This window comes from Indicator indicator, chromosome 19 (assembly GCF_027791375.1).
Source record: "Indicator indicator isolate 239-I01 chromosome 19, UM_Iind_1.1, whole genome shotgun sequence".
Lineage (NCBI taxonomy): Eukaryota > Metazoa > Chordata > Aves > Piciformes > Indicatoridae > Indicator > Indicator indicator.
This window is the reverse complement of record NC_072028.1, coordinates 11,003,366-11,147,544: the sequence shown is the minus strand read 5'-3', so window position 1 is coordinate 11,147,544 and position 144,179 is coordinate 11,003,366. Positions and strand designations below refer to the sequence as shown.

Sequence of the window (144,179 nt, the reverse complement as noted above, 5' to 3'; positions counted from 1 at the left end):
CTAAGTTAACAACTTTCTGCTTAACTAACTCTGCTTCTCTGTCCAGGGGGGTCTGGGGGGGAAGCTCCTGGGAGAGGGAGGCCCCTTTGGGAGGGTCCCCTTGGGGGGAAGCAAAGGGAGATCGATTGTGCTTTTTCTGTTGATTGTATATATTTGTGAATGTTGTGAATTTTGTATATTTGTACATATTCATTGCATTTCATTGTAGATTTTAGACTCTGCTTGTAAATACAGCTTTTCATTTGCTTCCAGACTGGGCTAGCCTGGTTATTGTCGGTGGGGGGGGAATTTCAGCTCACACCGACACACTTTTTATTTTTGGCGCCCAACGTGGGGCTCGATTGCTTGTTTGATTTATTTCTGCTCAGATTAGGAAGCAAAATGAAGCTGTTTTGGATTCTGAGTAATTTTATTTCATCTATTATCGGTGCAATTGTCTACAGATGGGCTGTTACCTGCATGATAGACAAGATTGTGAGATATGTGGCATATAAGTCGTTTCTTTGGGTTAAGAATAAGCTACTGAATGTTGGTGAATTCTGTTGTGGTCTTATTGGGCTAAGAAGCTATGGTAACTCAACTATGGATCTGCTAGCAGACACATACGAGTTTGTTACTCCTCTTACAACTACAGAGGGTCCTTGGAACCACTGGTACCCTAGATATCTTGTGCTTGCCTTAATTTTGTTGCTTCTTGGAATAATCATATGGCTACTGATAGCACTGTGTCAGGAAAGACATAAGGCTACTTGCTCTTCCAACTCTGCTGTGAATGTGAAAACCAAGCCAGTAAATTTGGTGGCCACTGTAACCAGAAAGCATAAAGGAGCTGCAGGAGGAGATGCAGATGCTGCAGGAGATGGTGCAGATGGAGATGAGGGTCCTTCTACTCAGGGTCCCTCTCTTAAGAAAGATCCTTCTGATGAGGAAGAGAGGGTTAGCCTTAAAACTCTGGTAGACCTCTTGAGACCCCACATGGATGATGGAAATGTAGGTCAGGATGTAGACCATAGTAGATTAGCAACTGCTGGTAGTGCCTCTGAACTCAAAGAAATTCAACGGAGGATTAAAATAGGATTATGGGGACAGCGACCTCAGGATGATGATGATGATGATGATGATGATGATGAGGATGACATACAGTCAGCTAATGCACCCAGACAGGAAATTAGACATGTGAGGAAGGATTACATCAGAGGAGATAATGAGCCAGTCCTGTCTTGGCTAGCCAGGTGTTTTGATATGGGAGCCCCAGCATTGGTGGTAGGTGACAAGTCGGCCTCTCAGTTGGGGATGCTCTCAAAGGATACTGGCATAGACAGGCATCTAGGCAAGTGCATTGGTAAAGTTTCTCTGTGGGCACGCCTCCTACTGGCAGTCTCGCTGAGGTACCCCAGCAGAGATGATTTACCATGGAACCCTAAGCCTTGGACCACAATAGCTGAGGGAATCAAGCGTCTGAGAGAGTTTGCTGTGAGAGAAGTAATGTATGGAGATCATAAGACTCTGAATCCTGATGAAATTCCTGTTGGAACAGGCCTTGCCAAAACACTCATTAAGCTTGCTCCTCCTAATTATGCCACTATTCTGGCAAGCAGGATTGTGGCAAGAAATTATGGTGGAGTACCTCCTACTGTTGGCCATTTCACTGACCAAATGAGGCAGTTGGAGGATAGTCTTGCACGTACTTCTTTGGTTTCAGCCATTGAAACTCTGTCTGGAAAGATGGAGAATTGCATGAAAGAGCTGAAGGAGGAACTTAAAACCTCCATATCCAACTTGATGAAGGGGGATGATTCTAATTCCTCTTCCTCCAGATGGATACAAGTTTCAGCTGTTAGAAACAGACGTGCTCCAAGGAGGCCATTCCAGAATAGGTCAAACCAAAACAGACAGCAGAGGCAATCACGTGGCAGTATCTGGATAACTCTGCGTGATCAGTTTGGTGAGAACATGAACAGATGGGATGGTCAACCAACTTCTGATCTTTTCAAGAGGTTACGGGAGCTGCAGAGGGGCAGATCCCGAGGTAGCAATACCAGGAGGGTAGCTGTCGCTTCCTCAGTTTCCCAGAACAACTCTGATAGCTCCAACAGTGATCCTAATTCTGGTGCTGGACATTGTGCCAGCTGTACATGTGGAGGTAATCCCCACCATTAGGGGTGCCCTGCCTTCCGCCAGGGGGAGGTAAGGGATAATGGAGATAACAGAATCTATTGGGATGTGTACATCCAGTGGCCTGGCACTTCAAAATTTCAGAAGTACAGGGCCTTGGTTGACACAGGAGCTCAGTGCACCATAATACCATCAAATTATCAAGGGGGAGAATCTATAACTATTCAGGGAGTCACTGGTGGATCTCAAGAGTTGTTTAAGATAGAGGTTGATATAAGTTTAACTGGGAAGCAGTGGAAGAAACATACTATTGTAACAGGTCCTAATGCACCTTGTATTTTGGGAATTGACTTTCTGAGAGAAGGGCGTTTTAAAGACCCTAAGGGTTACAAATGGGCTTTTGGAATAGCAACTGTAGAAATTGATGGAGGAAAATTGAAGTTGTCCATTAGACCTGAGCTTTCAGATGAATCTGCAGTTGTGGGACAACATGAGATAGAGGATGTAAAGCTGCCGGTTGCTTCTCAAACTGTGCATCACAGACAATACAGAACCAACCGTGACTCTTTGGTGCCCATTCAAAACTTGATTCGTCAGTTGGAGAGTCAGAAGGTCATCAGCAAAACTCATTCACCTTTCAACAGTCCAATCTGGCCTGTGCGAAAGCAGAATGGAGAGTGGCGTCTGACAGTTGATTTCCGTGCCTTGAATGAAGTAACTCCACCCATGAGTGCAGCTGTACCAGACATGATGGAACTCCAATATGAGCTGGAATCCAAGCAGGCCAAATGGTATGCTACCATAGACATTGCTAATGCTTTCTTCTCTATTCCCATAGCAGAGGAATGCAGGCTTCAGTTTGCTTTCACCTGGAGAGGCATTCAGTACACATTCAATCATTTGCCCCAGGGGTGGATTCACAGTTCAACCATCTGCCATGCAGTGATCCATGATGCTTTGGAGAAAGGTGGAGCTCCAGAACACATTCAGTTCATCGATGACATCATCGTCTGGGGTGAGACTGCTGAAGAAGTCTTCGAGAAAGGTAATAAAATCCTTGACATTCTCTTGCAAGCTGGTTTTGCTATCAAGCGAGACAAGGTGAAAGGACCTGCCAGAGAAATCCAGTTTCTGGGAGTGCGGTGGCAAGATGGTCGCCGTCACATCCCAATGGATGTGATAAACAGAGTCTCCACCATGGCAAATCCCATCAACAAGAAAGAAACTCTGCGTTTCTTAGGCATAGTGGGATTTTGGAGACTGCACATTCCTGGATACAGTCAGATTGTGAAACCTCTCTATGATGTGACTCGAAAGAGAAACAGTTTCCAATGGGGTCCTGAGCAACAAGCAGCCTTTGACCAGATCAAGCGAGAGGTAGTCCAAGCGATGGGTCTGGGACCTGTCCGAACCAGTCCAGACATTAAGAACATTCTGTACACGGCTGCGAGTGACAATGGTCCAACCTGGTGTTTATGGCAAAGAGCTCCAGGGGAGACACGAGGACGTCCTCTTGGTTTCTGGGGTCATGGCTACAGAGGCTCAGAGGCAAACTACACTCCAACAGAGAAAGAGATTTTAGCTGCTTATGAAGGAGTGAAAGCTGCTTCTGAAGTGATCGGAACTGAGTCACAACTTCTTCTAGCTCCTAGATTGCCAGTTCTGAATTGGATGTTCAAAGGCAAAGGTTCTTCACCACATCATGCAACAGATGCTACCTGGTCTAAGTGGATGGCTCTGATAACACAGCGAGCTCGAATGGGAAATCTCGAAAGGCCTGGTTTGGTGGAGGTGATCACAAACTGGCCAGAAGGCACAAGCTGTGCTAAACCTCCAGAGGAGAGAGTAACTCGTGCAGAGGAAGCTCCTCCTTACAGTGATCTGTCTGATGATGAAAAGAGATATGCTTTGTTCACAGACGGTTCCTGTCGTCTGGTTGGGAACAAGCGGAGATGGAAATCTGCAGTGTGGAGCCCAACGCGCAGAGTTGCGGAAGCGAGAGATGGAGAAGGAGAATCCAGTCAATTCGCAGAGGTAAAAGCTGTCCAGCTAGCTCTTAACATAGCTGAACGTGAGAGATGGCCAAAGCTTTATCTCTACACCGACTCGTGGATGGTAGCCAATGCCTTGTGGGGTTGGCTGAAAGACTGGAAGAAGAATGGCTGGCAGAGGAAAGGAAAGCCAATCTGGGCTGCAGATCTGTGGCAAGACATTGCTGCTCACATTGAGAGAATCCCAGTGAAAGTGAGACACATCGATGCTCACATTCCTAAGAGCAAAGCTACTGAGGAACAACAACACAACCATCAGGCAGATCTAGCTGCAAGAGTTTCCCAGGTGGACACAAACTCTGATCCTGATCCTGATCTTGACTGGAAACACCGAGGTGAGCTGTTCTTAGCTCGGTGGGCCCATGACTCGTCAGGACATCAAGGCAGAGATGCAACCTACCGATGGGCTCGTGACAGATCCATTGACATTTCCATGGATGCTATCACACAAGTCATCCATGACTGTGACATTTGTGCTGCTATTAAGCAGGCAAAGCGGATCAAGCCCTTGTGGTATGGTGACCGATGGTCCAAGTACAAGTATGGTGAAGCCTGGCAGATTGACTCCATCACTCTACCTCGTTCTCGATCTGGTAAGCAGTATGTGCTGACTATGGTAGAGGCAAGCACTGGATGGCTGGAAACTTATCCAGTTCCTCATGCAACTGCACGTAACACCATTCTTGGCCTGGAGAGACAAATCCTGTGGAGACACGGAACTCCAGAGAGGATTGAGTCAGACAACGGAACTCATTTCAAGAACAATCTTGTAAAAAACTGGGCCAAAGAGCACGGCATCGAGTGGATATTCCACATTCCCTACTATGCACCAGCTGCAGGGAAGATCGAACGCTACAACGGTTTGCTGAAAACCACTCTCAAAGCCATGGGGGGTGGATCTTTGAAAAACTGGGAGAAACATTTAGCACAAGCAACCTGGTTGGTGAATAGTAGAGGTTCAGTGAATCGAGCTGGACCTGCCCAATCAGATTTGTTGCGAAAGGAGGAAGGTGATAGAGTTCCTGTTATCAGAGAAAAGAATCTGTTAGGCAAAACTGTTTGGGTATTTTCTCCTTCAGGAGAGGCCAAACCTGTCCGAGGGGTGGTTTCTGCTGAAGGTCCTGGTCACACCTATTGGGTGATGCAAGAAAATGGTGAAATTCAGTGTATTCCACAAAGAAATCTAACTTTGGCTGAGAGAGGTTAAATTCAGAGTGTTGCGCAGATACAGCATCGCGCCCAAGACGAGAGTTCATGAGATCTACGGTGCACGAACCCTGAGAGCCCTGAGTCACCTGAGAGTCCCTGTTCCTTTCTTCGCTCCATCTGCGAGGAAACAAGCTGTTTGCTGTTTTTCCTGTAATTTGACTCTTTTGAATCATCTACATCTGAAATAGCCGGAATAGACTATGGTCTTTATTCACCTATTGTTGTAGATATTATTTTAGATTAGATAAATGGTAGTAGCAGCCAATGGAATTGTTTAGAAGGGGTGGACTGTGATGGTTTGAAACTGTCTTTTTAATTTTTCCTTGCAAAGTTCAGTACAGAGAAAGTGAAAGAATGTAAATAAGTCACTATTGGGTGTAAGAAAGCAAAATAACGATTGTTCTAAACACTTCCATTGGATAGATAGAAATGTTTAAGAACTATTACCCAAAACAAGGTAGGCACTCTGCACATTCTGCGTTCGGCAGTGGGGGCAGTTGCTGGGCTGTCTGGCTGCTGTTTCTTCTTCTCTTCTGGCTGAAGATAACACACTGACCTTGGCAGCTAAGTTAACAACTTTCTGCTTAACTAACTCTGCTTCTCTGTCCAGGGGGGTCTGGGGGGGAAGCTCCTGGGAGAGGGAGGCCCCTTTGGGAGGGTCCCCTTGGGGGGAAGCAAAGGGAGATCGATTGTGCTTTTTCTGTTGATTGTATATATTTGTGAATGTTGTGAATTTTGTATATTTGTACATATTCATTGCATTTCATTGTAGATTTTAGACTCTGCTTGTAAATACAGCTTTTCATTTGCTTCCAGACTGGGCTAGCCTGGTTATTGTCGGTGGGGGGGGAATTTCAGCTCACACCGACACACAAACAAAACAACAACAACAAAACCCCAGAACCCAACAAAATCCCCCAAACCATGCAACCAAAATATCTCCCACAAAACACAACCCAGCTCTCTCTGAGACAGTTAAATAGTTGGAGAATTTGGCCAACTCAGCATACTGGATGCACATTGATTGTTCAGCCCAGTTACCTAGCCCAGTTACAGATCCCAAGCCTGATGTACAGACAATCCATGTGTGCTGCGTTCCAGTTGGGCAGCACCACCATTTGTACACGTACCAACTACTTAAAGAGGCCTCTGTCATATCATACTTAATGAAAAGGAAATCTTTAATATCTGTTCATGGGGGATCTCCATTGAGATTATAGAAGTCACTTTACACACCTGCTTTCCTCCGATGGGCACCTCTCACTATTTCCATTTTCAAGAGTGTCTGCAACATCTGTCAGCTGTGCAATTTTTTTCCTGCGCAAAGCACCATGTTCTAAACCTGACAGTTACGAATGTAAATTAGGAAGGAATTTCCAAGAGTGAGGGGGAGAAAAAAAAAAAAAAAAAAAAGAAAAAAGATAAGCAAATCCAAGCAGAGACTTTCAGAAGTCCTTTCAGACAATCAAAAGCAGGATTTTGCAGCCAGGCAGCTGTAGTTCATTAGATCTGCCATGGACCGTGAAAGCCACTTGCCAATAGCGTTGAAAGACTATTACTCATTTCAATCTCTCTGAAGAGGACAGCACTCTGACAAAGCATTAGTGAAAAACAGTGAGTCTGGGGCTCTGACTAAGCACACAAATGGAACTTCAGTATTTAACCCAAAGCAGAGTTGTGGAGACAATTGATGTCCCAGTTTTTCACCTTCAGAGATGAGAGCTTCTGTCCAGATTATACATAGAAAAAAAAAAAAAGTGTTTTGGAAACAAAAATAAAACAGCCATGTGGATGATAATCATACTCTACAACCTGGCAGGAGCCTCTTTCTGAATTGCAAAATTTCTTCACCTCTTTGAGTCTCACTAATCTGCAATGGACAGCAAAATAGCAATTCTGGGACTAGTAAAGTCAGCTAAGAATCTCATAATCCAGCACTTGGCTTCATCAGAACACCAAATTAATACAAGATCAAGGCAAACATAAGGAGGGTATCTGGAATATACTAATTTAGTTCCTTTCATGAATTAGATTTCTGCATAAACAAAAATAAGATTTTAACCATACTCTTCAGTTCCAGGTAGTATTATGATGTGGTCAGACATCACACAGCAAGCTATATCTCTCACAGAGGATAAATACACCTAATGTTGAGGCCTTTCCTACTGCAGACCATAACGTATAAATATTCCAGTTTCCATCCCCACTACCATCAGCCCTGCTATCCTGTATGCAGTAGTGGCTAGGAAGAGCTGTCAGAGATCCAGCAGATGAACTAGAGACAAAATTATTTCTCCATTAGTGCCTGTTAAATCAAACACCACCTCCCACCCCAAGCCTCCAGATATTAGTATAAAACCTAAAGCAATGAAAAGGATTTAACAGAAACCATTCTCCTTTCATCCCAAGACTCAATAATTCACTTTGTGCAGCTCACTTGGATGCCTATGTTTTTACAGATTACCAGGGGGAGACCAAATAGTTATCATTCCTAACATACACCTTTAGAGAAGAATGTTTGTAGAAACTTACAAAGCAGCATGATGAATATACAGCAAATAGCACAGACTCAAATTATATAATTCAGTATTTTCTTAGTTCTTCAGAAAAGGTACAGATTCTGTACAGAGGTGGCCAGCAAAATAAACAATGTTGTACCCACAGTAGAGCTGATTTTTTTTTTTTTTAGTAATATTTTGTTCTGACTGAAGTACATTCTATGGAAAGGACTGGCAGCATAGTCCCAGAGCCAATGTTTCACAGCCTGGACAGGTGACAGTGTCCTCTTAGCATGGGAAAGTCTTTTAGGAAAAACCTTTAAGAGGTTGTTGTCACATAAGCTGCATTAAATGACCTTATATACATGTTATTAAAAAGCCAAACTCCATAGTACAGAAACAAGTAGCAGACAGAAAGATTGCTCTTGCTGTACAACTGCATATCAAAGGGAATCTTTTCCAAGAAGGTATCAGAAAAAGGACATTCAATTGTGAGTTTTATGAGAGAAGGATAAAAACCAGGTAGTTCAACAGATTCCTGAAATCCCAGTAGTGGTCAATAAATCGACTTCTGCTTCCCATTATATGAAGAGGCTGTACTTAGCAAATCACTGTGTAAGCTGCTTCAATAACAGCACTCCTGCTATCAAGTTTACTTGCAATGATTCCAACAAAGAAATTAATTTCTTAGATGACAAGAAAAGGTTATCTAGAATGGGGAAAACACAAGAGACGAAAATTTCCACTAATAAAACAAATATCAGACTCTGAACTGAATTTGAAGCTATCTTTTTTCCTCTGAAAGATTTGAAATCCCCATAGCCCAAACACTAGAGCTACGAAGAAAACATCCTGCACTGCTAAAAATACAAGGCAAGTGTAATGAACTAGATCTCTTCTCAACATGTGATTCACTAAAGCATCCCCATACATACTACTCCTCAGGCAAGGCCCTTAACAAGAAAATTGCCTTCTACTGCAATCAGAGTTCTAGACTTAAAAGCATACCTTACTTCGAGCTCGTAGCTGATTTATTCCTTTTCAAAAACTTTAGTACAATGTAAGAAAAACCTCTGCAAGAGCTTTCCCGAATTGAGAATATTTCCTTTTCACGAGTATAAAAGTGTTTCTCATGACTTCAAGTAGGAAAACACATACCTGCCTAGTCTGATATTGCTGGATTTATTGATCTGTTTATTCCCAAGAGACATTCAACAGGTATCACTCACTCATCTTATCTTTCAGGTGAGTCATCAATTTCTGTAAGTGTTTCCATGAAGGGCCACCATTTTACACCCTTTAGTCCTCTTACTGTAACACAAAGCTTTCAATTATGGTTCTCATTTTATCCTCTTCATATTTATCTTGTGCATATAAAGGAAGTAATGTTACATGTTTTATAGACATGCCAACTGGAAGCCAGCCATAAACATGGGACAACACAGCAGCTTGATTCTGAAAGTGATTATGCTAAAGTGGATTACATTCCTCTATTTCCCAAAGATCTACTCCTACCAGATCTCCTATAGCAACTCAATCTGACATCTGAGAACCATGTGATCTGGATATTGGAATCAAACAATTAGCCTCTGTGTCAGATGGATTGATTACAATTCTTTACTTGCATGATCAATTTCTATAGATTTCATTTTAACTGTAAAAGTTTGTTGAATTTCTGTATTTCACAGCAGCAAAGATTAGCATTGAAATATGAATCAATTACAAACCAAAGCAATGCAATTCACCTAAAATAGCCAAAAGAGATTTAGACCTTCAGTTTCTGTTCCACCTTCATCTGGCCATAGATGCCAAAACCAGTGACAAGGCCTTCAAGGTCAAACCCAACCATTTAATGCTGCCTATCTGGCCTATTAAACAGAGGACCTTCAGGAAACATCACAGTGATAAAGGATTAATGCAAGCTGAAGTCCCACAGGAAGTCATACGACTCCGCTAGGACATTTATAAATTAAGTGAGTAGCTAGAACTAGGTCAAACAGGAAAGAGTTAAGATCTGGGTTTCAATTTCCATGGTGATTAGAAGAGACCTTGTCTGAAGAGCTGTTTGGAGCATTAATGCTCATTTTTAGTATCCTTTGGAAAACACAGGACATTTGAGAGGGCAGAACAGCAATAAGAGTATTTTTATTTAATTCTGGCTACTTGAATAACTATAATCTTGTCTGTCTGGCACTGATCTCTAACAGAACAACCAATACAAGACTCTAGCTAGAATGAAATGGAGAGGAGAATGTAATATTAATGACATGAATTTTCAGAAAATATATTATTGGACTAACTTGATTTTTAATTATGAGTTTATTGCTAATTAATAACAGATACAGCAGATTTTTGCAAGGCAGTTGATTTGATGCAAAATGACATTTGATTAAGAAACTCAAAATCAGCATGACACATCAAGTGGGCTACAGACTGATAGGCCTCAAAACATAATTGCAGATGAGGCCAAACACTAAATGTTTCCATCTTACATCAATTAAATATCAACGCAAAAGAGAATAGTTCCTTTTATCCCACCTTCAAGAGCTTGACCCTATATTATTCAGTTTTGTCTATGCTCTGGAAAAAGAAAAAAAAAAAAAAACAAAAAAGAAAACCACAAAAATGATTACTGAACAAGTTTGCAGATTAGAGCGATAAAAGCCATTTAGTTTGCCTAGTAGAGTCAAGCAAAGATCATAGTTTTTAATATAGAAAATATGCCTAAGCCACACTCACAGGTTGGAAGCCTCTTCTGAAAACAGGTATTCTAAAAGGTCAGTGTAGAAAAACATTTGCAGGGAGCTTCAGTGACATACTGCGGGTAAACAGGACTATGGGGATAATTTTACTTTCATATTTCCTCCAAAGCTAAAATTACACAAGCAAGGTTTAGTTGGAAAACAGCAGACAACAGCTGGTGGCAGGAAGGGCCAAATGCTGTACAGAAAGCAAAGGGGATCCGGGAGGCTGGTGTAGGCAATAATCAAGAACACAAGCCTGGTGGCCCTGCCCTCTCTCCCCCTTCAGCTGAGGGCAAGCAAGGATATGGGAGAACAGTTACTCTACCAGGCACCAACCTCTTCTGCTTTTCCCTATAGCATGCGGATGCAAATTGAAACCTCAGGAGAAAACCCAAACCAAAACATACCACAGCAAACACATAGTTCAAGAATATACTGCTTTGTGTGGGCTGGAGACTGACCCAAACCATAAATGGAAAGAATATGTGACACCTGAGCTAGAGGTATGGCTACACAGCTCCTGAGAAAGGTGGCAGGACTTCAGAAATAAGCAAGGAATCATTCAAAGAGCTACTGCCAGTACCTTAGGCAGCATATTTTCCCTTATCAAACACAAGGGTTACCAAAGTGCCAGTTGCCTCAATCTTGGCCCAAGATGGGAAAATAAACTGGAACCACTGGTGGGAAACCATGCTGCAGGACACAAAGCAAGAAAAGCCTGTGTCCTTTCACACATTTCAGGTGTCTGTTAGCACTTCAGAGTGAATTTCTCAAGTTACCAAGCACCTACCACATTCAAATTCTCTGCTATGTGTCAGCCTCTGCTCTTGCTGGCATTGACCTTGTTCCCGCACCCTTAACAGAACTCTTAGAGCACAGAGGACTACTTTAAAATTGCTTGACATCAGCTTTAGCAAGCTAAGTTCAATATAAACTCACATACCTAAACAAACAAAACCCTCCCCTAGAAAGCTACCCAAATTTAAATTGAAACAAAGGAACCGTTTTGGCTTCTCCTGTCTTCCTTGAAAGTTAAATTGGACAAGACTCCAGCATCTGAAAGACATTTAGGAAGCAGTGCTGAGGCTAGACAGTACACATCTTAACTAACCCTAATTCTCCAAGTAACATTCTCACATGCCAATAACATACATTCAAGCTCTCCTGCTCATTCTTTTGTACCTTGCCTTTGCAGCTAATGGAGCATTAACACTTCCTCTTCCTGAAAAAAATCTTGTATCCTGCAAAGATGTGCTCAGGAGGAGCTACTCAAATATGGTACATTGCTTGTCTCAGCAATGAAATTCTACCATTAAGTTTCACAGCTTGTTTCATCTGACACAGAAATATCACACAATGCTATGATATTACTCACCTGTTACAAAACCTACAGAGCAAGCTTTGATCCCACCCCACTGCTGACAATCCTGGGACAGGAAGCACGCCAAATGCATACAGAACATCCATTAACCTAGGATCTCTTTGTACCAAAACCCATCCCACCATGCTCTTTCAGCAAACGCCTCCATCTTTATGTGGCATTGTCTTTAGTACCTCACACACAGCTAAACACCTACTCAAAGAACACATGAAATGCAGGACATGTAAAAAGCACAACACAGCTGACGGATTACACCCCTGACTCCCAATGCAGGGCTTTAACACTTAGGTTGAATATGGTCAGAAGCATCAGTCTGTTACAAGTTCTGAGGTGACCTCCACCACCAGTCAGACTCAGAGATGGGATTCCTCGGGTTCCCACCCAAGAGCAGCTGTCAGCAACAGCCACATCTGAACTGTGTTGAACAGCTTGATTGAGCCAGGTACAACATCACTGCAGCAGCTGCGATTAAACAACAGCTCTGATGCTTGCTCCCCCTTTTAATAACACCAAGGGCAGATCTCTGCTACGAGAAGTATTACCACAACAGGACCACCTTGACATCTCCAAAGCAAGTTTCTCTCAATACAGCCTGCCTGCCAGACAAGATCCAGCTACAATGAAGACATTTGTGGTTTTCCCCATTTGCCACCTGCCTCCCTCCAACATCAATATACAGCTTCAAACCCAAAGGGACACTCAAACAAAGCTGGAGGGACAGTGAGGAATCAATGGCAAAACAAAAACAAATAGCTTTCAAATGATTTTGAACTCTAAAAATGAGGGGTTCTTATTTTTAGACTGCATACAAGCATCTCCAGGTGCTTTTTCTTCCTCCCCATGGCAGTAGTTAAGTGAATACACCTGCCTGCCTCACTCCCTTCTGATGGTAAACAGAAGGTCTTGCATTTAAGTTACAACACAGAATACTTCAGAGCAGCCCTGTGCCAAAATAGCACATTTCTGAGGGATGCAAAGGTATTCAATAAAAAGCTTTTAAAGGCATATTTTTAAACTTGCAGCAGGAAAGCTTTTCTGTGTCAAGACAGTAATTCTTTTAACAGCATTGATCAAAATGTCATTCTTTTATGAGTGTACAATACCTTTTAATGGCATACAACAAGCCATTAGGGTTATACACCTCCGTGCAGCAGACAGCTTACTGGAAAAATCAGGAACAGTGGCCAAGATACAGTCACTTGTCTTTATGCTTCTAATAAGGCAGTTTCCTCCATTTTCCCCAGTTCTGCTTCACCCTGATACTCACAAGAGGTGTGATACAAAAATTAAGCCAACCATCTCATCGCTTCCAGCAGTCATTGTCACTCTAACCCACTTATTTTCCCCAAGAAATACTCCTTACAAATACAACGACTGAGGAATCAAAGGTGGTTGGATTGCACATAATGGTTCTGATTTTCAGAAATGGGAAAACCCACCTGCCCTTTCCTCACACTGAGGTCTGGGACAGAATCTACAAATCACCCAATTCTTCTCAATTGCTCCAGCCCTACAAAACAGGTAAGAACACTGGTGATTGCATTTGCTCTGCTTGAGTGGAAGGTGAGCACAGACTCTCTGGATAGATTCAGCATCGCTTTACAGCCCTATTATAGTTCCAAATACCAACAAGAAAGGGAATGATTTCTGTCAGCACACCTTCATGGGTAAGGGGGTATCTATGGGATTTAATCAATCTTAACAGAGCAGTGGCAGCAGGAAAAAAAACTTCATTTCACACTCTGAAACACTTATGTAATACTGAAGTACCAAGATCTAAGCTACTTTTTGGAAGTCTATCTAAGCCAGGGGTATAAGCAAATTTGAAAAAAAAAAATTTCCTGATGAGAACAGAAGGCAAAAAAAAAAAAAAAAAAATCAAAGAAAGCATAGCTGACTAGAAGGGACACAGAAAAATGTGAGGCTCTGAAAACGAAATTTGAATGAAATTAATTGTAGTAAGTATCAGCTTAAGGGGCTACTTATCTCTTACCTATGCTGCTCTGCAACACAACAGTAACCATTGTCCCCATGAATTCCAGGTATAAGACAGCTGCTCTAAGTCTTCTCAGTCACAGCAGCTACATCTAGAATGTAAAATCAAAGTTAGTGTTTTTTTTTTCCTTTAAAGATATGTAAACTGAACTCAATCCAAACAATTTACACTACAGAAGAAGCAATTATCTCAGACAGAATAACATAAAGCCAAGGATGTTTATATCTGCCCTGTGTTCATTATTAAACATCAGCCAGGTACAAAGGGGTCTCCTTAGAGAATTACCAGGTCACCCACAAAGAGCATGACTCTGCTAGACACTTCAACTGGTAATTCAGACCACAATGTAGTCAGAATGAGACATGGCCCACATACAAGGACATGAGCCTGAGCATGCTGTGTTCAAATAAATACCTCACATGTTGGTAAATGTTATTCTGGGAGCCAATCTGCAAAATCTGAGCCAACCTCTGAAGATGAGGACTGGCCAAGATTGTTACTCTGTGACACAGGGACTCCTACGCTCCAGTCACAGCCAGTGGCAAGGAGCAGTGTGCAAGCATCAGTAACTGAACAAGCTTGGGCTGCCCACAGTGTATTTACCAACCCCAGCTCATCATTCACCTTGTGATTTCACACCTATTTTTAAGCCATGTAACTTACAAGAGCAAAATAAAGACTGGAATATTTTCTGTGAGGCAATATAACAAGAATGTCCACGTTGTAGTTTCCATTTAGAAGCAAAATGAGTTGATGTTCAACAGCATCCTGAAGACACAGGCAAAAGACAAAGTTTTCTTTTAATTTCAGTTAAATGCAACCAGTGGGCCTTGGAGAACTTTCTAGACACAAGGAACAGAGCTGAAATTTAGAGAATTGAGTATTTAGTTTCCTTAGTAATATTCCACACCCCCTACCCCGAGCTTGGTTAAGTAAAGGCAACTCCCTGCTTCTGTATCTCTTTGCAAAAACAAACTAAAGTCTTTAATTAAGGTGGCCAGATATGACCAGTGTAAACAGGAATTAACCTTATTTAGCACTTCAGCTTTTAACAAACTGGTATTTCACTTTATATCTCCGTCCCTGAAAGCCTTTAGTAACAGCTTTTAATATATTTGCTCCCTCTTTTCAGCAAGAAAACAGAGCAGTTCGTGGTTCCCAATATCTTTACATCACAGCCTGTCTAGAGAAGGACTTTTGCACCCAGTTGCTAAAACCAGTCACCACCGGCTTACCGTGCATTGTGTCCATCAGCACTCTGCCAGAGGTGCTGGCGGCCAGGCCACTCTTTCCTACAGGAGGCCTCCTGGCTAGATAGGATTCAGCCAGCCATGAACCTGTTATGCAGTTTGGTGTAGATTTTTCCAGGTTCTGGTAGTACAGAGAATCTCCACCCTGCCGAGAAACTGCAGTGGTGCCACCGCCATCGCCTTTTCCAGGATGGCGACAGAGAGGTCCGCAGGAGTGCAGCCTGCCCCAGAGCTGGTCAGTGCAGGAGGCACCGAGGACCGAACTCTGGCCTTTCCAGCCTGCCCGAGGAGGAGGAAGGCGAGAAGGCGGCATCAGACAGAGCCAGCCCACACCCAGAGCGTACGAAAAAAGCCCAAGTGAGAGCTGCCCGCTCACCGTCCCCTCTGCGCCGGGGTCCAGCTGCCACAGACCCTTCGGAAGGCGGTGCCAGGCCCCCAGCGAGGCCCGGGCCGACGTCGCTCAAGGACGGAGGCAGATCCGGGCACGAAGCCCTGACCAGGTGTAGCCCCAGCTCCTGTTCAGCTTCACCTGGCGGCTGCGGCTCTTCACCCAACGCCCACCACGCAGCGCCGTTCGAACAGAGCCGCCAAGCTTTCCCCCCGCCCCGCACCATATTGACGCCGCTCCTGCCCAATCCCGAGGAGAGAGAGACAAAACCCCACCCCGAGGATCCAGCTAGCCATTCAGAACTCGGATGGCACCGCCTGTGGGAACACCTTCCCGTGCGGAAGGCCTCGCGATCGTGCTGCAGCCCGGGGTCGTTGATTAACGTAAGCGCTGCCCAACAGGAGCTCAGTCTCCCGCCCATGCCTGTCGACGATTTGACAGCAGAGGACAAGAGGCGGGGCTCTCTGCCAAGCTCGGTGGACGCGACAAGCGTCGGGTTGCCATGGGGACGGGCGGGGAACGGATCGCGTCGCATCTCTGAGCCCCAGCTCGCTGCCCGTTCAGCACCGCCGTGTCTGATGAGCAACGCGGCCGATGGTGCGCCCTCAGAACGGCAGCAGGGCTGCCTCCAGCCCCTGCCCGTTATGCGGCGGGGTGGGATGCGGCCGGCCGGATCCCTGACCCGCTCTGGAAACGGCCCTGAGACTGGGGAACCTGCCTAAATGGTGTCCTATGCTTTGAGAGAACAGGTAAAATCTGCTGCGGTCTGTGAAACGGCTGAAGGGAGCAGCGCGTCCAGCCACTGCTCTCACTTTGGAGCCTGAAGCAGAGACAGTGTGCAAACTATCCTAGTGTTGCACTCTAGAACGGGCACGGTTCTCTCTAAAGAGAACCCAGCCCCACCAGCCTTTACAGGGCATGGCTCTACCTGCTTCCAATCTTTTCCTTATTAAGAAAAAGCAGACACGCACACACACACACACGCCAAAAACACCCAAACCAAACCAAACCAACCTCCTGGGACCTTACCTTGGCCAGACACTGAAGCAAGAGGACTGAAGGTCTAGGTAGCACACGGCTGAGTATCAACAACCCAAGAGCCGTCTGGAGAACAGCAAGGCTTGTGTCCTCTGTCATACAGAGAAGCCACAGGGAAAAACAGACACGATGATTTGGGTGTCTCAGGTCTTATAAGGAACTGTCCTTCAGTGTCTCATGGCCGTGGCTTTCCTGAGAGCAGCTGCTGGAAAGCAGCCCTCCTAAGTTCCGCACCAAATTGCCTTGCGAGTTTCATATCACAAGTTATAAAACAAGCCAGAGCTATCAAGGCAGGCACCTGTTTTATGTCTCTTACAAGCAGTTGAAGGAGTTACTGCTGCCTCTAAGCCATACACAGATCTAAATCTAGATAGGGGAAAGCATCCAAACCCAGCAGATGCTGAAGTTGGCTTGCTCTCCCTTGTAAGAGAAGCAGCCAGTTTTAGAAATGGAAAGGTGGATGGAAAAGATGCCTTTAGCACAGGTGAAGTATAAGCCAAGCTTTGGAGCTGGGAAACATGCATGATCAGGCACTTGTTGACAACACTATAGAGAAAACCCAACTGCTGTAGGCAAAAAAAAAGAAAAAAAAATAAAGAAAAAAAAAATTTACAGACAAAGATTAAGTCATGAGAGAGAAGGAACTGCAAGGCTGTCCCAATGCTCTTGACAGAGAAGCCTGGAGTGACTCAGGCTTACTGAAATTCTAATGGCACAAGTACTGACAATGGAGCTGCAGTTCCTCCCAGCCATAGCTCCTTAGTAGGATGTCTTGCTTGTCCATGGCACTGCTTGCAGTGATGGAACTGGGAGACAAAAGCACTGGGCTGTCATCTGGGCAAAGAAAAACAGCAATGAAAAGTCACTTCCTTTTCCTTCTTTTAAACTGAAGTGTGACTGCAAAGCAAGAGAATGTTTGGAACTTTGTCTTCTATTTGAAAAGGAATGAAGAAAACCAAATATTTTTGTAATAAAAATTTAATATCCTCTTTTCAGACTTTGTAATCAAAGCAGCTTTGTAAGCTATGTGCGCATGCACAGTAATTCTTCACTAATCCTGCTTGCCTCAGGCATTCAAGATGCTCATGAAATAACAAGACAATTCCTACTACAGAAGAAACTTCTGGTTTCATTTGGGGATTTTTGGTCTAGCTCATAATAAGGCCAAAAGACCCAAGCTCAATGGACCATCACACTAAAAACGTAGAGAAGCTCAAATGTAAAATATTCCTGTACCAAGTATGTGGCTCAAACAGAAGATGGCATAAATGAGGGTCACAGTGTGGTACCATATTGGGAGTGGAAGTTCAGTTCCAAACTAGTTTTAAAAAATAGGATGTCATTCTAGTGTGTGAAATCCAGTAAGAAAGCAGAGTACTGTGGTGGTCAGAGCACAGCTGTGGCCACTGCTGGGTTCTGAGCTTTACATCATATTTTGTGATAATTTCCACTACAACTCTTCTTCATCACTCATGACTTTCTAAGAATTTCCAAACCAGAAACTTTCCTGTATTGATTTTTTTTTTCTCTTACTGTTCCTTCAGCTGACATAGACAAGGGTCAAAAATATGAAATTAGGCACACTGAAAAGCAGAACAAGCCTTTAGGCAACTTGGCTTTGACTGGGCATTTGTGAGTGTATGAGGTTCAGACTGTTTTAATAAGCTGGTTGAGACAGTCAGGGACATCTGCTAATGCCTCAGTCAGGGAAGATCCTTTCGGTTCTCCTTCAAGGACACATGAATTCAATGAAGTCTGCAGAAATGCACCACTGGTTGCCCTGTTCTATTATCAAACCAGCGTGTGATGTTGAACCTTTGGTGTCCAATCCAGGTGTAAGGAAGCCCACCAGAGGCCAACACCTAGTTTATTCTGTTGCAACCAATAGACTAAGATCCATCCTAGTTTGGAATTGAGCCAAGGCCTGAAACTGCAATTGCTTCCTCGTAAGTTAATATACTGCGGTCAATGAGTCAAGAGAAGACTTCCTTTCTCATCCTCTAGACCTGCCATCTTGAAAAAGCTAATAAAATAGGCCCTGACCAAGGGGAAGTGGCAGGATACTACTTCAAAACTCTCTTTCCTGGAGAGTCATCAAACAGGTTGTCCACAGGAGCTGCACTTCTCCCAGCCTGCCAGGCACTCTTCTGTAAGAGTCCTGCAATAACCACAGCAAACTGCCAGAAGAACTGGTGAGCCAGCGATGCAAATCCACGAGCTGCAGTACTCAGATGACATACGATGCTGGCTCTTTGTCATGAAGTGCCTCAGTGTCCCCTCACTGAGGCATGATGAGCTTGCAGGTGTGCAAACCAGCAGGTCTGACCCCAGGTAGGGCAGAGGTGGTGCTGGCAGGCTGTGGAAAGCACACCAAGCCAAGTTCCTCAGCAGTTTCTCCAGGCTGCTGGCAGAGGCAGTTCCAGGGCTGTACCCAAGCCATGGGCTAGGAAGACTTGTTAAGCCTGAGCTCTCCAACAACAGCTCAAGCAGCAAAGCTCCCTCCCTCTCTTCGTGCTAAAGGAGCCTCATCCACCAAGACATGACTGAGCCCAGTTGCAAGGCTTAGCAGCCACAAAGGTACAGCAAAGAGCTGAGGACAGAGAGCAGCCAGCAAGTGCTGGAGCAGTTGGAGAGAAAATCTTGGCAGCTGCCAGGCAGGTTGCTCCCTTGGGCACAGTCCATGTGGCTTCTCTCCCCACTGAAGGGTGCGGGATGCACAGGCTCATGCGTGCTGTTAATCCAGCTGCCAAAAGGTGCACAAGTGTGCTGGTGCTGAGAACAATCCTTCTGGTGGAGCCTGTTGTGGCACTTGTGCAAACAGCTGTGACAGCTTCACATGGGGACCATGTCATGGTGGGGCCATCACAGGGACCCTGCAGGGTGTGCCAGGGGGGTTGTCTTGCATGGTGGCCAAAGGAGCTGGCAGTGTGCAGGGGTGCGGCAGCACTGGGCTCAGTTATACAGGACAGGCAGTTCTGACAGAGCTTCAGCTTTTCAGTTTTTCATTTGGAACTCCATTAGAAAAGACTCCATTACAAAAATAGCAGGGTTACACAGTTAAACACTCGAGATGAGGAATGTCTTGGAGTCAAGGCTGTACACCAAGCCCTTAACTCTGCCCCTTACATGTCTGCACCCTTCCAGCACCAGCTATTCCTCAACTCACACAATAGTTTGTAGTCTTTTCAATCTGTTCTATAACCTTGTTCATATGACACCTTGTAGCACTCTCTACCATTCAATGTAGCCCAGACAAAGAGTCCATTAAAGTAATTTATGTGAAAAATATGCAGTAAATCACAATTAGACAATATACAACTGGTGAAGTAAAAGAACAGAATAAGAGTGAGGATAGGTACTGCATTCAGGAGGGCAGAATTAGATTATCACAGTAACCACTTTAATGCCAACAACTTATGTTTCAGTGATACTACCCTCTGAAGGTAAAGTGGAACAAAAAGAAAAAAAGAAAAGAAAAGAAGTAAAACAAACACCATCACCCCACCCCCTTTGATAACATGAAATGCTTTGTTCCTGACTAGTATTTCACATAATGCATGGGTTTTACCTAGACATGGCAGTTGCTGGTCTCCTGGTGGAGTGTAGGGTCCCTGACATGAGCCAGGCTTCCTTCGCACTGTCCTCAGATGGACTCTCAGCTCTCCTGACCACCCAAAAAGCCTCTGGACCATTGCAGGCACCTTCCTAAGGGATGGAGAAATGCTGCTGCCTTTCCCAGATGGCTCATACAGCAACACTGCAGGTCTTCCACCCAGAGTCAGCTGTGATACCAGGTCTGGCCATGGTCACAGGTGGGTGCCTGGGGCTGGCTCTCAGCTGAGGTGAATCAGAGCAAAACCACTCCATTCGCTCAGGGCTCTTGCATTTGGGGTGAAATTAAAAGTTGTAATGTAAGCTATTACAATACTAAAATGGTATTTTCCTCCTTCCTGGGGAGCAGTGACATGTAGCAGAATCACAGAATCACAGAATGTTGTGGGTTGGAAGGGACCTCTAGGGATCATCTAGTTCAACCCTCCTGCCAAGGCAAGAGTCACCTAGGTCAGGCTGCACAGGAACACATCCAGATGGGTTTTGAAAGTCTCCAGAGAAGGAGAGTACACAACCGCTCTGGGCAGCCTTTTCCAGTGCTCTGCCGCCCTCACTGTAAGGAAGTGTCTCCTCTTGTTGTTGTGGAACCTTCTGTACCTGTTCCTTGTCCTATCACTGGGCACCACTGAGACTGGCACCTTCATCTTGACACCCACCCCTCAGCTATTTATAGATGTTAGTAAGGTCCCCCCTCAGCCTTCTCAAGACTAGACAGTCCCAGGCCTCTCAGTCTTTCTTCATAGGAAAGACGTTCAAGTCCCGCAGTCATCCTTGTAACTCTCTATTAGACTCTCTCCAGCAGATCCCTGTCTGTCTTGAAATAGGGACCCCAGAACTGGACACAGTATTCCAGGTGTGGTGTCACTAGGGCAGAGTAGAGGGGGAGGAGAACCTCTCTAGACCTGTGGGATACACTTTTTTTAATGCACCCCAGGATGCCGTTGGCCTTCTTGGCCACAAGAGCACGTTGCTGTCCCATGGAGAACTTCCTGTCCACTAGGACTCCAAAGTCTTTCTCCATGGAGCTGCTTTCCAGCAGGACAACCCCTAGTCTGTACTGGTGCCTGCTGTTATTCCTCCCCAGATGCAGGACACTGCACTTGTCCTTATTGAACTTCATGAGGTTCCCCTTCTCCCAGCTCTCCAGCCTGTCCAGATCTTGTTGGATGGCTGCACAGCCTTCTGGTGTGTTAGCCTCCCCCCAAAATTTTATATCATCAGTGAACATGCAGAGGGTACACTCAATCCCCTCATCCAGGTCATTGATGAAGAGATTGAACAAAACTGGACCTAGTACTGATCCCTGCAGAATACCAGTGGCCACAGGCTTCCAACTGGACTCTGCGCTGCTGATCACACCTCTCTGAACTCTGTTGTTGAGCCAGTTACCAATCCACCTCATGGTCTAAGACAGCAACTAATTACTAGAGAAGATGAGATCCAGCCCTGTGATTCCCTGGTATATCTGCTGAGCCTCTGTGGTGAATGATGCCTGTGCCCAAGACTACATCCCAAATAGTGCCAGGACGTGTCCCTACATATTCAGCTTGAACCCCCTCTTCCCTCTCCCTTCTGGAGTTGGGGGGAAGTCTTGGCACCACTTAGTCTGGGTAAACAACCTCCCTGGGCCCATTGGGGTAAACAAAGCTCAGGCGACATGCTCGTGGTGGCTTTGTTTAGGGGTTATGCTCACACTACATTTGGGAAAACATCATTTCATTGGTTAGTTACTCTGTTTACCAAGGATGCTCACTGGACCAGTGTTCATGTGGCAAATGTTAAATAGGGGTTGTTTTGGTAAACCAGTGTTCCGTGCTCCTTGCTCCGTGCTTGTACCTGTGCTTGTTCTCATGTGCATGCCCGTGTTTGCCTTGCGCTGCCGAGAGATCGCTTTTACCAGGGACTAGAACCGGCGTGTCCAAGTGCATTGCCACGGATTGCCACCGTTGCCCGACCGACCGCTGAGCGAAGGGACCGATCGCCGAGTGAGGGAACCGTGGTAACCCGGGTGCACCGCCTGTCCTGGACCGCTACAGCCGCCCTGAAGAGGGGACGTTGCTTCAGCAGGACCCACACCTCCCTGGCCGATCCCCGTGGATCGTGGAAAAGGTCACCCCAACCTTGCAGAGAAGCTGCTTTTGCCATGCCCTGCGACCGTAGCGACAAGGCTTTTCCCCTGGAGCTGCAAGCTCATTTTACACAGTGCACTCCGCGAACTGAGTTGCAAAAGCCTCCGGGGACTCACTGGCAAACTCCCAGGACCCTTTTGTTCTGAGAGAAGCTGCAACCACGCGGCACAGCGCCACGCGGTCGGCGCCATTTCAATTTCTTTATTACGGTACATCCGTGCTACAATTTCCGGAAACACAAAACACTATTAAGAAAAGACCTCGCGAAGTTCTTCAGTTAGTTTGTGCCAAACTGCCTGTTTGTGGTCTTGGCGATCCCCGACAAGCACTCACTCCCCCTCTCTCACCTATTTCCGAATTAGTTTCACTTTCTAAACTTGTAGATTTCCTCAAACTGTTTAAAGCGCCCATATATATACATTCTGCAGAACTGATTTGTTCCGACTGAATACTAGGACCTGTAAATATCAATTATAAATAACTTGTAATATAGTGTAAATAAATATTTATAAAACCTCTATAAACATCTCTGCCTCTCATTTTCGGCAAGAATTTACATTTCACATCAGCTTCAGGACAGTTTGTATATGTTTGAGCCCCTCCTGCACAAAGAAAAGATAAACAGAGTGAGAGACAGCAATGAAGCGAGCAGCAGCTCTGAATAGTAACTGGTCTCAGAGCTAATCCAGAATGTGGTAAATAAAGTTGCAGACAGTTAATAAATTAGATGAATAAAGCCTAAAAATAATATTTTACAGTAGGATTAGTTCATCTAGAGGGTACCTGGTGAACTTATAGGAAGTATGGGTTGAGAAGTAAAGAAGATACTAAATTACCTTCAGCTCTTTAAATTATTTCTGCAGATTCTGTTACAGGAGAGAAAGGAGAAATGGCTGCAGAACAAATCACATGAATTCCTGCATCCAGCAGTCCGGCAGTTCCTTTAAAAAAAAAGAGAGAGAAAAAGCCTGTGTGCAGGGGAAGCAATAAAAGACACTTTGGTCTCCCATTCATCACCATGTCATCTTCTGGTGCGTGCAGATGTTGCTCATCAGGGGTGGGGTGGGTGGGAATTAACAGCCTGCCCCAGTGTTCTCCCCCTGGCTCTTTTTAGGGGTCCTTGTTAGCCCTGCTCTTCCCCTGGCCTGGTCTCATAGACAGGACAGTGCTGGGCACAGAGCAGGGTCAATAGCCATGAACCATGGCATGAATCCAGGTCTGCATGAATACCACGACTGCCCTCTTTGGGCACAAAATCCTGAGCTGCAGCATCCCCGGTCATCTCATCTGAGCCATATGCAAACTATAACAAGCAACAAAGATGTGGTAAAGCTTTCGCACAAGGTCCTCACAATTATTTGATTCAACAAATGGAAGAGAGTTTGGGTGGTGTTTTCCTGCTTGTCTCACTGACATGTTGACTGGCAGGGCTCATCCCTGCTCCGCCTGTCTGGCCCCACAACTGAGCAGCAGTGTTTCCTCAAGGGACGGGGCCTCAACCACCTGTGCCTGTTGGTTGCATGAAGATAACTGCACGTCACTTACGGCTGAGGACGTCTGAGACCTAAACATGCTCTCAGGAGTCAGGAGTTGTTGCCTGGCTTAGGCACAGAGTGGGCACTGCATGACCTGCAGCTGTCCCAATTCTACCACTCAGAGAACTGAGACTGGCCTGTCATTACAGCCAGTGGTCAGCTTCAAGGTGGGAGAGATGGCAGTGCCCATGCCCCAGCTGTTGGTCAGAGACATGCAATCACTGCCTTTTAATCCCAAAATATCAAGCATGAAGTCGTAGCCACTGGTTTCAAAGCTGCCTGTGTCAGCTGCCAGTCCTGCCACCCACTGGACACTGCTGTCCCATGGGACATGTGGTCCTGGGGACAGGGATGCAAAACCACTGTGGTAATGTCCAGAGAAAGGAACAGCTCTTTTGCACTGTTCTTTCAGGCCCCTGCATTCCTGTCAAGATCTGTGCAGATTTCCAGATGCTCCTAGGGTCTCGTGGTAAATTGCTTTATGGAAGTAATTTACAGCACCTGGGAATTTTATTATTTCTTGATGTTGTGTCCTGCTTCGCAGAACACATGCTGCTGCTTCGCTCCTACTGTGATCCCTTTGCTCTCCAGCAGTTAACTGCATGTCCAGTGCCCTAGACAAAGTGATCCACCTCCACCTGCATCTCTTGCACGCACTCACATGCTCACACCATCGCCTTTGGAAAATAATTACAGCACGCAAGCCGATCCTGTTAGATTAAGACAAATTAAGAATCTAATATATAGGTTTGCTGTCAGGTTCTCAGGGTCAGGGGTCGATACAGTATATTGCAGTGAGGCTATAGGTTACTCTTGCCCCAATATTTTATCATAATAAACCAAATGGGGACGAAACACCCAGCAGTAGCCCATAAATCTATTAGCAGTGAACTGTCAATGTCCCATATACCAGGGTAATTTGTTAATTCAGAGCTGGGTCTCTTTTTTCTCTAGACCTTGTAAACTCCTTTCTAAAACATCAATAAACCATCTGCTTTGACTTGTTAATCAAATGACTTTATTCAGTCCAAAGCAATTTTTTCCTAATAAAAACAGAGTATTTATCTCCATGGCTATAAAAGAGGATTGTTTTCAACTGTTCACTTATAGTTAAGAAGCACATTTAGTTTGGATTGATTTCCAATGCTTCGGTCATATCTTGTCACTTCCCATTTCTTACACACAGCATCTCAGTTTAGCTCCTTAGCAGGGAAAGCACAACATGACCCAGTGCTGGGAGTGGCACTGGGGGAGCAGCAGCCAGCAGCAAAAAAGGTCATGGAAATCAAACTTTAAAGAGCTGAACACATCCCCTCTGCCTCTCAGGCTGCTCCCAGCACTCTCCCTTTCTCTAAGCAGACTTCTCTGTAGCTGCAATGCTTTGCTCTATCCCTGGGCAGTGACTTTCCCACCTCCTCCCCGTCCAGACCAGGATTTTATGTGGGACAGCCTTCCCAGGTTGGTGCCGTGGTGAAGGTCTTGCCCAAGCTTGCCCAGCACAACCAGGGCACCAACCCCTCAGGCCATGTTGGTGAGCATCTGCTGATGGAGAGCAGTGCTGGGCCATGGTGGGAGGCTGGGGCTGTGGTGGGGTCTGTGTCTGTTACCCACCCCAGCAGCAGTTCCAGGGGCAGCAGATATGGAGACATGCTGCCTTCCCTCCCACCCTCAAAAGCACAGGGCTGAGGTCATGGGAAATCCATCAAGACACTGTTACAGACACATGGAATTTTGTGGTGTGGTGCAGAGGGGCAGGTGACAGGCAGAGGACCTGGGAGATGCAGTAGAGAAGGAGAGCATGTTTTCATTCTGGCTGGTTGTTTGCTTTTCTCCAGTGGTAGGGTCACATCTGCATCAGGAGCTGATGAGCTCAAGCAGCCCTCCAGCACCCTACAGCACAGCCGGAGCAGCTCATGCAGGGCCCAACATCACCCCAGCTACAGGCCCTTCTTCTGCAGCGGGATGTTGCTGATTCCCTCCAGGACACCAGCATGACATGGGCCAGCCTCTGCCATGCCCACAGGACTCAAGGAGCCATTTGAAGTAACCCCTCAGGCCCACCTTGGCTCAAGTGGAAGGCATTTCTGAGGCTGATGGCCATGACACAGTTTGTAGCTGGTTTCTTCCAAGGGCATCCCTGGACTCATTTTTGGAATCATACTTGGGGTGCAACAGGCAGGAAGGGCGGCCTTATGCCATGAGGTGGCCCTGTAGCATCACAGGCTGTGGACAGCCAGGGGCTGTGCTAGTGTTCCTTGGCGATGCTCATCACTCAGACACATTGCAGAGGGGTGTGCCCAGACCACCAAAGTGCATCAGGCTGGGACACTGATCACCCAAGCAGAGACACTGTGTCTGTGGAGAGCTGTGCACAGCTGCCACCATGAACCCAACTCTTCTCTGTGGCAGCTTCAAGGAATCAGCAGGAAACCTGTTCCCCAACCCAATCTGATCCTAACCAGATCCCACCCTTGTCAAGAACCTTCCGCTGCAGACTGAGGAATCCCAGATCTCCTGCCTGGAGCCTCCCTCACCAATGCCTTTTACTAAACACAGAAGGTGGTTCCTGCAAGCAGCAGCTCCCCAGTGTGGTGCAAACCCTCCCACTGCTGGGCACTACCTCACTGCCTTCTGCTTACACACTGCACAGCCCAGTCCTGTACTTGGCACCCCCAGCTCAGCAGATGGTATGAACGGCACTGCATGATGAGGATGTCTGTGGGGGCACCCCAGTTTTCCCACTTGTCCTTGCACAGTGCTTGTGCTGCACCAACAGTCAGCTGAGGGGCTGCACTGAGCTGCTGTGTGCCAGCTGTGGCTCTGACCTGCTAAGGGACATCTGGCCAGAATCACCTGAGTGCCACTTGGCATGCAGCACTGCAGCCTGGGCTGCAAAAAGTGCTGTTAAGGGATATGTCACCAAATACTCTAGGGATATCCCCATGGCAGCTGGGCTAACAGGGTCTGATGGATGCTCGGTTGCCTGCACAGCCATCCTGTAGCCCTAGTGAGCCTGGGGACATCAGAGACCGCAGCCCCTGCAGGCCTTTGTGGCTCTGAGTGTACCCAGGGCCACCAGCCAGCATGAACATAGGGGCACACCGCATGGTGGCAGAGCAAAGGCAGAGCCTCGGCCCCACCCCAAGGCACCTCCTGCTTGCCAGGGTTGTGGCTGCAGAAGGGTCTCTGCGGACAGTCCCTCAAACCCTGCCCACCCTGCATCCGCATGTGCCAGGCTGGCTGGGGTCCTGCAGCCATGCTGCGCCACGACGGCAGCTCTGCACCAGACACACGCACTCCCTGGCATGTGCAAATCAGGAGCCCCCAGCCCCGTCCAGAGCACCCCGTGGGGGGGAAGGGGCAGCGAAACAAAGTCATTTATAAATGTGTCTCCCTGCTGAGCCCCTAATGGCTGGCGCTTTTGTTCTGCAGTGGCTGGCTGGCTGTGATGGGCAGGAAGCTGCAGTCTCCCTTTGTTCCACAGCCTTATTCAGCAATTTAGATCCATCATAAAAATCAAATATGCATGTTGCAATCGCCTTGCGTACAACAGCTTCAATTTTCGCCTTTCTTTAATTTGAACTCCATGGGAGAAAGAGGCAGGGCCAGGGAGCAAGGGGCAGCAGGAGAAGTGCTTTGTGTTTTTGTTCAGCAGGCTGTGAAAATAGGGAGTAATGAAAATACAGAATTTTTATCTTTGCCTCATTATTTTAAAGAAAGAAAGGCACAGAAATCTTTAATGAAGCCTCCCTAGTAAAAGGATAGCCTGTGCAGGGAACAGCCTTCACGTCCCCCCATCCTGGGCTCAGCAGGGCTGGGGGACAAGGGATGGCCCCAGGGGCTGCAGCACCATGGCAGGGGCTGGTGACGGAGCTGCCAGCTGCCTGCTGCTGTGACACACGCGGCTGAGTTGACACACCATGGCTCTCTGCTCACAGACATCTTTTATCCTTCCAGAATATCAAGGTGCTCTTCTGGTGCTGCAAGCAAGCAGATATCCTTAAAAATGTCACAGCACTTCCCTGTGCTGCTCCCCCTGGGGCTGGTGAAAGCAGCTCCATGGTGCTCCCGACCCATCCTGGAGAGGTGCATGGCATTGCCACAGCCAATGTGTTGGGGCTGCGTTGCTGCTGCTCACCCCACACCCTTACCATGGCCCCATGGGGTGAAGGGACAGAGCCGTCAATACCAGGTGTACAGAGCCAGATCTGGGGTTCAGACTGTGCTGGTAGGTGGCACATCAACACAGGAAACTTCCACCTTACATCTACTTTTCTGTGATGTTCCCTCCATGTGACACGCAGACCCAAACTGGGAATACCCTCCCTAGGACACCTACTTGCCTCAGACATTCATGGCCTTGAAAAATGGGACACAGAGATCAAACCAGCAAACACCAGTGATCCCCAAAGCTCTACAAGCCCAAGCAAGCTCCAGGCCATCCTTTGGTCCCTGCTCAGCTCCTGCCACAGCTGTGCTCCAGCAAGGCTCCAGCAACCCATGGCACTCCACCCCTGTGATGCGTGGTGGGCAGCCAGCAGTCCACAGCCATGATGAGAACAGGCCGTGGGCAAAAAAACTGCTGACTGTGGCAATTGCCAGCCAGCTCTGTCAAGAGGCTGTGAGAGATCTTTCTGGGGATGCATTTGCCCAGGCACCTGGGCTAGTGGCAGGCAGTGGCACCAGGCTGAGGCCAGCCTCCAGGTCTGCTCAGGTGGTGGCTCTGGGAGGTGAGAAATGCTGAGGCAGGAGGCTGTGAGCAGCTTGCATATGCACATGTGCATGTATGTGGTTGGCCTGGCCAGCAGCACTGTGGCAGAGGATCCCCTCCCCCATGCTGAGAAAAGGCCCTTTTTGCACTGTGACAATTCAATACAATTGAAAGTTTGCTTAGGAGAGAGTCTTTTTAACTGAACATGCTCGCAGCTGAATCAATATGAATTATACGGCACAGAAGATGCCTAGGGTATTAAAACATTAATTAAGTAACATCATGCTACCATCCAACCAACAGCACAATACCATTTATAGGTACTGCCAGCTTTTCTCTGGGGTGTGCTGTGAAGTCTCTTCCATCACTGCAGACTCTGTGGAGAGCCAGAGCACTGCCAGCTGCAGCTCAGGCCGGCACCTGCCCTTGGGGCAGCCATGGCTGGGCAGGACAGCAGCATGGATGGGCGCATGGAAGGGCTCCCATGGTCGTGGGACTTCCGTGGTGTTGCCGACCTCCTGCCACCTGCCCCATGGATGGTGCCAGTGCCTCTGTGCAAAGCTACCACCTGCAGAGCCAGCAGAGGCCATGCCCAGGCGGTGCTGTTGGATTAGCTCACCACAGCAGCCCAGGGAACTAATTCACCGGTTCTGCAATATACCAAAATAGAAAGTCATTGGAGTGAAATCAGTGTCTTCACCACATCCCCTCTGGCAGAGCGTTAATTAAAATGACTCTCTAGTGCTTTAGATCATCAGGTGTACATTGTTAACGAGCTTGGAGGAGAGAATGGGCTCCACATTCCTAGTTTAAGCGCTGATGGAGTTAACCCTTCACCACTGCTGGCACAGCCTGAGCCTGGTGGCAGTTTCTCAGCGCATCCGTCTGCATTAGAGCAGTTGTCTCTCTTAGTAGACTTCAGATGTCATTTAGCAAAGATGTTAACGTGGGACCCTGCTCAGCTCAGCAGAGATCTGGCTGCAGAAGTGACATGGCTGCAGCTGCTGCTCTCTGGCCTGTGTCCAGCCTGAGCTGCCTGTGGGCTCCTGTGACCTCAGGGGCTGCAGAATCAGCTGCCCAGGACTGTACTTTCCCTGTGCTGCAGCAGGTCTCCTGCAGCAACCTGGCCTCAGCTCAGAGGTGTCCCACAAAGTGCAGCAGAACCAGTCTTAATGCAAGTTGGCAACTGGCAAGGTTCTGGGGTTTCTTTTGTCCTTTATTCTCCATGATTTGCTGCTTCATGCCCCAGACACCTTTAAAAATGCAGCTCTTCTGTCACTTGGTGGCATCAAAAATGTGTCCTCATCTGCATCCTGGGTCCCACGGCAGGGGTCTGGCAGCACTGGCCATGGCATTGGCCTGCCAGTGAGGGAGGCAAGCTGGGTGCCACAGCTACTGGAGTGGACCCTCTGTAGCACTGACCTGTGGTCTGCATGCTGGGTGGCACGATGGCATTGCCATGAGTGCTGCTCCCCCCTCCCCAGCCCTCCCCCCTGCCCCGGAGTGCATCCTGGGTGCAGTGCTGCATGCAGAGGGATGCCGGGCAGTGTGAAGGGCTCAGCCACTGCTGGGCAGCCTGGAAGTAGGATGGCTCAGCCTTTACATGGACCAGCTGACTACTGCTGTGATGTCTAGCAGGGCTGTGCCCCAGGAGTGGGTGCAGGAGGGACAGCATTTCCTGAAGGCATCCTCTGTCCTTGGCTTCTGTGTGCCACAGGACTCTGCCTGTTGAATGGGATAGGGCCTGCACCAGCATCTGGCTCCTGCACCGAGTGCCCAGGCTACTGACAGAGCTCATGTGCCTGGCTCACCTCTGCTGTACATCTTGGTAGGATTCCCTGGGGAAAAGCTGGTTGGGAACAATGAGTAGGCACAAAGAGTTTCTTCTTTTGGTGTCAGCGCACTCCAGGCTGTGACACGGGGGCTGCCTGGGACGTCTCCCCAAGGCAGCCGGCCAAGGTCCTGCTCCTATAGTGCTGGTGACAGCGGATAACGGGCTGCAGCCGAGGGCAGCAGCACCCACCAGCCAGGACCTTGGCTCCAGATATCTGCACTGGACTGCTGATCACACCTTTCTTTTGGTCTGTAAGGCTGTACTAAAAAGAGCTAAACCTCTTGTCTTCTAGGTGATGGCAATGGAAAGTTATTAAAGATCATTCCCAGTCTCCACTTACCAGGGTCACAGCATGGAACCCCCTTTTTCTTTCTGTTAGAGGTTTACAATTTCTGCTGAAGCACAGCTCTGAGCAGAGAGGCTCACACAGAGGTTTTTAGTTTGCAGCTTGTGCAGCTACTAGAGGCCATTTACACCTTTCTGAGCATTAGAAAGGTGCTTTCTCAAGCGTAGCTGTTTTAAACTGGAATTCAACCCAGGAATAAATAGCAACGTTACATAATAAACTTAGAGAACCGCAGGCCGAGGAACAACAGTGAAGTCGTCACTAACGCAGCACAGTGCAAACACTGGTGGAAGGGTCACGCTGGCAGCCTATTACTGCTGCAGTCCCATCCGCTTGTGGGAAATGCAGCCTGGATTTTCCCATTAAAAAAGCAAACAGCCAAGAGGCAGTCCAGATGCCAAACTGTTCAGGCTTGTGCCAGAACAGCAACACCCAAACTGGGGATAGGACTTGGCAGCTTGCCCCATGGAGCATTGGGCTACCCAGCTGCAGCATGCACTTGGGTGCAATTGCCCTTGCTCTGTTGCCAAAGTGCAGGTCTGCTCCATTTGGCCTGTAGACCAGGGCCAGGACCTGGCTGGTTTGGTTTACATATGCCATAGCACCAGGAGTCATCCTGGGCTTGGCAATTCTGACCCTCTTAATTTTCTATGTATTTCCAGAGGCTGAATCGGTACAAATGGGTTTTGTGTTTTTTTTTTTTCCTCATGAAGGTGCATTAGCAACCTGATTATTGAACTTACTGACTTGCAAGTGCATTTCCTGACCTGTTTAATTAAAGGAGGCTCTCATGCCCTTGCTAACCACAAGATTTCCCTCTCTGTGACCACTGCTGCATGTGGACAATGCTGCAGAGCTCTGGCCTCTGCTCCCCAAAGAGAGAGAAGCTCCTCACTGTCCAAAGCAGATGGGACATCTATACTGGACAGGCTCCAGGCTCCTCATCCCACCTGCAGCAGTGGGCTGGGTTTTCTTTTTTAAATTATTTATTGCTGCAGTTATAAATTAGAGATGAATAGCAGCCCCCGGGGCTCTCTTTTGGATGTGGTCCTTATTAATAAATTTCAATTCTGCTGCAAGGGGCAATTTTTGGTAAGAGAATTGTGTGTTTAACCCTCAGCACTTCATCAGCTTTTCCTCCCTGCTCAGGAGGCATAGCAAGTGCATGGTAGTGAGTCAACCACTTACCTTCCTTACCTTTGTCTCCTCCTGGTCTGATCAGTGGAAGAAAACAGATGGTGATTTTAGTTCACTTCTAGTTTACAGGTTTCAAGATGACCTCAACCCGTATCAGCATCATGCTTCCCCTCTAACCGTTAATTACAGCGCTGTGCCCAGAATCTTACACAATCATTTACTGAAATTAAATGCACTTATCATGTCTCTCACACACGATGTATCCCGAAGCTGTAATATGAATGACGCTGCTTGGCTCATTGCTCCCACTTCAGCACTAATTCGCAGCATGGGCCCAGGTACTCTCACACCAGCGGGCACCTGCGCACGGGGAGGGATGGGGACATGGCAGCATAGGCAGGTCACACCAACAATGTGGACACACCGAGTAGTGCCTGAAGCTTGGGTGGACACAGGCGTTCTGCCGAGCTGAGCTGAGGCAAGCCATGCCGAGCCGAGCTGAGCGGCACGGCACTCACCCACCCCGAGACAGACCCTGCACCGCACAAGCGGGGACATCGGAGACGAGAGCTTTTGCTCATTTTTGTTTTTTAATGTATCACAATGAGCAGGAAACATACGTGATGAAATATTTCCAAAGGAGTATATTCAATTACCATCTACAGTCAACTCAACTATGACAACAAAGTCTTTTGTGACAAATTTTTTAAAGTTCTGAAAGTTCCACGTGGTTTCTGTTTTCTGTCCGTCTCCATGTATTTTGGTACAGTTCGAGATCAGCATTGTTACAGTAACAAAAAAAAGCTAACAAGACTACATTATAGAAAAACACCAAGAACATCATTTTTGGTTTCACTTGCTCTATTTTTTGTACATTGCAAAGGCTGTTCATATCCCTCTTCACCTCATTTATGCCTTCTGTTCTACCCAAACTTGCCCCCTGAAAATAAAAAACAAAAAAAATATTCAAAGCTTTGTGTTTCACAGTGGGCAGTATCTCAGTGCCAACAAACCAACCAACCAGCCAACCAACCAACCAACCAACCAACCAGCCAACCAGCCAACCCAGTTTCTGCTTCTAGTTAGAAGTTTAATTTATTTTTTAAAGCAAAATATACTCCCATAATCAGCGAGCATGCTGGCTTGCATCATCGCCACCCGAGCCCCCACCTGCCCCAGGAGTGGGTGGCCCCCACACACCCCCTTGCACCTCTTTATTCTCAATTGTATGAAACTTTGGCCATCTTCACCACTTAAAAAAGCTTTTTATTAAAAATAAAACAGAAACCCGCTCAATGCTCAGTTTAAAATTTGTTCCTTGTGCCCTGCTCGTCCCCACTCTGACACCTGTCAGAAAGGCCACGTGTGGGCAAAGGGGTCGCACAGGGGGACCTTGTGCCGGTGTCAGTCCCGCAGTCACCCTGGAGAGGCCGGCAGGTCACAGGGCTGTGGGGCGCGAGGCTGGGGCTGGCGGGGTCTGGGGGTACCAGCGGGAGCCAGGGGTCCCAACGCTGGCCCTGGGCTGCAAGAGGAAGAGGAGGAGGAGGCAACCTCGCACTGAAAGTCTCTAGAAAGGTTTAGAAAAAATACAAGGAAATGAATTTATAAAACCTTTGGGTGGGTGGGGAGGAGGAGGGGGAAGAAGGAAGGAGAAATTGCACTATGGCCAAGCAGTATAATTAAAAAACAGAAACAAAACAAGACAAAAGGATTTCCAAAAGAGACCGTGTGGAATTTGACAGATAAATCTAGTGTTAGGTTGTTAACTTGTATCACATAGAGAATCAAACCCAAAACAAACAAAAAAAATTCTATATGATACAGACACAGTAACATACAACAGTTAAATGGCAAAAAATATATATATATATATATTTCATAGAATTACAAACAAGATAAAATAATGGAAAACAAAAAAACTGTACAGCTTTAGAATTTAAAAAATGTTCATCTCAAACACGGGGAGAAATACAAGAAACTTCTCTTAAAAGAAAAGAGTTTGTTAAAACAGCAAACGCTTTTTGTGTACGTGTTTCTGTTTTGACACCGTATGCTACAGCTGCGTACTGGTAGGAATTATCTGATGGTACTCTCTTTAGTATCGCCTACTTAAAAAACAATTAAAAAAGGAATTTGCACTGTGCATTAGCCTAGTTAGAAATATGTACAACAGTTCAGGATCTAGTCTTTCATTGAACTAAAACCAAAAATCCATTAAAAAAAAAAGGCGTCCCGCTAGCACATGAACCCCACGTTCGTCTCTTGAATGCTCCAGTCTCTCGTAGAGTCGACGAGCGGCTTCAGCACGGGGAGGAGAAGCCAGAGGCGGCGGGAGGAACCTGCGTTCACAGTCTTCGAAGTTCCCTTTTGAAGCAGGAGGAGGATGAAGATGATGGGAGAAGGCTCTCACACTTTCAGGTCAGAGGGAATGGGGCAGGGAGGGGGGGAAGGAGATTGTTTCTGTTGACATTTGGCTACGGAAGTGAAACAGCAAGCATCTATTTCCAAAACCCTACATTTTAGCAGCACAAAGTTTTCCTTTCAAAGTCCGGGCCATATGAGACCGCGTGTGTGCGTGCGTGCGTCCGCGCGTCCCCACAAGTGGGGTGCGGGGCCGGGCAGGATGCCAGGGCCTGGCAGCCCCTCGCCCACCTCACGCAGCTCCGGCCACTCCACCGCCCACCACAAAGAGACTTGGAAAGAGAAACCTGCCTTGGCTAAGAGTTGTCTCTCTGCTTGCAGAAGAAGCACAGATAACAACCTGGGTACTTTTTTTATTCTTTATTTAAACTTAGACTCGTTTGTTTAAATCAGAAACAAATTCTCAAGTAAAAAGAATCCTTTTTGCTCATTCTGCACCAGTGGTGAAAGGGTATGTCTTTGGATTTTATTTAAAGCATGAATTTTCTTTAGAGAAAAAAAAATGTAACAAAACCTCTTTTTTAAAAGAAGGAACAGAGTGCAGCCTAATTACACGAACAGAAACAAATGCTTATCATTTAGGAACAGAGTCTTTGAAGCATTTACAAAATGAGGAAAAGAAGAGGGGAAGAAAAAAGAAAGAAAACAAAAGGAAAAATGGAAAATAAGAAAGATAAGTGCACAAGGGTAACAGACATAGGTAAATCGTATGTATACGCCTTAAAAAGTCTCAAACCCCCAACAAAAAATATTCCACAAGGGATCCTACTGACCCCCCAAAAACCTTTGAACTTCTTTCTTTAGTTTTTATAAAATAATTATGCAACCACCCTCTAAGAAATGAAGGTAGCGACCATAAGTGGAAGATTACAGGATGGGGGACCGGGGAATAAAGGTACAAAGGGGAAAAAAGCTCAGGCGAGTCGATGGATTGCAATCTATCTGGCTAGGAATGAACAAGACAACATCAAATGAGAAGCCGTCAGCTGGACCATACAAAAGCTAAATGTACACAAAAGGGTTTTTTCTTTTAAATCTACCATACTGCTTCAGTTCATTTCCAATGCAACAATCTACTCAACACCAAAAATGGTCATATCTATCATAAATACAGAAAGTCAGTTGTTTTAAAACTTATTTTTTAAGCTCCAAGTCCTCAACACTCTTTGTGTGGGTTTTTTGTTTTGTTTTGTTTGTTGTTTTTGTTTTTTTTTTTTCTGGAAAGTGGGAGTGCTTAACTTTTCCCCTCGAAATTGACTTCAGCAGAAAAGCTACCCTTAAAATCCCCGAAAAGCTAAAGCAGTTCACATTGTGGTTTTTTTTCTCTTGAATACTTTCTGCCCATTTTAAATAAAAAAAAAAAAAAAGGAAAAAAAGGAAAAAAAAAGAAAAAAAATCCTTTTCTGGAACAAAAATGAAACCAATCAAAACCCCCAAAACAAACGAAAGAAATTATATATATATATATATATATAAAACAATGATTCTGAAAACAGAACAAAGTGTGAGCGATTGACCTGAGAATAAAAAGATATTACATTTCTTTTTTCTTTTAGCAAGCCATTGGTATCTGAATGCTAAGATAGCAAGAAATTTAAAACTGTGACCCGGTGGGCTGCTTTCCCATACAGTGCGTGCCGGCCTCTGCTGTGCTATCGACGTGGGGTGGGATGGGGCAGGGGCAATGTACAAGGGGCTCAAGCTCCGAAGACAGTGAGGAGGCAGCACGGGCTTTCATCTCCCAGACCAACAGTACCTTCGAAAGGACAAATGTAACAGATTTTTTTTCTTTTTTTTTTTTTTCTTTTTAAAGTTTTATTTTATTAAAAGGAAAGGAAAAAAGAAATGTAAAACCCACCGGCATCGTTATATGGGAAAACAACCCACGCTTTTCTTTTTTCTTTTTTCTTTTTTTGGTTAGAAGCTTTGGAATTGCAGTTAGTCTATTTTTGAAATTGGTTTGTTATTAACTTTTTTTTTTTTTTATTTAAATTCATTTTCATTGTTCATCTTCAAAGCTTACAATCTGAAGGTGTCCATTCCTACGCTAGCTAGACCACTGTCCTTAGGGCAGCCGGGGTCCCGGGGCCCCTCCGCCGGGCTCACCGGTCCATCTGACTTTTGGCTAAGATCCGTGTCAGACTCCTCCGAATAGTCGTCTGTTGGCATCGAGGGCTGAACCCCTGAGGTGCTGCATGAACTTGAGGTAACCGTTGAAGATGAGGAGAGAGGAGGGAAAGGCGGCGGCGGCGGCTTCCCCGGCGGGGTGCGGGGGGCCGCTGGGGGCCAGGGCTTTCTGGAGGCGTGGGGGGAAGCCGGGGTGGGCCGGGGGGGCGGGGGGCTGTCGTTTGAGTGAGCGGCCGACTGCGAGGTAGATGCGGTGCTGGGGTCGGGGGGGCAGGCAGAGTGAGGTAATAGACTGGGGTGCTCTTTGGCGTTTCTTGCTGCTCTTGTGATTGTTCGGTGTTTGTGCGGGGCTGACTCGAGATGCTGACTGAGGGCTTCGTCCCCACACACCGTGCTCTCGCACGCCACGCACTGGTACGAGCCGCTGCCCTGGCCGCTGCCGGTGGGCACGTGAAGCACCATCTCTTGCAGGTTCGCCATGGACTGGCCGAAGAAGCAGAGGGACTTCAGGTGGTCGCTGGCCGTCTCCTGGTCACTGAAGCCCGCCTGGCACTTGCGGCACACCAGCTTGTACTGCACCTTCGGGACGATGAAGGGATCGCAGAGGGAGTCCGTGCCCTTGCCTTCTGCTTCGGGCTCTTCTTGGGGTTTGGGCAGGAGGGGGGACACCTCGCGGGGTGCATTCTTCTGCTCTTCTTGCTTGGGGGGTTCTTTGGCAGGGTCTTTGTCCGGGGTGGCAGCCCCCGTGGGGACGGGGGTTTGGCTTCCTTTGGGCTGTTGCGGTTTCTGCTGCTGCTGCTGCTGCTGCTGTTGTTGTTGCTGCTGCTGCTGTTGTTGCTGCTGTGCCTGCCGCTGTTGCTGCTGCAATGCCTCCTGCAGACTCTGCTGGTATTGCTGGTACTGCTGCAACAGGGAGCTGGGAGACAGCCCCAGCAGTGCCTGTGACAGTGCGGGGCTGTAGGGGAAGAGCCCCTCCATCCCATACATGGGCTGCAGGTACCCGCTCTGCAGGGCACCGGGGATCTGTGGGGCGTAGTAGGGGGAAAAGCCAGGGACGAAGTAAGGAAGGAACTGACTCGTCAGCAAGGTGGTGGGGTCTGAGTTGAGGGCAGCCTGCAGCGCCTGGAGCTGGGCAGGCTCCACCGCATACTCCATGGCAGGCAGTGGGGCTGAAAGCGCGCCCGCTGGCGCCTCCCCCTTCTCCTTCTTTGGCCCTGGCAGGGGGTCTCCCTTTCCCTTGGGTGCTTTCTCCTTCTCTTTTCCCTTCTCGCTCTCTTTCTCCTTGCGCTGTGGTGGGGGTGGCTGCTGCGGCTGCGGCTGTGGGGTCGTTGCCGGTGGCTGCTGCGGGGCCACGGCCACTGTGGCTTGTGCCGGGGTGGGTGAGCTCAGTGCGGCTGGGGGCTGCTTATTTGGTAATCCAGAGGTGGGGAGGCCAGGCGAAGGGACGCTTGTGCTGGGCAGGCCCATCAGGTTGGGTTTGGGAGAAGTTAAAGCTGTGAGAGGGAGGAGAGAGAGGTGAGGAGTCATCAGTGCTGGGCAGGCAGAAAGCACGAGCTGGGGTGACCCTGGGCCACCTTGCAACCCTTTGGGAACTGCCATCCCCTCTGCATGGAGGCAGTGACCAGCCCAAGCTCATGTGCCACAGCAGTGCAGGTTGGTGAGCTTGGCAGCTGTTCCCAGGACAACTGCTCCTCTCCCCACTCCCTGAGGCCCCATTCCATGAGGATAAGCCTTGCCAGCCCCCATCACCCATGGCCAGCTCAGTCAGGCTGCCCAGCAGCACTGAATGGGGTGTCTCTGCCAGGACAACCACCAGCCACCCAGGATGCTCAGCACAACCCTTGTTTTACTGACCCCTCTGAAACTCCCAAATGATTAATGCCTGTGTCAGGGACAGGTGCTTCTCCTACATCTGTACAACTGGTCCTTCAGCCAAAGGACTCCAGCAGAAGGAAAGTGCTTTGCCAAATGGCTGCAATGCTGTCAATCCACCTCTGCCGTGAAACTGCTCAGCAAAATACAGCCCTCTGTTAACAAAGTCCAAGACCTCACAGCTACAACAGCAACTGCTTGGAATCTGGCTATGGACAGTCACAGATCTAGGAATTGGCCACAGAGGCACCATAACTTTTACTTTAGGCTGAATCTCCTTTGTGATACATCCAGTGGGAGAGGAGAGGGGAAACTGATCCTTTCAGGGTTGGTTTGGGGCACACTGTCAGCCTGAAGTCTTTTCCAAGGGGATTGCGCCAGTAGGGACATTGCTCCCACTGCCAAGGTGGGAGTCAAACACAGCCAGGGGCTGCATCCAACAGCTCTGTCTGAGCTACAGCTGCCCCATTTATCTTGGTGAGGTCTTTAAATTACCACAATTGATCCTGAGGAACAGGCGTAGACATCCTCCATCATCTCTGCCCTGCTGCTAGCAGGCAGCCTGACACTCAGGTCCTTGGTCAGAACAGATGGCAGGACCTGGGGCAGAGGCTGATGGAACACAAGATGTAAATTCTATGCAAATGCACATGTGCTCCTCAGGCATCTGGAAACCAAGCCCCAGAATGCTCCTGCACTGCTGTATTGCAAGAGCCTGTTACTTAACCATGCCCTGTAAGGCTGGTGTAGCCCATCCTTCTCGCTGTGGAGCACAGGAAACTGCTTCCTCTCTCTGAGCAGCAGCTGGCAGCTCAGGGAAGCAAAGCACTCTCCAAAACCTGGCTGCACAACTTCCTGTAACAAACAGCTCATTTGTCTACAGCACTGCATTCACCCACCAGTGCAGGACACCTGCCCCTTCTGCTGGTGTCCCAAGCAAGGGGCAGTGACAAAGGTGCTGCGACTCCATAGAGGCCAGCTGGGGCAGGAGGACTGGCAAGAGGATGGCCACGGGCTGGAACCATTCAGCAATAGCTGAGGCAAAGCCTGCCTGAAACCTGTATCTGAACCAATGCAGTACCAAGACAATGGTGATTTGTGAAGGTATGAGGTGTACAGAAGAAGCCTCCATGCAGCAGCCTCACAGATTTCAGATAAGGGTATATTATGGAGAGATACCATTGAAACAGTTCCCCAGCTGAACAGGCCCTGGGAGGTTCAAGCACAAGAGCAGCAGCTAATTCATAACATTCCTGGATGCACAGCCTTATCTGCTTCGACAGGCTTTGAGCTGAGATGGCCTGACCTTTGGAGCTTTATCTAAAGGCCACAAATAGTCTGTTTGACTTTCTAAATAGCTTAGTCCTGTCTAGGCAGCCACTGATCACTTTTAACATTCACAGTATGTAGCCCCATCTCCCCAGGACACATACTGCTCTTCTGAGGAAAACAAAAGCAACCAGATAGAAGTGCAAAAAAGTAATTTTAGATATCATTCTAAAATTGGGGTACAAACTAAACTGCACAGAGCTATCTGAGATAAGCCGACCACGTAATTTGCCAAAGAGAACCTCTTGGATCTGGCCTCTAGAATCAGATCTTTGGTAAGAAAACTACTGAATGAGAAAGTCCTGGCATGCGGAGGTGCCCTCAGGCATATAGCTAGGAGTAGAATCATAGAATTGTTTTGGTTGTAAAACACCTCTAAGATCATCAACCTAACAGCACCATTAAATCATGTCTGGAAGTGCCATGTCCACTCATTTCTTGAACAACTCCAGGGATGGTGACTCCCTGGGCAGCCTGTTCCAATGCCTCACCACTCTTTCAGTAAAGAAATTTCTCCCAATATTCAACCTAAACCTCCCTTGGCACAGCTTCAGGTCATTTCTCTTGTCCTATCACCTGATACTAGGGAGAGAAGAACGACCCCTGCCTCATTCCAACCTCCTTTCAGGCAGCTGTAGAGAGCAAGGAGGTCTCCCTTCAGCCTCCTCCAGACTAAATGATCCCAGCTTCCTCAGCTGCTCCTCATAAGGCTTGTTCTCTGTGTCCTTTCACCAGCTTTACTGCCCTTCTCTAGGCATGTTCCACCACCTCGATGTCATTATAGTGAGGGGCCCAAAACTGAACATAGTATTCAAGGTGTGGCCTCACCAGCATTGAGTATAGGGACATGATCACTCCCCTACTCCTGCTGGCCACGCTTTTCCTGATACAGGCCAGGATGCTGTTGGCCTTCTTGGCTGCCTGAGCATACTGCTGGCTCATGTACAGATGGCTGTCATCCAGCATCCCCAGGTCCTTTTCTGCTGGGCACCTTTCCAGCCACTCTGCCCCAAGCCTGTAGCTGCCTGGGGTTGTTGTGATCCAAGCGCACGACCTGGCACTTGACTTTGTTAAACCTCATACAACTGACATTGGCCCATCAATCCAGCTTGTCCAGATCCCTTTGCAGAGCCTTCCTACCCTCAAGCAAATCAACACTCCCATCCCACTTAGTGTCATCTGCAAACTTACTGAGGGTGCACTCAATTCCCTTGTCCAGATCATTGATAAAGATATTAAACAGAACTGGCCCTCACTGGGGAACACCACTAAGTGACCAGCAACCAACAGGTTTTAACTCCATTCACCACCACTCTTGGGACCTGACCATCCAGCCGGTTCTTAGCCCAGTGAACCATGCACCCATCCAAGCCCTGAGCAGCCAGTTTCTCTATAAGAATGCTGTGGGAAACAGTGTCAAAGTTTGAAGGGACAGGAATGGGCAGCAGCCCTGGACAGAAAAATTTCTAACACTGAAAGCCTTCTGGCTTGTGATTAAGAAGCCAGGAAGATGCTCAGATCTTATTGAGGCTTCACACCACAGACTGTAACTCATCATTAGCCAATTAGTTCCGTACAGTAAAAGTTGACATTTCTGCACACTGTCTATTAGTGACAGACAGGTGTTGCTGCAGTGTGGAAAACACAGGTGTAGAGTACATGGTGTAACCACACCAGGTGTTAGGCTGTCATGGGCCTTCCAGCCCCAGATGGACTCAGCCTGTTCCTGAGACAAGACACTGGAATTACTTCTCAGGATATCTCTGTAAATGCACAGCAGCCCCGGAGAAAGTCAACCTGAAGAGGGACCACCAGAAGGAAACAAAGAAGAATGCCAAGTGAAAGTAGGTCTCCTAGAGACCATCAGTTACTCTGTTGTGAGTGGCATGTCTCTGGGATGCCACAGATGTAGCAGGGGTGAAATAAGGCCCTTCAATGAAGTTAGATTCTAGGTCATTGCTGGTTTACTGAGCAGTATCTTCCATTGCCAGTGTTTGCCACACATCTTATACTTTCCACTCACCCACGAGGTACAAGAGAAAGGAGCATCCTCAAAAACAAACATCCAATATCTGGGATTAGGCCACCTAAAAGCCTATGCCAAATTTCCTTTTTTTTTAGTATTGTTAAGAAAAGCCCTATTAAAATACAAAGCAGATTTGTCCCATGATTACACTGTTGTTTCTTAAGTAGCTACTTTTAGGTTATACGCAGCCACTGCTCAAAACCCAGCCCCCAGCTGCATCAGGATGTGTCCTGGAGGTCACTATTAGCTACAGATGCTCCAGTTTTCTGTCACTGGTGCTACTATGCACATCATACTTTTCCTTAGAAACAGTTCAGAATTACTGAAAACTTGGGATGGCACTACAGAAACTGATCTGAGCACCAAAAGGAAAGGTAGAATGACCCAGGTGCTCAGCCCATTTGTTCTTTTCCTGCTCCATTATGATAAAGCTGCTGTTTTCCACCTCCTTGAAGGTGCTTCAGAATTCTTGTCTGTGCTAAGGGAACCAAGACAAGCAGCATGTCTAGATCTTGCTCTATTTCAGACTTCATTACAAAACCTGAGTTCAGGAATTAAAAAACGTTTTGCTTATTTGCTGTCAAGTCAACATGCTCAACTAAAGGGCTGATATCCTACTGTCAGCCATTCTCAAGGGACCATCTGCTGTGCTAAAGCTGCGTCAAGCTCAGCTGTGTGTCTGAGCAGGGTGGTAAACATCCATACCCACCTGTGTTGGATGGAGTGAAGCCTGGTAAGGATGGGCTGTTGAGTCCTGGGAGCAAGACTGGAGGGATGCCCTGTAGTGCTGGGTATGCAGCAGGAAGGTTAAGAGCTTGAAGAGGGGCGTTATCAAACATGCCCTGCTGTTGAGCTGCCAGACCAAGAACCTCATTGGCTTTCTTGATCCGGTCCAGCTCCTGCTGAGCCATCAACTGACGTACAGTAGCTGGGTCAAAATACTCCTTTTCCTTATCCAACTGGCTTCCAATGGTTTCTTTAACTTTGGAGATATGCTGTTGAGAGAAGATATGGTCACGTACAGACAGTCGAGCGCTGTACTTGATGCCACACAAAGTGCACTCTGTTTTGGGTCCCTCGTAATTTGTTTGGTTTATACCAAAATGCTTGGCCATGCTGAGTTTGGACTTCTTCTCCTTTGCCCTAGCATTCTGGAACCAGACCTGAACAACTCTCTTTGGCAGTCCAATGTCATTGCCCAGGACCTCACACTCCAGCATGGTAGGTGTCCTGTAGTCATTAAAGCATGACTTAAGAACTTTTAGCTGGAGATTAGTCATCTGAGTGCGAAAGCGTTTCTGTCCGGGCCGATCACCGCTCTCTCCAGACTTGCTGGCTGAGCCACTTGCACCAGGGCTGGGTGAGCAGGGGTCTGCAAGGCTGGATGTCTCACTATAGTCCACAGTACCTTCATTATCGTACTCTTTGCTGTAAAAGCTGGGAGCTGGGCTGACCAGGCCAGAAGACAGCCGATCTTCATATTCAGACATTGCGATCATGGCAGCTTTTGTCAGACCTTCACTGGGTCCTGATGCTGATTTGGTTTCAGTTGCAATCCCTGTCGCGCTATCATTGTCAGCATTCCCTTCATCTCCCGTTGTAGTGTCTGTGATTGCAGTGTTGACAGAAGAGCAGTCATCATTGTCCAGTTTTGTTTGGTCAAAACTCAGGTTGACTGAGGACATGGAGGGACTCTCGAAGTCTTCTATCCCTTCCACCTTAATGGAGGACGGACTCAGCAGAGTTCGAGGTGACAGTTCCATGCTCTTGTTCACTGGGGAGAGGGGAACACTCTGTCCATCACTGCTGCTTGGTGGCATGTGGGAAAAGCTTGCTCCATCAAAGATGTCTCCCTTCATTTGGAGTCCCCCATCACAATCTAAGAGCATAGCAGATAACGTCAAGTTGTATCCAGCTCTCTTGGCCTCATGCCAGTGACGGGATCGGATATGAGCTTCCAGAGCTGTCTTTGCTTTAAAGAGAGCTCGGCAGAAGGGACACCGTCTGTGGGCTTGGGCAGGCCCTACAGCCCTGAACTGTCCCTTCCTTTCCCGTGCACGGGTGTTCTGAAACCAAACTTGCACCACGCGTTTCTTCAAGCCCACTTCATGTGCAATGTGATCCAACATTTTCCGTGTTGGGTTGGAGTCAAGCAGGTATTTCTGATAAAGGATTTCCAGCTGCTCTGGGGTAATGGTTGTCCTTAGACGTTTATCCCTTTGTGGTTCTTCTCCTCCAGTCCCACTGTCATTTTCTCCAGGGCTTGCACTGGCCTTTTCCTCCAGCTTTCTCTTCAGTGTGTTCATTGTGGATGTTGGAGTTGATGGTGAAGTGGCTGAGCTGGCTGGAATCTGCGGTAATGTTCCAGACAGCAGCTGGCTTGCAAGTAGTGGATTACTGGGATCAAAAAGCATGAATGGCATGTCCAGTGTCCTGTCCAGGAATGGGGGGTGGATAAACTGGTTCTGTGCACTCAGAAAATGGAGCTGCTGATGCTCCTGCCAATGCTCAAAGGAAGGAAATGCCAGCTTACACTGGTCACACTGGTATGGGATTAGCTGAGGAGGTAGGTTTGCCAGCTGTTGAGGGGTGGATGTGTGAATGGGTTTGAGGGAGAGATGTGAGAGTTGAGATGGACTTGGGTTTGATTGTGGCAAGGAGCACTGAGGGGGCTGAGGAGGGGGAGGTGGCTGTTGCAATGAAGAGGGGGAGGATAACTGTGAAATCTTTTGGTGTGCTGAACTTGTCTTTTGTTCTCCTTGGTCCTGTTGCTGCTGAGACTCTTGCTTTGGTTGCACTTGCTTCTCTTGAGTTTGGTTTTGCTGTGTACTTGGAGGTTCAGACTGCTTTGGTTTCTCATCTGTAGCTTCTACTTTAGAACTATAGGTGGAGGAATCATCTGCCTCTGCTGTGAGCTGCAGAAAAGCTGAGGAGGTTGCGTTGGCTGAAGACGTAGGTGTGCTGTAAGCTTGCGAGGGCATTGGTGTGCTGCAGGAGGAACTGGTTGGAGTCAAGAGCTCCATTGCATCCATGGAGTCTTCATTCTGGCTATCATCCTGTCCATCCTCATCCTCATCTTTGTAACAAAGCTTTTTCTGGTGTTTAATGAGATCAAAAATGCGCTGAAAGACTAGACTGCACTTTTTGCACTGGTAGTTCAAGTTGCTTGTTCTAATGTACCTGTCGTTTGTAAGCTCCCGCCGCTCCCCATCTTTGCCTTCTCCCTGATTCTCGTAGTTCTTCCTAGCTTTTTGACGGGCGTTCTGGAACCACACCACTATAACACGTGTTGGGAGGTTCAGCAGGTTCGAAAGCTGCTCAAATTCATCATCCTTTGGATAAGCATTGGCATCAAAGAAGTCCTGCAGGACTCGGAGTTGGTAGTCAGTAAAGCGTGTCCGGGAGGACCGCTTGCTTCCCCAGTACTCCTGCTTTTGAGGTTCTGGAGAAGGGGGACGTGAATCTATCTTTAGTTCTTCCAGGCTGGTAATGGGAGGATTACTGAAGTTGTATGGGGAATCCTTGTTGCGCTGGCGTTCTTTGAAAAGAGTATTTCTGAACCAGTGCTTGATCACCTTCTGGGGCAATCCAGATTTGTCCGCCATCTCTTTGATCTGCTCCTCACTTGGGGAATTGTTAATGTCAAAATACTGCCGAAGGACTCTGAGTTGGTCATCGGTAATCCGTGTCCGTGGCCTCTTGTTCTGCTGCTGCTGGAGAAGGCTAGGGTTGAGCTGGTGCTGGTACAACTGGGCCAGGTCGGCAGGCAGAGGGTCTACAGGACCCAGCTGGGGTGGCAGCTGAGCAGGTAATGTCTGTAGCGGCATGGTTTGCATCATAAGTGGTGAAAAGATGGGGAGCTCCATTGGCATGGAGAGCTGGGTGAGTGGCACAGACGGCTGGGCTGGTGCGATTGTAGGAGAGGTAATCGGTGGGGCAGAAGTAGGAATGGTAGGAGTAGAGGCTGGCTGAGGAGGTGCTGGAGGGAGCGGAGGTGGGGGCGGTGGGGGAGGTGGTGGTGGCTCCGGGGTCTGAGGCCGCAGTGGGTACAGTTTGTCATAGTGTTCTCTGTACTGCTTGGCAAATCTCTCTAACTGCTTAAAGGGAAAGTATTGTTGGTGAACGTGCTCTTGGTGGCTCTTCAGGATGAGGATGTTTGAGAAGAACTTGCCGCATGTATCACATTCAAGCTTTTCCAAGTTATCACCTTGCTCTGTCTTCCCATTTTTCTTCTGCACCTTCTGCTTGTTCTCGTTGTACTGGATGACAAGCTCAAAGCCAAAGTTCTCCAGCAAGGCTTTCGTGGCGTTCCCTCTGGCATCAGAGGCAATACGTGGAGGCAGTAAGGACGGCTCCGAACTACTGCCTGGTACAAAGTCCTTCTTCTCTTTGGGCTTCAAGTTATCGGGCAGAGACTCCTTGGATGCTACATTATTGTCTCCCCTCTCCGCATTTTCCCTTTCCCGTGAGGTTTCTTTTTCTTTCTCCTTTACTATGGATTTATTCTTCTTCTCAGAGTGCTGGCTCTGCTGTATAAGGATGGAGTGAGGTTGTGACAAGGACAGCTGACCTTGCTGCTGCTGTAAGAGCTGTGGATGGCTCTGTTGAGGGAGCTGAACTTGAGCCTTCAGATCCTCCAGCAAACCGGGACCTGTACCAGTCAATGTCAGCGCACCACTGGTCACAGGCAGGGTGACATCTGGATTGAGCTGGAACTCGGCACTGGGGATGTAGAACGGAAACAAAAGATGCTGCTGTTGCTGAAGCTGCAGAAGAGTCTCAGTGGTCATCGGAAAGTGTGGCAAAAGTGCTGGGTTGAACAACTGAGACTGTAGGAGAGCAGCTTGCTGTTGCAGTTCTTGCTGCAGATGGGCCTGGACTTGGGCCTGTGCCTGTGCCAAGGTCTGAGCTTGCTGCTGCTGCTGCTGCTGTTGCTGCTGCTGCTGCTGCCTGGATGCAATCATGTCTGCCAGCTTCTTCCGGTTCATCTCTTTGGGCTCCGAAGAGGAGGAGATATTAGTGCTTATAGGGTTACCTAATGGAGGGATTCCCACGTTGTCGCTGGATACCTGGTTGAGCAGGTTGGGAACAGGAGCTGTGCCTGAAGTGCTTGTGTTGGTGGTTGTAAAAGTGTTACTGTTGGTGGCACTGTTGGTGGCACTCACTGGACTTGGTGTGGAGGAGCCCAAGGACAGACTGCTGCTGCTGCTGTTGCCAGCGCCATTACTGCTGCTGCTGCCCCCAGCTGCCTCCAGCTTCGCAGCCCGAGCCTTGGTCTGGTGCAGGACGGACCTCATGTGGATCTCCAAGGTTGAGCTCTGACTGTAGGCCACATTGCAGGTGTTACACTTAAAAGGCTTGTTGTCCGGGCTGCTGGTAGGTTCGGGCTGCCCAGTAGCAGATTCTTGGAGGGCTCTTTTCAGTTTATGCAGGTGAGAAACTGAATTGTAATGGACCAGGAGAATGTTCTTTTGTGTGAAAGACTCCTTGCAGACTGTGCACTTGTATGGGCGAGATGGATCTAGGAATTTCTCCATAGTGAAGTTAGGGCCCTTTCGGAAGGGTAGGGCCCTTTTAGGTTCTGAGCCAGAGTCCTCTTGCACTGACCCTGAATCACTACCTGTTGGGCTCTGCTTATCTTCCAAGTCACTCTCCTCCTCCTTATCTTCCTCAACTATTATAGTGTGGTCTTCTGTAAGTGAAGGATCACCCATAGCAAGGAGGTCCCCGTTGACCAAGAGACCACCATACAGTTGCTGAATGTCCGCCTCGCTCAGCTCCAGATGGTTGGTTTCCAAGTGCTTCTTCAGAGCCTGGAAGGTTCGGAAGCTGCGCTGGCAGAGGCAGCACATGGTCGCTGCCCGGATGACGTGGTACTGGGAATGGAGCTGCAGCTTCTCAATGGTTTTGAAGGCCAGGCTGCACTGGTTACAGCGATACTTGTACACGTGGCGATCCGATACTGGCAGCTGAGGTCGCTTTGCATGGACTTCGTTGAAGTGTGTCTGCAGGGCTGCCGAGCTCTTGAACACCTGGTTGCAGCCCTTCTTCCAGCAGAGGAAGCTGGAGTCTTCCCTGGCAGAGCTTGGATCAGCCGGGACAGGCTTGGGATCACCGCTGTGCTCTGCACTTTCTGATGGCAAAAGACTCTTCCCCGAGTCCTCAGAGATCTCTGTGAAAACAAAATCAGAGCAAACATGAAAATTACACCAGCACAGGAGGGCAGATCAACACTCTCTTTTTGTCCCTAATAGGTATGTTTTTTTTCCTCTGAAAGACAATAGGAATTTCTAACATTGCTTCTCTAATTTATTTATTTTAATACCAGCCCATTATCCTCATTGTGGCCCATTGCATATACCTACACAATTTACTTTCTTGCCCACTTTGAGTATCCGGAAATTATTCACACACACACATTCCCTCAGTGCATTTATCACCTTTAATTCTTCCTTTTAAGTGAAGGGCTGTTGAGCTACCTCTCTGTCTTTGCTGTTTTTCTTTGATGTACTGCCTATTTTCCAATAAAAAGGTTCATCAAATTTAATGCAGTATTTGAGCCTTGGTCCTATCAAAGCTAAAAAAACCAGGAATGACATGCAAGACCCACTGGCAGCAGCTCTAAAGGTGCTGTTTTTTGGGAGGATGCGAGAAGGAACAAGTGATCAGCATGCAGCCACTTTTCCAGGGTCTAAGGGCAGACTCCTGCTGGAAAAGACAGTGTGATATGGGTAGGGGCCAGAAAAGGGATCCCATTGCACAGGGCAGCATTAGCTACCCTGGCTGTGCCAGCACTGCCCCACCAGTATCACTGCCTTGGGGCGCTCTTCCTGAAAGGAAACGATGTCTGTCTTAATTTCCAGATTCCTTACAGACTTTCTAGAGGGGCACAGAAGGAAGACTGGCATTGCTTCCCTGCCAGATTTGAGATCTGACACTTCTGCCTGTGCAGAAAGATGTTCTTGGGATGCTCTCACATCACATGACAAAGCCAGGACTAAATAGCCGTGTTTTTTCAGCCATGCCTTCATAACACAGCAAGGCAATGAAAAAGCTGAGGAGATCTGGGGAGTATAAGGACAGCAGCAGCTCAAATATCCCTTAGTGCAGAGCCAGTGTCCATGCTTGAACTGTGATGGCAACAGAGCAAGTCAAGCAGAGGTGGCAGCACAATGCCAGAAGCTGCAACCTTTGGCATTTCTCTCCAAACCCCTTCAGCCCTCTACCACCTCTGCTTTTTGCTGCTAACACCTGGTCTTCTCCTTTGCACAGATTCATCACTGTTTCACCATGAACTGCCAGGGTGGTGAGCTGTGAGCTGCCCTGTCCTGCCCTGTAGCAGGGACACCCAGCTTACCAGCCTGTTTGTGGCACAGGCAATGGGAGATGGCCCTGCTGGGCACTGTCTGACTGTGGGTCTCAGGAGACAGCTGGGCTCATGGAGGTCTCCTAGGTAGTGATGTCCCCAGACACAGTCTCTGTCCAGGTGATGGGAGCTCAGGGAGTAGTAGGACCCATGGACCTCATTGACCTGCACTCACCAGGCTGCTTCCCTGGCTCCTCTGCAGCTGAGTTCCCATCTTTCTCTGGAGTGGCTGCTGGGAGAAACATACTGCTGGGCATCATCACCTCAGGTGTTGTCACCTGGAGACAGGAAGGAAAGGATGCAGGAGAAGAAAAACACAGGAAAACATTTTAAAGATCTTCAGTGGCAAAATCAGACACCAGTTTTTTAAAGTCAGAGGCATCACTTTTCATAGCTCACTGAAGACTCATATTTATTAGACAAAGCTCACATCAGTCAAAAGTGTTTCTACAGTTACATTCTGGACATAATTAGCAGTGCACACTTGAAGAATAATCTTATTATTAATATTTTTCCTTTATGTAGAATTCAGACTTTGATCACTGACAATGTTTTGTCATGGGCTGTGAAACTTCTTGTGCAACCAATTAGGTAGATAAGTTGAAAGGCCCACCTTAAGCTGCTGAAAACATAATAAGGCCCCTAATTAAATCATACCTCGTAAAGTACACTGTAATCTTGAACTAGGGAGCATTGCAGCACTGTTTTCAAAGTGTATCGATGCAGGAAAAGGAGGGGCATGAGAAAGAAAAGTACAAATAAGGAGAGAGGTGACAAAGGAAAGGATGAATAAGGAAAGACTAAAAAGACAGCAAATTGTCTGCAAAATGAAAAGCTTTTTGTAACCCTTTCCTTGCTCTGACTGATGTGTTTCCTTTGCCTCTCTTCGAGTGTTTGCCTAGAACCTGTGCCATCATAACCAATCTAGTGTTTGAGCACCAACATTTTTGAAGAGCTGGGGAGTCTGTGTGCTTCAACTAGAGACGCTCTTGGAAAGAGTCAAATACATGTGCCCATCTTTGCCTGGAAAACTGTGTGTCTTTGGGTGTATCTGGTCAGACACAGAACATACAAACTACCTTGTCAACTGTTTGCACATGTTTGGCATCAGATGCAGGCCCTTCTGAAGATGCAGAGCCACTATCTCATACCACCTGGAAAGCTGCCCCACAGCTCTTCTCCCCAGAGCAGCTGGAAAGGCAGACCAGTACCACTATCTCCAGCCATGCTGTATTCCAGTACATGGCTGCCAGCACTTCACCTGGATGTCTGTGCCAAGTGAAGACACCTCAACAGCTCCAAGTAGCTGCATGTCTCACCCTGCTGTCACCCAGGAGCATCTCCCTTTCACCAGGGCCATGGTATTTGAAGGAACAAAGATCCACAGTGACTCGCACACTTGTAGCGCCTCTGACTGCTGGGAATTCAAGGCACGAATAAATGCTCTGAGACAGGCACGTTTCCTACCAAAACAAGTCCCTCCATCCTGTCAGATACTCAGAGGGCATTTGAACCTCGGATTTGAGGAGAGAGTGAGTGAGTGAGGTTGTTATCTGCACACTGTGTACCTTGCTTGCTGCAAAGTCAAGGACCACAAGGCTCCAAATGAACTGCATCTGATATTAGCAGATCTGTGGTGGAGCTTAAGGTAAACCTATGCGCAGGACGTGAGATCTTTCTTATCTACACACATGTCAAATCCAAGCAAAAACAGACTAGATCTTGATTTCACTAAGCGAATGGAAGCAAAAGCAGTCCACAGAAAACCTTGGAAACAAAGGTTCACCTGTGAGTGGCTGCAGACACCTGAAGTCCCCGGGAGGGACACTGAGCTTCCTTCCTGTTCTGGGATGGCTGGTGCACAGGGTGAGCGCTGGGTCCCACCGATGCCTGCAGGAAAGGCAGCTGACACTGACATATCAACTAGGAGGGAATCTGAGCATGTACCGCATTCATTCCACCTTTTCCTCTAAGCAGGAATATCTGATGGCTGTGGGTGTTGGGTTGGGAGACATGAAAGGTCACTGGTTAATTCCTGGTAGCCAGGCTTGGAGGAGGGGGACAAGCAGGGATGCCGGAGGGAAGCAAGAAGGAGCCGTCCCCGTCAGCTGTATCAGCAGGGTGAGTGCTTTTCTAGGATCTTTAGAAATGATGAAAAATAAATCACAAGAAATGAAAAAAACCCCAACAGAGTAGAAAAAGAATAAAATTATCTAACACCTCAGCTGCACATCATTATAGAGAACGGTGGGCTTTTCATACGCGTTACAGTACAGCAGCCATCCCCACTACCACGCTCAGTACGACGGATCAGTAATTGTTTTCATACACTTTAATTAGAAAAACTCAGATGGCTATGAATAATAATGGAAAAGAGAGACTTTTGCACTTGAAAGGTTGAAGTCAATCAAGTGTGAATGACGGCAAAAAAGAAAAAAAAAAGACACCAATTCATCAGGCCTCTGTTGTCTCGCCGCGTCTTTAATCATAATTCCTGATTGGGATTCAAGAAGGCAGTAAGCAGCGGTTCTTTGTCTGCCTTCACCTTCCGTCAATTAACTCTCCCCGAAATATAATCATCAACCTCACATGCTCCTCTGCATCTTAATCTGGGTCTCCAAACCAGTAAGTCCTGCCCTATATGTGTTTAAGTAATTACCTTTATCTACCTGCATCTCCACAGCCACAGTTCTGATCCTACTGCTACCCCTCCCACTACAACAAAAAAAAAACCAAAAAACCAGAGAAAAAAAGCAGGGGGAGATAAAAAGCAGGCAGTGGCACATTAAATTGTTGCAGACACAAAATCCCAAAAGGCAAACAGAAAAAAGCTTGGAAAAAAAGTGCAGGAAACCTGAATTCTGGGTATGGATGTAGGGCAACTGCCAGCAGTCAAGACACCACTGGCCCTGGGAAGCAAAACCTTGAGAACAAGGTCTTGCTTCAGCAGCTTGAGCCACTTTAGTCCTCTATTTGTTCAGCACCACTCAGGCTTCTCCTGGAAATGCTGCCTATTTCCTACACCATTCTCCAGGGCAGGGCTACTCTGCCTCTTCACCCTCATGGACCACCCCTAGCAGGGAGCGAAGATAACAGTGAAAACAGGCTGCACATCTCAAATCCTTCCGCAGTTGCACTGAATTCCAGACTGACCATTTTGAACTCTTTGTCCTTCTACACTGCAAACTGGCCACAGGATGCACCATTTCCTTGTACAGAGAAGCCTCACACGCTGTGGCTGTTTTTAATGTCAACAAATGGTTGGAGGACCATGGGACAGGAGGGTTTAGTAGTCTATGGCTCCCCAGCAGATAAACAAGGAGCGGTGCTCTGTGACACGCTGTTCTGAGTTTAGGTGTATTTAAACAGCATTAACTGTTCTGGTGATGGAGAGGAGGGTGGTTATCTCCAGCACAGCCTGTGTTAGCACGTGATGCTGTTAAACATGCTCTGCCTTCTCTCACCTGAGCAGGCAACACCTTGTATGTGATCCCAGCATCCACCCTCAGCTCTGCTCAGTGCCTCCCCATCCCCCCCATTTCAACATCTCCTCAGTACCAAGTGTTCCACAATGGCAATACGTCAGCCAGCATGAGCTGTTGTTAAAACAACCACCCTACAGATGTCTGACAAATGTGATTTGTCTTCACCCTTTCCTTCCTCTGTACATGTTTTGCTCTAACATTAAACTGCACCCCCTTTGCAGCTGCAGATGTGATATTCTGGCACACAGGCCACTGGCAAAGTCTTCCAGCTTGGAAACACTACTGTGTGACACCAGATCCACTATGTACAGCCCTGAGAGCGTTTGTCCCCCATGCTTTTCATGCCACGTCTCCTTGAGGTTGCTCACCCAACGCTGTGGCACAGAAAGCATACAGTCCCCTTGACTCACATCACTCTTGACCTTTCTGTCCAAACAAAACTGAGCAGTGAGGAGGGACTGACAGGTCACTTCCGCCCACTCTTTCCGACTGCTCTGGCATTTGGATACCAATACATATATCAGGTTCTGTTTATTGAGACTTCAGTGACTAGAGCCAGTGTCTCCAGGAAAACCCTTAACATTGGGGCACTCAGGGGACACCCTTCACTCCAACCGCTCTGTCCCTTTCTCTGCCCTATCCCACTCACTGAGGCAGGGAAATTGCTTGAATGAAGAATGAAGGAGGGGGAAGTTTGGTGCAGAGACTGTGGCAGCCCCTCCTGTGCCCCACTTTGAAACATCACCCCCATGGTTTGCACTGGAGATGGGAACACTGGCTGGAGAACTTCCCTTTAGAGCAGGATGCAAGGAAGCCAATTACCTGCTTTAAAAGATGGAGAGTTGTTGGGACCCTCTCTTTCAGATGAAACTCAGATCCCCTTAAGCAGGTAAAATGTCTTTATTATGCTGAGATCCACTGAAGAGCATGGGTACCCCATTCAATGGCTACTTCTACGGACAACGTGGTCCAGTGACTGTTACAAAAGCCCAAGGGTTCACAGGACATGTCTCCTGCCTCCCTGCCCTGTGAGCATCCTCCGCAAATCACACATGTCCTGACACCTACAGACCTGTCACTGCTCTAGAGAACAACCTGCAGGTCCGCTCCTCACTGGTGACAACCCTCAGCAGTGACAAGCACGGTTCCTGTCATGACTGGATCCACCAGATTTTGGAGGTGATGAGCTGAAGAGCTGCTTATCAGCACAGGCCGGAAGCTTGCAGCTCCAACATACCTCTTGTGCTGGCCCTGGCAGCATGACACAGGCATATTCTTGGCACGTCTGAAAAATTAATTTTGGACAGTGTGAAGAGCCAGCTCTCCTTGTGCCCTGCTCTGCCTGCTCTGACTTTCCTCCTGACCAAGTGACCAAATGAATGTGCAGTTCCTCTGAAAACGTCCCAAAATGCTGAAATTGTGCAGCTTAGAAAAGAAAATCTCTAGAAGGGGTCTGAGAAGATATGTTACTATTCCTATGTCCATGCAACCAGGGGGAGATACACATGAGATGCAAGGTTCCCAACCAGACAAAGGAGGTAATTTCCATTACAAAGAGAGAGAGAGGGTGCTGGAGTGAAAAGCTTCATTAGACTCAGAGAGGCAAAGCGATGGCAGTATACCAAGGTCACTTCTAATTTAGACCATCTAATTGGCAAACATGGCTCCAAATGGCTATCATCTCACAGGGCTCAGAATTAATGAAGCCCGATTATTTTCATTACCTTCATCCGAGATGGAGAATGAGACACAGAGTGAGAGGGAAAGGGGGGAGTGAGAGGGGGTGAGAGGAGGGAGAGAGAAAAATTGAGTGACAGCAGAAGGGAGAGAGCAATAAGAAAAGACAATAGGAAAGAGGGAAAAAACATAAAGATGGCAAGGAGAAGTGAGGATGGCAGGGACATGCAGTAATTACTCTCAGAGAAAGGGAGGAAAAGGAGAAGACGGAAGGACGGCTGAAATGCAGGGAAGATACCCTAAAAGGAGGAAAACTGACAACAGAGACGATGGGAGAGGAATGTGCAGAAGGATAAAGCTGGCCGTGGGAGGAGGGAGAGCTCTCCACTGCTGGAGGCTCTCGGGAAGCCATCCCTTCTCCCGGCCTGAGCCCATCAGTCTTGTCAATCGACTGTGCGGGCGAACTGCACTTCACCCTCATTAAGGGGCTCTCTGCTGAAGCGGTGCAGGCCTGAGATTAGCAGAGAGGCTGTTATGTGGGAAGATGGCGATTAGACCTGCTCTGAGTGGCTGAAACGCCATGTCAGGTGAACCTGGCCACATCCATTCACCAGCCCTGTGGAAGGGATGCTGAAAGAGATGGGGAGGACGTAGCAGCCCCTGCCCCACGAGGGCTTCCCTGGTTCCACACCATGCTACTCACCCCTCAGCCCACGGATGTAGCCCTGCCAGCCCCTGTGCCAGCAACGAGGCCAGTGGGGAGGACCTGGTGTCCCATGGGACAGCCAGGCTGGCTGCTCGTAGATATGAGAAGGATGGGGCACGGAAGAGCCAGCCCCAAGATGCTGAGCACAGGCAAGCAGCTGTTACTATGGCAACAGACATATTAGACACTGCAGGTTCCTGAAAGGCGTCTGATAAGGTATTATTAACTGGAGCCTCCTCCCAGCGCCGAGCCCAAAGACACTGTGTCGAAAGGGACCTGGCTCCCAGATACCGGATTGCAGCTCCCTCATGGTGGCACAAAGACCCAATATACATGTCAGACTTGGACAGGAGCCTTAGGAACCTTGGTGCAGCCACATTCTGCAGAAGTCACACTGACTTCTCGACATGTTTGTCATTTAATGTAAAAAGAAAACTGCCCTCTTGCCCCTCACACTACTTGACTTGAGGCTGGAGGGGTGATCTTCCACCCCAGACATCTCTGGGTACCAACAAAACCAGGGCTGGTGGCAATGGCAAGGTGGAAAAACCAGGGATGAGCAAGAGGATGAACTTCACAGCTATGCTGGCCTCCATGGTTTTCAGCAGAAGTTCTGGTCTGCAGCAGCAGATGTGCTCACCTAAGGGGACTGTTCTCCTCAGTACTGCAGTTGCTTTGGCCATTAACAAATAGCTTCTGCCAGTTTCCCTGTATCCTGGGATATAGACACACTCAGGCCAAGAGGATGCATCAACCAAACCGTACCCATTTCAGACTGCACCTTCTTCCAACAGCCTAGCTCAGCACAGCTGATACCCTTAACAAACTGGTTATGCATGCTGGTGTAAGAAAGGGATTCAGTTTCTGCTTGCTGCACTTATAAGGTCAAAATGTCTTCCATAACTTAGTCACAAGCTAACAAGATTCATTCGAGTCCTTGGAAGGTATTTACACACTTAAGCACCATCAATCAAAACAGATGCACGTTGCAGAAACTGAGGTCTTGTGACAGGAAAGCTTCTTGACCAAGGTGCATGAGTGGTCAGTGGAGCAAAGCTATGCCCTACTAGAACCTGCCGGCAGGGTTGGCTTCAGAGGGGCAGGGAACTGCTGGTGCTCTTCTTCCCCTCCACTCTGTATTTTGTCATTCATAGAGCACTGGGACCTTCTGGCCTGGTGGGATTTTTAATAGGCTTTATGATGCAGCTCCTACTTGGTTGGTGAAGATCACTGGTCCAACAATGGCCACCATGGGCGTTTGCAGCCCAAGGGGCACAGGACGCATCTTTGGCTCTAGCAGAGTCTGATGGGGCAGACAGAGGGGGCACAAAAGTGACACTGGTAAAGCAAAGCAAGAAAATAAGAGCATAAAGGTGTTTAAGAAAGACCACGAGAAGGCTGGAAGGGTGATAGAAAGGGAAGAGAACTGTAAGAGAAAAGCAGGACAATGCTGCATAGTCTTGCTTAGATGATATCATTGGAGGGGAGCTGATAAAGAACATGAGAATTACAACAAAGGTGATTATTATTTGTCTCCATTGTCAGGAACTGGCAAAGAAGGGTGAAAACAAGCAGAAAGAACAATCAGGAATCAACATAAACACTTATTTTATATACATGGTGACAAGTTCCTAAATGCAAACACAACCTTGCCTTGAAGATTACACCAAAGAAGAGTGTAGAAATCGGCGAATACAACCCATTTGTGAACTAAGCAGGGTTTCTGCAAAGTGCTGCCTTAATTCTACCTGTACCTTACACTCACACTAGCAGGTGGAAATGAGCACTCATCTGAATCCTGGGAAAGAGGAACTGATGAAAGAAGCATGCTGGGACTCAAAATGTTATTTACTGAAGGAAGCACCTGAACACTGGAGAGGGGGGGTCAGCCTTTGTAGGCATCTGCACTGCCACAGCAGGTACAAGTACCACAGAAGAGGTCTGGCAGCTGCTCACACAACTCCTGGTGCATGCCACCAGCAGAGCCTCTGGGTCAGCAGCTCTGAGGTAGAGCCAGCCAGAGCACAAACCCAGGTTTCACAATGAGAACCTGGGCACTGCATTATGAATTTGCTTCTTCTCACTGAGCACCAGCTCATGAGTTAGATGAATTTTGATTCTTTGAAGACAGTGCTGCAGGATTCCCAAGCTAGGTGCTAAACCAAGGGTGTGGGGTAGAACAAGAGTCTGGTGCAAATATGTTTGTGCTGAACCACAATCCATGTCTGAAGCTTCTGCTCCCCACCAGAAGTCACACAAGCAACAGCAATCACCACTAAGACACAGGCACAATGTTATTTCTCCAACAACTTGAGAAGTGACTCGGTTGTTACAAGTTTTGAGCTCTACATGAGGACAGTTAACTTGATCCAGAGAATTTTCACTCCACACTTCAGTGGCTGACTTCCTACCTCAGAGGATTTTAAATGCCTGTGCTTAAATTTTAATTTAAACCCAGGCACTTCCAAACATTTTAAAAAGCACTTCAAAAAGCAGCTCTAGCATTCAGTGAGGTCCCATAAGGTTCCACCTCCCTCGGGCCAGCAGCAGTATATCCCTTCCTTGTTCGGGTTACCCACAGAAAAGGGAATTGTTACACAACAAAAGCATTGTAATTTTGGATGGAGCAACTCTTCATGGAAGGAACAGATCCAGCTTATCTCATACAACCCTAACAATGATCCTCATTAAGTGAACAGAGCACAGAACATGGGCTGCACAATAGGACTGTCTCCCTCCATGAGATGAGACCGCCAAAGGAAGTTACTCCATTGGTTCTCAAAATCATATTTTAAGCTGAAACCTGATATCCAATTTCCTGTAATGTTATCTTAATCACCCTGTCCTTCCTGGGAAGTGCTCATCAACACAGGAGCACTTTCTCTCTGCCACAGCACAGCACATCAGCTCCTGCATCTCCCAGAAGCTTCTGTGCAGAATGTGATCCCATGCAACGAGCTCAGTGGTCACAGGAAACAGTATTTTTTCTAATCTCTTCACAGGAAAATTACTCGACATTGAACCGCTGCCAGCTTCCACAGTTCTCAAGCATGGACGAGAGACTTTGCAGACAAAACAGGCATGGGAAAAGCCTAGATGAGAGAGCCCTGACAGATGAAGGAGCTGCCCACCACAGCAAAGTCAGCCACGTGGGTCAGGCCATTCCTCTGCTCTTCATCTCTGCTGGAAAGGCAGCAGACACGCTTGACTACGCAGCCACTTACCGTCATGATGAGCTTCTCAACACAGTCAGGTGACACACTGTGCAGATGGGTGAGGTGCAGCTGCAGATGGATCTTGTTGTTCAGCATGTCCTGGCAGAGCGGGCAGCGGAGCATGGGCTGCACTGAGTGCTGGGTCATGGCGTGCACCCGCAGCCGATTCACGTCCGTGTTACTGTACTTGCAGTATGGGCACTGATACATCTGCAGAGCAAGACAAATGAATCACCCAGCTGCTACAGCTGCTGCTTCCCTCTTTCCTTACAGGTAGACTTTAATAATGTGATGCCTTCTCCTACCACCAGTTATCACCTTTCATCTTCTGTCTCCTATTTTACTCTTTGCTTTCAGCACATATGGAACAAATTACCTCCTTGTAGAAGCTGGGTTCTCCTTCCTTACCTGCTCTGCTTTGGCCTCCTCTGAAGTTTTTGACCATTTAAAGGGGAGAGGCGACTCAGAGCTGCTGGGAAATGATATTCGTTTAGAGGATGCTGGAGGCTCTGTCAGCTCCTTCTCTGCCTGGCTGGCTGGTGCTGCAACAGAAAAGAGATTTGTATCAAGACATCCCCGAAGAGGCTTCAGCTGGACAAAGACAGTATTTCCATTTACTCTGCTGCTGTTGCTTGAAACATACCAAAGACTTGGAGGAGGATAAACCTGTGGACAAACATCTGGCCAAAAGAAGTTCATTCTTCATGATCTTCCATAGTATGGGAACCACATCATTTATAGCTAGAAGCAGAGAAATCTCAGCTGTTCCCATGGGCTGCTTACGACACATTAGATGCAGAAGAATTTGGTCTTGTGTTTACATCGGACACAAAAATGCTTGGCCAGACCTGGAGGCTCACGTGTCATCTCCATGAGTAGCTGGACTGACTCAACAATGCAGAACTCACGCTCCCAGTTCACCCAGGACATTTTGCATAGAACACTCTGGATTATGTTTGCCTTGGTGACAGCTGTAGCCATCAACCCAACCGCCATGCACTCTGTGCTGTATGCAGTAGCACACTGCCATGACAGCCCTGCTCAGCTCCAACAAGTGGTTCCACCAAAATCCTGACAGGAGAGACCTGGCCTGCAACCAGTGGTGGGATGAGACTAGGACACTCTCAGTCTCTAACCAGCTAAGGAAAGGTGACTTGACTTCAGTGAAGCACAAAAAGGCAAACGAGCCTAGAAGCCAACAGCAAAACACTTTGCAAGTTGCGGTACTCTGAGAAGTGCATCACTGACCTTTCCCCTCCTCCGAACCCTGACAGCCTGCAGTACATAAATTTGTGAGACATCTATTATTTAAAAACTGTAAGGACAAGTATATTATACACAGCCCCCATCTCCTCCTCCCCAAACACACATTCATAACAGTACTTTAATCTGTCTCGAATCGACTTCAAACCCATTTCGCCCTTAATGGGAGTTATTCATTTTCACTTGAAAGGTAATATCTGACAGCTGGATATTTAATATGATGGATCGGCTGCCGATTAACAAGACACTGTAGCATTCTCAGACCGGTCCCCCCATACTCTTCCTCGTCTCTTACTCTCTTTGTGAACCCGCTGGTATCCGCTCCCTACTTCAGAAAATGCCATCAGGGTAAGATCCAGGCAAACTGCTTCCTTCTCAAAGATCCTTCCACTCACTGCCATGAGCTGTACTTTGAGAGGTGCCACATCACAGTGAGAAATACAACCCCCATTTCTAACCACCTTTCCTGCCAGACTGCGCCTCCAAGTGCTCACAGAATCATAGCATGAATATTAGGGGTTGAAAGGGACCTCTAGAGATCATCTAATCCAATCCATCTGCCAAAGCAGGATCACCCAGAGCAGGCCACGCAGGAACTCATCCAGGAGAGTCTTGGAAATCTCCAGAGAAGGAGACTCCACAACCTCTCTGGGAAGCCTGTTTCAGTGCTCTGTCACCCCCACCGTAAAGAAGTTTATCCTCATATTGATGTGGAACCTCCTGTGTTCTAGCTTGTACCTGTTCCTTGTCCTATCACTGGGCACCACCGAGACTGGCACCTTCATCTTGATACCCACCCCTCAGCTGTTTATAGATGTTAATAAGGTCCCCTCTTTGTATAAAACAAGTCTGTGGTGGCAGTGACAACGCATGGACACTGACACAGGTTCTGCTCTGGCCTGTGCAGAATGATGGACTGCTTCTCAGGTCACCTTCTAGCTTGAACCTGAGAGCCACCCTGGGGGTCATAACTTTAAAGTCATTAAAGATATCTATAGGACCAAAGCTAATCTTCCTTCCTTCCTAGCAATTAAATGTTCTTGGAGCATGAGAAACATGGCTCTGCCCTGGACCCACACGTGCTGCTTCTTCCAGTGGGTTTGGAGATGCAAGGACCACCACTAAGAGCTGCACTACACTGCTTTAAAATGTCCTGCCTGAGCCTTGTGTGATATGAGTGGCCACAACAGGGAGGCTAATTGCTGCTGATGTCATCCACTCCTTGGTGTAACTTCAAACATTGAAGCATCAGCTCATGTCTCCTTTCCAAGCTGTGGATGACAACACTTTCAGCTTTGGCAACAGCGTGCGAACCATGAAATACCCACAAAATGGCATCATAAACTCGGATGAGCTTCAATGGAGTGAGCTTGGGATACTTACAGAACCCCTACGTCCGCACCAGTGGTGGGATCTGCGCTAGCACAGCCAGCCCGAGGATCTCAGGAAACCCCTGATCCTCACCCTCTGCTGCCAGCTTCCCTGTGTAGCGCTTGTAGAACTCACTGGTGTGATGTTTTCATCTGCAGTGACTGAATTCAGCAACTGCCAACTACCCCATAAGCAGCTGTAACTTCTGGAGTCACGATAGGGCATTTTACTACGCCCTTTCTGCTGGGACACAGTGTGCTTAGAATTAGGGAAAAGTTAAAATCTACTTTTACTTACCATCTGCAAAGTGCTCAGTTTTATTAAATGCCCTTGATCCAACCCATAACTTTAATCCTTCAAACCCAGAATTATTAATGGTTGTCCAGACCCCAGAACAACTGGTCTGTTGCAGAGTTCTGGAAAATGCATACAGAATATTTGCTCTAAGTATTCTTTTTTGTGCTGACAGCTCAAGTGGGAATTTTAACACTGAGACCAAAGTTTATTGTTGATAAACAGCCAAATGCATGAAGTGACACATTCAGTCCACATCACAGATCAGAGGAATGAAGAACTCTCTTCTGCTTGCAGAAATGAGGACATGGAGCTCAGTGCCTGCCTGCAGAGCTCGCTGGCAGCTGCATGGGACCTTTGTGTCTGTATTGAGTGCACGGGACAAAGTGTCCTCACCAGAAAATGCCAAAAGGGTCCCCAAACAGCACCAGAGAAACTGGAGCACAACACCCGTGCCCTCGTCATGTTCAACATCACGCTTAGAGATCCAGGCCTTGCAGGAAGGAAAAAGGAACCTGGGTTTAAAGTACAATGCATCACTTGGTATTTTTATTATTTTGACTCTGTATGGATTTACAAACCTTAGAGGAGAAGCTGCAGTTCTCAACAAACGTACCCAAAAGCCAAGTGCAATGGTAGAGCACTGCAGGTGTGCTAGCCTACCACAGCACTTCTCCTGGAGATCTACTTGTCTTCTCACTCTTCTTCAGCAACATCTGCTTTTCAGAGATGAGGAGAAATTTTCCCAAGTGTTACTTCAGAGGTGAGATTAAATTGGGATCCTTTCCTCTGCTAGGTCCAGAAGCAAAACCAGCCAGGGTCCCCAAAGGTGCCTGCTCTCCATCCTGGTGGGAAGGGAGTTGCCACCCCCCTTCCAGACATCAGATTCTTTTAGCTAAAGCACCACTGACAGCCCCTTCATCTAAACTTCCATCTCCCAACCAGGCAACATAATGGAGAAGCCAATTAAATGATTATTAATTCATGCTGCTTTCCGTAAGCCAGAGGTTCTCATCTCCCTGCATTCCGTAAACCAGCTTGCCACTTGCCCTAGAAATTTACAGTGGGGTTTCTGCTATCTCTATTGATTTAAAATCAACACCCTCCCTGCCCCTAGCCTACTGAGAAAGCTCCCTTCCTACTAAGTTCAGCTGCTGGCTTGGGAAAAAGTTTTCAGCAGGACCAGGGAACTGTTTTTGCTGCCCGATAGAAAATAAAATTCCATATTTGGTGGTGCCTCCCTCCTCAAACCTCCTCTGACATTTTCTCAGAGCAATTACTCAGCATCAAGAGCTCTTGGACCAGACTGACCTGCCTGCTGTGTCTGCATGGCTCTGGTGATGCTCATGATGGCAGCTGTCCAGCCATCACCCCAGCACAGGTCTTGTGGAGAAGCATCTTTACAGAAGCTGTGATTTTCCTACCAAAATCCTGAGACTTTCCATGCTCATGCTGTTTTCATCATGGAGGAAGGGCAAGACCAGGCCTTGTGGTCCAGACCAACCTACACAGCTCCAGAAGCAGCAGCTCAGGAGTTGAGAGTAACAGCACAGGAAGTGCTGGTCTCTAGAAGACAGCTGCTATCCCACAGAAATACACAATTTGTGTTCATGCAGCAAGGACAACTTTGAGGCGACTCCACTACTGAGACTTCAGTGACACCAGACTGGCCAAAGCCTCACTGAACAGGACCTGGGCAACTGGCACAGCTCCAGTGCTGCCCCTCTGTTACCTCTTGTCTTAATAATACATGGCTGAATGTTTCTCTCTGAAACACAGGCTGTTTACATCCCTCATTCCCCGAAGGTACCATCCGTTCTAATAAGATGTTGTAGCCATACTAACAGGCCTGTACATTGCCTGTTGCTCTACAGTGTTCTTTCAGCTCCCTGTTTGATAAATAACATGATTGCAGGATGGACAGAAGTAAATACACAGAGATTTGCACAAACACTTTTGTACCCAGACCTTTATTGCCAACTTTCAGAAATGTGGCCCTGAAAGCTGTCGAATAATTTGTTTTTCTAATGCTGTGTCATATCTTCCAGCCTGCAGTGAGTATGAACAACTGAATTATGATTAAATATTCATATCACAGTACCCAGAAGCCCCAGCTCTCACTAGGCTTTCCTGCCACAAACACAGAGCAACCAGAACACACTGTGGGGAAATACTGGGTAGCACAAGGGGCAGGAGGCAGCAATGCTTTGCTTGTCATCAATCTCAGAATCCTGACTCTGACTTGGGGAGCAAGGGAGTCACAGGTGGCCTGGCCATACTGGGACCAGGGTCCAGGTGCTCACAGATATATAGGTGGCAGTGGCTGCTGCAGAAGCTGACCTTGGCACACAAGTAGCAAAACACTCTGGTGAACACACCTGAAAGAAAAGCCCTGGCTTGAAGTCAGGAGGATTCCCTGCCGTGGGAGCAACAGCTCCCACTTTGCTGTACAAAGATGTATGCTGGGCAGGAGGAAAGATGAGCAACTCAAAAAACCATCCCAGCTGCTGCCCAGTATGACCTCACCTTTGCAAAGTGGTAACCCAAAGCACTGCAGCTTTCCTTCCAGCAACGGTCTCTAAGTTTCTGTCTTTAGAACCATGGGAAAACTTTTTTTTTTTAATATCACAAGGTGTCTGAAAGGAAAGATGCAACAACCTTTTATATTTACCTGGTTCTTGAGCCAGCTACCAGTCTGTGTGCATAGCACTGTCCAACTCAACTAACAAATATTTCAACTAACCTACCATGAGAGTCCATCTCAACTAATCTATTAAATCAATGTGTTGAGCTTGGCAGATGGTCTAAACAATAGTAATTCTGCTAACTCCTTACAACTAGCTGAAAGACAACACCAGCACCAATGAGCAGCACAGCTACTGGCCAAGCAGAAACTACTGGTGACAAAAGAGCCAACACAGAATGCAGATGGCAGAGACTTTAGCAGAGATCTGCTCGCTAAAGAACATGCATGAAAAGTATCTGAAAACAGCAAAGCAGCTGTGAGACAGGCTCTGGTGCAGCACAGCAACTCATCCAGCAGTGCCAATGAGAGGGTCCCTCCACACTGCTAGGTGTCCCAGAGAGAAGAGACTGTTGGCATTTTAGTATATGTTATCACTGCTGGCGAGGGAGCAGTGAGGTTTAATGGGGTGACCCCAACACGAACATGTTTTCAAGATCAGCAGCTGGCAACGGCAGTGGAGAGCCAAGGAGCCATGCAGGCAGGGAGGGGAGGAAGGGAGCTGTGCAGGCAGGGAAGACCAGGAGGTATACAGGACCATGTCTTGCAACTATAAGTCAATATTCGTTCCATTTGGGCCAGACTGGTAATTTTGCTGCTTTTCATTTTTTCAGCAGCCATGCTTTGCTAGGTATAAACAGCAAAATAAAGCCCAAAAAAGAGTCATAAAAATGATCCGGCTGACCGTGAGGACCAACCGAACACACCGAGCCTGGTGTTTGGCTCAGCAGGGAGCAGCATGGAGGGACCAGGACTGGATGAGCCTGTCAGAGCCAGGATGCTATGTGAGTGACCAGGGATGTTCTGGGGCTGGCTGGCTGCAGAGCCCAGGGAGGATCCCATGGCCAGCTCTGGGGAAGAGCAATGGGCCTTTGGGGTCCTCCCAGAGCCACCACTGGCCATCACCTCTCCTTCACTCCCCTAGACACCAAACACCCAGTTTCTGCAGACAGTGCTGGCATCAAGCATGCACCCAGCCCAGCCTCCCCAGTTAGCTGTGGCACTGAGACCCTCAGCCCTGGTGTTTTCGTGTGCTTGAGCCTTTTGTGCTTTGTAAATCCTCAGAAAGAAGCACAACCACAGTCAGCCTTCCCATCCCCTCTCCAAGGTTTCCTTCACTCAGCACCGGGGTCAGGAGCCCTTGTTCCCTTCCTGGCTGCCTGCTCTTGCCCTTGCCTTCACGCTGCTCCACAGAACCTCCAGCCATTAAGTGCTCAACAAACGCCATATATTAAAAAAACGAGAGAAAAGCGGCCGGGGGGAGGGGCAGTAATAGATTTCCGTCAGGATGTGCCTGACCTGTTTTTTTCAATTTCAGTAATTAGAAAGGCAGTGGGCCTGTAGGAATTATTCATAAACTGCAGGAGCTGTGCAGTATACATTTATGTTAAACATGTCAAATCCGATTGAAATCATGCCTGCCAGCACCATACTCCATAAACACACTTTCTGCAACAATTTCCCAGCTCTCGGCAGCCCATTAATACCTCCTTTAATAGCAATCTACCACGGATTCGAATCAGGGACGCTCCATTGCACTAATTGCTCTGTTAGGTGAGCATCATGGATTAAAAAAAAAAAAAAATCATTACCAAAAAAAAAAAAAAAAGCCCTTCAGGCTAGTCCTCTAGAAATATTTCATTTCAATCTATATTTTAAGTAGACTTTGTTTCTTGTTTTTGTGCAAGAAAAGCTGATATTCTTGCATCTATACAACTGACAGTGCATTAAGGGAGTCTCTTTCATAGCTGGGTCACTGCAGATGAAGCACTTTGCTCTAGTTGGAAAATACACACAAGCCCCACCCCAAATCTTAAAAGTCTCCTACTGATCCATCCTGGTCTGATTTGGCTTTAGCTGGAAGCCAGTGGGTTGAATATTAATCACTTACATCCTGCCTTAAAAATGGAGTTGGGAAAAAAATGGAGTTGGGAATAGCCATGATCTCTCTCCTCCTTCCTGCTTTGCTTGTGATAAATCTCGTATTAGTCAAGATAAGATAATTTCTGAAGCTCATCCACCACGCAAAGTACATCTGCCTTCTCCAGCTCTGAGGTGGTCAGCTCTGGGGCAGAAAGAGACAGGGCAGGGTTGGCTCTGGGGTGAGAGGGCAAGAGTGGCTCTGGGGTGAGGGGGCTGCACCAAACAGCATTTGGGAGCTGGTCATCCCACTGTTGGAGAGAGGGGGAACAAGAGGAAGCAAACAGCTCGAGAGATGGGAACATCAGCCCTTTGCTCTCCATGCGGTGTTTGAGGAGTCCTGTAAGCGCTGCTGCACATTGGGAGCTGGGGATAACAGAGGCAGAGTGAGCGTGGCTGGAAACGGACAGCCCTGCTGCCTTCCGGATGTCTTTAGAAGCCACAAAGATGTATGTGAAAATCAAGGTAAAATCAACCTTTCTTTGGGATGGAGTTTTCCATGTGTATCTTTTAATGGAAAGAATTACCTAAAAAAATAAGTGTTTCTGCTTAAGATTGTTCCATTTAAAAATAAATAACCCCCCCAAATCAATAATTTGTTTTGCATCAGGGACATTCTGACACTTCCACATGGAGAGCAGAGAAGTCTTTCCTCCCAGTACTCACTGCTGCCCGTGCAGCTTGCTATGGAGAGATGTACTGTGGAGCTGCCAAACAACCCTGACCCACCACCAGCACATCTGGGTGGAGGCAGCCAGGGAGACACCCTTGACGTTTTGTCAGAGATATCACAAATCTAAAAGGAAGAGGAAGAAAATCATCACCCAGTGCACATCTAGAAACTGAGGCACAAAAGGTGTACAAATTGCCAAGGAACATAATGATCAAATTGTAGCATGATGAACAGAGAACAGGTCTATCAACCTCCACTTCAACACACTTATTTATTGGCTTTGAGCCTGCACTTCTCTCTCTTGCCTATCTCTCACTTTCACAGAATTGCACGGCTCAGAGACACCTTCAAAGGTCAGCTGGTCCATCCAGAACAGGATAAACTGTGCCCACTTCATTCCCAACAGCAGCTCACCTAATCTTCTTGAAAGACCTCTGAGGAACCTTCCCAGAAAATCTACTCCAGTGCTTCACGAGCTGTACCAGGAGAATTTTTTAAAATTTATTATCTAACCTCAATCTTTCTCCCTTCAATTTAAGCTCATTGCTTCTTGTTGTCTCTATCCTGAGCATGGAGAACAAATTATTTCCTTCCTCTCAGAAGCACCTTATGCACAAGAAGACTGAGCTTCTCCTCCCTTTTGTTCTTTCTGGGTCAAATAAACCTGTGTGTTCCATTTCCTCCTCACAGCTGACATTATGCAGACCATGTGCTGTTCTGGGTCATTCTTGCTTTATGGACTTTTTGAAATTGCTCCTCAAGTTTCTTGACACCCCAACTCAGAACCAGACAGCTTTCCAGGCATGAAAAAAGGCATCTATTCCACAATATTTTCACCTGCACCATAATACCTGTGCTTCGCTTTCAGAGTATCCTGAAGAGCAGCATCAAAAGTCTTCCTCAGCAGAAGACACAAGATACTGACTGCAAACAGGACCTTCTTCACACAGAAGGAAATTGGGTCGTGTTGACATGATTTGTTCTTGACAAATCCGTGTCGACTGTTACTTATCTCATTATCTTCCCATCAGTACTTACAAACAGTTGTTTGGTCATTTCCCAGGAAATCTGGGGCAAGCGGAGCTGGCAGGTGTGCGGTTCCCCAGCTACATCTCCAGCCACAGATAACACCACGTCTGTCCCCCTGCGGCGCTTCCCCTGTTTTCTGTGCATTGACAGGAGAGAGCAGCTGATGGGTCTGAGGATGCTTCAGTCTCTTTCTCAAACACCCAGGTAAGAGGCAGCAGGTCACAGATCTGACATCTAGTTTCACTAAGTACTCTGCAGCCTGTTCTGCAGCTCTGATGAGCTCTCCCTAGAGCTGCTGGCATGGGCTCTTCTGGGCTCTCACATGGTCAGACTGTTTAGTGAAGATGAATGCAAAGAAGGCTTTATGCTCTTCAGCTTTCTGGACATGGTGGTTGATGGCCTTCCTGCTCTGCTGAGCTGCAGACCATTTCTTTTTTGCAGTTTCCTCTTACAGCAGGTGAGTGCTTCTGTGATGCTGCCCACCTCCCTCCCTGGTACATCCCAGTTTGTACTGTGGTGTTTTGATATTCCTGTACATGCAGACACGGCTCTTCTGTGGTTGCTGTGAATAACCTGACCTAGTTTCCATTGCTTTCCATGTCTGAGGTCCAGAAGAGCATGGCAGCACAGCCACATTCCTCAATGGAGCTCGAAAGCAGAAACAATACAAGACTGAGGTGTGGTACCTGCTTCACATTCCACTTTACACAAACAGGGGATAACATTTTGTTTTGCTTTAAAGTTCAGGGTAATGTTGTTACATGTCTGAAAGCAGGACCTGAATTCAACACCAGCATGTCCACGCATCTTGCTGAGAAGGCACTCTTCAGCCTTGCAATGGCTCTGGGCAAGACTTGTCTGGAGCTCTATGCGTTTATGTATGTAGTCTGCATACTTCTTCATGTGTTTTCCTTTGGAGACTTAATGATGTGTCCATTTCTGATTTGCTGATTGACTGACAAACACCAAAAAGGGCTCAGAAATTTCACCAGCAGGGTGAAGAAATAAAACCATCCAAATGTAGTTTCTGGATAGTAAAAGTAGGCTCTTCACTTTCCCACATATTAAAAATAATCTTTTTAATGTAAGTCAGCTTTTGTAAGTGCTTCAGGTTTGGGCAAAGGGCCCCACATGCCCTTTAAGAGATTTAACGAATACGTGACACTACATCTTTCTGTGACACCTCACCTAGTGTGTTTTTGTTTAGAATCACACATTCCCACACAAGAGACTAAAAATCACCTACAGCCACACACAATCTGCATCTGTGGGTTGAAGAATGGGTCTGTGATGGGAAGCGATATACTGAGCAACCTCAGCGAGTGCTATGTAGACTGAGAGCATGAGCTTTGACCAGCACTAAAGCACAGCTTGCTTCGTTCACCACTTTGGACAGACCTTCCAGCTGACTGAGACTGGCTGAGATTAAAACCATCTTTAGCTGAAAGACCACACTTCAACCTCTTTAAGACTCTGTAAGCCAAAATATATGTTTGGCTGTGGCTCACTAAAGGACAACCATAAACACAGCAGAAGACGGCGTTGGAAGAAGGGTCTCTGCAGACTGAGAAGCATCACCCCAACCAACCCTAAGTCTGGAAAGCCACTGGGTTACTGTTCAGAAATTGGGGGTCAGAACTGCTCCATCCTGAGTCATGGAAAATGAGTACCACCCCCAGAGCCTCTGTTCCCCACATACATTGAAGCGGTCAGCAAGTGCTAGTTGATGAGTGAACAACTCTCTCCAGAGGACAGTCCTGCAGCTGCTTTCTGCTCCAAGGCAAGGAATATTTAAAAAATTCCTCCCACTCACCTCTGCAAGATAGCAACCATCTTCTGGGAAAAAGAGAGTAAACCAGTACCTTCATAACTAATCCTTCTAAGGATTTTGCTAAGAGAAACCTTCCAGATTGCACTGCCACAACATAAATGCTGCTGTGTATTTGTATTTGCCATTTCTGTTTCAGGATGTTGTGGCTCCAGCAGACACAGAGCAGTTAACAAAGGGACTGTCTCTGCTCTGCCCTTCTGCATCAAAATCTTGACACCAGAGCCAGGACCAGGACAAAAAAAGCAGTCAAAGAGTCTCTCAAGTCTTACCAGCATAGGGTGGAGTTTCACAATACATTTAATTCACCTCAAATGCTGGCTGCTGCCAGAATGACAGTCCCCTTTTCCTTCCTCCTCTCCTCGCTCCTGATCCCCACTGCTTGGGGCAAGTCCAGCTTCATGGAGAACAGGGAGCTCTGACCCACTGCCCCAGTGCTGGCCCAGGGTGGGGAGGGGGATGTGTGACTAACCACAGCTCCAACTATGCGAGTGTGTCATGAAGCTACACTTCAGGGAAGACAATGCCTACGTCATGCTGATAGTACTACGGGGAGGAGTTTTGCAAACCACTGCTCCTTCTGCTTTCCTTTCCTTGATTTAAAGAAAAAGAGGGACAGAAACCCACCTGTCCATTTACTCTGGTCCTTATCTGCTCCACTCTCTTGCTCCTTGGCAGGCTCTTCAGCATCACCGGCTGTTTCATTGGGCCCTTCCACATCTTCAATGGATTCTTCTGAAACAAGAGAAGCAGAAAGCTTACCATAAAAATGGAATTCAGAAGAGAAGAGCAAGTAACTGTCAGTGGGCAAAAACAACAGCCAGTGCTGAAGCACAAGCGCTGAGTGGCAGATACCAGTGTCATCCAGTGTTTTCCCAACACTACCTGCTAGCTGGTCAAGAAAGGTCAAGAAAGAGGGAAAACGTGAGAGGTGAAGACAAAAATCTCATCTGCCTCTACCACTTAAAGCTACTGATGTGCCCTACAGTGTAATGTAAACAGCAAAACATTTCCCTGGTATGCGAAGGTTCTACCCAACCATGCCATGGACTAATGCAGTGTCAGGGACTGACTTGAGCCTCCAGCACCTTCAGCCTCAGCCTTCCTCTGCATCCTCATCTCAAGATATTTAGACCAAATGTCACTGTAGCACTGACCCTGGTCACTGAGACCCCCAGAGTTCACTGCAGGCACACCACCACTCACTTCTGCCCAGACAAAGCAAGGAGCAGCACTGTCTTCTGTAGCCATGGCCCTGACACAATGCATGGGAGGAAGCTGCTGGCTGTCTCATTCTCATCCTAGTCACATGAAGAGTTTGAGCACATGGCTGGTATCACACAGGCACAAATCCATGAAGGAGAAAAAGCTCTTAGTGAAGTGCTGAAAGCTCAGAAGGAAACATGAAGTGCCCCTGCTCCAGCCATTAACCATGCCACTAGTGCGCTGAGGCTGGTGGCACAGAGCACGTCGACAAGGTGCAGCTCCACACAGAAGCACCGTTGGCTGGTGGGGCACCGAGAGCCAGATGGCTGCAGCCACCAGACCTCTATGCTAGGGTGTAAAAGCCACACTGTCCCCTAATACCGTGGGGAGTTATGCACAGTGTGTGTAGCTCGACAGCTACCATGTGATTGATGAGGCTTGCGTCCACATCAGGAGAAAAGAGCACTTTTAAGCCATTGCATCCTCTTTAAAAGCGGAAGAGTTCGTAATTTTGATTTGCATTAGCTAGTCATGGTAAAGCCTAGGCTGCTCTGGGCTTTATATGAATTACCTAACCAGTCAAACATCCCTTCCCCCACACCCCATCTTCCCTCTAACAAAGACAGGGCTGGAAATCAAGATTAGAAGTATGTATTAGGAGATTGCAGATACTCCACAGGACCCTTTGAGAACATGACAACCTGAATCAGGGAGGAACTTGTAAAAGCATCCAGAGATCAGCACTGGTATCAAGGGGAAGCACTGTGATTGATACTCTACTCCTCCTCCACTCTTTTAAAAGCTAGAAATTGTTTTAAGAGCTGTGGGCATCCCGGCAGCCTTCATCTGGGTCATGAGAACCCCAGAAGGAGAGGAGTGATGGGTGGCATCACTGGATACCTAATGTGTAAGAAGGTACAAATGACTGATGCAGGGGTGATCCGAGTGGTTGAGTGCTCAGGCTGGCTGGAGAACATGGCTGTGAAACAAGCAGCTGAATTCATGTCTCAGAAATTACAATTCAATTTCTTTTTTCCGCTCCAGGGAAAAAAACCAACTCCACCCCAACACCTTTGTTGCCTTCAAAACGCCACCATGTGGGGTGAGTTGGTTTCTCTTTGACAGAGGCTGCTGGCATAGACAGCAGATTTTAGACAGTTTTAATAAAAACGTTCGTTTAGGGGGTTCTGTTACTGTATTCAAATCTTCATTTTGATCTCTCTGGACTCCCAGCCTAGTTAGCTAGCTCTGACACTCCCTGGGTCCTCTGGACAGCTGGACAAGCTGAGGTGGGTGGGAAGTTGGACTTGCCCATCGCCCATCACCTATTGCCCATCACACAGCCTATTGCCCACCCCATCCCTGCTCCATCCTTGGCCCAGCTGTGCAGCACCGTACAGACTCCTCTCTGGGCTTGGCAGTGGCCACATTGGCCCTGCTCAGGGCCAACCCGGAGCCCCCTGGCCTGGAGCCACATGACAAAGATGCCCGGCTAGCGGCACTCCCGGCTGCGACCCGGAGGTGTCAGCATTGGCATGGGAGGAAGAGGAAGGGTGAGCCGGCTGCGACTCAGCCCTGTCTGGGCTCTAACCTGAGCATGTGGAAATAATACACGGCTTCAAGTGCACTGTCTGGTTCAAGGGGAATAAAATAGGGCATTCATAAGCAGTTACACCATCTGTCTTTAGACCATCATCATCATCATCAACAAGGGAAAAAATAGCTCTTTAAAATGGATGAAAGCCCAGCCTGACAGTAACTGGAGAAATGTGAGCGATGAATACCAACAACGCTAGAAAATGAAAAAAACCCAAGGCAACAGACAGCAAATCCTCCTGGCCCGCTGGGCCCACAGCCCCTCACATGCTGGCAGGCACAACTTGTCCCACTGAGCCCTGGCTTAGCCCAACAGCCTGCACCCAGCAGCCTGCCAGCACCCAGCACTGAGCCTGGACTCTGAAGCAGCTTCTCTGGAGGGACCTACCTCCCTGGCTCAAACGCTGCTGTGCCAGGCAGGAGGGCTGCTGAGTGCAGACACATGGTTCAATACCTGCTCCAGGCTGAGCTGTTTTGTTTTTTTTTTTTAAAGTAGGATGGGAAGGGAGCATAGTACAAGACACATCTGCCCAGGGAAGCTCTGAATGGGCCGGGAAAGGCCCTGGTACTGTTCTTTCTTGGCTTTTCACTCCAGGGGCCTTTGCTAAGGACAGTCCTCCTGCTCCTCTTCCTTGCACACCCTGGGAGCACCTTACACCCATCAACCCCAGGGATGCAATGCCTGGCCCAGAGACTCGTGAAAGGGAAGCATTAACTCCTGGCTGCCTTGTGATCTTCCTTCAGCAGACTTTTTTGGAAGGCTGGGTGCAGCTCTGCTCACCATGCTCAGCCTGACTTGCCTTGCATCCACCAGTGTTTAAGTTGACTCCAAGGATAGTCAGTAGAGTCCTCAGCCACCACTCCTCAGCTGGCTGTGTACACTGTGGAGGACTTTGAACTGCTGAGAATCAGTCTCCAACTGCATGTGGGGCTCGAGCATGTGATCTGACCCAGCTTTCAACTATGAGAGCCTCCATCACTGGCAATCAAAATGCAGCAGAGCTCCTGTTTCCAAAAGATTTGCACCCACACTCTGCCAACAGCTCTGCAGCTGCCCAGATGCAGTGGCAGCTCTGAGCACAATGGCAGGTCTAGGCAGCAAAGGCACATGTGAATGGCACGCAACCACCTATCCTCCTGCATTTGTTTGGGGCATCCTGCTGAGAGGACAAAGCCAGCATCCTACCTGGTAGAGAAAGGTTTGCTTTACTCCTCAGTCTCCTGCACAGGCAATAAGGAGCTTTTATTTTAATTGTCTGCAGCCCCTGGTGTTGTGCTGTTCCCACACTGTTTCCAAGTGGATCTGACCACTGGCTTTTACCTAACATCCGAAGAGCCCTATGGGACAGACCTGCAGCTGAGTCTGAAGAATACCTCGTGACTGGCTCCCAAAGACTGAATGAGGCCACGGTCAGAAAGAAGTAGGGAATTTATTTCCAAAGCACCATGAGCCAGTTGTTACTGTCTGACTATACCTCCTTGAAGCTCTATGCAACGTTAGGGCTCATTCACCTATTGTCTTGGCTGTATTCACATTAAGAAGACAGAGAACAACACCACCAGTCATTTTAAGTTAAAAGGTTAAGTTAAAAGCTTAAAACTGTACACCCTAAGTCCTCAGTCTGGGCTGCTATCCAGAGAGTAAGAAGTCTCTGCAATGTTTCAGCACTAGGCTGTGAGTCTCTGCCAGTCAAGGACTTTGACCAGGACTTTGGGGGAGCATGGTGGGGCACCAAAACCAGGGGTGGGGGGATCTGCTACAGAAGATGTTCTGTAAGACGTGATTGGGTTGACTCCACACTTGGGAACCTTAAAAGAGACTCTGGAAAGCCAGAGATGCTCTTGCAGCCCAAAAGATCCAGCTGCCAAACTGGTGTCTGGTTTCCAGAAACTCCATCTACACAGCGTTTATGAGTTCGGGACTGGTAAGTGGACTGCGTCCCCTGTGGGGAGCTCGCCAGGGCAGGTACAAGAGTTGTTGCTGTGGGATTTGCATGGGTGGGATTATGTCACACTGAAATAAAAACCACACCAGCTGAGCACGGGTCCCTGTGCTGGAGTGTCACCCATAAGGACATGATGCTCTATTAATACATTTTCTTAAAGGAATTTTTCAGTCACTGAAGTTCAGGTCAAAACCAAGAGCAAAAGCAAGTGGAACATTGGGGCACCTGGGGCTCAAGGACCCTGTTCCCCCATCATAACAAATCTGCCCCAGCAAAATTCTAGAAGTCTTTTCTTCCTTCATGAATAAATCATTTTAGACAGTGGTGTTTCTTTTTAATTTAAAATGAAACCATTCACTATGGGGTGGGTGAGGGGAGAAGGAGAAGAGTGTGGAAAATCACGAGTGTCTGACATCTGCAGATGTCAGGGATTCTGATTCAGTTACACACTGAAGAAGTGCCTGAACACCCCCAACGCTGCTGCAGGACCATGCTGCTGCCTTTCTGCCCCTTTCAAAACCCGGGAAGTTTGAGCGCTGGAGAAGCTGGCAAGCCCCAACTGGATCCAGGCCAGCTTGAAAAACCCACGACCTCTTGCCTCTCCCTCTCTCAGCTGTATTTTCCTTACCAAACCCAGACCTCTCATCCGAAGGGATAAGCGGCATTCCGGGGATGGCGGAAATGTAGGGATGGGAGAGAGGAGCGTGCGCTTGTTTCTCCACCCGCCGGCAGGCTCAAGAGCTGAGAAACATTAGCTGTCATGAACCACAATCAAATCAGGTTTGAAATATTTAGCAGTGGCTTGGAAAATGCGGTGGTGCAGCTCTGACAGGCGAGATGTGCAGACACCCATTTTCCATTATAATGGAAATATCAAGCCTGTTCTGAATATGTATAACCTAGAAAAATGTATTGATTTTTCATTCGGCATTAAAAAAATGAAATACCCTGCAGCTGTCAAAAGCCTTTTGTTAAAAGCTCATCTTTCCTGGAATGAGGTTTACCAGAAACAAGTTTTAATTGTACACAGGGTCTCTCCTCTGAAAAAAAAAGAATCCCTGATGATCCCTTTTTCAGGATAAGTAGCCAAAAAAGCTCACAGAAAGACAGGACTGAGACCTGGATGACTTCTGCAAGATGACACTGTCAGGTGAGATGACAGCGATGGTCTGTGTGCAGTCAGCTGCATGGCTGCACATGCACAGACACACGTGCGGAACCATGCCATGTTGGCTGCCCAGAAGCTGCTGGCTGGGTAGGGGCAGCCTTCCCTGCTGAGGCCAGGATCACATACCACTGGGCTATAGCCCAGCATGTTTCACAAGTTCAATTGCTGTAAACTAGTTTAAATGTGAGGTTCCAGGGCCTTGGGAGGAGATAAGCTGTGATCTGGGTCTTTACAGAAGCAAAAGAAGCTTCAGGTGGCCCAGGGCGGATTGATGCCCTTCTGGACCCTGAAAAGCCCAAGAGGAGCTCAGCTATCCTGACCCACGCCAGGGTCACTGGGCACAATCTGGTGTTGCTTGTCCCAACAGCAGCTTTTGTGTCTGCAAAAGTGTGCTCATGTGGGATTGTGATGCTGTCTCGGAAAGGTTTGCTCATCCTGACAGGGAAGAGGCATGGGGAGGGTAGGGTGGTTCCACCCTGCACCATGCCCACTGGCCAGGCGCTCTTGGTTGTGGGAACAGAGCAAACTTACAACCTGTGAAAGAAGTCTACATCAACTGCTGTCTGTCCCTGGTGCAGAAGGACATGAGCTTCCCCAGAGCCTGTCCAACTGCTGCTGCAGCCTTGCATGTGAGGTGCCATCTCCCTGCAGGGCTCCAAACAGGTACTGTACCAGACAGCCCCAGAAGCTGCAGCAGGAGGCAGGCTAGTGACCCAGGCCCAAGCAGTGGTCTGCTGCAGCAGCAGCACACACCCATCCCTGCTCCACTGGGCAGCTTGCAGGGTATCTGAGCTGCTGGTGATGGTCATGGGTGCTGCTGGGCTCCCATGTGGCCAAGTTCTTGTTTGGGGCACACAAAGCTCCCTAAACCAGAGGAGCAAGTAGTGGTTTGTCTTTTAGTTTGCTCTCCCTCTGTGCAATTCCAAACACTTGCCCTGCCAGAAGATGTGTGAGCACCCACAGTGCAGGCGAGCAGCCACGTGTGCTGCTGCAGCTGCTAGTGGCCCACAGCGTTACAGAGCAATAGCAAATCTGTCACCCTTCAACCTGCTGAAATCTGATTGAGAGCACAACCCTGAACAGTGCTGTGAAAGAAGAGAAGCTGGCAAAGGTCAGGACATGGACCAAACACCCTGGAAACAACTTGATTGTTTGTCTGTGAACAACCTAACAGAAAAAAAAAAAAAATCCACCTCTCCCTGCCTTGCAGGCTATTTGCATTTGAAGATGAGATGATCCACCAATATGGAAATGTAGGTAAATTCAGAGGTTTTGTGCTTCTCACCCAGCTCAAGCTTGTCTGGGGCACATCTCCTAAGGTAACCTTGGCTACCAGGCAGTCCCTGCCCTTGTAGCTCTGATCCAGGATGCATATATATGCACAAATACACTCTGTGCTAGCTCCTAACTGGATTATTCTACATAAACTTCTTTATTCCTATTGTTTTCCTGAAGGGAAAAGCAGGACTCCAAGAAGTGACAAGAAAGCACCAGGCATAGGTTACAAGAACCCCACAGAACTTCAACCCTGATCCAAAAACTGGTGGGTGAGTCCTATGGTCCGACAAAAGGCTGAGGAAAACAATCCCACACAGATCTTGGGCTAGTGACACATTCTCAAGATGGCCCTGCTTCAGGGCATGGTCAGAGTGGAGCTGTGCTGCTCTCACTGACAGAACAGAGAACGCTGACCACCAATGTGCCCCAGCTGATAAAGCCATCCTTGGTGGGCTGTCTGCTCAAGGCAGGGAGAGTTTATCTGGCTTTTGTGCGGTTAACTATAGTGTCAAGACTTCAGATGAATAAACCAAGAAATTCAACAGCAAATGGCAACTTTTAGCTTCTATTCCTTTGTTTTCTGCTTCAAAGAAAAAAACATCAGAATTTAGAATTTCTGTCTGATTTTCCCGAACATATCTGAAACTCCTTCAACAGCATCCAGGTCTCTGGTGATCTCCCAAACAAGATTTTTGCACCACAGAAGCGAGATGACCCTTTTCTAGACATTAGAATCTCTTGTTTAATAGGAATGCTCTTACTAGTACAGTTATTATTTTTGCATTCAGTCACTGTCTGATTTCCAGCTCCAGTTAGAGGCCCCACTTCTGGCCCCACACAGCTGAGAAGTGCCCACAGTCAGGGGCAGGTGGGAAGGGCTGATAAAATCACACAACCTCTGACTCTGTGCTTTGCTAACAAAATGCAGCAGTACTAGGAAAGAGAGTAATGTTATCAAAACCAGGTAATTAGAAGAAAAAACATTTTCTTTCTTAAAAAACAGAAGTCAGTGGCAGTGAAACCTGCCACCATCTGTCCTAAAGGAACAGTTGGACAGCAAGCAGAAAGTTGAAGTTGGTCTGGGTGGCACTGTGCCATCACTACCATGGGCTTTATGGGTGCAAAAGTCCCATCTGCTTGGGTGGGTCTGGATCTCAGATGTGCAGGAACAAGCTTGGGAAAGGCCCTGACTGCTTTGTAAGGCTTCACCTCACTGGAGAGCTGGGCAGAGCCTTGTTCCAGAGAAAACAGTGTTATCAGAAAACATCTTTGCATGAACAAGCCACCAATGAGCTGGGCCCACCTCACAGTCACGGCCAGGTTTACCTACCAAAAGAAGACAGGGACAGGAACCTTGGCAGTGTGTTATGCGGGCTCAGGGCTCCTCGCAGTGCCAGTTCCTCATGCACCTTCCACAAGTGACACCGTGGGCATCACCGGAGATGCTCCCCAGAGGACGTTGGTATCTCCATGCACAAAGACAGCATTGACTTCTCCCTGTCCCTGGGAACAAGGCTGTCCATTTTTGTGAACTGGGCTAAATTTTAAGTCTGGAACACACTAAGGATTTGCCCCCTTCAATTTCAGCAGAACTAGAAAGGTTGCTGCTATTTTCACACATGAAATGCAAAAAAAAGGCAAATTCCTTGAGCATGTTTGTAGTGGAGCGTGATGTGATTGTGTTGTCATTTATGGGAAATAATCGCAAGCCCATCTCTCCCTTTCCCCCCATTTTCCAGTCCAAATAACCATGAAAAATTACACTTCAATGTCAGGAGGACAACAAAGGAGGGGCTTTCTCCTGCGGCTTGACGGCTTTTCAGCCCCCCTTTCTCTGGACAAAAACTACCTTCAATGCTATTTCATTTTAAACGTGATCTAACAAATGCATCTTGACAAGTTCCTTTCTTTTTTTCTTTTAAACAGTATTTTGCACAGTTTAACCTAGCTCCAAACCGGAATCAGCTGGAGAGGAGACTCATGCAAAGACACAAACATGGATCAAACAGCAAAACAAAAGAAAACCTATCTCCAGCTTCAGGTCTGCAGGGATAGGACAGTGTGGTCTCCAACACGGAGCCCTGCAGGAGGAGGGTTAGGAGACAAAGGGGACCAGCAGGGAGGAGAGGCTGGAGGAGATAAGGTGGCAGAAGTGACATGGCTGGAGTGCAGTGAAGACTGTTAGGGGAAAGAAGGCACAGTGCCCAGGCCAAGTTTTGTGAATGAAGGGAACAGCAGTAGTCATGACCCACTGCAGACAACTCCCTCCTCACAGGTGTCCTTACTGGGGCCAGACAACCCAGGTGCTGCCAGAAGATGCAGGGCAGATTCTCCCATGGTCACCTCCTCAGCCAGCTCATAGACAGTACAAGTCAACACTGCACTATTCTCAGTGGCTCCTGGCCCCTCTGAAGAGGTCTGCTCCCCACCAGCAGCCCTGCCCCACACCATCTGCTTCTTATCCTCTCTGGTCTCCGCATCTCTTCTTTGTTCACCACCCTCCTCGGCCACCACCCTCCTCACTGGATCAGTTTCCCTCTCCTAAAAACAGAGTAAAACAGCTGAAGCAGAAAACGGTGAAGTTTTACTGAACCTTTTGGTTGGAAAGGATCTTCAATCTTAACAAGTCCAACCATCAATCCAGTTCTGCCAGGTCACAACTAAACAGTGTCCCTCAGCACCACATCTCCATGGCTTTGAAACTCCTCTGGGGATGGGGACTCCACCATTGCCCTGATCAGCCTGTTCCAGCCTTGATAACCCTTTTGGGGAAGGTACTTTGCTTGATGTTCAGCCTAAATCTCCCGTGGCACACCTTCCACCTGTCCTCAGCTGGCTACATGCGTGGAGTATAGTGGTCAATGTAAGAGGTGCTCTGTGGTTGCTATGAATGGGCACACTCCAGAAAAATGTTTTAGGTGCATACACAAAACCAATGCTAAAGCCAAGCTGAAGTTAGAGCTAACTTTAGCAACTCTGGGACAAGGTACCTCTTGAGAATATGTAACTATAACAAAAGTGAATTGTAATTAATTCATGCTTTGCCTGAAGGGCTGGACATGCACAGGAGTGTTCACAGCAACCTTCATTTTTCCTGGTAACACCGTCATAACCCGTACTGAAATCAAACACTAAAATGTCCTTTTTCTGTTTTTTTTTTTTTTTTTTTCTACACAACCCCCACAACTCCTGCTCTGTTCTCACCCTCCATGATACCACTCCAAGGAAAAGTTAATTAATGTGTTGCTGACCCTTTTTCTCCCTCTCCCTAAATGTTTCCCAACCTCAGCATGTTTGGAGTTCTTTTAAGCTGACCTAAAAACTTAGGAAAGCCATAATTATAGTGTGCTGGTTTAGGGACAATTAAAATATTCTTGCAGCACATTGTACCATGAGGTACAGACAACGGGCAGCTGAGGACAGTGGTGGGGCTGGCAGCAGGGGAGCATGACCAGCTTGTTGTGAGGGGTCTGCAGCAGGTTGCCATTCCTTGTCCCTGCAGAGGGAAGTTTTTTATTACAAAGAATGGGAAGAAATCATCAAGGGTTCTAAGGAAGTGTTTCTAAGGATGGTTTGGACACAGGGTGAGTCCAAACGGGTCTGAAGCATGTGGCCTGGTTGGTTTATTCTGGACCAGGTTGCAGTGACGTTTGCTGCAGTGTTGTGTTGCTGGGTTCTTCCTGGAACTCACGTCCAGGAACTAACAGAATATATGAACATGGGAAATCATAAATGGCCATAAATAATGTATATAATAAAAAATAAAAGATGATCACCCCCGAGTGTGCTGCTGACTGTGGGGCAGAGCAGGTTGTGGAGGCATGGTGATCCTGCTCTGGCAGCAGGGTTGGACTAGATGATCTTTGGAGGTCCCTTCCAACCCCTAACAGTCTCTGATTCTGTGACTTGGCAAAGCTGCTTGGATCACCTGAGCAAGGCAACAGATGGGGTTCCTTCCTGCTGAAGCAGATGAGGAGTGAAACTGTGCTGACATGCAGCTGGTGGTGGCAACCAAAGACTTTTCAGCAGAGCGCTTTGTGGCTTCTAAGGAGACTTCTAAGTGACAGATTGAGGAGCGTCCTCCGGGGAGGACAGAGCAGACATACCCAGCAGTTCTAGATAGAGACAACACTGACTCCACCAGCTGAGGAGGTCATGACACTTTGGTCACCAGAACTGTGCTACCTCCACAGGTTAACCAGACATAAAAATCATCCTGATGGGAAGTTGCAATACCAAAGCTTCTTGGTGTGAACAGCTTTGGTCTCACCCCTCTGCTGAAGGACAGAGGCCATGGCAGTGATGCAGCCCCTCAAACGCAGAACTTTGTTTTCAGCCCTGCCAGTTAACAGCCTCTGATCCATCCTCCCCACACCTTTACCCTCTGGTATCTCTTCTGCCAGTCTCCACTGAGCCATGGGAGAGCTCTCTGAAACTAAACACACTTCGGGTTGGTACAGAGGAGGGAGCAGATAACATACACAAGCTCTGGTATACACAGCAAACACCTTTTGAGCAGAACAGGCAGTGGAGACCCAGAGACTCACAGCTCTAGAGCCCTGGAGCTGTCCTTGAGGACACACTTGAGGAGCCCTACATCACCCCCCAACACAGAGATAGCCATGTCCTAGGACTGAGCTGTCCCTTCCCAGGGTTTGGGTTAGTGGCACTGGCAGAACATCAGTAATTGCTTTTCCCCTTGTACTAACAAGCTTTCGGCAGCAGCAGTTTTCAGCTTCCTGAAGCCAACAGGCCCTTTTTCTCCACCTCTCTTGGCTTCGAGTAATTGAAAGCGACTGCAATCTCAGCCCTGACTCTCTGGCATTCAGCTGCGCTGGGGAGGTCAGGGAATGTCAAGTGAAGCCTTTCCATGCACCTCCCCACCACCGGTGCTGTCTTAAGGGCAGCAGCTTGCTCTGCAGCCCAGAGAACAGCAAAATTATAGGGGCTGCTCACAGCCCAGGAGATCCCAACAGAGCTTCTCTGCAGCAGGGAGGGAGAGCTGTCCACAGATTCCCACACCACAGCTGGGCTGCAAAGCCCTGCTGACCCCTCAACTTCTTTTTCTCTCTTAATATAAAACAGGAAAAGGGTTTTTTTGTGTTTTTTTTTGGTTTTTTTTTTCAGCAAGACAAAACACTTTTCCCTATAACGCCAGGGATGTCCCCTGTCACGCATCAGGAAAAGACCCTGCACTCACCATCCAATCTAAAGCACAGACAGAAGGTACTGAATGGCTGCTCTAACTCAGGAGCGAAAGGTAGAGGACCAAGGAAAATGGAGGAGCATGGAGAGGCTCCCAAGGAGACACTGAAGGTACTTGTGGCTCACAAGCTGCCCAGCCTGCAGCCACTGAGGTAGCACCAGCTCAGTGATGGCCAGTGGGCTGGGAGAACAGAGCCTTTTGGTCACCGTGGGACACTCCTGGTGCCCACAGCCCCTGTGCTTGGTTTCCTCAAACGCTAATGAGGGCACGCTGGGGGCTCAGGGATTCGAGACGCTCCTGAAACCTGGACCGAGCCGCACGCACAGGTGCCGGCTCCAGCCAAGGCCTGTGATAAGAATTTATTCCTCTCAATTACGAGCGCTTGTCCCCGGTCTCAGTTCATCAGCACGGCGCAGCCAAGTCAATGAAAGCTCAGTAACGCACTAATCAGATGCACAGCGACTTCCCGGAGCCATCGGCTGCGCACCAGCGGCCGGCCCATGCTCAAAACAAGAGGCAACTTTGGTCAGCAGGTCCTCAGCCCTGCCCACCCCTTGTGCCTGGACTGTGGGTGAATCTGGGTTTGTGGCCAATTCAGATGAGGTTTCCTTGCTGGGTCCGAGGCATCGGCTCCACTCTGCATGGCTGGCACATGTGCTTGAAAGCAGGCAGATGAAGCAGCCCCATCTGTACGCTTTATCTCTGCTGCCCACGCACGTCCCTCTAACAGAAGGCTTCCAATGGTGCTTTAGATATTTTCAGATGGAGTTTCTGTGGTTTTTTACTGGACTTTCATCTGAAATATTTGTCCCCTTCCACTCAAGACCATTCTGAAATAACCTGTGAATGTCCCAGGCAGACAGACAAGGAATCTAAATATTGCCCTGAAAAACCAAATACAGGATAAAACCACTGAAAAGACCAGAAGAGATTTCTTCTGTGTCCCCAGAAACTTTTGGAAACCTGTATTAATAATAAGTGTAGCAGGCTGTAGGTGACACGAATGGAGGAATGGAAAGATGAAATCAAACATGCTGTGAACTCCCCCAGGCCTGGGTGTCCAGGAAGCAGCCTTGCCAGCACTGTCAGATGATCCTAGGTTTATTTTTTTGGGGTTTAAAATAAACAAAAGCACTTCTCCTAGTTCCCCTTCCAAGGTGAACCATAGGAAGAGTCTGTTAGTTGGATGCTATGACTCCAGTCTGGCACAAGCTCCCCGACCTCAGCATTGCTGGTGTGGCCACCACCACCACTGCTGCCGTCACAAAGCAGTTCCTGACCTTCCCAAGCATTAACATCTCCTGGTGAGTGGTGCAGGGGATGCTCTCCCACTGCAGCCTGCTCAAGAGCTCTATTGATCTAACATGCACTTGGTGCCTTCAAAGTTGTTTATGATCAATATGCAAATTGCCCATGGCATTGATCTGGTATTAATTTTCAATTAGGGAATCCACAAGGGGTCTCCCAGGGTCAATATCTAACAACGCGAGGTAGCTCCACAGCAGAACAGTGGGACGGATGTTGCCCCATGCCTCTGGGGCTGCTTCTGCTTCTCCTGTTCAGACCCTTCCAGGCACCACAACTTCCCAGAGAGGGACCACTGACAGCCTATTTCCCAAGGTCCCTCTCCCACCTGAAGCCTCACAGGGCCATGTCTTCCCGACCCTGCAAACACGTCAGCCCCTTGCAGGCAGCACTGCAAGGAGAGAGCTGCCTTCAAAACCCCTGGCTGGAGGAGTTTTGCCTCGTAACAGTTCATGACCCTTCCTCCATGAGGCAGCCCAGCCCTGAACTGCAGTTGGCCCTCCCTAGGGCGCTGCCATTCCGCAGCTGAGGATGGGGATGGCTGAGCCACTGGCAGCAGCTGGAAACCCACTCACAGCTCTGCAGGGGACTCTGCTGCAAACCAGGTCACTCCACAAGTGGTAATGACCCCAGCAGCAATCTAGGCACACCACTGGCAGCTTGCAACTTATGGCAACTCCATGGTAAATGGTTTTAGACAACAGCCTTCAACATGCACACCATGTTTTCTGTACTAAGACAGTTAGTAACAGGGCATCAAAGTCCTGGAGTGTGTCCAAGAAGAGCAGTGAAGCTGGTGATGAGTCTAAGGCACAAGCCTTCTGAGAAGTGGCTGAGGGAACTGGGGTCATTTAGCCTGGAGAAGAGGTGGCTCAGGGAAGACCTTCTCACCTCAAGTTGCACCAGGGGAGGTTTAGGTTGGACATCAAGAACAATTTCTTCTCCAGAAGAGTAGTCAAGGCCTGGACCAGGCTGCCCACGGAAGTGGTGGAATGTCCATCCGTGGAGGGGTTTCAAAGTCATGGAGATGCAGTTCTGAGGGACTTGTTTTAGTGGTGATCTGACAGAGCTGGATTAACGGTTGGACTTGCTGATCTTAAAGGTCTTTTTCAACCAAAAGGATTCTGTGATTCTACAGTTCTACAGTGAGGAAAAAGCATAACTCAGCAGCACTACAGACAACAGCTCCTGCAAGCTGGAAGGAAGAATTCAAGGCCTAGGTGTAACAGACAAGCAGCTTTCCAACAGCACAGAGCAGGAACCAAGCTCTGCATTCTGCCATTGGAACAGGAGCTATGTAAACCTGCACATCTCTGCAGAACACGTTAGAAGACGAAAGGAGCCTCATGTGTGCTACACAAAGGTTTAACAAAAAAAAAAAGGAAGAATTCATTGAAATGGCCTCATCAATCTAGAGAAATGTGTCCCTTCCCAGAAAACAGGACCCATCACATCAGCCACCCTCCCAACTTTCTTCCTCTCACTGGGGCCCAGAGGAGCTGTTTGTCCTTTGACCTGGCAGCCACACCGGAGAGTTGTGCCCTGCTCGCACCGGATGGCCAGGCTGTGCACACCCACGGCTCTGCCACTCACTGTGCTAACCAGCACATTAGCTACCCAGGCTAATTGGTTTATGGATAACATTAATTACCATGTTGCTCATTAATGGATGAAATCTTTATTGGTTCCATTGATCAGCGGGACTTGTTAGCCGGCCTCCTAACCAATGGCGGATGTAACAAGCTCTCTTATTGGCATATCAATTAATGCAATCAATTTCTGGCCAGCGGCTGCCATTCGCTTCCCTGCTTGTTAGACTGTGGAAGACAGAGTCACGTCAAGTAAGCATTTATTTAAAGGGTTTCTAATTCTTCTTGAGCTGACTTCCCAGCAGGCTTTCTGCCACACAAGGGTTTTCTGCCTCCAGAGACCTTCCCCTTTCCTCCCTGTGCAGAATCAGATTTATAACAGTCACTGCCAATGAAACAATTCCTGCAAAAGCATTTACTGACTCGCAAAGTAGGGCAACCAGAGGTGCTGGACTAAGAAGCTGGGCTCTACAATTACCCCAACCTCGCACATCAGAGAGGTGGGCAGGAGTACAAACCCCCTCCTGAAGAGTGAGTGGGGGCTCGGGAGCTGTGCCAGAAAGCCTCCTTGCACAGGGATTCATTTTAATCACAGGGTCACAATCAGCATGGACAACAAGACCTTTTACTTCTGCACTACCCCACCTTTGGAGTGAACTTGGACCGCTTGGTATCTTTACACAGTCCTGTCACATGGGTCTGCAGTATCCACAGCCTTACTGGTGCCTGTATCCATTTCATCAGCCTCAGCCTGGAACAGGAGAGCAAGACTTGCACTGCTCTTATGCAGAATTAGTTGATGCTGGAAGATGCATGGAGACTATGACATGGTTTTGCAGGAGCTTGGCAGTCTTGGCTATGATGCTACACGCAGTACTGGGGGTAATACAACATGCCCCTTGCTCAAATCTTTGGGGGAAGAAAGCTGTGTAAGGAACACAGGACCTCAGCCTTCCCTAGACATAAACTGAAGAGATGAGCCCTGCCTTCCTGAGAAAGGTGGCAAAGGGTACAACCAGGTAGAAGAGCACAAAATTGCTGCTTGGCTGAAGAAGACCGAGAGAGATTTTCTGAGACATTTCTCCCACGAGCCAGATGAAAGGACTTTCAGTCAACTTGACAGGAGGCAAATGACATTCACAAGGAGTAAGAACACCTATTCTGACCAACTTTGTCCTCCCTTCCACTGGTCTATTGGCCAAAGAGATTTCAACAGCAGAACATGTTCTATAAGAGCTTGGACTATTCACTCTCCTTGGGGTCAGGATCTTGTATGCCCACCAGACAGATCACGGAACTACTATGGTTGGAAAAGACATTTAAGATCATCAAATTCAGCCATTATCTAACTCTACTAGGGCCATACTACACCATATCCTTGAGCACCATATCTAGACAGCTTTTAAATACATCCAGAGATAGCAAATTAACCACTTCTGTGGGCAGTCTATTCCAGTGTTTGAGAACCCTTTTGGTATAGAGGTTTTTCCTAAAGTCTAACCTAAACCTCCCCGCCATTTCCTCTCATCCTATCAGTTGTGACAATGGGATTCTGTAGCACAGGAGCATGATAGTGCTCTCAGACAGGAGCAAGCTGCCATAGAGGGCAACAAGGGTCTCAGAGATGTGCCACATCGACTGCCTCGATGCTGTAGGTTTTGTTATTCCCTGGAGTAGTGTTTGCACCATAGCTGGAAGCCTGGTAAACATTCCGGCAGCCAGAGAGGCAGATGGGAACATCAGCATGCTGCTCAGTGTTCCCAACCTCTGTCCCTCTCTCCAGCTGCTGACCTCCTCGGTGCTGCCTGTGGCAGTGTGTAAGTGCAGGAAAGCCAGCAGCTAATGGATTCGCGAGACCTCGCAGGTGAAGCAAAGATTTTTTCCTATAGAATTAGACTTGGTAATTGGATTGTGGAAATCACTGTCACAGGATGTTGCCGTGGTCAAGAATTCTGCAATATTCACCAAAGGGATTAGCTAATTAAGGTTAACGAGAATATCTAGAGATGTAATTGCTAAATCTAACAAAAGAATTTGGAAAAAATATAAACCTACAAGCTTCAGGGCACACGTGAACTGCCTTCTGTCTGTGCGGGCTGACACGGGCACTTGCCCTGTCACTAAAGGCTAGGGTTCTCCAGTACTCCAGCATGCCACCACATCCTGGTTCTACTCAGGCCACCTCAGCACACCCCAACCCACTCCATGTGTCCCAGAGCCTCTGTGGCCCTGGGGACACTGCTGGGTAACAGCTCAGAGCCCATGAGGCCATGGTGCCACTGCATGGCTCTCACAGAGTTCTCTGCCACCATGTCACTGGCAAGTCGTCTCCCTGTGCAGCTCAACACCTTGCCTGTGCTCCCAGGAAGCAGGAGGATGAGGCTGGACAAGCAGCCTCAGTGGAGATGTGTCAAGCCAAGACACAAAGGTTGAGCACACAGCAGCACGGCCACATGAGAGGCATGGGAGCTGCTTACTATGGCTGTGGTGCCATTGTGCTGCACAAGTCCTATCCCATGGAAGTGATGCTGGCAGGGTGTGAGGGTGGGAAGCAGCAAGCAGGGCTGGCAGTTCCACTGGAATGCCAGGAGACCTGCCATAGCCTTGTGTGCCCACAGCAATCCTTTCCGGATGAATCCCGCTCCAGATCTTCACCCAAGTGATTATGTAGGAAGGATCTTCCCCGACAAACACAATAATAAATCAAACCTTATCAGAGCTGAACTATAAATCTGTGAAGACTCCAATAATTTCTAGCCATGGGAATAACACCACAAAAGTACTTTTTAAACTAATTACTCAGATTCCGAAGTGCTGCCCTAATGAGCCTTCCTTCTGCCCAGAACTTACTAAGAGAAAAAAAAAAAAAATCTACCTTCAGTGCAGTAATTACTGCTTTCCCCTTCAAACTTCTAACTGGAGATCAATGCTGCATTTTAAGACTCATTGATTTACAATTAGCCTGGCTTTCCTGCTAAAGTGTTTTTAAAGCAGAGTTTACTTTTATTTTATTTTGAAATCTCAAAGATCTGGTTCTTGGATTTTACATTCTCATGAGAGGTGTGCTGGAGTGGGAAAGGAAAGAAGGGAAGGGAAAGGAAAGAAGGGAAGGGAAAGGAAAGAAGGGAAGGGAAAGGAAAGAAGGGAAGGGAAAGGAAAGAAGGGAAGGGAAAGGAAAGAAGGGAAGGGAAAGGAAAGAAGGGAAGGGAAAGGAAAGAAGGGAAGGGAAAGGAAAGAAGGGAAGGGAAAGGAAAGAAGGGAAGGGAAAGGAAAGAAGGGAAGGGAAAGGAAAGAAGGGAAGGGAAAGGAAAGAAGGGAAGGGAAAGGAAAGAAGGGAAGGGAAAGGAAAGAAGGGAAGGGAAAGGAAAGAAGGGAAGGGAAAGGAAAGAAGGGAAGGGAAAGGAAAGAAGGGAAGGGAAAGGAAAGAAGGGAAGGGAAGGAAAGAAGGGAAGAGAGGGAAGGGAGGGAAGGGAGGGAAGGGAGGGAAGAGAGGGAAGGGAGGGAAGAGAGGGAAGGGAGGGAAGAGAGGGAAGGGAGGGAAGGATTCTTGATAGGCTCACACCAGAAAATATTTAAGGGATAAACATAGAAAGAAAGATGGAGGAAGAGAAGTAAAACCAAAAGAAAGGAAGAGAAAGTAGAATAAATGAACTGTAAATGGAAACAGAAGGAAAGATGAATTGCAGGCTGAGAAAGCAGAGTCACTGTCAGTGGATCAGAAAGCTCCTATACTGCCTCTGCCATTTACCAGCTTCCTCAGGAAAAGAAGGCAGCAGCTTTGTGCATCTTCGCAAAACAAAGCACTGGTTAAAAATAGCAGGGACAGCAGGGACCGGGCGCTAACACGAGGGCCTGGCAGCTCCCGCGCTCGTACAATCTGTCCCACGAGAAGAGCACAACTAAGTGAAGCAATTAAGAATTCCATGCTGATTGCTTCAAACGTATTTTCTATGCTATAAAGATAACAGCATCACAGATACATCCGCCTCCTCTCCTGCCTCTTCTCGTCCAGCTCCATGTACTTTGTATCCCTTCCCTTGAGGAGCCCAAACACTGGAACAGGCCCACCAAGGCTGGGGAGTCTCCATCCTTGGGAGATACTTAAGAACCCCATGGAGATATCCTGGCGTGCTGTTGCAGCTGCTTGACTCTGAGCTGGGCTTAGGTGAGGTGACCTCCAGAGGTCCCTACCAACCACTGCTGCTCAGAGTTTCCAACTGTTCTGGAGCTCCACAGCAGAGCTGGTTTCTGAATCTCTTTTGTCTCATTTCTGCAGGAAATGAGCTACACTGGACAAGCCACTACAGCCCTCCTCTACCCTCCTTAGACTCCCACTTATTCCACCAAAAGAAACATTTGGAAAGTCTTCTAGGATTAGCATGAGCAGCAAAACAACAGGAGTCAGACTGATGTGCATGGAGGCAAAGAGAACTGCCTGCAAAGGTTTACAGTTTGGGAGCTGCCACAGTGCTCCAGCCTGCCACTGTGTCTGCTGCTCTCATAAATTCTGTGCTTTACTACAGTTGGGTCTCAGGAGTCAGTGGCAGATGATGATCCCAGAGTGATGAAAGCAAAGACAGAAAATAGGAAAGCCAATAACGTCTCTCTTTTTTTAAAATATATTTTATTTTACAGAAAGCTGCTTAGCCCCATTTCAAAGACTAATATGAAAAAAGTGCAATTAAATCCTTGAAAAACTGACAGATCAGCAAAACAAAACCACCCGGAGGAGAGCACGATTGAGCCTCATTAAGAAAGAGTTCAGCCTGTTTTTAAAACCTTTCTTAACACTTAGCTGGGTACCTCTCAGCAGCAACCGCTCCCAACGCGCCTGGCATAATTAGTGTCAGAACGGAAAGGAAAAAAATCAACCTAGGAAACAGAAATTAAAACACCAGATTCAAGTGAGAGAAAAAGGTTCAGCTGTAGTGAAACCATCTAAATTCTAGCAATAACCCCTCCTCTCAGTCTGCAGCAACGAGCTCCGGTTCCACTCTGTGCATAGACAAATACCTGCCAATTAAGGAGAAAAGTGGCCGGGGCAAATTTGTTCTGTAAAATTTCTCTCGCTAACCACTCCCAGTCTCCCCAAACAATATCTGTATGGCAGTCACATCCACCCGTGAGGTCATGTTAATGGCAGATGGACAGTAAATTACACTGACCTCGACAGCAATTAGGACTATCACCACTGACAATAAGGAAATTGAGATACAGGGACTGACTCTGCACACTTTTGGTGGCCGGACCCCTCTGCGGGCTGTGGCTGCAGATGCTCACACCTGGACCCTGTGTGTTAATCACCAGTCCAGGACAGGAGCTGAAGAGCTGAGATCTATTATTTTAGAGTGGGGGTGGGGATGAAACACATGGGAGATAGAAAAGATGGCAGAGAGATGAAGCCATTTTATTAAATCAGGCAAATTCTAATTTATTCTGGGGAGATGGAGGAGAGAAAATGGATTCACTCTCAGCATGCTCACTCTGCATCGTCTGATCCAATCCCGACTGCCTCACCAGAGGGGGAGGGGGCCTCAGCGCTCTGCAATTCTCCCACAATCTGAGAAAAAGATTAAAAAATAAGATGATTCTCCTTTTGGGTTTTGCAGGAGGCATGGGGAAAAAGCTTTTCCCGGAAATACAAGCTGCTAACCCCTACTGTCTGCTGTACTGGGTGGCATGCGGGGCTCAAGAGGTTTGCTTCCTGGCGGTGTTAAATCAGCAGCACAAGGTCCACAGCTCACCACAGGACTTGCACCACACAAGCAATCATGTAGGCAGAGAAACACTCATGGGAAGAATGTCCTGTGGCAGTCCTGCACTCTCCACCATTCCTAGTGTACACCACAGCACGCACCCTCAGCAGTTAGTAGCATTATCACCATCACCGTTCTTCACCAGGTAAGAGACACTGAAATAAAAGTGTCCTAGGGGCAGCAACGCAGAGGCTGTTGCTGCCTCAGTTATCCATGGGCTCACATGCTAGTGCAGAGCACCACCATTACACCATCACTACCACCGAGCATCACCACTGTAACACCACCTTAACATCACCACCAAGGACCACCAAGTGGCCTCAGCCAGCTGGTGCATCCCAGCATTTTGTACTTTGTGCCACAATGTCAGTCCTTCCCCAGACCTCAGCAGAACCTGGGGTCTGACAAATGTGAGCCTGGGAGCTCCTCTCCACTGCTCCAGCCAGCACTCCAGGAGCTGGGGGAGGTCACCAGTATGAATGTGCAGTCAAGCTGGAAGCCGCAGGCTCCTGCACCACTTGCAGCTGAATGGCTCAGGTTATTGGAAACAACACTGAGAACCTGGGGCCATCATGAGCTCACATGCTGGGGACACTGTCTGTTGCAACAGCCAGGTGGGGACAACTCATGCAGAGATATTTCCAAGTGAGGCTAGTATTTGAGCTTTGTGCTTTATGGATGAGGGTGACATGCACAGCTGCCCAACATGCAGAACAAAATCAAAGAAATTCCCTGCTCAAGAGAAAAAAACCGCAATGGAACAATCCTCCATAGCCTTTGGAACAGGGACCAAGGGAAAACACAGAAGTCTGGTAAAACACCACTAACAAAAATAGGCACAGCTCCTACTGCATGTCCCAGCAATTGCTTGGGCTCATGATCCCCCCCAGGAACAGGTAGCTGCAATGCTCTTGCTGCCTTCACGTGGGGAGAGGGTAATTTGTCACCAACAATGCAGATGTACCCTGGAGAAAGGTGAGACGTTGCATAAAGCTCCACAGGCACAAGAATAGCTCCCATTTCAGAATTAACCATCAGGAAGTGAGAACAAGTTGTAATTAATTACCAGTGGCCAAATAAGTCCAGAAAAAAACCCAAGACTTAAGGGTGAATTAGAAGAATGCTAAAGCTAGATGGGGCAGAACGTCCTGGGTTGTCACAAGGCCATCCTTTTGTGTGGAAATCAATTGTTTGCGATTATAAAATCCATGTTTTATACAAAATCCATCAGAAAACGCACCCTACAGGAACCCCCCCCTCTAGCCATCAACATTATCCCCAGTTCAGACCAAAGTGAGTGCTGCATTGGCACATCATGTGGGGTTCTGGGGTCAGCATGTGGTCCCTGCATTCATGAAGCCAAGGAAGCCATGAGGACACTGCCACTCTGAGAGTAGCTGAGCCCCAGCAGGCCCAGGGCTCCAAGTTCAGGCTCTACCTGCAATGCTGGACCCTTGGTCTGGCGCTGGCAGAGTCCCCTTGGAGATACAGTGCCCATCCTGTCACCTGCCCTCCTGTCTCTGTGGCCAAGGCTCAGGCAGTGTGAGGGGAGCAACAGTGGTTCAGAGCTGATCCCTGTGCTGGAGGTGAATTCCTACTGTGGGCAGTGCCAGGGGCAGCCCCAGCACCCATCCTGCTGCCTGGACAGAGGAAGCAGCCAGGAGAGCCCTAGGAGAGGGCAGCTGGCCAGGGCTCAGGAAGAGGCAGCTTTACATGAGGAAAAGACCACAGCACAGTGAGAGGGGCTGAGCAGCAGCACCTGGAACACAAATCCCTAACAGAAGAAATTCCTGTTTAGCATCCAACTCCAGTGTGGGCAGTGAAGCTGATTTTATGACTTATTTATTTATTTTGTCTTTGATGAACAGAAGGTTAATATAAGAACAACTCCTTGGCAAACCTTTAAGGGTAATTCAAGCGACACTGATGTGAATCAATGTTCCCTTTGTGAACGCATTACTTGGCAGAAACTGGCTTTTTGTAACCCCCTTAAACCTAGCTGGCAAAACAAAAAGAGAAAAAAAAAAAAAACAACAAAAAAATGTCCTTCAAACCAAAGGATGAGGTGAAAATAGAGAGAGTCGACTGCACTTTATTCTCTTTCATAGAAGCAAATGGATTTGCAGCTTTTTATACATTAATCAATCAATATCACTGACTGTACATCAGTGGCGCAGCCAAGTTATGAATGACCTTTCTGGCAAAGAGGACACTTTTAATGCTCATAAGACTGCTCATAGCTTAGCAACTTTCCGAATTTATGCCTGCATGATTACCCCTCGGAGGCAGGCGCCCGTTAGCGCTGCACTAGATATGACAAGGTTAGTCCTTGCCAATTTGTGCAGAAGAAAGGGAACTGTTGACTGTGTGCACTCTGTTGATGCAGTTGGTCACTGCTTGCTGGATGGTGGAGGATGGGCTTGCTCGGACAGTGGGCAGGCAACCATCTCGCCTGCCATGCTCCTTCGGACCACAAGACTCAGCCAGGGTCTGGGTTGCTGTGGGGGGGCAGGTGAGAGCTGTCCTGTGCAAAAATCTCAGTTAAGAGAGGAAGAGAGCTGAGCCCAGACCAGCTCTCCTGAGGGCTGAAAACATCTGTGGGACCTGGGGAGCATTTCTGACAGCCAAAAGGCCAGTAGCACTGAGAGACACAGGAGCATGTGCCAGGGCAGGAGGCCAGGCCATGGAGAACATCCTCCTCATCACTTTGCTGGCTGTATCGAGCTGGAACTGCTTCTTGGTGCAGAGCTGGGGAAAGCACTGCCCTACCCTGCCAGCAATACAATACACCATAGGCAATGACCTCCAACCCTCCTATGCTTTTTTACATTACTTAACAGGAAACAAAAAAGGATCCTGACCTCACACCACAATGGGGTCACCACTCCCCAGTGAGCTGTCATGACTCCAGCAGCAGTGTGGTGATGCTGGGGTACTGCCACACACCAGCTCCCATTTCACGTTTTTTACTTTCCCTAGTGTATGTCCCTAGTCAGCTCCAGACTCAAGTGAGATCCAAGCTCTCCACCTTGGGTCCACTGGCCCCAGTACAACACTTCTCCTCCTTGCAGCTCCCCAAGAGACCGTGGGGCTATCACTCTACATGCTCTACAAAACAAAATCACCTTGCTCATTAAGAATTATTCTGCTTACTTTTGAGATGTATTCTGCTCTTCCACTGGATTTTGACAATCTTTCTTTGTTTTTGCTCTTTCCCTCTGAAACTTGCATCCTTTGGAGCAGCCTTCAATCTGATAGGAGCTCAGCATACTTCTTATTTCCTATTAATTAACTTTCGGGGCTAGAAGTAGATTTTCTTCCTTGCCCTAGCTTTCAATCCTTACTCTCCCATGGTACCCAGTTTTGGAGGGCTCAATACTCTATGCCAGTGAGAGGCACTGCAAAAGCCCACTGCACCAATTGATCCTGGCAATTGTGCTAAAACTTCTTTTCCTCCTTTCCTTTCACCAGTGCCGCTCCCTGGTGAGAGATGGTCTGCATCTGGCCCTGTCCCTGGTCTCACAGCCCTGAGAACTGCACCCATGCTGCGGCTCTCCCCTTTGAACCCAGGCATGGGTTCACTGCACCACTGCTGTGGCTGGCAAAACAGCAACACAAATGTCATCAGAAAGCTTAGCACTGACCAAAAACCTCTGGGGAGGAGAGTTGGTCCCTGCTATAGCCTGTTCACACACCCACAGCTGGGGCTGTCACCTGGAGGCCTGGCAGGCTGGTTGGGGTTGCTTCCCCATGGATACCCCACTTCAAGGGGGAAAAGTGAGGACTCCCAGTGCTCCCCAACTGCACAGCCAGGAGGAAGAGGATGGCACGGTGGGGAGCAGGTGCTAGGCGACCCTGGGGAGCTGCTGCAATGCTCCTGACCTTGCACGTGTCCTCCCTGGCCATCCATCAGTTGGAAAAGTGAAATCCAGAGTGGAGCCAGCAGTGGCTGCTTACTTCCAAGTGCCTCCAGGACCTGGCACAAGTACTTCTGACACCTGGCAGCCTAGCAGCCACCCTACTGAGTTTAGGCAAAGATGACCCAGATGCAATGCCAGGGGCACAAGGGCCTCCAGAGCACTGGTGAGCACAGACAGCTCCCATGCCCTGCACCCAGCTCACAGTCACCCATGGGGACCTCTCTGGGGCTCCAGCTGCTTTCAGGGGCATGGCAGAGGAGAGCAGCCAGACTCCACACCCTGTTGCCAGCCATGGCCCTGCTCCCAGTGCTACCCACGGCCACTGTGTGCTTGGAATCCCCCGACAGGTCTGCACCAGTGCCCTTTACCACTCAATTCCATGTTCCTGTTGTTCCAGGGCATTGTCAGCATCCCTGTCCCCTAACCAGGAGAAATCTGCCCTCCCCACATCACTGCCTTCTCACGACACTACTTGAGGCCCTGGGAGAGGGATTGCTTCGGGAAAGGGGCAACAGGAGGGCACGACCCATTTCCCTCTCCTCACATCTCATCAGAGCCTTGGGGATGGTGAGGCACTGGCTCAAGGAATGAGGGCTCAGCAGGGAAAGGTTTGCTCGCTCCATGTTGCCCACATGCCTGCTCCCCTTCACTCAGTATCCCGGCTGCGACCTCTAACCCCTCTCAGACTGGGACAAAATAAACTGTGAGCAATCCACCACACCACACACACATAAAAGGGGTGGAAAAAAAGAGAATGGGAGGAGAAAAGTGAGTAGGTGATGTGGAAAGGAGAGGTGGCTGCACAAGTGAAGTGGAACGGACAGGCACTGTGCGCTGCCAGATTGCCGGCCCGCCTGCAAAGGCCAAAATTAATGCCATTGTTTTGCCACAAAGGAGGCAGCAAAGTAGCAGCAGAGGCCAGAGAACAATCCTAAACACCAAGCCCTAATTCACCCTTCATCACAATAAAAAGGAGGATGGAAAAGGCCAGAACGCTTCAGCTTAATTGGTAACCAAATGAGAGAGAAGTTCCCAGAAAAGGAGCAGAAGTGTCTGCCCTGGATGAATACCAGCAAGGCAGGACAGCAAAGAAAAGCGCCCACAGTCACGCTCAGTCCGTCCCCACTTCCCTCCCTTTGAGCCTGGCAAGCGAGAGCTGGGGCCGTGCAGGGGCCCCGCACACATCACACCAGGAGAAAGCCCAGATTTAGGAGCTTGGGGCCTGATGTGGGGCCAGTGAGGGCATCCAGTGGGCATGTATGTGGTGCACCATGTCCGCTTAGGAAAGGCCAGAACATCCTAACTCGCAGACAAAAGGAAATCTGCATCTGACACAGTGCATGGGAAAGAATGTGTGGAACAGGAAAAAAAATTAAGCACTCATGTACTTAATAAAGTGGCCACAGATGAATCAAAAGTCTGAGAAGAGGGACGGGAAAGGGCACCTACACAAAAAAGGAGATGACTAGAGATGCTTGGTCTGAAAAGAAATAAGGTGGCCTTGACAGGAGCATCCAAATGAAGGTTGGTTCAAGAGAGTTGGACCAATACTGCTTCTCTCATCCTCCAGTCTCTAGAGGACTGACAATGAATATGGAAAAAAATGCAGATTTGAAGCAAATATAGATTATACTTTCTTATACAGCTGCCAATTAACCTTTGGAACGTGTGGCCTCAAGAAATCATTGAGGTCAAAACAAGCTATGTGGCAAGGGCATCAAGATACACAACGTAGAAAAGCAAACTAACTATTTGAAAGAAACAGAAACATTCCTGCTCAAGGGTATGAACCAAACTTTAGTAGGAATAAGAATAAGACCCTTATTTAAGGTAGGTTGTAATTTGTTTAGTGGTGCCAAATTTCCTCCTGCAGCTGCTAGAGCAAGACTCTAGTGTTGCCAGACTGGTTTCCTACCACTCCTCCTGGCATGGACTAGCACTCTCCTGTGCTGGGGTTGCACAACTGGGCAGGCAGCCTAAGGCCAGGAAGGTCTGCCTGGTTGCCTTGCCCCACAGGACAGTGGGATGCTGTGGGAGGACATGGCTCCACCTCCACTCGAGCAACACAGCAAAACCCAGGACACATATTATGCACTGACAGACCAGGCTGGTGGTGTGGCTGTTTCACACAGAGTCCAGTGAGGCAGACGGTTTGAAGCACAGTTCTCATTCTGTATCAGCATTACACCTGGGAATCAGCTACTGCCAAGCCCAGCTGCTGGATCTTCCCATACAGCAACTCCTCAGCAAGGGCTTGAGTATGAAAGCCTGGCAGGCAAGTTCCCTCTCATACCCCTCCTCAACCTACTCCACTGTATAAACAAGTTAAATGTCCTTGTTGCCTCTGAAGACAAAGGGTTACGTTCAGCTGGCTGAAATTTTCTTTCTGCCACTGTCCCCACTGAATGTGTTACACTGGGCAAGTTCACAGGACAGAAGGTATCACGGTATCAGCTGTGGTCCAAGTCAGCTCAAGCTCCCTTTCAGCTCAGGTCAACAGCAGAACAGGAAAAGAGACTCTGAGCTAATACATCAATATAAGCATGCAAGTGAGGCAACTCTCTAAACTCATTAACCTGTTCACACAAAAGAAGGCATGGCAATTCCAGATGTATTTAATTTGAAACCCAGTAGTGGAAGAAAGGGAGAAAATAGCAGAGTGGCAATGGCTGAAACAGTCAAACCTGCAGGAAAGACACTGGAGATGATCTGCTCCCACGTGATACTGCGGAGATGAACATCACAAATTAGGGCTGACAAGTGAAGGAATAATCACTGGAGCATATGTCTAAGTTTTTGGAAGGTTTCTTTTTATCCTTACCAGAACATCGCAATAGGGGTCTCAGTCCGACACTGCACCTAACTGAGTGCAAGGTTTGGTCAGAAGCAGCATGGTCATGCTGATGAGACTTTAAACACGAACTGAATTGGCTGCTGAAATGAATCCTGTGTTACTCACACTGACATCAAACCCTTCGCCAACACATCTTGACACAGGACTTAAGTACTTATTGCTGCTCAACCTGCAATGTCTTCAGGACTGCTGATTCACCACCAAAACAGAATCCTTCAGTCTTGAATTTAACCTGCATCATCGCAACAACTATCCTGAACTCTTCAAGAGCTCCCTACTTTAAAACATGAAGGCAGAGAAGGGAAAGGAGAAACAGTGAAGAGAAGCAGAAAGTACAGCTGGTACTGGCCACAGAGCTTTTGGTGACCAAACTCAGTCCCAAGTGTGAGACAACAGGAGCAGGGATGCAGTTCTTCTGACCTAAAGGGAACAGCAGCTGCCTGAGCTCAGGAGAGATGCTGTGCTCCCACACAAATTGGTTTCAGTCTGGCTTTGGAGTCTGTTTTGATGGGGGTGGAAAAGCTCAAGTAGGAGAGAAACCAGTGGTTTCCCAGTGCTTCACTCCAGCATCTGGTGATGTTTCCCCCTTCACTTTCCTAAGTGGAAAGGGCTTTAAGATGCAGCTGAACAAGAAAAACATTCTGGAACAAGTCAGCCGTCAGAGCTTCCTCTCTTTCTGCTTAATGAAAGCCATGAGCTCCTGGTGACAAGTGTCTGCTGGAGTTAGATGGGGACTTTATGAGATTCCTGCCACGTTTCAGTGATATTGCAACATGCCTTTGGTCTGCCTGCCCCAGCCCAGCTATCTAACCACTTCCTTCCCGCCAGGCGCCTCCCATTAGAGACTTTCATTAAGCGAATGCTTGGGGGTTTGTGCAGATTTCTGTTACCCTTCCCCTGCTTTACCAGGGGCACATGAAAAAAAACATGATAAACTTTAATAAAAACAAAATTAAAATGATTAAACCTTTCATATCCTTTAGAGATTATCTATTCACTGCTGGTTGGTCAAAACAGAGCTGAGGCACTACTGCTTTTTACTTCAAACTCAAAACCAACCCCAAACAAGTAAGTAACAAAGGAAATCTGCCTCTGCCAGATATTAAAGGGGAACCAACTTTATCCCTGCACTCTGCAAAGCCAGATCTGAGCAGCTCCTGGCATCTTATGTGCACAAAGACAGAAAGATGTTGCTGGGATGGGAATAACCTTCTCCAAAATTGGGGTAGGGGAAAGGACACAAGGACAGAACCATGTACAAATTATGCTGCAGAATAACACTAAGACAGAGAGGTCCACTTATGTGGACTCAGTTCCCAAAAGGGACTGACTTTCTCAAAGCATGTGTCTTTCCTCATTTCTTCTGACCTTCCCAAGGAGCTAGCTGTGTGCAGCAACCCTGATCCACCACTTGCAGGAAGAACTTCTGCTGGGTTATAACCACCATTAAAGCAATATGAAACGAAACCAGAACCAAACATTTCCACCTGCCTCTCTGTCCATCTATGAAAGGGAGAGTTTGCTATCTGCCTGGCTTCTGGAATCCTCCAGAGCAGAGACCCTATGCTCCCATGACTCCCATCAGGAACTTGCTGGGAAGGTAAAAGGTTCTTAAGCTTGCTGGGAAGGTCAAAAGACCTTAAGGTCCCTTCAAAAAAAAAAGAAGAAATACCAAGGTTCAGCAGAACAACAAAGGGGAACGCAACAAGCTGTCCTCCTGCTTTAAATGAACACACGTGGCATGAGATCTTGGAAAACAAGTGGATAATCCTGAATGTGGAGGTATTTGGTGGGGCTGGCTTAGAGATCAGGAATGCTGCAGTAAAGGGAAACTGCCAGTTTAATCAGCTGAATGTACACATGGCCAGGAGCTATTCTCCTCTCCGCTGCTATTTCATGTATGTTATTGTGCCGCGGGTGAATGTTTCCTCAAAACAGGACAATAGCTCCTCTTATTCCCTGTGTCTGAGAGGAGATGACAGACACAGATTTCCTCTTCAGACAGTGAAGCTGTTGCACACTCCAGTCACAGGAACAGCTCCCAGCAGAAGGCTGGGTGCTGGTGACAATTCCCCATGGCCTCCTGGCCCTCTCCCAAGCACCTGCTGCAGCATGGACACAGCACCTCCTTGATGACTCACATCCCAGTGATTTGGTTGGATTTACATGCATCACTTGGGAAACAAAGACTGAGCAAGCTGCTGCCTTCAGGGGGTTACAGAGAACATAATAGGAAAATACAATATTGGGTTGTGGAGAGCGAGAGAGGTGAAAAGCCTGGGAGAAGCTAATGAAGCTGGGCAGCACTTGATGTTTGCGCACAGGAGCTCGGATTGTCATTTGGGTTGTCAGATTATTAAATGTGTCAATCAAGGACAAGCCTGGAAATGGCACGGGGAAGCGTGTGAAATGAGGTTAGCTGCTACACATCGGCAGAAGGAATCTCGTTTTGAGGAGCAGAGGGTGACTGGAGGCAGCACAAGACCAGAGGAGCTTCCCCAGCCATAAGAACAGGGGCAGTGGGAGGAGATGGCATGCAGAACATCACTTAGGAACTCTTGTTTGCACCAGGTGGGACATTTTACACCAAATCCCTCAGGTGTGCACCTCACACATTACTCTTCCCTAGCCCTCTACAAGGGTCACACATTCCAGCCAGACAAGCCTGTGCATAGCCAGCAGAGCCAGAGCTGCACTGTGCTTTAGGCTGACAGATGCCAGAGCACAAACTCTGCACACTGTTCTCCTGCAGACACTGCACAAGTATCTGCTCTGGGAAGTTTTAATTGTTATGTGCAATTAAGTCCCACAGAAAAGAGGAGAAAGGTTTACAAAAGCAAACTAATTATTCCTTTCTAAAACCTTCCATTACCTCTATCAGATGTAGGAGAGCAACATCCATGTTTCTCCAGCATTAGCCATGACCACATCTTCTTTAATTGAGACCAAGTGGAGGACATCAGATCTTAATAAATCTGAATTATTTCAAGCAGGGAAAAATATTGTTTGCCATTATCCACTTTTATTTCAAAAGTCTTAAAGTTCCACTGGAAGTATGGAGCCTGCAACCATGAAGAAGCCACTCCTTTGGAGTATCTCACATCCCTGTTGTAAAAAATTATACCAATAATTACTCCATGCTTGACAATAGTGAACCAGAAATGCCTTGCATGGTTGCCCACTCTTCAAGGTGGGAAAATCACAGGACCGTACCCCTCACAGGAGATTTCTGTGGAAGATCTCTTTCCTAACCTTTTGTTTCAATTCATTTTACAGCTGGCTGGTAGCAATTCCTAAGCTCAGGGCATGGCTGCCAAGGGAAGGGAGGACTTGGAAAGTGAGGACTTCAAAGTGCCTTGAGGAAGAAGATAAAAGCATGCTGCAAGACCTCAAAGTCCCCCATTTAAACCGATAAACATGGCTGGCATCAAACCTGCCTTCTGCTAAATAGAAAATTTTTGTCTAAGACCAACCTTTTCATACCTCAAACCACATCCTCAGTGTTTCATGAACAAATCTACTCCGATCACAGGGAACTCACTTCCCTTCCCCTCCACCATCACCTCCCTCTTGAGGAGCGATGCCTTCATGTCCCTGCTGCAGCTACAAAACTGCTGTTAGGAAAGAGGAACATGAGCATGTTCCTTCATATGACTCAGAGTGAAAACAGAGGCGCAAGTACCATGAGCACCCAGCTGTCTGCAGACACCCCAGGCAGAGCTGAGCCTGAGTTTGGTGACTACTATTTTTAAAGCACATGGGGTTTTCTGCTCTGGCAACTGTTCTAGCTGTACCTCAGCTGTTTACACTCTTGGTTTCATTAAAAATTCACATCCTGATTTCAGTCTACAGTTTGCAGCATGCCCTTCAGAAGGTTGGATACTGAAATATAAGGCAGGAATGGATGGACAGTGCTTGGGGGGCAGAGAGAGGAGAGAAGCAGGAGCCACAGGGTATCCCCTCCTCCCTCTGGGGTTCAGTAGCTTCCAGGCGGCTACCAGAACAGAGCTTTACAGTACAGATGTTCTTCTAAATAATTGTAATCAACCTGTTTGAAATGGGGAGAGTGGCAAGTCCCTTGCTGCCTGCTGGCAGAATGAGCAGCAGGGATGCTCCAGCAAGGCTGGGCATGGGATGCTGGGCAGTGATCCCGCTGCTGACACCCGCTCCAGCCCCTTTCCTGCCCAAACAAAGCAGCTTTTGACCATGGTTGGCTGAGTTTAGCAGAGGAGTTCAGAGAGCCTGCCCTCACCCTTCACACATGTCTTTGCCAAATCCTTCATGGCCATCTTCCTCCAACACACAGAGATCAGCAGGACTGCTGAAACAGTATGTCCACCACAGGGGACTGGTTCTCAGCACCAAGACAGGGAGACTGTGGCAGCCCCTGGAGAATACGTCCAGCAAAACAGTTCTTCAAATCGTTCAATACTTCTTCATGACAAGTAAGATCTCTGGCTGGCTTAGCCTGGTCTAAGGGGAACACTCCCATCTCCATAAGGACAAAGAGGCTCTCCAGAAGTATATGGTGCTAAGAAAAAATGACCTAGAGCCATACTCAACAAAAGATATTCCTTGACTTTTTTTTTTTACAGCCTTCCTATGGATTTTCACAGTAAAGACACAACTTCTATAAACAGTCTGTAGGGTGACTCTTGAAGTTGAGACATGGTCAGCATTTCCCACAAAGTATTACATGAATTTTCCAAAAGTCATCTTGCCTATCCCACAAAGCTCTGTAATGGCCTCCAGCACAACTGTAGAGATCAACAAATGTGACTTTTCCAGGCTCACTTGTCATATTTTTTGTTGTTATTTTGTCAAAAGCACTCTCAGCAGTCCCACAGTCCCAGCTGTGTCCAGGCTGCAATACTCAAACTGCCTTGGAGAAGGAGAAAAGCACACACACACACCTTTTCCTCATTGTGGTCTGCTCCAACTTGGACAGTGCAGATGGTCTCAGTCTCAGCCACCTGTGCCACAGGGGAGGAACCTCTCCTCCAGCCACGGTGGCTCTGCACAACTTTCTTGTAGCAACACAACTCCTCGGCCATGCGGGTTGTCCTCTGCATTTACATCTGCCAAAATCTGTTTCCTCTCAAAGATGTCAAACTCTGGACTTATAAGAAAGGATGATCGATGAAACTCTAGAGTATCATAAAAGTCAAGGCGGTCTCTTGCCTCACCTCCACCTGATCCTTATGGATCTAGTTATTGTCCATCTGAGGAATCTCTGGCCAGGCTTACCACAAGCAACAGGACTTTATTCTGACTTAAGGAGTATGTCAGACCTTGACACATGGAGCCACACAAAGCAGCAGCCCCTGGTGAGAGATGTCCAGGACTCTGGTGCAAGTGAGGAACACAGACACCTGACAGGCACCTGATGGACTTCTGTCCTACAAACTGGGAAGAGTGTGCAAACTCCCTCTGCTCCTCTCATAGGAGACAGCCACAGAAAGGGAGAGCAGAGAGAGATGGAAAACAGGAAGAGTCAGGAGAAATAGGTAAGGGAGGATGCAGATTAATTATGAGCAGCACTTGCCTAAGGAGAAACAGGCTGAGCAGTGGGGGCTGTAACAAATCCCCACCCATGGGACTGGGAAGTGAAGAGCGATGAAGGGCGTGCGGAGCTGTGCATGTCCCTGTGCAGCTCGGGCTGCAGACGAAGCAGAGTCCCCCTGCAGAGCCGCTGCTCCACGCAGGCTGTCCCAGTGACAAATGCCTGCCTGTGCCCCCTGCCTTCTAGAAGGAAACACTTTCAAAGCCAGGCTGAAAATTTGTTGCAGGTTGTTTCACTCTTATTTCTATCATTACCTAATGAGTCGTAAGTGCATCCATCCCTACATCTTGAGAACGTTTTGGTTTTTATTATGTGCTTATTTTTTTCTCCTCTTCTCTCAACCCCCATCATTAAAAATCAATTAGCTTATGGGTAACGTTACACAGATGCTTCTGCAGCAAGGGGCTGACATATGCAGTGGCAGCAGCCCAGATACTACATCAATAGATGTCCAAAAATACCCCACAGAAGAAAACAAACCTCCACCCCTAAAGCTGTACTCCTTCTGAAGAACAAAACAGCTAAATGTCCAGCCTGGGCCCTGCTTCCCTGTCTCCTGCATAATTAGCACACTTCTCAGAGCAAGCAGAAAAGTTTAATTGTCTTTAATTATCCAGTTCAAGGAGGATTTGGTTTCTTGTCCATATAATTTCCCTGCCAAAGACTTCATCATCCCTTTACTGGAAGCAGAGTGCAGCTTCTAAAGCTCTCTTCCATAAAAGACAGAGAAGTTTCAGTGAGGGCTGTACTGCTGGCAGAGACAAAGGTCCTTGTGTCTACCAGGCTGTTGCTCAGGCTGCTGCATGTGTTTTCTGCAGGGTGGGAGGGAATGAGTTGCAACTAATATGCAATCAAGAACCATCACAATTACAAATGTAAATGAACAGGCAATTGGCACTGACCTTTGTAGATTGTTAGAGGACTAATTAAGGTGTGATCAGATGCTCTCTTCCAACAGATTGAGATGCATCCATACAAGACATTATCTTCCCACCGCCCCTGAGGCAGCAATGCTCTTTTCTACATGCTTGCTCACACCAGTGAGTACATACACACAGAGCAACCTGGTGTCTAGCCCTGGCACCTGCTCTGTGCCACAGAGCAGCAGGATCTGCAGTGGGAAGAGGATCAAGGCAGCTTCACTCACCTGGTCAATGCAGTCCCACTTAGCACAAAGTTACAGCACAAGGCTGAGCTACTCATTACTGCAACCAGGTTAAACTGGGGATGAGGAGATTGGCACAAACTGGATTAAATTATGGAAAGAGAAAGGAAACAAATAAACTTTTGTCATAATTAGCAAAGCCACAAAGGTCTCTAGCAGCAATGATGGTGGCTGCCATGTACCAGCACCTTGCCATGGGTCATGGGCTGGCCCAGGAGTCTGATCTGGAAGCTGGCTGAAGCCCCCTGTTCAGGGTCTCACACAACACAGTCCCTTGTGCCCGCCTGCTCTGGGTCACAGCACACCAGACTGAAGAGCAAGCAGAGGCAGGAGGCTTCACACTACTGAGGAGCAAACCAGCAGCTGGCCAGCCAGAGCAACAGTAGAAGAGAAGGATTTGTGCCAGCTCAGAGTGCCCTGAGCACTTGCAGCTCTACAGGGAGAGAAGACAAGCACTAGAGTCAGGATCCTGCTCAGGGCTTCAGCCTCAGTCATCAGGTTTGAGCATCTCCTAGGATGGGGACTCTACAACCTCTTCCGGCTCCTCTCAGGGAGGAGCTCTGCAGAAGGCAAAGAAGCTGGAAAAGCTGACATGTTTTAGGAGTCCTCAGAAAGAGCAGTGATAATAAAGCGGGATTCACTCTGGAAGAAAGCACAAGCTGATGTATTCCTAGGGAAACTGAATTCAAAACAAATGTAATTAACTAGAAGGGGAAAGAGAATCATACTGATGATTACCAGGGAGGAATAGCAGCATCAGAACGAACCACTGCACTTGTAATGCAGCAAAGCAGCAAAAATGTCACTGTCCCTCAAGCCCCTGGTAGAAATGTGTCACTGGTAAGAAAAGCACATTCTGCTCAAGGTGTCTGAAACACAGGGAAGATTTTCTCATGTTATCCATTACCACCAGAGACTCATGTCAAAAGGCAGTGAGGAAAGTCCATCCATCCCTCAGAAAAAACACTAAAAAAAACATAACAGGGGTACAGCAGAGACACCATCATCTTACATAAGAGGAGGAAATGCAGAGAGCCAGCTGCAAACCCCAGCACAGCCCCGCCACAAAGGAAGAGTGATTCCAATGCTGGCAGCATTTTGCTGGGAAGATCCATTGGTGAAGCCTCACCAGGGATCCATAGGTCAAGCTTCCTCAAGCAGTGTGTGCTGCTGTCCTGACCAGGTTGGAGAGCCAAATCCAAGAAAAATCAAACATCAGAAGAGTGAATTCAAGCCTAGGGACATGTGTACTCCTACTACACATCACTGACACTCAAACTATGGAAAAATAACACTAGCCAGCTAAATAATGAGGGAAGGATCAGCCTCTATGAAGCAGATCTTTTCACACATGGAGAAACTACACTGAACAAATCCAAGCTGGGAAACAAATTACTGTTCTGCCCTCAAGAGGCTGACCTTGCCCTCTGCCAGGATCCCCTCTGGGTGCTGGGCAGTGCCCCCACCTGCCCTGACAGCTGGGAGCTGACGCACTTGCCTGAGCACCCGCCAGCACCCAGAGGAGCTGCCCAGCTCCAGCTTGCAGTATCCTGGCATGTCATCCCTTGGGATACATTCTTAGCCTGGCCTGGGGTGACAGGGCACCCCAATTTCTGTTTGATTTGGTGTTCTGATTCCATAATGGGTTCAGAAAAGAGAAGATGAAAGCATCTGTTCTCCCCCACAGGGGTACTGCAGCTTCTCACCCAAATCTGACCCCCACTGCTGTGGGGATAACCAGACCAGTGCCTCGTTGGCATCTGTGGACATAGGCACAAGGTGTGCCTGCTTAGTCCTGTTCAACAATGGGCTAAAGTGTGTTTAAAATTCAGTATCTCGGGTCAAAGTGACCTGCAAAACACAGGAGATATTTTCCTGCTTCGCATTCTACAGAGTCTTACCCTCACTTGTATCTTTAAACTTTGAAATAAAATACGAAAAAGAAATTCTTAGTGTCTTGTTTGCTGTCAGTTTCTGCTGAGGAACCAACAAGCTTAAACAGAATTGTATCAAAGCATTTGCCAAAGTAAAATATTTTTCAACTCAGATTTCTTTCAGTGACTTGTCAAGGTTTTTAGTTAAAGAAAAAAAAAAAAAACCACAACACTTTTTAAAATGGTCAACAAACCATTTTCCCTCTCAGCTGGTCAACTTCTGCACTCTCCATACCTGCAATGTCACAATCCTGGCGGGCACACTGGCAGAGATAAGGTTTCTGAAGTAAAAGACAAGGTAAACAACAACTTCTAAAGTAAACAAAGATTTTCAAGACTGCTCTGTGTATTACAAAAGGGCACAGAGGGTTTCTCCTCTCTGTTCACTTTGCTTTTAAGAAAGCTCACCAACCATACAACCCTGGCCAACACATCCCTCTTGAAATCTGAGCATTTTCCTACTGTGGAGCACAGCAGAGAAGCAGACTAGCTTTAAGAGCTGCTGTCCCCTCTGGGATGGTGTGGCAACCACAGCACGCTTCCACTGTCACCATGACCTTTGGGAAAGCGTGTTCCATGCCCTCCACTCCACTGGGCCCCTGAGTTCACAGATAGGTCACTTTTTTCCATGAGACTGAATTTAACTCTTAGCAAAAAATCTCCTGCTCTACTTTTCAGGCGTTCTGTGACTATTTGAGATCCTTGTTACTAACACAGATGACAGCAACACAACCCAGGTCTGAATTAGACCCACATGTATTCTTCAGCTGGTGCTGCTCTGCTATCCCAGTGCCTTTAAGGTAAGATCCCCCTCCTTGTCTCTATGTGCAGTAACTGCAGAATGCCAGCTCCTCAGAGTCCCTTTCTGTAAGATTTAGCCATTTCCACAGAAGACATGGAGGGATGTCCTGGCTGAAGCTAACAGGAAGGTTGTGAAGGCTTCCACTGGCATCCTCCCAGCTACAGCATCTTCACATCCCTGACAGCATGTGTATCTGCAGACTTGGGCAGATTCTCCTTCCCCTCCCTCTAGAGGCCTTAATGAGATCTTGTTTTTCACTAACATAAAAACCTTCTTTATGAACAAAGTATAATTTCTGTTCTGCCAAGCCTAGCTGTCCCCTTTAAGGCACAGTTTCTCTTTCCAGGTTACTGGCTGCAATCTCTTTTCCTGTTACCTGTTCTTTCTGTATGAGCAAATGCTTCACTTGAAACATTCATCTTATCCACTTTGTCAAAAGGCAATACAGAAAACAGACAAACACTTGTCCCTTGTCCTGCTCAGCTCTTCCCATAAGCTCCTCCTCCCAGTTCAATGTATCTGAAGTATTAGAAATGAATGAACATGCTTGAACAGGTTCTCACAGCTGCACAAGACATCACCTGACACGTGGCAAAAATCTACAAAGTACAGTTCACTGTTCTGCTAGAGTCATCCAAATGCGATGGGTATCTTCAGATGCTCAAACAACATCCTCCTATTTAAAACACTAACCTGAACAAACACACACACTTCTACAAGTCAAGCCTGTATTTAGTTCATGGGAACAGAGGGTACCACTTAGGAGTATGGACTGAAGCGCATGTGTAAGTATTTGGTGTTTCTGACCCACCACCCACAAGGCTGTAGGGCAGAGCTCTGCTGGATGTTTGGGTACAGCACGCATCTCAACCCACAGCAAGGTAGCTGGGACTTCTGTTACTGAGAAGCAACAAGCATCATCCACACAGCAGGGAAGAGAAACGAAAAAGTCACCAAGCTTGCTGGTAGGTCTGATGCTGTGAGTCAAACCCTGTGATGCAGAACCTGACCTGTCCGTGCAACAGAGACACCACTCACCGGCCTCGGCAGCTGGACACTTCCGGATGGTGAAGATCTGTCCCAAGTCTTCCTCTTCTTCAGGAAGACCTTTCTGGAGGCGCTGCAGCTTCCGTAGACTCTCACTCCGTTGGTGTTTCATGGAGCGCACATGCTGGATGAGGTTCAGCTTGGCCTTGGTGGAGTAGTTGCAGAGGACACAGTGGTAATAGCAGCTTTCACCCTCAACCCCACTCTCATGATGCTGAAGGTGCTGTGAAGAAGAAAGAGAGATGCAAATTTCCTTTATCATCTCCAGTCTCCCTGGGTTAGCTAAGAGCCACTTGGGAATTAAGTAAGAAACCACATTTTGACAAAGACATGGTAAGATCAAGCCTGTTTATTCTCAAGGTACCACATGCCCTCCCACTTAGAAGCAAAGAAAACATAACCCACTGAAATGAGCACAGAAGCAAAAATCAAGATAGGCAAGATCATCTCCTTCAGAGATTAACAACTCCTCATGACCTTTGTATGGCTAATTCTTTCGTATTTAAAGCTTACCCTGGGAGGGGATCCAACTTCACATCAAACATTAAATTTGATAAATTCTCCTTGAAAACTAAGAAGAATAAAACCAAAGCAATCCTAGAACACAGAGAACCCATTAGATTGAGAGGTCCTGGAAATGGCATATGGAAGTGGAGCATGTGCCATCCTATCTATCATCCTGCACTCCATTTCCTGGCATCTAGGTTCAGTAGAACCCCTTGGATGTGGAGAAAGCAGTAGCCTGGCCTGAAAGATGGCCATGACAGAGATCCAGGCTGAAAAACCAACAGTGAGCATGCAGCTCATGAGAGGTTAGCACCTAGAAAAACATTTTGTCACCCTCTGAAGTTTTGCTGTCACAGCCAATACAGCCCTCCTGAGGGTATTCTACCTTAATTATTTGACAGAATCCATCAGTTGTCTGGCACATTGGCCCATGCCACCAGGGACACCAGTAACTTTCTTATATCGACCCTAGCAATTATTTGTTAAAACCAGAGGGAAGAACTTGCTGCTCACAGATGTGCTGGCTGCCATGGCACAGCCACTCTCCCTTTGGTCTGGGCAGCAGCAGGGCTGAGAGCTCACAATAGCATTCCCAATTCCCACAATAAGGGCTTATGAGAAGTCAAAGAAAAATGGATACCAGAGTCAAACGATACCAAAGACTCAGTAGTGAAGGCTATTTGGTGTTTCCATCACACACCTACATTTCAGCTAAGAAACAGTCCCTGCCAGCTCCTACCATCCTATCTCAAGACCTCTTTTCGTCCTCTGGGTCATCTCATGAAGCATCCTCAGGGCCCAGGGCATATAAGGAAGGTAATTCGGACATGGGCTCAAGGTTTGTCAATCAAAAATATTGCCTACGTGTAGCCAGGACCTTCTGGTAGAAATTCTGACGTGTATTATCTCAGTTACAGCTAAGATAAGATTAAAGACACATATTACCCCGTGCTGTGTGCTTAGCTAACACGGAGGAAAGAGAGCCCTCTGAGTTTAGGAATGATTAAAAATAGGGTAGGAGCTGATGCTGAGGCTTCTGATTGGAAGGGCAAAGGAAGAGAATAAATGTATTCTAGATCTGGCTAATTAGACCAGCCTCTTTTGGGATTGCAATGTATTTAATTAAATTCACTGTAATATTTGAAGAATCCACCAGGGCACTAATCCCACCGGTGCCCTCAAAAGATTTTTTTGCTGTTTTCCCTCATAAGAACTTCTTCTTCCTCCCACTTCTATTGTTTGCATGCATTACCCTCTTCCTGAGCCAGAAAGAGAGAAAAGGCTTAAGCACAAAAAGCTAAGGTTAGTGAGACACTCACAAGAGCCTCGTGACTGGCCTTGCACAGCCTGGGTTACTTTCCTGGCTCTGCCCTGCTTGCATCTGATCTTGGCAATAACACTTCCCTACTGTCCCACCTCGTTGAGGGCTGGGGGTCCTGATCCAGGAGAAGCACAGCAAGCCCCAGGGTCTTGCTCCAGGAGAAGAATTGGCAAGCCCCAGGGTCTTGCTCCAGGAGAAACACAAGCAGCCTTGTCCTCTATCCATCAAGAGATGGATTAGGGAAGCCCCTGTCCTACAAACACCATACTGAAGCTCAGGAAGTGCCAAAGGGCTCATGAGCAGCTTCTGTGAGAGGCTTAGGAAACCCCCAGTGAGCAATTAGAGAAAAATCTGGTCACAGGTTCAAGGAAACGTTAAGGACATAGTCTCTGTGGGAACCAGAGGCACAGTCTCACTTAAAAGAGGATTTTAGGAAAACATTTGTTTTAAACAGTCTAATAAATGTGTCATATTTTCTGCTCTATTTTTGTTCCCACTCCATGCATGTTCAAATATCCCTTGTACTTGGGTCAGCTTCATCTGCCTGTTGTGCTGGAGGAGACAACACCTGAGGGTACCAACACCACCAAGTCCACCCCAGATAGAGCATGACATCACACACCTTCCTCTGATTCACAACAGACTTCCAGCAGAGGAAAGGAGCAGGTCAGAATAAGACAACACAACAGACAAGCTTGTACTAGGCTGGGAGTGATGAACCGCTGGACAAGTATGTGTAGTTATTGCCCATCACACTGTTAAGCTTTCCCCTAGTGAGAACTTACCCATATCACAGAAAACAAATTCAAAATATTAAACTAGAACCTTGTTAGAAGACAAATCAGGTTGAAAATCAAAGGAACATATTGTTCCTAGGAAAAGCAACCAACTTCTGTCAGGGAACATTGATTTCTGCAAGTCTAGGGGGGTGTTTGCCCCCTCCCTCTCAACGATAGGAAACTTCCAACATCTGGTTCTTCACGCATGGCATGCAAAATATTGATCAGGTTTAGTCAAAGCTTCACTTTAAATCAGAAACAGACAGAGGAACGCTCTGATGGAAACCATACGGCTCACGAGTACAGTTCCCAGGGGACAGGGGCTGTTCCTCTACGTACACTAACTGCAGCACCGTGCCACTCACAACACCTATTCCTGCACACAGATCAAACCAAATCCTGCCCATCTTCACTTGGGAAGTGCTCGGGTTTCTGGACAAAGCCATGCTCTCTCTCTGGTGCAGCAACTAGTGCAGGAAGATCCCGCTCAGAGACCTCATCTCCTCCATTTGCTGTAACCCCTGCACTGCCTGAACGCAAGCTTCACCACGAACCTTCCTCACAAAACGCCAGCTCCTCACCAGTTTGCTACGCTTGGCAATTTTATCTCAACACCAAGAGCTCTGGCTCTGCCCCTCGCACCCCAGCACAATCTCCTCTGGGCACAGCTGCACTGGAGCAGGACAACGAATAAATCTCTTGGGCCAAGGAATAGCCACTGCAGAGAGCCACTGACACGTGGGTAGCCTGGCATTGCATTGGAGGTGCCACTGGCACTACCTTGCTAGCAGCTGGAGACTCTCCTTCAGCTTCTCACAAATAAAAAAGTTATTTTGAGGTGACCACACTAAACTGCACTTATGCCCCACATGATCTACTCAATCAGCATTTTGGGCCAGTTTAAGGGAGTATTGCATAACGATCTCCTCCTTCCTTTGGGTTTGGCTTGAAGCAGACAGCACGTTCAGAGGATCTGAAGATGCAGACAGTTTAAATAAGCAACAGGAAAATCAGAACTTGTGCCTGTACGTGCTGCAGAGCACTGGGGGCCAGCGAGCAGCAACCCACCCTTTCGAGGATTGCACTGTGTGGAGCCCCCAGTGCCCCAAACATGAAAGGAGGGGGAAGGGAGATGACTACTCATGGGTGATGTTCACACCAGTGCTGCCCACAGCCTTCAGTATGGCCACCAGCCAGGTCAGGAGGAGAAGGGCAGAAGAACGGGTGCTGAGGGTAGGGGTGCAGAGCAGCGAGGGTGGGAGGGGTGCTGGCACAAGCTAAGGTGAGCACATGTGCACTGGGACGAGCTGACCGGTGCTGGACAGACTTTCTAGCCCTTGTTCTCTGCTTGGAATTGTTCTCGTCTAATAAATAACAGCACAATAAATGTTTGCAGTGTATGACCATGAAAATCTGATTTTTAAACAAAGTCAGGAACAAGACCATACTCAGCTTTTCTTTCTCTCCACCTCCATCCTTCACACACCCTGAAGTTGGATTATTTTATCACCTAACACTGCTTCACCCACTGTATTTGTCAATAATCCTGGAATTCAGGACAACAGCTGTATTAATCCCCCTGACTGCAGGCCCCTCCTCACCCACATGTTCTCAGACCACGTTCTTTGGCGATGAGATGGTTGTAACCAGGACTGAGGATGCATGTTTCTGCCATCACACAGTAATGAACTCTCCTACCTAACACCCTTGTCACTCTGTCGTTAATGTTCACCATGCAATGCAATTTCTAAAAATATTTTTAATATTTGCCTTTTAAATTTTAAACGATGTCAAATCTGTACCTGCTCAGAAACTATTCTGCAGGAAGTTTATTACAGCCACCGTGTAAGGAACCCAAACACCTCCGGTCACCTGCATTTATAACCCCCCCTGCCACAGGCACAACGTTCCTCTCCAAACCCATTTGCTGTGTTTAGTGGGTCAGCCCCTGTCCTTTGAACTGTAACCCCAGCTCACTGGGGAGATGCAACAACCACTCTGAACTATCTTGTGGTTTTGATGTATATTATTCATTAGGAAGAAGGCCCAACTTCTATGCCATCTTAACTTCATCCCATATAAAGTCTCCCCTTTGGAGGGCCCTAAAAACTGTTCAGGATGAACCCATACTGACAGCAGTGGGAATCTCACAAACCCTTAGCCTGCAAGCTGTAATATGACCACCTCTGCAAGCAGTGAGATCCCATCTCCACTCTCAGGAAGCCCTGATGGTATGAAAAGCAGGAGAAAACGAGAAAACTCTCTGTAGGCTTGAGGACAGTCCCCTTCTACAGAACTCAGAATGTCTTCTAGAAGCAGCAGAGTCTCGATAACTGCCCACTTACATGCAGCTTGTGCTCTCCTGCTTCTCTCTCTCCCATGAACAAGGATTCTGCATGCATCAAGGTGTAGGGAAAAGCTAGTGAAGTGACAGGCCTGGGACCAAAACCCAACACAGGGCAATAATCTCATGAACCTTGTGTAGCAAAGAGAGAACCAACATGAGGAAAAAGAAAACTTTTCCTCACCACCTGCTGACTTAGAAGCATCACCAGTGTCAGCAATGACCCACATCCTACACAACTGTTGGGAGATCAGTGTGAGAGTGCTAATGGGAACAGTCAAAGTGAGTCCACCAATCCATGTTCACAAAAAAATCCTTTCTGCTTATGGGGATAACTGATCAGCAGTCTGGATAAATCTCTTCCAGATCACTTCTGATCACTTTCTCCAGCTGATGCTCACATTACTGGACAATCAGAGACCACTCAACTACCAAGAACTTCTTCAAGATAAAGTTTTCAATCTTGAACATCTTTGGAGGAGGTTCTTTCCACATGTAACACTCATCTTACCCCTGAACTCAGTTCAAGGTCTGCTCTATTAAAATGGGTAAAATTCATACTGATTTAAAAGAACTGACACATGAAACTGAGTAAGGAGGAGCCAAAAATCTGCTGGAAGCTTAGAAAAGCCATGGGAGCACCACTGTAGCCTCGTACCACTCTTACTTCTTGTGAGCACCTACATCTGACCAGCGTCAGTGACAAGATCAGAGCCAGTGGGGCCCTTGTGAAGCTCACAATGACACACAGGACCAGGAGGCACTGTAGAGGTTGTGCAAGACCTTGAGCCACACCAGGTTATTGTGAAAGCCAACCCAGCACACAGAGTTATGTTCAGGAGGAGGTGCTGGAGGCTTTCAGGCTCCACAAGCACATCTCAGCACAGAAGGATGTCCAGGGATTGTCTCTTCCTCAGAGTAAAGTCAGATATGGGTAATTAATAACAGGTTTGGTCAGAAACATTTCACATGCCAGCAAGACCCACACCTGTGTCAATACCCTCCTGGGGAGCAAGATGAGTTGTGACCCTTGCACCAGAGCTGGAGGGGACCTGCAGATCACCATGGAAAAGGACCAGACCCTGCAGCAGACCTGAGAAGTCTTGTAAGTGTCTCTCGGCCCCCATGTGCCTCTGATCTGCTGCACAAGATAAATCACACAGTCCTGGAAGAGAAGAATCTGAATTTTTAATTAAAGTCATGTGGATGCAGCTGTCTGATCCCAGTCTGTTCCAAGTACTCCATAAAACTCGGCACTGGCCCATCCGTCTTGCTCTCCTTTCACACCTGCAGCCCCGGCTGGAATTTCCTGGAGCTGATGGGGATGTGGGGCGGACGCGGCATGCAGTGAGGACCCATGCTGGCCATGCTGGAAAGGGCTGGAGTGCTCACAGCACCCCTCAGCCCAGATGTTTTGAATGGAGGGGGGGGGAAATTGATTCTCCATATGGCAAGTTCAAAAGATGAACTTACGCTCTTTTGTATTCCACCAATGTCCTGCAATTGTTTACTGCTTCTTAAGAAGGAGTGTTACAAAACCTTTCCCTCCTTCCAGCCTCTCCAGCTCCTTGTGTAACAGCTCACACATTGCCAGCCATGCAGTTCAGAATCGCATGCTCACAAGGTTTTACAGTTTAGCTTGTGGTAACTGGAACACCCTAATGGTGAGCATCACTCCTCCACTTCCAGCTAGAGCTTCCTCTGTATCACTCAAGCCCTTTAAAAACATCACCACGAAATGAGTACAAAAAGACTTTCATAGAATGGTTTGGATCGGAAGGCACCTGAAAAATCATCTAATTTCAACCATCCTGCCATGGGTAGAGACACCTTCCACTAGACCAAGCTGCTCAAAGCCTCATCCACCCTGACCTTGATCAATTACACAACTTCTCTGGACAACCTGTTCCAGTGCTCCACCACCCTCACAGTGAAGATTTTTTTCTTTACATTTCATCTAAATCTATGCTCTTTCAGACATTACCCTTTGTCCTATCACTACATGCCCCTGCAAAAGGTTCCTGGATCTGTCAGGTACAAAGGTGAGTCTGACTGGTCTGTTCTTCACCTTTTCGTAACAAATACAGATTTTTATTTCCTTTTTGGCTTCTGATCTTTAGTTTTCTTTCAGAAATGCTGGAAATGTAGCCTTCCTTCCTGCCAAAGAGGCTCAAATACACAATGTAAGTCCCTGCATCACACAGAAAGGCTTGAAGAACAGCAACAACCACACCAATTAGCAGCCAGTCCCTACATCCCTCCTTCTGAATCTGTATTGTCCATGCCCTCCAAACCTGCATGGTGTTAAGTGAATGCCCTCACTACCATGACTGTGCTAATGCAGTCACTGTACACAAGACCAAGGACTCTCCTCAAAGAGAAGCCCCACAGCAACACTCAAGGCAGGAGAGCAGAGACCTGCCATACCTGGGGAAAGGTCAGCAATAATGTACAAGGCACAAAAATTTTGGGCAGTTCCAAGTAGCACCCCTTTAGCATGGAGCTGTCCCCATGGGGTCCTACCTAGGCAGAGATTATGGGCCATAGATGTTCTCCCCACTGGCCATGAGACTGGTGCTTGTCACGCTGAAACACTTTTGGATTCCCCCATAAACAATCCCAAATGCCACTCAGCAAACTGAGTTCACTCCACCAGCCCTTGAAGTCTCATTAAAAGCCAAATATTGCTCAGCCTAAAGATGGAGAGCTCAGCATGGATTTTACTGAACGTTAAATCAACCAGCAAGCGTAGCCAGCAAACTCTGTGGCACTTTAACTTTAAATAATGCAATAATTATTGAATTTCCTTTTTATAACCGAAGTGCTGGAATGTAAACAATGGGGCTGTAATTGCAGGAAGGGGGGATCAATAGAGGCAATCGTTTTCAGCCATGTTAATTGTAAATACAATTGCTCCAAGATGTCAGACTCGTTCTTCTCGCTCCCAGAATCATCCTAACGGATGACAGAGTCCAACTTTCCCATTACAGCTGTTCGTTCCTTTAAGAGGTTCTCAATCAGGTCTGATCAATCTGTCAAGATAATGCATGGAGTAAGTAAGACTCTTCCAAACACAAGCTCCCAATCAATAGCCAGGACCTGCTTAATGAGGAGGGGCTAAAGCCCAGAGGGAGGCAACAGTCCCAGCTTCTGCTCAGCTCTGGCAGCTAACTTCTTCATGGGGCCTGGGTAAGCCCATCAGCTCTTAACGAGGACATTGTTTATGCAGACGGTGATGAGCAGCATCCCCACATATTCACTGTCCCCCAGGGTCAGCCAGCAAAAACCGACAGAGATTAACAGAAAACAAGAGCCAAGAAAGATTGGACTTGTATTCACACCCCCCCACCCTTTCAATTGTGCAACAGACCTGGAAGAACTAATTAATCATTTGTTAGAAGATGAAAACCTGTGTGGGACCATGGGATATATAAGATTCCTCCCACGCACTCCAGGAAGAACAAAGTCCATGGTAAGAAGGCCTATGCTTGCCTGGCTGTGCTAGCCATCCCCTTCCAGCCCAGGAAAAGGGGGAGCAGCATGGCTGGCCAAGTGGAAACCTCCCGAGGGGGGGTAGAGATGCAGGGGAGTTAAGGTAGCAGCCAGAGATGCCATTCTCCACCCGTACTAAGAGCACCCTGTAGCCAGGGTCCTTCCTACAGCCGGGAAACTTTCTTTCCTTCACTATTGCATGACAAGAGCTGCAGTCTCAACAGATCTACCCTTGTACAACTGCAACTTCAGAGAATTTTCCAGATCCCTGAAGTCTTCACAGCTCTCCCCAGGGAGGCATAAGCACTGCTCTATGTGAGGATGAATACAGGAGTGTGTGCATCGATCTTACTAATTATAGTGATAAAACCAAAGCACAACTGAAAGTACATTTCCTATTAGCTGTTCTGAAAAGTGCTGCCCTCAACCTTGCATGCTCCTGCTCCAGCCATGGCTCCCACCACAGGACCCATAACAACCCTGTGAGCCTGGAAGGGCACCTTACTGCCACTTGCTTCTGCAGCTCTGACTAACATGAATCAAATAAACTTCACATATGTGTACTCTCCTGCCACAAATGAGGGACACGAGGGATGTTAACCATGAGCTGAGCCTCACACAGCAGCTTCTGCAGAGCAGAACAGTGCTTTGGTGATGGTGGGGTTCCCCCTGCAAGTCAACCAAAGCCTGAACTGATGACATTTTGCTCCTCAGGAAAATGTCTGGTTTTGTCAGCTTGTATATCCATGGGTGTTGTCATCCCTGGAGAAACACGACAGAAAAGCTGCACTTTGTTTTTAAAAGCAAAATACTGTATGGGCAGCAACAGGATGAAGCTATAAATACAGCAAGAAAATGTTTGCCATGACTCAGCAGCGTCACTGAGGAGAAGGTCAGGTCTTCCAGTCTGCTCCTTCCTCAGTGCTGGGGACAGGCAAGAGGCAAGGAATTCGGGGAACCTTGTGTTTCCCAGGGTTAGGAAAAGAAACTGGAAAAGAACAGCTGAACATGAAGACAAGAGAATAACCAAAGGCAGGTTCAAGGACTCCACTACCCAGTTATTTTGCTTTTTTTAATGTCCTTTGTACAAATACCTCAATAAGTTCAGTATGAGCTGTTAAGCTGTGAACACTCAGGTGAACCAGAGCAACCTGTGAATATGGAAAAATCACTGGGTAAAAGGCAAATCATCTAATAAAAAGGGCTGGGGGGAACCCGAAAAGACAGCAGGATAAAAATCTGTTGTCCATATTGTAAATACGTGGCTGCTGAGTGATTGGAAAAGGCTTTCCCAACACAGAACAAGATGAGGACTACCCGTACAGGTGATGTATTATTTCCTCCAGCAGCAACAGGAACAATCCATATGTTACGCTGCGAGGGATCTCCAAGGAGGCTCTGCCTGTTCGAAGGCATGGCACGTACCTCTGGTGGTGCTAATGCTGGCTCAGATTAAAATCAACTGCCACAACCTCTCTGTGTGTGAAGCCTGATTGAAGAATTTAAATTTAAATTTAAACGGTATTTTACTCCCCTTATTAAGTCTACTGGGAACAAAACCACCACTCTCCACTGGAAAAGCCTGAGGAGCTTTTTGCACCAGGGGTGCTTCTCACCATGGCCCATGAGGCACCCACCTGGAGAGCGGCACAAGGAAACTCCACTATGAAGAAAGTGGATCCCACGACAGTGAAGGCAGCCAGCTCTTGGCACACGAAACAGACAAGGGGCTGGCCATCACCCCAGCAAGCCCACCCAGCCCTTTCATGTTCTAGCTTGGCTCCAGGTGCCCCAGTGACAGCAGCTGGAACCTAAGCAGCAGTTAGAGGAATGCTGTGGAAGTGAAGTCCTTCCAAAGGTGTTGCAGGACCAGGCAGGACAGGAGGCAGTAGTAGCCCCACTGCCCATGGGCAGTGTTCCCTGGGACACAGGCACAGCCAGGGACTGTTGTAATAATGCTCCACGAAACCACGTGGGAAATGGAAGCTGCTGCAGCAAGCCACAGCGAGTTCATGTTATTTAATAAAATACTACAGACACAGATTAACTTCCCTCGCCCAGCATTTATTGTTTCATCTATCTCTGGAGAAGGTACAAGCGTGATGATAGACTGAAGATTTCCTTGTTTTCATATCGTTTCTTTATAACTTCCTACAGCAATGTACCACACTAAATCCCACCAGATACCCATACAATAACAACAACAATACACAAGACAATTTTTTAATCCTCTCCATAAATCGAAGGATATCAATATCGAAGAGATGGATGACACAACCCTCCCCTCACAGGAGCCAACAAGGACGCATTTAGGAACAACAGATCAAGATCATCTTTCATCCACAGTCCTCACAGAGAAACATTTGTGAGAAATGGCTTCCACTTTCTCCAGTCAACTAGAGGACTCCATTCTCCTGCTTCACCACAGTGTTCCTGCCACACACAAACCCCCAGACACAAAGCACTTGCAAAACTCCACCTGTGGTGGTGTATGGTGGCACCTCCTCAGTAGGCAGGGCATCAGGATCACCACCAACCTCTGCTCCCTTCTCCAGCATCCCATCTCTTCATCTAATGCCCATGATTAAGCTGGGCTTACAGGGTCAGCCCAGGTCACAGACAAGTCCTGGATGAAGACAAGACACCATCTTCACTCTGGGGGTTCTACAACAAAAGGGAAGCTGGACAACAGCAGCAGTGGTGTAGCTGTGACAGTCTGAAAATGTGAGTAACGCAAGGATTTTCAAGAGCAGGTGATATGGGAGAAGGCAGAACCAAAGGAAATCCTTCACACACTATTCCCTCAGTCATTTACGTGAAATGAAAACTGGTAGAGCAAGACTAAGTCAGCAAAGCCCTCCCAGAGGAGCAGCCCCTCTTCAGAGGTGCAGACTGCAGGGTTGGACACCAACCCGTGCAGCCAAGATCACAACCTGAGATGCAGCTGTGCATCAGTATCCCCAAAACATAAGGACAGGAGCATGTCTGGTTTCAACCAAGCACTGTGAAGGTAAGTTCATTAAGTGTCTGTGAAACACAAACAGAACACAGAGCACCACAGAAATGCCCATGAGAAAATAAATAATTCTTCATTCAGTGAAAGGTTTGGATTGTATTAGACAAAGCCTGGGGCAATGTAATGAAAGAGGAAGATAAAAAGAAACAGAATAATTACTCATTCACAGAATGAGGCAAGAATCCTACTGGAAAAATATGTATGTAAATACTTATAATTAAAAAATATAATAATGCCTGCACACAAAGGGCTGAACTAAGGGAACCTGAAGTTTGATATTCCTATGTTTAAGATGCTTGTGAGGGCTTCCATGAACTGGATGGACAGTAACATGTCTTAAGAATTGTGTATACAAATTCAGGCAATTGCTCCTTACCCCACACTACTAAGATATTGCTCTGCGAGGGAAGCCACCAAGTTCTCAGTGAGGAGAAGCCTTCCATCCACAACTGTCTCCAAATCTAACTGAAGCATCTCTTCAAACCTTGAGCATGCAACTGTTCCTAGCACTTGTTTGCAGGCCTGGTTCCACCAGACAGGACAGGTCAATGACCCATAGCAATTCACAGCAGCAGAACTCTCTGGCCCGTGTAATACATCCAGCACCTTCAAGGAGTTTGCAGACTATGAATGAATTGGGTCATCCACAACAGGCTTGTGACTTGCAAGAATAGCAAGAATAGGGGAAATGTTTTCCATAATGCAAACAGACATTGTTATGGTAAATGCAACCCTCTGTGGCCCTGAGAGGCTGAATTAAAGAACTTCTGAGACAACTGGGGAACAGGCAAGACTTCCAGACTGCTGCAGCAGCCCCAAAACATGCTGGAAACTTGGGTGATTAAAATGAACAACACACTTGTACATATCATTCCTCAGCACAGGGCAGAGCCAAGTAAGCATTACAGAGAGATTTCAGTTCAATCCATTTACCTCATCTATGAGAAATTAAACAACTAATATGATCATGCTTGGCAAACACAGTACAGGCTTCTTTCACTTTCAGGAAAAGCCAAAGCAAAATCCAATGCTCACAACCTGAAGCTAAATAAATGCAGACTTGAAACGGTGCATCTGTTCTGAACAAGGCCAGTAGTTAACACTTCAAACACAAGGATACAGTAAGATATCCCTTACCTAGGACCTTCCAATATCAGTTTTTATAACTGAAAGCAGAAGTTTGAGACCTAATTCAAAGCATATGGTAAGGTACCACAGCTCTTTAGGTCAGGCTGTAATTGTCCCTCCTGTTTTTTCAAAACAACAACACCCCCCCCCCCCCCCCCCCCCAACTTTTGCTCTCTAGCTTCTGGTTCACATAGGACTGAGCATGACATGCTGTGAAGAAGGTTTCAGTGTTTGCACCTGTCTAGATTCCTACTGAAGGTGCAGCTGGAGCTTCCCAAGTTCATACGGTCCTTTCTGTTGGTCCATCTGGAACACTGATGGTCATGTGTGTGCACGTCTCCTCTGTGCATCCAACCCAAAATTCAATCGTAGGATAATTCTGTACTGGGATATTACTGCAGCTAATCCCTCCAAGACAGCCTACAGAAATGGAAGGTCTGAAGCCTGCAGAAGCACACTGGGACAAACAGAATAAAACCTGAGATGATTGTCTCTGCTCTTTGGTGCTCCCTTTGTTCAAGTGTATCTGCATCCATTTGCATGTGCCAGGCACAGGTACAGGAAATCCTGGGAAAAGTCAGGCAAGGGATTTATTTGTTTTAGCAGTTCTGGATCTGTAATCCACAATGTGAAGTCTGCAGAGATACACACAGGGTAAATGATAAACACTACGAAGGTAGCACTAATCAGCAATACTTACTGACTCTAACAATTAAAGAAATATCGGAAGAGGCAAAATCTTTTTTTGGGGCAGTGTCCACTCATGGCAGGAAGTGCAAGGAGATGACAGATTTTTAAATCCTAAATGGCATTGTATGTGTTAACTCCACTGACTCCTGTAGCCCGAAGATTCTCATTTCTGTGACCACAGAAGTTGAACTTCCTTACAAAGATCCTTGCTCAGGGTTAGCATACTGTGTCAAAAAGAGGCTGTCTGTAGGACAGACCCCATGACATGAAAACACCACCCACAGAAGGACTCAAAAATCTTTAAACATCTCCCACATACAGTCAAAGCATGATCAAGAAACAGTTCTGGAACAGACAGTCTTCTCCAAATGATTTCTACCAGGGCACATGCATCAGCATCTGCTCCATTTCTAGTAATGTAGCCGGTGGTCAAGAGCCAAAACTAACCAAGAGTACTGTCTTTTTTTTTCAAGCCTCCTCCTATGGGCATCAATTGTGGACTCAGCAGCAGGTACCACAGGCAGGTGCACTCTCCAACCATTCACAGGAGTACAAATACAGTCCTAATCTGACATATCTGTGTGGAAGTCCCCCAGCATCCCAAATCAGGACACCCTTGGGCTTTTTGCTGGAGAGGATGAGAGTCATAGCTGAAAGGAGGCTTTAGTCACTGAGGAGAGCTCCCTGCATTTCTTCGCTCCTCTGCTTACCCTGCCCAAGGATCCTCCTTTGCCTGGGCACACATATGAAATGCAGGTCTTGATGACCCTTTTGGAGAAGAAATCGTCCAATCTAATGTCCAATCTAAAACTTTCCTAACTCTCAAAAAGTTTTGGGCATGACTATGCAGCTCCTCCCCTGCTGGCACACTTTTTTTGCTGATGGTTGAGGAGTAGACCTGCACCCCAACAGCAACTGCTGGCACAAATCCAGTCTAGTGCCAAGTCTTTACAAGGCACCAGCACTGCCCTGGTTCCTGCAGCTGGCTCAGAAACACCAGCAACAGGAAGCAGCCACACATGGAGGGTCCCGTTAGCGAGGGGGGCTGCAGCCCAACCGGTGGTCTCGGAGCTGCCCAAACACGCGGTGCTCCCCGGCAGCCGTCACTGCACGTGCTGGAGCCTGGCGGAGCCGTGAGACACCGTGCCAGGCACGCTTGCTGCCGAGAGACGAGCGAGCGCCGTGCTCCCTCCCCACCAAAAACCCTGAGGCCTCCTGCGTGTACGCTAACCACAACCCTTTGAGAGGCTCGTGTATTTACAAACTGAGGCATGTTGAAATCAAAGGGGATACCATATGACATAATTCACATTAAAATGTCAACAGGCTGACAATTTATAGAGTCAATCCACTAAAGGTGGGGAGAACTAAGACGCAGTAATTGTTTAATTCCCGCTTAAACCAACAGCAGCTTTACCTTCAAACACAGTACGATGTGCAGGGCCTTTCAGGCGTGCTGTCAGCCAAGTGATGCCAGCCCATGGCACCTGGCCAGGAATTAGATAATAGCATTAACTATTTATAGGCTCTTCTCACCAGCAGCCAGCCAGGCTGCGGCTGGGAAAGCAGGATGCTGCTGGGAGAAACACAGCTCCAACTGACCCCATGGCAAATATTTGCCATCAGCACAAGGACAACCTGTTTTTTCAGGAAGGTAAAGTCAAATCCTTCTCATTAGGGCACTTGACATAGAGCCCTGAGCCTTGGCAGCCAGGCTCCCATCACTGCACCTCATGGCACACCCTCCCTTGGAAGGAGACAATGCTGGATTGATGTTCTGAGGGCATCAGCTAATGAACTAGCTTGCACCATGCCTGGCACTGAGTGGCCCTGACCCTGACTGGGACCTGCACACACCACAGTGAAACAGTGGAGGAACAAAGTGTCGCAGCCATAAATTACTTTAGGGCACACGTGAACTTTTTACCCCAGGTGGAAGGCAGCAGCTTTGCCCATATCAAATACACGGTGTTTGGTGAGACACAACACCGCCACTACAGCCTGCTGACAGCCCTTCCCACAGACAGGCTGTCTTGTAGCCTGTAATAATGCATATGGAAGGCACAAGAGAGAACTGTGCACCACTGGGAAAAATTTTACCTGGATAAACCACAGCCAATAAATTTTCTATAACTGCCAGCTAATGCTGTCCCTTGGAGAGCAATGGGAAGGGACCGCATGGGCTCCAGAGTCCTCTGCACAGACTTGCTGTCTGTACATAAACAGTAACACCTCATTCTCTCTTCTACCTCATTAACTGAAACACATTAAAACAAGTGTGCACTGGGAGCAGAAAATGAGACTGTTAAACCAAGCTGATATAATCCTCATCAGCTGTGGGAAATGAGAACACATCCATTACACTGAATCGAGTGCGCCAACTGTGATCTACCGATAATGTGGAGACCCCAAGAAAGACACTCTTCCCCTTCAGCTGCATCTCTGCTGCTTCCCTCACACCAGGCAGCTCAATTCACAGTTTTCAGAACTAACTTGTGTATTATGCCCAGAGCACTGGGGTTGTTCTCCCTGTTTCAGCAGCTGCCCTCTCAGCACAGTGCTGTGGGCCCTGGTCCAGCTCTGCAGACAATGCAAGTCTCCTACCCTCAGGAGGTATCTGCTCAGGAAGGAGCAGGGAATCCCCTGACTTTGCTAGTATGAAAGTGGAATAAAAGACCAAGCCAGAAGAGCACACACCCAGGAAATGAGATGTTTCAGAATCACAATCTCAGACTGGGACAGTCTTTGACCACAGTGGAGTTTACCTCGAGTGATGGACACACTGCTACAGCATTTGCATCTTGCCTTCATGTTGACAGCTTGCAGACAGCACAAAGGGGAGAAAATACCATAGCACCTACATGTAAAAAAACCAGTGCCACCACCACAGCATCATTACAGGTGTCCCCTAATCCCCCAGGCTGGTGGTCAAATGCAGGAGATTCAATCAGGGGACTCTCAGCAGAGAGAAGAGCTGCCATGCAGTGACCACTGGACTTCAGCAGCAAGGGACCAGCTCTGCACAGGTTAAGGAACTGCTGCCTCTTCCTAAGGGACAGCCAGGACAGGTCCCTGCCCTTACAAACAAAGAGTTACTCAAGATGTTGGAGAAACGCTCGTGTTTTTCTGAGTCCAGGGAGCCAGCAGATGGCCAGGAGGTGTTGGCTGTGGAGCCGGCAGACCACATGCACGTCAGACAGACACACAGCTCCAGACCCTCCACCAGCCTTGGGTCTGAGCCATTGCCCCGCCGGAGCAGCTCAGCTTTCCAAACTCCTCCTCAGGCCAAGCTGTGCTCCCAGTGTGGTGGGACCCAGTCTCCTCTGCTTCGCCTCCACACTCAGAGCAGGAATGTAAACAACCTCTTTGCCACTTGCATCTGCGAATTCAGAGCTTTCAGATCCAACGTAGCCATCAAGCAGCATTTCTCTCCCAGCACAGTCTGTTTGGAGCTCAAGTCTGGGCTGATTTCGCTGGGATTCGTTCCTTGGTACAAACCTCAGGGAGCAAACAGGACACACCAGGGGCTGAACCAGCAGCTTCCAGCAGCTTCCAGCAGCCTGTGCAGGCATTTTGAACCGGGTCCATGAAGTCTGTTTAACGAGCATGATGTATGCAACAGAATTGCAAAGAAACAGACATTTAAAGTGACATCTGTTGGATTAATTAGCTGTGTAATTAGCCTCCCCTCTGTGGAGATAGGCTTTGTTACTGCTGCCTGAAACTTCCCCAGGTGATTTTCTTTGTAACCGTTGTTCTCCAAACATGAGACAGCGAGGAGTGGGTGGGACAAGGCCGTAATGCCCTCTCTAAAAGAGGCAGGAACAGAGCCGTGAGGCCATGAGGCAGCTGAAAGGAAATAAATGGCAGCAGCTCAGAGGACCCTGACCACCACAGAGAACCCTGACTGTCAGCTCAACATGGGGGAATCCAAACAGCCACACGCATCAAACCTTCCGATTCTGTACCTTGGGCAGGTCTGCACAAGTGGTGAAAGAAAGGGACACAACTCAGATTTTTACATTTTCCTCAATTAGACCAGAGCATCCTGGCCTCTACCTCCCACTTCAGCTCCCTTCTCACCTCATCTCCCTTGCCAGCCCTGAGGTGACATGAGGAGAGGCATCAGTAACTCAAACAGCCTTGCAACAAGGCAGTGATGGCATTTCCACCCCAGCTGCTGCAGCCCCAGCTCGGCAGGAAAATTCCGCACTAATGCTTAAAACAAAGAGGAAACCAAGATCCTGAGATGGACTGCACATCACCAGGGACTCACTGGCCAAATGCAGATACCCTCTTAGAAAACCACCTCCCTGCTCTAAGTGCAGAACAAGAGAGAGCAGGAAGAAACACAGGCATTCATTTCTGGTATCAGGAAAAATGGAGCTGTACGACAACTCCAAACCAAACTGGTCCTAAACAAGAACTGGTACTGTGAGTTGGCTCCAGCAGCTTTTCCATATTGTGCCTCAACATCCAGACTGAATTCCTTACAGCTCATGTCGACAGAAAGGGTTCAAAATAGGGTTGTGGGAAGGCAGTTTTGGACAACAATAACACAGCACTGCAAAAAAATCAACTCTACTCTGCATGGATAAGCCAAGTCCCTGCCAGAGGACCAGGAGCTGAGTCTGCTCCTCCCAATACATCACAGCACGCTGCCTTGCTGTGTCCTGGGAGAGGGACATGCAGACTCCTGAAGGTGGTAAAGGAGAAAACTGGTACCACCATGCTTTTAAATAAATATTCACCTACATCCTCAAATGCTGGGGCTATGTCCCTGGGTACCATCCACACAGCGGAGTGCAGCCCAGCAGGCCCACAATTCCCTGTGCCAGCTCCAGTGGTTCAGGCAACGGTGCCCACGCGCCTGGTGCCCGTGGCTGTGTACTCCAGCGGCGTCACGGCACAGTACAGCATGGTATCCTTGCGCTGTGCCCCCCAGCTCTGTGGTGTGGGTGGCACTTTGGCAGAGAGGCAACATAACCCAGAGACAAGTATCTTCAAACAGCTGCCGTAAGGTTTACCAGAGCTTGTCCAACGACACCCAAAGGCACAACTTCCAGAGAACCTGTTGCACAAGAGTAACTCATTGCCTAATCTGAATTGCAGAACTTGACTGCACACATTACAGCATGAGGCCAGAATTTTTAGGACTGGCAGGCAGGACCAAAAGAACATTATTGTATTAAGTTATGTATTATGCATACATTATTTATTGTAATTTAATGAACTTCCTTGGAGCTTGTAAACAGAGAACCTTCCATGCTGCTTCCACAGTAATTTTGAGGACTTTAACTGTGACAAAATTCTATTTAGAAGTAGTTCAGTTGTCCCAGGAGAGGAGATGACAAAGCACCTCGGAGCCTGGCTGCACTGGCATAGTCCAGGCAGAAATCAGCAGTTCATGCCATGTCACATGGAGCAGGTTGGGGAAAGCACCTTATGGCTTCCTCCCAGCTTGCTAATCAACCCTCTGCTAGAGATGGATGTTAATGAATGGGCATCCATTATTTAATAAGCTCATCATCAAAGAGCCTGCAGCTCCACTGCTCTTACCTGGCCACGACATTACCCACCCTGCTGAAAGCCTGACCCCACCCCAGCCAGGAAAAGGAGTTAAGAGCATTTCCCAGGTCTTCCAGGCATACTGCCCAAAGAGGAACATGACTGCCCAGACGGGAGCACAGGATCATCTGGCAGGGAACCACCTGAGCACAAATCCCAGCAGGCACTGGCAAGCTGGGGCTTACAAACCCTGTGCTGCAACTCCACTCACAAACTTCAGCCTCCTGCAAAACTGTCCCCCCATCTCCTCTCCATGCTTACTCCAGCACTCTCACACTCCAGCTTGTTTCAGTCCTACTCACTTGCCTTCAACTACAGCCATTAGGTGTCTTCAGGGACATTGGGTGTTCATCAGGGTATAAACTCAACAAACAGTCCTGCAAACCTCACTTCAGCTCTCCTGACTGGAGCTCCCCACCATGGTGCTAAATCTGCAGACAGAAGAGGGTGGACACACATACTCTGTGCCAGCCTATGCTCAGTGACTGAGCACCCAAATCCAGACTGGCATCTCCAACTTATTCACCCTTCACACTTTCCTCTGCAGAGCAGCAATCTCCCAGGCTAGGCGAGGAGAGAGAGAAGGGAGAGCAGGTGCCAAACAATTTACACCACCACAACATCTGCTAGGGCTTCTGACAATGGCTTCACATCTAAGCAATGACCATAACCACCTTGCCCTCACCCTGGAAGTCTATAGAAGCAACATCATCTGAACTGCAAAAAAAAAATCCTGGCTTTGAAAATTAAATATTCATCCACATGTCCCAAAATTGCTGGGATTAAACCAACCAACCAACCAAACAAAATCCAACAGAAAAAAAAGAAAAAACACCAAACCCAAACCAACCAATCAATCAAAAAAGAACAATAAACAGAGATGAAAATGGCATTGTGCATCAGAAAAGGTCTTACAAGATTCACATTGACACCTCTTCAAAATGATGACATCTGCTTGTGAGAAAGCTGTTGAGGTCCAGGATAGCTCTGCAAGACCTTCCTCAGTCCCCAGCACTCAGCGTCTTCCCCAAACCCCACCCATCCTAGTGAACCACAAGAAGCCAAAAGCCTAAACAGCTGTGGGCAGGTCTTCACAGCTGACTGCAATAAAAGCTGTGAAAAGGTATCAGTTTATGCAGATTAGGGTAAAAGCTTGTCAAGGTGTTTTCCTGTTCTTTGGAATTTTTTTTCCTCAGGTTCTGTTTGTTTTTTTTTTTTTTTAAAGTCATTTCCACCAATATTTTGAATTCTCAATCCTGTTTGCCAAAGTCTTTAGCTCTGTTTTGGCTAACTCTGAGCTCCTGCTGTGTGATCACTTTCCCCAGTTGCAGTCTCCCTCATTTGTTATTCAAGTTGCTTTTACAGGGTGGTTTCTCCTCTAAGCTATTGGTTGCACATGGCTCAGTACTTACTGGAAAACTGTTGAAAGGAAAAAAATCTAAGTGACTGAAGTCCATAAATAAAACACAGAGCAAACAGTTCTGTGTGTTCTCAACAGTTCTGATTTCAGCCCCTTCAAAAAGCAGCACAGAGAAGTGTAAATTCTGTGATCCTGTAATGTACTTTATTATTGACCATCTAAAGGAAGGTAAAATCCTCCTTTAATGCCAGGGTGATGTAACGGAGCAATCTGTCACTCAGAGAAACATGTAGTCCCAAGAGGGAGGTTTCTGAAAGGGTTAAACAGATAGAGGGGGTTGGGGGGGGAGGGGGGGTGTTTATTAAAATCCTTGGCAATCCCAACAGAACATGAAAGTAGAATCAGATCACAGGGACTCATTCCTCCCAGAACCACCTGCACTGTGAAAAAACAGTTTTGTGTAGAAGCAAAATACTGCTTGATTGTCTCTAAGTCTAGAAGCTTGCAGGTGCTGCTGGGGTGATGGACCTGCCTGGGAAGCTGAGCCAAGACCTGAACTTGCCAGGTATGGGATCCAGCTCTAGAACTCCTCTTGACTCCACTCATGATGTATGCAGACCACAGTGTAGCTCACAAAATTTCTCCAGCTGCAGGTTCAGCAGGGCTCAAAGTTCATTCCAGATTTAAGCACACTCTACTCCTCAGAACCGCTTCAGCTCTTAAGCTCATCTTTCATCACGAGTTTAACCAAGCCTGGAGGATGGCAGATGTGAATTAAAGGTTTTGGAGACCAGCTTTAAAACAACTTTGTGGGGAGACTCAAATGGGTATTTCACTTGTGAAGCTGCTCTTGGAATTTTAACTTAAGACCTTGTAGGAAATCAGCTAACAGTCCCTTATAGTCTGTAATTTAAACAGGCTTCTGGCACAATTTCTGTTCCTCACCAGTGTAATTCAGAGCTCTGTTGCTGCATCTGTAGTTCAAAAGATAAACTTGCAAAAATAAACCCAAAACACACAGAAGGCAGACAGTGAGTAAATCAAAGGTTAACACAGCTCTAAATCCTCTGTAAGAAGCATGACAGACCCTTTGTGGGCAACTTTACCCTAAGAACCTTAAAAGGCAGAGATCGAAGGAAGTTTTTGATAAAAATAAAACCCAAACATGTTTCCTTTTGCCTCTGTTAAATCATCTGGGTATTTCAAAGCTGAATCACAGCAGCTATTCAAAGCTCTGGCAGTGCCAAGCTGAGCTCTGCCACAGCCCTGCTGGGTCCAGAGCTGGAGCTGGGCTGGTCCAGGACTGATGGCAGAGCCACCACTTGGTGGCAAGGGCCAGAGCAGAGCTGTCTGCTGTGTCCTGTGTGACAGGAGACAGAACTCTGCAGTTGCAAAAGGAGGGACTACACAGTGTTCTCCAAACTTCTGGTAGGCTGATAAAGACTCACTGAGGAAGAAAAATCCAAAAGCTTTCCACTTTAGTCTCTTGTATCTTGGAGCAAAAAGCCAAGAGCTCTTTTGCTTCTCATTGATGCCACTTATTGCCTGATCCTTTTAAAGCTTCAAAATCAAAGACATTTCTTTCAAACCCTGTACCTGACAAAATGCAGGGCTTTCCTACAATGATTTCTCGTCCTTCATCGAGCTATCCATTCACAGACCTCTTCCCCCAGTCACAACAAGCATATCTTCACTTAAGAGCTGTTCATGAAGATTCTTGGCAAAGGCTCTGGGAAAGCCACTGCCTGTATGCACCAGCATAGCCCTGCATACAGCTGGAGAGAACCTTCTCCAAAAGCCTGCTTTTTTCCCCTTTCTAATCCATATCCCTACTAAGAGTCCTACTAAAGTTTCTATCTATTTGCTGACTTAATACTTTGTGGTTTCTTGCACACATCCCTCCCAGGAGGCTGCCTTTTCACATGCAGGTTCCAACAGAACTCTTTAGTGAACAGTCCTGGTAATCCCATTGCCTTCCTCCTCCATCTGAGGCCACCTCTTGGATTTATCCAATGTAAAGAGGCTTCTTTCAGTTTTCTGAATGCGAGAAGCATTCACTCCTCATACTGTGGTTCTTCTTCCCTCTTCTTTTTTCTACCTCTCCTTGAAATACTTTCCTATTTAATCACGTTGGACTTGCTGTGGACTTTGACATGGTTTCCCCACTGCTCTGTTTTCAACTTTTTCTCATGGGTAGTATACATTCAACGCAAGCACCTAATGTTGTTTTACGTAAATCCTCTGTCACCTGCACGTACCACACCCTTTTAATTGCTTTAACAGTCGGTCACTCATTTTCATGTAGTTTTAACTTCAAAGCTAGATAGCATTACAGTAAATGGTCTTTGGCCTGTTTCTATTACAGAAGGATATTACTTGAATGTGCAATTATCATTCAGTAACTTCATGCACAACATTCCATGCATCATCTGGGATTAAAACCTTTTTCAAGATTTTCCAACAAGTTTCTTCAAGTTGACATTGGAGCCTCTAGAAGTTCCATCACTGTACCACACGCTGCTGTGATGCTTCACCCCCACCTGCAGAGTGGTCACTAAACTAAAGTGTCTCCTCTTGTAGGCTGTCGAGTATCCCCCAATACCTCACAGCCACCATTCTTGTATCTCTTCCTAACTGTGTGATGTAAATCACTGCTGGGGACTTTATGGTGTTATACGGGTGTCAAGTGAATGCCCACTGTCACCCCAACTCACTCTGTCACTCCTACATGTTCTGCACTCTCACACTGCAGTGTCCTTCCAGTTATCTTCCTTTCCACCAGCTTTCACTATCTTCATTTAAGACCATTGGCCCCATCACAGATCTTCAATTCACACCACACAGAACACAGGCTTTTGGTATCATGTGGAACCAGACAGCCTGGAACCCAGCTCCCATCACAGTTCAGCATCTCCCAGCAACTCCTCCAGCTCAGCTTTTGCTCCCAGAAGCTGACCACACTCCTGCTGCACCTGCAGGAGAGGCAGGACAGGATTCACAGAGCACACACCACTTCACCGGGGAACTGGGACCTCCCACCACCTTCTGCTGAGTCTGCTGCTGCACCTCTTGTTTTCCTTTTCACAGGCCATCTTCATTTCTTTCCAGGTCAGTACAGATCCACAAGGTTTCACCACCACTAGTGTCTTGCATTCTGATATTAAGGAATTGTTTTCCTGCATGCTCTTCATCTCCTCATTAACAAAGAGCTTCTATGCAAGGCATCACGTAACCCAAACCCTCTCCCTTCAGACTCCTTATTCCCTAAAAAACTTAACTCAGCACTTGGAAAGCCTGAAAAGGAAGACACTGAATGAACTCATTGAACGCACTCACTTGGCAGTCTGGCCAGAAATGTGTTTCTTCAGTAGTTCTTTGTTTAAACTTCCTCTGAGTTGAAGGTTTTGAACTAGAGATTTTCAGGAAGTTGTAGGAAACGTCCAAAACTTGGCTCTTGCTCCAGTAGATTAATTCCTTCTGGAAATTCCACCTGTGCAATAGATGCTGGAAACTCATGCCCGACCTCTTCCAGATGTGGGGAATACTGCTCTGCTTCAAGTCTCATCTAGTCTTCTGTGGTCATGAGGAGACAAGACTTCTGTTATAGTGAGCCTGCACTTGTCAAAGAGTTTGCACAGTTTCTGCCTCTCTGCTTACAACCACCAACATAACTCAACCCTGGTCTCACTGTATTCATCAGGCCGTCTTAGCCAAGAGATGGAGGGACTTCAAAGGCATCATCTGCCTTGAGCCAGTATATCCACCTCAGCAATTTAAGCACACACACTTACAATGGTGCTCTTGTATCCCCAGGTAGTTTCTCAGAAACTAGAAACCACCATCCATGCTGAAGAGGTAAGTGGTCATGGTGAGAGACACAAATGCCACATTCCCCCAGCAAGTGCAAGATAGACAGGATCTCCAGTTTAGTTGTAGGATTTCTGGGTGGCAATAGAGATTCAGGGAGAAGATAAGAATAACAGAAAGATTACCAGACCCAGTTTCTTATCATAAGCAAGGACCCCACTGTGGCCTCCCTGACCCCTCAGCACTGCCATGGGAAGAGGTGTGATGAAGCTATTGCAACGTGCAGGACAAAGATGGCAGCAGAAGACCAGACCTTCTCCTCCGGCACTGGAAACGTTGCAGGAGACTAAAACGTTGACCAGACTACAGGCTAGCAGTGTCTCTGGAGCACGGGTTTTTTGGCAGCAAGTAGCACTAACAGAAGTGGCTCTTGGGCAACGCAAGCAGCCAATAACATGTGATTTAAGAGAAAAATGGCAGAAAAAGCAGAATAAGGAGGATTGTGTGTGATAAGCCCAGAATGTGCTCTCACCCAGCAGCATCTGGAGAGGATTTTCTCCAGCAGGCAGGGAAGAACTCGATTACATCCAGTTAACTGTGCTCTAAACTGATTATGCATGTGCCAGGCTAATGGATTACATTAGCAAGAGGAAAAATAACATCCAATCAATCTCAATTTACTGCAGACCACACCATGGCCTGAGAGAGGAGAAACCATTCTGCAAACTACCCCCACTCCTGCTGCATCTTTCCTGCTATCACAGAGACATGACATTACAACCCCTCAAAGACTGGACGAACTGTGCTGAAGATTTTTTGATCCATGGACAGATTTCTCCATGGAGTGAAACACTGATCCAGCCGTGCTGGAGCAAGTTCCCGTGAATCCAGCCATCTGCTGTGCCCTGCTAAAGGCTTTACATAGGAATACTGGAAAGCTAACGTATGGACCACCCAACAGACTACATAGCTCTGAAACGTCTTGTTCTTTCTCTGGTGTTTCACTGCTTTTGTGTCAGAAGTGACGCGGGGCTGTAAGAGCTCTGAGAGCTACCCAAGCTGCTCTTATGGACCTGAAACCTGACAACTCCTTTTGCCTGTCTGAGGAAAGCATTTCAGGAATCTTTATTACAAGTATCTATGCTGTCCCTCAATCTGACTTTGGTGGGGCTTTTTTCTTTCTTTTTTTTTTTTAACTCAGAGGAAAAGAATTGTAGTGCCCTGACTGCTTCTTCCCCAGTAAAAACCACTGTAGATCAAGGCTCTAGATAAAGAATATTTAAACTTTTGCAGTGTTTATTTAAGGGAACAACATTATGTGCTAAAACTCATAATAGAGCTTTCAAACACCTCCTGTACCCAAATTGCATTCAACAGAGGAGATTCAGTTCCTCAGATGGCTTTTAGAAGTCTCTCTGGGACTCTCCTGCCTCATTTCCAAGTTGATTTTATTCCCTGAGGTCTCCTGCACCTTTCAGAGCAGGGACATACATGTAGACTTGACCATTCTTAGAGTCAGGCTCTGCTGAGTTGTGCTGAATCTCTGATGATGATGGTGCCAGCAGTGTTAGCCTCAACAGCAAGCTTGGCAGGAATGTATTCCTCTGAGCAGTTCCCCATCAACTCCAGGCAGGTCTAACAATCACAGTTCAAGGTAAACCTTGTATGATGCTCTTGGCTGTCCCTTCCTTCTCTGAATTTGCTGAACTGCTCAATCCAACAGGAAAATCTAGGAGTTTTGAAACCTAGCCTGTCTGCACTGTGACATGGGTGGGCCACTGTACAGTTCAGTGTCAGCATTCTCATTACATAAAAATATTCAAAGGAATAACTAAGAAGCACAAAACACAGTCTGTGTCTATATATGCACTTATATACATTATAAAAAGTCTCACCCAATTTAGAGGAAATCAGGAAGAAAAGAGTGAGGAGAGAAAGAAAAAGCTGAAGGAACTGAGAAGACAATGAGGGGACAGCACGTGTGAATGGAAGGTATGCGGCTGCCTAGATTTATGGCCATTTGTACCTGATTGTTCATACTAAAGCCATTATGGGATGATTAGAGAAAAAGGTGAAGCTTTAAGTCCAGTGAAAATCAATAGAAATGTCTGGAGCAATTCTGCTGCACGAGTGAAAGGACTATTTACTGTATCCGGAGCTCCTCTTGGGTTACAGCCCACAGGGCTTGGGCCAGCGAGGGGAGGGGTTGAAAAACAAGTTGGGAAAGTGAAGATGGTTATCAAGATGACACAAAACAAGGAAAAAAAACCCAAACCAATAAAAGAAAACAAGGTGGCAGTCACAGGCAAAATAATGCTGTGGATGAAAGCCTGCAGTGCCTCCACACACGATGTGTTCATGTGCATGGTCATCACACACACACGTACAGAGATTTCTCCTTCAGCGTTCTCCCTTTTCCAGCCTCAAGCAATGCTTTGCTTACAGATCCCAGCATTAACGTGCACAGAACATAAAAGTACACAGCCAGCAGCCCTCTTCTTCTTGGCTCCACCCACCCAGCCTCAGTGCCAGGATGAACACTGACAGCAAAAGCTTTTGAGTGCTCATGAAGAACCTCATATAGGTTAATGAAACCTGCTGTAACAGACAGGAGCCAGTGAACGCATAGCAAATACCACCTCCCAAAATGTTTTCAACAGTAATTGGTGAATCTTTGTGCATAACTATCATTTGTCTGCAGTGCTGTAAGACATACAAACCCCCATGAAAGCACTTTGACATGAACACCCACTGCCCGAAGACTAACAACCACAGTTGCTATCAGAAGGTAGGCTGAAGAGCAGCACCATACTAGTGAGACTGAGGCGCACTGGAGAGATCTGAGCAGCTTGTCTCCAAAGGATCACAACCCCCTAAGGCTCAAAACATTTTCCTTTGTTCCACCACTTGACCAATGAAAGAAGATGAAGCAAAGCCAACCCTTACCTTATAGAGCTTCAGGCTGGCCTCATGCCTTGAGTTCACTGTGTGAAGACGCAGCTTCTCTAGACTGTTGGTGTAGTAGTCGCAAGCATTGCACTTCAGATGTACCGGGTTCCCAATGGCCACACACTTCAGCCTCCACTCGTTGGCCTTGCCACCCTCCTTGATATGTGCTACCAGCTGGTATTTCTGCACATGCTTGTCTGTCTTACAGTGGAGTTGGAAGTTTGCCTTGAGTTGTGTGTTGTAGCGGCACAACTTGCACTGGTACGAGTCCCCCATCACTGCCTTCCACTCCTCTTCAGGGAGGCTACGCTCCACATTCATGTGGAGGCCCAGCATGTCCAAATTATCTGTAGTGAACTTGTTGCACACAGCACACTGGAAGAGCTTCAGTGATGGGTCATTTGTTTGCGTGAAACTCTCACCCAAGTTCATTAGCTCCTCAGACACCAGCTGTCCACCACCTAATCGCATGTCCAGGGGGATCTCTCCACCCACTGCACGAAGGAAAAAGGGGAGAAAGAGGTGAGAAAAGCTAAGCTTGTTACTTGGCAGAGGAGAAGCACAGAGCACAACATCTGCTGCCCTCAGTGCAACCTTCACACCCACCACACACAGCAAAAGTCAAGCATGGCTGTCCCTGTGCTTCTCTCTCCGCACTGACTGCGTACTGTATCTGGAGATAAAAGCAATCACAGTTGGTGTGTAAGGCTGGGGAAAGACCCCAGCAGCCCTTGCTACCCACACACTGAAGGAGAAGCATCTAACCCCCTGCCCACCAAAGGTGGCCAGAAAAATCCTACAAAGTTTCAGAGGACAAAGAACTGCTTAGTATCACACTGAAAGTCTCCATGGCCATTTCAAGAACAGCAGAACGCTTATCTTGCCTTTTTCTTGCCTGCCTGGAGAAGCAAGAAATGTTACCTCATGCAGTACCTGAGCACCATCTCTGCCAAATAAAAAGACATCAATAGTAACAAGTGCAAGTGATGGGAGTTAGTCAGGTCACTGCACTGATGTCAGAGTGTGCAATGGTGCAAAATGTGGCAAAAAATCTGAGAAGTGCCATTCCTGCACTATTGGATCTCATCTTTTGTCCAGGACCTCAAAAATGGTGAACAGTCTTCTAACACCAGTGTTGACAGATGCTTTGTGTGCCCAAGAAAAAGCCAACCACTATTAGTAATAAGAGTGCAAGAGCACATCAAGGAAAAACAGAAGGATGTTCACTGTCTCTAAGTGTCAACTCTGCTCTTCAAGAGGTAAGCTCTATTCACTTAAAAAAATGCAGCAAGCTCTTGTTTATATCAGAACACCTTGAAGATGTGGACAGGAAGACTTTTTTTTTCTAATATCAACTTTTTATGCCAAAGCACAGAGACCAACCACCAGCCTCTTCTCAGAGCCTTTGCTCCACCTTGTTCTCCTTTTCCATTTGAAAGACATTTATGGACTTCCTTCAACTTTTTGGTATCTTACATCATAGCTCAGCTTAATCTTATGAAAGGAACCTTCAGGTCAACAGTAACTCAGTCAATCAAAAGGAGATTTTATTTCTTTAACTTGTAGTTTCCTCTGTTTCAATCTCTTTGCTAAGAAACAGCTGACAGTGAGAGGACACTCAAAGTTCAGGCAGAACCGTACTAACCTTTCTGAAAGCCTATGACCACAGCTGGTGCAGCCCACAGCTTGTGGCAGTGCACACACTGTCTTTCTGCAGAAATGCAACACCACAATGTTCATTACAATCCTGGGTGGAGTGAGCTACAGCTTACAAGACAACCTGAATGCCGACTTTGAGGAACAGCACCTTGCATTCATCAAGCAGATCTCATGCTCGCATACAGAGAAACTGGCTGGAGAGGGAAAGTCCCACCGGCCAGGAACCTGTCTTTCCATCAGAGCAGTCAATATTCTCTTTTTTTTGAACCACGTCATCCCTCCCCACCATGGGAGAATTATATCCTCTGCACAGCTACTCCTGCATACCTGCTCACTAAGCATCTGAAGAGCAGGGAACCCACCTCTTGCCTTCCATGGTTCATTTCTCCTAATCACAGTGATTTTTCTAAGCATCCCTTTAAGGCTATATTCTGAAATCTTCTCTTTAAATCAGTCTCTCTTGAACACATCATGCAGTAAACCCCCACAAAGCAGATTTTAAAAAAATTATTAATATGCTACTCAAATCCAGCTTCAGACTGAAGTGTAAAAATGAGAAAAATCTGTTTCACTTCTAGCAAAGTTCTTTGTTGAGCGTACAGGAGTCTAAGAAGCTGAGCTTGTGTCAAGTGCTTATTGACATGGGAAGGACCTCCCTCCATAATCCTTGGCTTGAGATTTGCAACCATCAAGTGCACAATTCACAAATCACTCTCCAGAGAAGCTCAGATCCATTCAAGACCTTGTAATGTGCTTTAGGAAGCTCCAGTTAAAATACTCCAAACTTCTCTCATGCTGAGTGCCCTGTGTTTTGTAAGGGAGGGCTATGAGCTCCAAAAGGGCGTCTTCCACAGAACCCAACACAGATGGCACTAACTTTATACACTACAAGGTATATTACAGATGCCTGTTTATTGTGTCTGTTGGCAGCTTGGAGTATGCACTAAAGAAGATTGTGTCCTTGACCTCCCAAAGATGCAAGCTGGGACACCACAGGGACAAAAAGAAAAAAAAGAAAAAAAAAAAAAAAGATAATTAATTTATAGTCACTTGAGTTCCTCCATTTCCTTTTTCACTTTTTTTAGTACCATGTGTTGTTGTTCTCTCGTATGACTTTCATGCCCTTCTGGACTAATAATGAGCTGTGCTATGAATAGCTGAAGGAAAGGAGAACATGCATGAGCCCCATGAACCAGTAATGGAGTGCATCAGTAATAACGGCATTGATGGCTGGAGAAGGCTAGGGAGGGCAGAGTGCAGCACCGAGAAATCAGTTCAGAGGAGAGCAGGTGAAGTGGCTTGGCTTCTTTTCAGGCACTTTCTCAAGGCAACGTGAAAAATTCTCAGCAGCAGCAAACCAGTGTAGATGGGCAGCAACTGCACTCAGTCTGCCACGCCTGAAGTGTGAGGGGTCTGTTCCATGGTGCAGCATGGATCAAACATGCCGGGGAGCCTGTGCATGCTGCCAGCCCTACGTGACATAACGGCACAGGGCAGGAACCTAACAGGATTTGACCATCTGAGCCCAATTCTGAGGCTAAATTGCGTGGGCACCAGGTATGCACCTCCCAGTGCAACGCATAGTGCCAACGTGAACACAGTGAGGGCTCCTTTTCAGGAAAAATGCACCTTGGCATGGCAGCACGTTTTTAAGGGCTCTTGTCACCTGATGACAGAAATAATCTGTCTAGCCATTCCCCTCCAGTTCAGCAATTCTCATCTGATCACACCTCCAATCTTGTATCGCTTACTGGATTTAGAATGGTTTCAGCTCAGTTTGTTCAGCAGAATACCAGCCCTTCCACTCAGGTCATCACAGCTCTCAAATTTTTTCCTCTTTTTATTCACAGGACAACACAACACATAACAAACCAATCTGACATCTGCCTCCCGAGAGCTTCAGCAGCTGATCAGACCCTCTCACAAAACCACCCGCCAGACTACGCACACACTTGACCAAATCAAGGAGAACTCATGATGGAACACTGCAGTAAGGAAGCTTTCCACAGTGAGAAGGAACACATAACGTTTCTCAACAGTAAGCTCCCTACTATTAGCTCCCTATTATTGGCTCCCTACGAGAACTCTTGGAAAATGTACCAGAAAACTAACATTTTCCCAGGAAGAGAAAAACTTGTCTGGAGAAATGCAGGGGGATCTCCACTGCGTAGTCTCCATCTTCAACCATCACACAAAGATGCCTCACCACACTGCAGCTGCAGGACACAGGGGGCAACAGAGACAGAATGGAGGGACGTGGCACGAGGATTCTGTGGTAACGCAAACACAATCCCTCCCTCACACGTGGACACTGTGAAAAACCCTCCAGCCTCACCTAGAGATGGAGCCATCGTTGCCATGGGATTGGTGGGATCGAGCTGGAATCCACTCATCATGAACTGTGCATCTGAGGAAGTGCTGTCCATCTTCAAGTTGGGAAGGTTCATGTTTTGTGCCAGGTAGTACTGGTAGAGCTCAGCCTCAGCTGGGGATGGCAGGCTGCCAAGGCCCAAGTGCCGATTGTGTTGGATTTGGGACATGTTTTGCTGGAGCAGCATCATATTGTGCATGTGCTTCTCACTGGTCATGTGAATACGAAGGTTTCTAGCTACGTTGGTCTCATAGTCGCACACCTCGCACCTCCATGTAGGTTTGGTTTTTGGTTTGGTGGGAGAGGGGGCCCCACAGGTGCTACCGATGTTGGCAGCTGCAGCTGCTGCAGCTGCCGCAGCTGCTGCCGCCGCCCCAGCAGTGTGGCTGAAGACTTGCTCTCCCCCTCCGTTCTGCAGGTTTTGCATGTTGTTGAGATGCTTGTCGGACTGCATATGAATACTGAGGTTGCCTTTGGTAGTAGTGGAGTAGTTACAGACCTCACAGCGGAAGGGCTTGTAACCACAGGTGTAGCTCTCACCCCGTGCCAGCCGTGGGTGTGGCTGTCCACTTTTGCAGTAGACACAGGAGCCACCCGGCTCGGGATGTTTCTCCTTCATGTGCGCCTCAAGCGTCTGCTGGTACTTGTAGTGCCAATTGCACTTGGGACACTTGAGTGTCTTACATGAGTTGCGAGAATGCATCATAGTCATGTGGCCACCCAGCGACCGTGAGGAGCCCAGGACCGTGTCGCACTTTGGGCACTCCACGCCGCTCCCCGAGGGGCACTCCCCACCCCCAAGTTCACAGAGGGGGCCAGCATGCTGGTGATGGGAGATGTAGCTCCCGTCCTCACCCTCCGTGCTCTCATTTGGTTCTGGTGCTGTGGCATTGTCTTTATTGGCACTTTCATCGATAAAGTCCAGCCTCCTGCTGCCCTCTGCCACACTGGCTCCACCACCCTCATTGTTAAAGCTTAAGTGATTCCTCCTGTTTGCACCATCAAAGACAAAGGAAGAAGCAGAATTAGAACTAGTAGAAGCTGTGCCCCGCGACAGGGTCTGGAGCACATTAGGCATTAAGGGAGAGTTAGAAATGCTTTGGTTTGAGAGAGCAAGGTCCTTTTTGCTGCTGCTGCTGCCACCTGCCACAGCCCCAGTGTCCTCCTGGGGCCGGTCCTCCAGTTCGTCCTCCAACTCGCTCGGAAACAGTCCTTTGCAACCCTCATCATCCTCTTCTTCTTCCTCTTCCTCCTCCTCCTCTTCTTCCTCCTCCTCCTCCACATCCTCCTCCTCCTCTACCTCTTCAACTGGCTCTGCCTTTTCCGAGAGGCTGTCCTGATCACCCCCCTCTTGCTTCTCCCCCTCTGCCACTCCAGGGTCCTTCCCCTCTGAGGATTTGGTGGGACTGGAAGCCAGCGTGCCCAGGGGGACTGAGGTAATGGGAGTCTTCAGAGCTGAGCTGGTCAGCCCACCCAGGTTGAGGAGTGCACCAGGGGCAAGGACACCTGCTGCCGGTGGCTCTGTTCCACCGGCTGCCCCAGTCTGGAGGGCCTGCTCGCCCTCCATGCAAATACCACTGAATTTACCATAAAAACTGTGTCCAGGGCCTATGAGGTTAGCTGTGGAAACAAGAGGGTGCTGAAAGGTTTTGTTTTTTGGTTCCAGAAAGCTGACAAGGGGTTCCTTGTCTTTGCCTATCCCTTGGATGATAGCGGAGATGTTCTTATTGCTAAGAATTTTCCGCTCCTCCTCACTCAGAGTCATTCGGTGGTCATGCACCGCGTGGGTCACGAATGAGCGGACATACCCAAAGGAGAGCTTGCACAAGAAACACATCAGGATGGGCTTCCTCTTCCCATAGAGCACAAAGCCATCGAATTTGGACAGGTCCACATTGTTGGGAACATCTTTGGATACACAGGAGCTTTTGGCAGAACCGTCGCTGTTCAGGTAATCCTTGTTGCTTTTGTGTCGCACATCAAAGACGCGGAAGCTGTGCAGGACGGGGCTGATTCCCGCCAGGGCTGAGGTATTCGGGAAGGCCTGGTCTGAGCCCTCAAACCACTTCCCGAAGGATGAGGCTATGTGGAAGGTGTTGATGATCTGTGGGTAAACGGGAGCAGCAGCGGAGGGCTCTCCCTGCTTGGGCAGAGAGTTCGGGAGCAGCGAGGGGAGAGTCCCGCTGCTGCCAGCGCCCCCGCTCTGCACCAGCTGGCTGAGGCTCTCCACGATGTAGGCTGAGCCATCCGGCTGGTAGACAATCTCGCCAGCCAGGTTCTCCACGTCGCTCTCCTCCTCCCCGTCCTCACTGCTCTCGCTCCCGCTCTCCCCCCTCAGGGGTGGGGGCGGGCGGGCACCGGTACAGCGGTGCTCCATGTAGCTCTGCAGGCCGGCGAAGGAGGCGGCGCACTGGCCGCAGCTCACCTCCTTGCCAGCGGGCTCGGCACCAGGGCCGGCCACGGCGCTGCTCTCGGGGACGCGCTCAGGGAAAGGGACCCTCAGGCTGTCCAGGGGGCCGCGGCTCTCCGCTGTGGGCTGCTCCATGCTGCCGGCCGTGTCGGGGAGGTGGGTACTGTTGAGATCAGTCCATTGCTGGTGCTGAGGGATGCCACACCCATTGTCCTTCCCGGGGATGACGGGCGAGTCACAGCCTTCCATGGCAGGGCCGGCACGGAGCGCTCATTGCACCCGGTACGGCTCGGACCTACAGGCAGGGAAAGAAGAAGAAAGGCAGGTGAGTCAGGGAGTTTACAGTACCTGTAAAGACCTCCTACCACAAAGGCCGTCAACCTTGCTCTTTGGGATCAAGCGGAAGGCTGTGAGAGAGTTGGTGCCCTAAGACAGACTCTAAAACAGATGGCCTGGCCTTGCACAATGCAACACTGGGAATGAGGAATGGAAACACAATGGAAGTGGGAATACAATTGAAGGGACCTGTAAGGTGGCAAAAACCTCCCCCAACAACTTTCCTGAAGAAGGACAGGAAGACTGTAGGACCTGCACTGCTGCCCCCAAAGCCACAGATCATCAGAAAACAAACAAAACACCAAATAAAAATATCACGGAAAAGCTTTTGACAGAAGCAGAATTAAGACACTACAACAGAACAGTGCTGGAGCTTTAAAACATCATAACAACTGCACTCTGCTCCCTAAGCCAGATGCTGTTATTTTTTGGCAATTCCCTTCCAATAGCGATTTGGGAAGCACAAAACCAGAACTACAATATGCACCTCTGTGGTAGATCATGAGACTCAGAGCAACTCACAGAGATTTTGGAATAAGAAAATTTGGTATGCACAGGAGATGTAATTGCTGTGCTCTGGACAGAGTTTAAACAGATACATTGGGAGAGAAACCAAACAGGAAATTCCAGATCTGACAAGGGGTCCATCTTGGGGATCGGAAAGCAGTCAGCCCACCACACTCCAGGAAGCTCCTGGAGATCCTGCAGGGTGCAGCCACCTTCCCCTCACCCCAAGAAGCAAGTATCTGATACAAGCCCTAGAGAAGGAAAGACACTCTTCCCATTATTTCTACTCCACTAACTATGACGAGCTGGAGAACTGACTGCCAGGCAGCAGCAAGGACAGGCTGCTGAGCATGGCTGACATCCACGACTCCCTGACACCTTGACCCTGTCTGCTGCTGCATCCCGTCAGTGTCTGCAGTCCTAACCAAACCGGTCTGGCAGGATGAGCCTTTTGAGAGGTTACAGACCTAAGAGATTAGGCAGTGTTGCCGTTAGGAGCTGGAGCATTGTCATGCAGACCACAAGTCAGCAGGAGACAGCTGCAACCCCACCAAGAACCCTGCCAGCAAAGAGACGTTTCTATAGTTGGCTTCCTATAAAGAGCTCCTGCACAAGCCAAATGGAAGGAAACACCACCAGAACTTAAAGCACTATTAATTAATCTGTAAAAGTGAATTTTAACCTGTGGTCCTCAGATTTTTTTGGGTATACAGATACAGAACATCCCTAGAAAAAAAAAAAGGAGAAGCTGTGCAAGCAGAGGCCATCTACACCACAGTGTTACCATCTGTGACTAAGAAACAACTCATGCTGTAGGATCCATTGTCATCAGTGGCATGCACTAAATTTTCCAAGGCATTTTTACTTCTACCAACTAAATACAAACACCAAGCACCACTTTGTCACATTGTTCCAAAACTGGACAGACACTTGGGGAGAGTTTTTGCTGATACTCAGTACAAGGGTTTGGGGAACAGGGTGAGTTCTGAGTTGGCAATATGCTGTTACTCTTAAACTGGCTCAGTGGGATTTAGTCTAAATAATTCATTTAAGGTTACATAAATTGTTTTAAGCTTTCTTTAAACCCCTGTCTTGACTACAGAGCTTCCCCGAAGTTGCTCCTACCTGAGCATCCTCCAAGCAGTTGCTTCAGCTCATGAGGTACTCCAAACAGCACACAGTGCTGGAGCTCTGGCTAGACCAGACTATTGGTGTGGATCCCCCACCACCTGTTTGCACCCAACAGACTTGCACACATCCAGCTGACACCTCAGGGGTTTGAGGGCCCTCCCTTGAAAGGCTCGAACCACACTAGCAGCCTGCTGACACCCTTGGTCACTTTCAGTGGAGACTGTTAGTGTTTTGACAGCCTACACTGCTGTCTAAACTTAAACACTGTAATCACAGAAAATGTTTCCAGCCCTTTCTAGCTCCATTTGATCCCACAAAACGTGGAAGATCCTTGAGAGCTCCTGAAGAACAGCATGACTGTGCTGCACACAGCTGTGCCAGAGGACACGGACTTACCATTCAGACATGCAACTGGCACTTCAGCAACTGGGAAAAGAAGGAAAAGCATAAGAACTGAAAATTGTCCAGAGAAGACCTCAGCAGCTGCAAAGCAGGTGACATGTAACAGCAACACTGAATGATTTACCTGAATTAGTTCAAGCAAAAGAACATGGGGCAACATTCAGTATTATCTTTACCACCACTACCTCTCCCCCTCCCCGATTTCATCACCAACCACTTCTTTTTCCTTTACTACATGAAGCCATCCCTACTATTTTGATTTTATGGTTCTGGTGAATCTTGAGAAGAAGCATTTACAATTACCTGTTAAGGCAGAAAGTAACATTTCTCCAAGAGTGTGGCGAAGGACATGGGGACCACAACAACGTGATGATCAAGAGTGTTCACACACACTACCTCCAGCAGTTCCAGTCCCCACCTTCCCAGTATCCTATGCCATACACTGCTGTCTTTGTGGTTCCATCGGGAATAAACAGTGATTTGATCTGCAACAAAATAACCTTGTGTGCTGAGTGGAATAAGAGAGCACCATAATCTTGCTGCCAGAAGGCTCAGTCGCCTTCATCAGCCAGTTTTGCTTACCTGAGCTAAACAGGCACTTCAGCACTGCACTAACAGATCTTGCTTGTACCAGCTGACCAACACAGTATTTGTCCTTAGCTGTGAATTTTCTTTAAACCAATCCCAAATCCTTCTATGCTGAGGCTCCACATTCACCTTCCTACCACATGATACACTCTCTCCCTCT

General features: G+C 47.7%; 1 protein-coding gene across 1 annotated transcript; it reads right to left on the bottom strand.

Moving 5' to 3' along the window:
* Nucleotides 1-36,414: 36,414 nt before the first annotated feature.
* On the bottom strand, nt 36,415-141,304 carry ZFHX3 (zinc finger homeobox 3). Its single transcript, XM_054389610.1, has 9 exons — nt 138,610-141,304; nt 134,613-135,109; nt 107,646-107,877; nt 69,971-70,054; nt 58,607-58,737; nt 58,208-58,408; nt 49,291-49,393; nt 42,459-47,921; nt 36,415-38,015 (listed from the first exon to the last, which is right to left on the bottom strand). Exons 1-9 carry the CDS (start codon nt 141,302-141,304, stop codon nt 36,415-36,417), a joined length of 11,007 nt encoding a protein of 3,668 aa, XP_054245585.1.
* Between the last annotated feature and the right edge of the window lie 2,875 nt (nt 141,305-144,179).

Bases quoted from the DNA above. Each gene is read 5' to 3' on its own strand.
- ZFHX3 (XM_054389610.1), bottom strand. From the start codon at position 141,304: ATGGAAGGCTGTGACTCGCCCGTCATCCCCGGGAAGGACAATGGGTGT. The intron at 47,922-49,290 runs GTGAGTGCAGGT...TTGTTTTCACAG, and splicing joins GGAGCCAGGGAAGCAGCCTG to AGATCTCTGAGGACTCGGGG. The intron at 38,016-42,458 runs GTGGGTATGGAT...TCCCTCTCACAG, and splicing joins CTTCACTCCATCCAACACAG to CTTTAACTTCTCCCAAACCC.